This window comes from Ochotona curzoniae, unplaced genomic scaffold (genome assembly GCF_017591425.1).
Source record: "Ochotona curzoniae isolate NIBS_2020 unplaced genomic scaffold, NIBS_Ocur_1.0 contig_1, whole genome shotgun sequence".
NCBI classification, from domain to species: domain Eukaryota; kingdom Metazoa; phylum Chordata; class Mammalia; order Lagomorpha; family Ochotonidae; genus Ochotona; species Ochotona curzoniae.
Window position 1 is genome coordinate 23,261,197 of NW_024464918.1, and position 111,006 is coordinate 23,372,202.

At 43.3% G+C, this 111,006-nt stretch overlaps 2 protein-coding genes and 1 non-coding gene across 7 annotated transcripts; all 3 read right to left on the minus strand.

Annotated features, from left to right (window-relative positions):
- Window positions 1-1,571: 1,571 nt before the first annotated feature.
- On the minus strand, window positions 1,572-3,080 carry POU4F3 (POU class 4 homeobox 3). Its single transcript, XM_040976049.1, has 2 exons — window positions 2,872-3,080; window positions 1,572-2,554 (listed from the first exon to the last, which is right to left on the minus strand). Exons 1-2 carry the CDS (start codon window positions 2,989-2,991, stop codon window positions 1,655-1,657), a joined length of 1,020 nt encoding a protein of 339 aa, XP_040831983.1. The 5' UTR covers window positions 2,992-3,080; the 3' UTR covers window positions 1,572-1,654.
- Window positions 3,081-37,067: 33,987 nt separating this feature from the next.
- Window positions 37,068-37,208, minus strand: LOC121154412. Its single transcript, XR_005883511.1, has one exon. It is a non-coding gene; the product is annotated as a small nucleolar RNA SNORA51 (small nucleolar RNA).
- Window positions 37,209-47,530: 10,322 nt separating this feature from the next.
- Window positions 47,531-105,368, minus strand: RBM27 (RNA binding motif protein 27). 5 transcript variants are annotated; one of them, XM_040998733.1, is made up of 21 exons: window positions 105,096-105,325; window positions 96,250-96,368; window positions 91,392-91,516; window positions 89,150-89,241; window positions 88,318-88,511; window positions 87,387-87,644; window positions 85,392-85,679; window positions 83,021-83,155; window positions 77,832-77,996; window positions 69,905-70,054; window positions 66,326-66,470; window positions 65,563-65,716; window positions 64,709-65,005; window positions 62,965-63,105; window positions 60,769-60,888; window positions 58,637-58,711; window positions 58,333-58,497; window positions 56,861-56,965; window positions 56,543-56,731; window positions 53,262-53,372; window positions 47,531-51,864 (listed from the first exon to the last, which is right to left on the minus strand). In XM_040998733.1, exons 1-21 carry the CDS (start codon window positions 105,152-105,154, stop codon window positions 51,781-51,783), a joined length of 3,171 nt encoding a protein of 1,056 aa, XP_040854667.1. In that variant the 5' UTR covers window positions 105,155-105,325; the 3' UTR covers window positions 47,531-51,780. The 5 variants fall into 5 exon arrangements, with proteins under 5 accessions (XP_040854667.1, XP_040854912.1, XP_040854748.1 ...); XM_040998978.1 differs by lacking the exon at window positions 77,832-77,996 and having other exon boundaries at window positions 105,096-105,368; XM_040998814.1 differs by lacking the exon at window positions 83,021-83,155 and having other exon boundaries at window positions 105,096-105,301.
- Between the last annotated feature and the right edge of the window lie 5,638 nt (window positions 105,369-111,006).

Here is a 111,006-nt window from a genome sequence, read left to right on the forward strand (position 1 = left end):
TACTTCTGACAACAACCTTTATCATCTGCATCCCCAGACCAGTCAGATAAAGAAGAAGAAGAAAAAAAAAAAAAAAGGCTTAGCTTAGGGAAGTTGAAACCTTGTAATGGTGCAGGCAATGGCGCTCCAACCCCCAAGGTCAGCTTCAAAGTTTGCACCTTTTTGGGCTAAGTTGCACACATACATCTGGCGGATCCGTTGGTGGTGGAAGCTGAAGGAAAGCGCCTTGAGGTCTGCAGAAGAGTCCGGCAGAGAAGAAGGGACAGCAGGTGGCTTGGGTGCTGGTAGACCAGAAGTGCCGACCCAGCCCTTTTGTGTTCTCATTTTTAGATTCTTTTTAGAACTAGTTCCCCTTAGTCTCTGAGAAAGAAGACCACAGCAATTCAGGTTGAAAAATAAAGTATTTATTTTAGAAGTTAAGTCTGGGGATAAGGAGAGAAAACTTCATATTTTATTCATATCTATTTGTAGGAGGAAACCAAAAATCACACATCCACACACAAACTACATGAGGCAACAACAACCCAAAAAATAACATACACTGGGAGCGGAGGGACCGGGGAAGAGGGTACAAGCCCCCATTCCCACTCCTCTTTCCCAGGCAAATCATAGGTGAATCGCCCATAAAGGGGATGCAAAGCAGCTAAGTTAAATAAATAAAATGAATTAACGACGCTAGCAGCAACAATCATAAAAGCGTAAGGTTAGATGTGCAGAAGGGGTTGCATGTAATTGGGGGCGGTGGGGGGGAGGAGGAGGAATGACAATGACTTTGGAGTAGGTGGCCTCAGCAGCGCAGAGCTAGTGGTCCCACAAGCACAGCGAGGTGGGTCCAGGGCACCACCAGCCCTTGCTCCCCCATGGGCACTGTTACCTCACAAATGCTAGCAGATCATGCAGGTGGTCGGAGCCGGTGCTGGTGCTGATGTCTGCTTGCAAAGACAGCCAGATGGGGCCCCACCTTGACCAGAGCCCTCTCTACCACAGAGGACAGCTTGGGGCTCAACACTCCAGGCATAATGTTCCTGAACTACATACACTCTACTTTGTGAGAACTTTCCGAAAACCAGTAATAATAATAAGAAGAAGAAGATGGATAAAACTCAGGCGGGATGGAAATACAAAGCTATCGTTCAGAAACACAACGCATGTTTTATAGAATCTAATGACTCTGCAGTACACGTTTGTGTCTCACTCAGATTTCCTAGGCTATATATCATTATTCATCCCTCACGTCCCAGCCTTTCACCCTTTGCCTGACCGTGCTCAGCAAACTGGCACTTTGACCCTGGTTTCCTGCAGTGTGGCCAATCCGCTGTCTTCTGCTTGGGGCCTCCAGCCCCGCGGTCGCGCCAGGCAAGTTTCAGCACCGCGGATAGCACACGTCCCTTACACGTCTGCCGCCCTTGAATTTTTTCCCAAGCGACGACAAAACTTTTTTTTTTTTTTTTATGGGAATGGAAAGGAAAAAAGAAAGAGAAGGTCGAGAGACGACCAGGCGGAATAAAGGGGAAAGTCTGTGGCTTCGAAGTAGGGGAGAAAGCCTGACCTGCCAGGGAATGCCTCGGAGTTCCCGGCAAGCGTCTCCCCCAAGGAGGGGGCGGGCAAGGGCGCGCCAGGCTCTGCTGGCCCCCGCCACTGCGCCCCGCCGCAGTCAGTGGACAGCCGAGTACTTCATTCGTTTCTGTTTCTGTCTCTGGTTGCAGAACCAGACCCTCACCACGTTCTTTTTAAGGTCCAGTTTCTCGGCGATGGCCGCGATCTTTTCGGAGGAGGGCCGCGGCTGGATCGCGAAATAAGCCTCGAGAGAGCGCTTCTCGGGTGCGGCGATGGACGTGCGTTTGCGCTTCCGCTCGCTGCCGTTGAAGAGCTCGGGTTTGCTGTTCTTCTCTCGGTAGGCGGCCTCGGCCTCCTCCAGCCAGGCCTGCAGCACCGGCTTGAGCGCGATCATGTTGTTGTGCGAGAGGGTAAGAGATTCGAACCTGCAGATGGTGCTCTGGCTGAGCGAACCCACGCCGGGGATCTTGAGATTGGCCAGAGCCGCGCCCACGTCCGCCTGGGTCACCCCCAGCTTGATACGCCGCTGCTTGAAGCGCTCCGCAAAGGCCTCCAGCTCGCGTGGGTCTGATTCCACGTCGCTGAGGCACGCGGGCATGGCGTTGTGCGGCGCCACGGCGTGAGGGTGGCTCATGCCCATGGCCTGGTGCAGGTGGCCCATGGCGCCCAGGTGATGTGGGTGGATCTGTGCGGGCATCACCGAGTGCTCCGGCGCGCCTAGGCCGCTCACACTCAGAGTGGGTGAGATGTGCTCCAGAAGGTCGCCTTCGAGGCCCTGGTGCACGGCGTGGTGCGGGTGCGAAGTGAGCGCCGCCGCCGGGTGGGAGATGGGCACGGTGGACGAAGTGGACGTGCAGGGCACACTGCTCATGGTATGGTAAGTGGCGTCGGGCTTGAACGGATGGTTCTTGCCGTGGGAGACGATATCCACCGCCGCCAGAGCCTCGGCGCGTGCCAGCAGGCTCTCATCAAAGCTTCCAAATATATTACCCTGCAGCTGCAAGCGAGAAGGCGCACAGCACGGTCAGTGGGGAATACTGTCAACTCAGGATTAAAACACATTTTCAAGCAACCGAGATGCCTCTCCTCAAAGCCCAGGTCATAAAAATTAATACGGAGGCAGCAGCTCTGTTGGAACAGACGTGTGGATCAGAGACATGAATGAGAGAGAGCGCGCGCGCAGGGAGAGAGCGCGGGGGAGACAAGGAGAGGGGTTCAGACAGCGGCGATTGTTCTGGGCGACATGAAAAAAACATGAAGCCAGTGCCTGTCAAAAAATGTGCCTTAGAGCGGTAATTATGCTCCACTACGTACCTGCGGGGCTGGGAGACAGACTCGGCGCATGGCCTCAGAGCCGGAGTGCAGGCTGGAGAATTTGGGTTCTTGCAGCACTGGGTGCATGCCGAAAGGCTGCTTGGCGTTCATGGCCATCATCTTCGCGCGCCTGGCAGGGAGGCAGCGGGGGACATGGAATCAGGCTTGTCTCGCTCGCTCGCCGCGCTCCAAGTGAGCGCCGCTCAGCGCCCGCGCTCCCCTCGCCCTCTCGCTCGCTGCCTCCCCTCTCCCCCACCTGCTTCTTCACTCATCTTACAAGCAGCTTGCCAGGAAGGGCCAGGGCGCGCGCAGGCGTGCTCAAGCACCCGGGACTCGCAGGGGCGGCCCCGGAGGCCTGGCGAGACAGCAGCTCGCGGCGCGTCTCCCTGCGCCCGCCGTGGCCACCCCTCCACACCATTTATACCCGGGCCCTGGCCTCTCGCCGCCCGCCCCGCCCTGCCTGGCTCCAGGCCGCCGGAGCTTCCGGATTCTTTCTTTTTTCTTCTTTGACTCTCCCCAGTACCTAACTGCCCCTTTCTCCAGATCACTACCACCAACACCCTCAAAGTCCCCAACCCCTGCGTACTTTCCTAACTCCCGAAGCCTGGGGCTGTGTGCAAGCAGAAAGCTAACCCTCCACCTTCCGTCTCCCTCCACCCCCACCCCGTCCCGAGACACACACACACACACACACACACACACACACACATACACACACACCACTCCACACACACTCTCACTTACTCACTCACTCACTCCCCTGTCTGCCCGGCTGCAGCCAAACTGCCCATTTTCAAGGCGCACCAGAGCCCAGCCCCTGCGGTGCAGCAAAAAGACACCTGCCAGTGCCCAGCCCGACCCCAAAAAGGGCCAAGGGCTGCCCAAAAGGATCCCGGGTGACTCCTGCCTCCTAACCGCCCTCCTGGGAGGAGTCAGGGTCAGCAGCTGCCCCCACTAAGCCGATGGCTTCCTCTCCACTCTTGCTTTAGTTGCTTTCACTTGGGAAACACAACACGGCCTCGCTCAGGTTCTCCACCCCTCTGAGGCAGTCTACCTGGTGGTTTTCAGAATGAGGACAGATCTGGACCCGCAGGCCCTTGGGGGAGGGTCTCACAGTGAGCTTCTGCTGGGTCTCCAACGCCTAATGACAACCATCATTGTTGAGGTTCTCCCACACATTAGGACAAAGTCATCTTGGGGACCTCACACCAACTCTAGGGGGTAGATCCTGTTACCCCATTGTACAGATGACAAGGACAAGGGGCCAAGGAGTTACTTGATTAGCTCCCCTGGGCCACACAGCGGCTTAGAGCAGAACTGTTTGCTGGCCTCTCCAGTTATTCACCCAACCCATGTTTGCAAGCGGCCCAACCGCGTAAACGTTCCACACTCCACACTCTCGTTACCACTGAGCCTCCCAGCCTTTAGGGGCTTGAGGACACCTGGATTAGTACCGCCCCAATCCCCTGTCCTCTCTTTCCCTCTCCTTTCCCCCGTGCTAGTAAACATCGTGAATAATAGATGGGGAATCCTGGGACCTCAGCCACCATGCGCTCTGGAAGAGAAACGCCCACTAGCCCCGCTGTGTCACCCACCACCCCACTCCCCCACCACCAGGTCACATCCTCAGGCTCTACCCCAGAGCCATCTTAAGATCTTACTCTAGCTGGGATGGGGGAGGGTGTGGAATGAGCCCAATTTTCCAGAATTTTAACACGCTGTGGGTGAAGCCAAAGACCACCCCTTGGCCTAAGAGGAAACCCCGCCTGCCTCCCGCTCTGCACCTGCCTCTTTCTCTAGTTCCTGACTAGGCTAGCGACTGGAGAAAAGAGCTCAGGTTGGTTAAACCTCTTTGAGCCAGAATTTCCTTGGCTTTTAAAAGGGGACTTGGGCTAATGTCTGCCTCTGGGGGGGGGGGGGGCAGGTCCAAAGAAGACTTTTAAGGGGCTGGTGCCAGAAAGCATTGAACCCCCACACAGCCTCCCAGCCTAGCCCTGGAGCGGTCTCCAGCCGGACCCTCAGATCCCGAAGGCGCCTCAGCCTCTTGTCCACTGAGGGCCCAGGAGAGGGTCCCTATGTGTGGGCAATGCAGCACTCTCATCTGTAAAATGGGGGGAGGGGTTCCTGCACTGACATCAGCACTTGGCACAGTGCCTGGCACCCAGAAAGCATGGTGGAATAGTTCCTCTCACCTGTGAGACAAAGCACTTGGTGTGAGGCCTGAGTCATCTCCCAGAAGGTGGCTCTCCATCCCTTCTGAACCCTGTCTCTGTCCTCAGCACTCACCAATCTGGGTTGTTAAGTTAGCAATGCAGCAAAGATGCACAGAACACTGAGCCTGGAAGGTGGGCTTCTTGGAGCGCAGAACTGACTCCGAGCTGTTGGCCTCCACCAGGTGGGGCTGGGCTCTGTCCTGACGCTGGCTCCAGGTGGGTGACGCTGGCTGGGCCTTGGTCCAGGAGAGGGAGGGCTAATAATGCTAATAATGCCGAGTACCTCCACCACTACCAGAAGGCCAGAAGGAACCCATTGTGGTTCATTTGAATGAGAAGTCAAGAGCTTCTGTCCCAGGACCTTTAACCCTTCAGAAACCAGGAACGGTATTATTTCACCCTGAACTAGCAACTAGAACAACCAGTCTTGTGTCCTGATGGGTTCTGGGGGCCCAAAAGAAAAGGATTGGAAGTTGGAATGCTGAATCTGTGCCTTGCCTAGCACCAGGGTGCTCTAAGACCCAAGTCTATTCGTAATATCCTGGCTGTCAATGAAGTTGAACTCTCAGAAACTGTACAGCAAAAACCTAACCACATCCATCCTCTTTCCCTGTTCTGTCCTCTTGGGGTCTTGGAGAGCAGTGCTGGATACTGGCTAGGGTTGGGGTCAGGCAGGGGTCAGAGACAGAGCAAAGCCAATTGGCTCTTTAGGCCTCCAAAGCTGACATCAGGCTCACCAGTTCTTTTTCTTTTCTTTCTTTTTTTTAATATGTTTGTTTCCTTTATTATTATTTATTTATTTATTTTAAAGATTTGTTTATTTATTTTATGATTTATTTTTTATTGCAAAGGCAGATATACAGAGAGGAGAAACAGAGAGGAAGATCTTCCTCCGATGATTCACTCCCCAGGGGGCCGCAATGGCTGGAGCTGAGCCAATCCAAAGCCAGGAGCCTCTTCTGGGTCTCCCACACGGGTACAGGGTCCCAAAGCTTTGGGCCGTCCTCGACTGCTTTCCCAGGCCACAGGCAGGGAGCTGGATGGGAAGCGGGACTGCGGGGATTAGAACCGGCGCCCATATGGGATCCCGGGCGTGCTAGGCGAGGACCTTAACCACTGCGCCACTGCGCGGGGCCCTATTTATTTATTTTTTTATGATATACTGTTGCATTTGATTTACTGAGAGGCTCACCAGCTCTAACGCCAGCATCCCCAGGCACGAGGATCACAAATCAAAACAGCCCTTCTGTCCCAGCCTTCCAGGAGGTCTAACAGCTCTTTGCAGAAAAATGACACCACTGTGAAGGAGCAGCCCTGGCTGGCTGGGGAAGACAGGAGTGAGGAGATGGTGCAGGAAGCAACTGGAAGGACAGCTGGTAACATCCTCCATGGAGTTCAAACTCAAGTTCTATCAGGGGCAAGTCTGATAACTTAGTCACTACAATTAGGTGGATGAAAGAGACAGGAATCCTGTTCACCCAGACAACATATGCCTTCCTGGCATTGAACTAACGGTACACACACACAGAGCACTGTCTCTTTCCTAGGCTCCAAGCAAGGAGCATCTGGGCATTTCTGGAAGTGACACTGAAGGAGAGAATGTCATCTTCTTCATTCCATAAGCATTTCAGAATACCTCTGACAACTAGGTCTTGGGGGACAGAGGACAGAGCTCAAAACCCTGGAGGGACGTAGACTGCTCCACATAGCTCAGTCTGGACACAAAGACTGTGTCCCTGGGGAAGTCCTAGGCCTGCAGAGCCGAAAAGGGAGAGGGGTCAAGGCCATTGCCCTGGGGGGTCAAGAGTTCTCCATTTCCCTGGGAGCCATTTGCAGCCACTTAAGACAGACCCACACCCCGTGGACACTGACCCCAAGGATGAATGTGCTTTTAAATAGACGTCCATGATGTCAACTTGAAAAATCCTAGAGGGAAGTATCCTGTGTTCTTAAAACTACACAAACAACACACATGAAATGTGTCCCACTACACAAATAACAAATTTTAACAGTCTGGGCACCTAACCCATTATTAATTATTATTATTGCTGCTGTTGTTATTTTAGAGTCCTGCCTTCATGATGTAAGATTAAAAAAAAAATGTATTTACTTTTTGGAAAGATGGAATTACACAGAGAGAGAGAGAGAGAGAGAGAGAGAGAGAGAGAGAGATACAGAGATCTTCCAGCCCCTGGTTAAACTCCCCAAGTGGCTACAACAGCCAAGCTAAGCCCATCCAAAAGCAGGCACTTCCTTTGGGTCTTCCACGGGGGTGCAGGGGCCCAGGACTTGGGCTGAATCCCAGTGTTTTCCCACTGCATTAGCTGGGAGCTGGAAGTGGAGCAGGCAGAGCTTTGAACCAGGGTCCCTATGGGATGCCAATGCCAAAAGATACAGCTTTACCTGTCACCCCACAGACACGGCCCCAGCCTGGGTTTTACTCCCCACCACACCACTGTCTGATTTGCTTAATGTATCTATGCCTCAGTTTGCTCCTCTGTAAAATGGAGCTTGATGTGGGAACTCCATGTCTCTAGGCTTGGACATTGCCAATGCCTGCATCCCTCCCTTCCCCTCCACAACGCCCCCCCCCCCCCAGAGTTCTGGGAAAGATGCTATGCACACATATGTTCATTCAACACAAATTCTGTAAGCTTCTCCCTAGAGCCGGGACCATAGACAGTTTCCTAAAGACACACAGGTGCAAAGAAGGCTCATCCACAAAGAAGTCTCAGCTATAAAATGTCCCGTCCGTACTAAGAAGTGGTCTGAGGTCGTGAGCTCAAAGGAGAGGGTAGAGGGAACAGGGTTATTTCTCTCCTGGCTTCCAGAAATTCAGAGACTGGCCAGCCTCCAAACTCTATTCCGGTGGAGCAAGCAGAAGCCAGCAGCCACCTTGGAGAGCTGTGGCTGGGACAGGGAGGGGTGGAGTGTGCAACGGGAGCTGTCCCCGAGAGCACGGCCCGAACTCAAGATGCCATCGCAGAGAGGCAGCTGGCGGCGCGGCCGGGCCAGGTGTTCGCAGCCGCCCGCCTCGCTCGCCTTCCTCTCCCTTTCTCTCATCTTCTTTCACAAACTTCTCACATATACCCGCCGCCTGCGCACCTGCTGCTGGACTCGCCCGTCGCCTGCTGCCTTGCATTGTCTGCGCGGCCTCTGACGATCCGAGACGCCCAGAGGGATTGCGGAGCCCGGAGGCCAGGGATCCGCACGCGCCGCGCACACCTCTCCCCTCCCCACACCTCGCCCAGGGGCCCCTGGTGGACGCGCTGGGCTCTGGCAGGTCGTGGCCGCCTCCGGGCCTCAGTCTCCCCACCCGGAAAGGAGAAGACCCAGTTGAAGGATCCCCGAGAACCCACTCAAGTCACATTCTTTCACTGAGCAGCCATTACTGCATATGACAGAAAACAAAAATCTAGCTGGGGGTGAGGGGAAAGACAACCCAAGCATCACATGATACATCATAAAATATGTATAATTTTTATCAGTTAATTTTTTAAAGATTTATTTATTTTCATTGGAAAGTCAGATATACAGAGAGGAGAGAGAGAGAGGAAGATCTTCAAGCGGCAGCAACAGCAGAAGCTGAGCTGATCTGAAGCCAGGAGCCCAGAGCCTCTTTGGGGTCTCCCATGTGGGTGCAGGTCTCAAGGCTTTGGGCCATCCTTGACTGCTTTCCCAGGCCACAAGCAGGAAGCTGGATGGGTAGTGGGGCCACTGGGATTAGAACTGGTGCCCATATGGGATCCTGGAACGTGCAAGGCAAGGACTTTAGCTGCTAGGCTACTGCACTGGGCCCGTTGGTTGATTTTTTTTTTTTTAAACTATGCCCTCCACATCCAGCTTGGGTGGAGTTCCCAGCTCCTGGTTTCAGCCTTTTCCAGCCCTAGCTCTTGTGGGCATCTGGGAAAAAAAGCAGTGGATGGAAGTTCTCTGAGTATCTGTTTCTTTGCCTGTTGAAGGGTAGCACCTCAGCTCTCAGCCCTCCTCATCCCCTCGTCAGCTGACCTCTAAGCAGAAGGTAAAGACTAAAAGAACCAGAAACCTCTGGTTTAGGAACTGCTCCTGATAAAATGAACCAGAGCAAGGAATGCACCTTCAGAGGAGGGAGGAGGCCCGAGGGATGGAAGGAGCCAGTGGGACAGCCAGCCTAGCAGTTCGAAAACATCATTATAAAGGTTGACATGATAGCTCAATAGCTAAATTCTCACCTTGCAGCGTCAGAATCCCATATAGGCACTGATTCGTATTCCGGCTGTTCCAGTTCTGATCCAGCTCCCTGCTTGTGGCCTGGGAAAGCAGTTGAGGACGGCCCAAAGCCTTGGGATCCTACCCCCACGTGGGAGACTTGGAAGAAACTCTTGACTCCTGGCTTCAGATCGGCTCAACTCTTGACTGTTGCAGCCACTTGGGGAGTGAACCAGCAGACGGAAGATCTTCCTCTCTGTCTCTCCTTCTCTCTGTAAATCTGGCGAGAAGAAATCATCACGATTCCCAGAGTTAGGCCACTGCTCCATGCAGAGGAAGGGTCAGGGGTTGGACTCCGATACGCCCTTATCCAGGACACTCTTTCAAATAATTCCGAACATCCAGGACTGGACTTTCCCAGACTCTCCACCCCACCCTGAGATCCTGCTGTGGTTGCCTCTCTGAGCTCCGTCTTAGGGAAGAGCATCTGCAAGGGTGGCAGCATGGCCAGCTCATGGCTGTCCAAACTCCACACTCACCTCGCCCTCTTTCTGGCTAAGAATTTCCAGCTCTGCCTTCCTCCTCTCTGGTTTACAGGTACCTTCAAGTTCAAAGAATCAGCTCATCTTCCTACACAGCCAGTCTGCGTGTGAAGCGTCAACAAGAGATGGTGACATCTGCATTCCAGTGTGGCCACTCCGTGAACCTCCAACAGGCCCCTGGACAGGGCACTTGTAAGCTTCTCCCTTTAAGCCCTGAGCGCAACCAAGAGAAACAAAGCCATGAACTCAGCCTCTATAAATTTTCCAGCCCTGCAGGAGGGCCAGAGAGATGGAGCTCCACTGATGGTCCTACTGTACATTGTCAGGCTTTTCAGTGGGGATCTGGGATAAAGAGCTCCAAGAACGGAAATCAGGGGCTGGAGATTCAGCAGGGGGCTCTGGAAGTAGAGCTGTGCTCACTGAGCGACTCCGCTAGGACTGGCATGTGCCGGGCCCAGGGCAGCCACGAAGAGTGCCACCTGCATGATCCCTGCCTCCGCAAGCCTGGTGCCCGCTGTTGTCTAATGCTGCTTTCACAACGGCTCTCTGGAGGTGAAGGCATTCCCGCCTCCCCTTGTTTACAGGTGGGGAAGCAGAAGCTTAGAGGGGAAGGAGCCTGCATCGCTGTGCACAGCTGACTGCACCTTGCTCAAGAGCCTGGCCCTGCACACTGTGCATCAGAAACACTCTTTCTCCGAGGAAGTGCCTGGGCTCAGAGACACCCAGTGTGTTCCTCCAGGTCACACAGGAGGAAGTGGACAGCGACAGGATTTGAACCCAGATCTGTGACTCGGAGGCCACAGACTTTTCTCCACACACATACACACATACACACACACTAGGCAACTTTCAGGAAAAGGGGGCCACATTTCTGGCTTTCTGCTCATTTCCTTTTAAATCCTGAGCGCAACCAAGAGAAACAAAGCCATGAATTCAGCCTCTATAAATTTTCAAAAAGAAGAAGAAGGAAAAAAAAAATGCAGGTAGAAAAGAAAAGGAAAGAGGGAAAAGAAGCGAAGGCTGTCTCCCATCAGGGGGGAAACCGGCGTCTTGTCGCCTAGCTCCATGCCCTGATTTATGATAAAAAATTTAGAGGAAATCATTTATATTTTAAAGGATCTAAATAGCTGCATGAAAGTTTTATCTAAAGTGCCACTGTATTTATAGGCAGTTCTTCCATGCTGGTGGTAATTAATAGATGTATAAATCGCAGGGCTCCCGGCCCTTGTGCCCGCCCAGCTGGGGGGTGGCTTTGGACCATGGCACTTAGGGCTGGCGTGGGAAGACAGCCACACTATCCCCTACATCCCCCTTTCTTTTGGAAACCTCTTCTGGGGTCACAGGGTTCATTCACAACAGACAAGCAGAGGCAGCTTGGCTGCAGTCACCTGCTGCCCAATGTCTAATCTCTCTCCAAGAGCTATCAAAAGCTCTTACCTCTTGGCAAGAGGGTAGGGGCAACTGACCAAGCCCCAGCCCCCCCCCCCACCTGCAGACACCAGCGGGGGAATTTGCCCCAAGGCTCAGAGGGAGGGGCTCACTTGTAACTCCAGGAAATTTCAGACCCTCTTTCTTCCTCACCGCATCTTTAAGCAAACACCCCTTTCTCTGCGCCCCTTGTACAAACTGCCAGGCACTTGTTTTGGAAAAGGCAGCCGATTGCAAGAGGCCCACAGCGCTCAGCTTACTTTAATTACGCCTGTAAAATATTGATGGTTTTGGCTCTCTCGGTGGCTGCCACACCTCAGGAGCTGGAACAGAAGCCCAGGGATGAGCGAGGTAAGGAAGGCCAGATGGTTTCCCTTCAGAAACGCCATCCAGGCTGGCCGAGGTGTCGCTGCCTGAGGTCATCATAGAGCCCTAAATAATTGATGGGTCTCCTGAATTTAAAAAAAAAAAAAAAAGAAAGCACCAAATTGGAAAGAACAGTGATGACTCATTCACGATAGAACCTTTGCAAATGAGGCTAGAGCGTGCATGGCCAGTGGGTGGGGAGGTAGAGGAGCTAAAGGACAGTGAGAGTCCTCCTTGCTTCACGCATCGCCCTCCTCCTGTGGCCCCAGCTGAGCAGGCTTTGCTGTCTGAATGTAGGACATTCAGGAACATCTCCAACCCAACTCTCCTTTCTCTTCCTTGGAGGGCCTGCGCAGGCATTCCCCACTGACCCGCTGGGCTCTCTTTCCATGCCCCAACTTTGTCAACTTTTATCCAAAAGGTCCATTCAAACGAAGCTCAATTAAGGACCTCTTGGACCCACAATTGCATCTCAGCAGAGAGGACAGGTACGTGCCCAGGGGGTTGTTTTGTTGGTCTCCTGGCCTTGTGCACAGCACCACCAAAAGGTCTGCCAGGCTAAGCATTGCAACCTAGTGAATTCATTTGTGAGACTTGGAGAGGGAAGCCTCACAGGTAACAGGGGCGAAGGGAGGGAGAGTGGTGGCAGAAACCTCATCTTCCAAGACCCATGTCTTGTGCTGAGTGTGGCCAATTTGGGGTAAACTAGAGCAGTTATGCCAACCTATGACACTGTTTGACCCTGCCACCAGCAGGTTCTGACACCACTGCGTTTGCCACAGAACACTATAAGCAAATACTGCACTTTTCCATTTCATTTCACTGTGTGTTTATCCGGATTTTATTCTAAATCTCCAACTTTTTTTTTCTTTTAATATAATAAACAGGCAGTTAAGGCCTGGCCCCATTTCTGGGTTTGGCATCCAAGTTCTAGGAGGATATAAACATGAGGAACACAGAAGGTCATCTCTGGGGTGTTTCGGATGTACTTTTTCTTTCTCTCTGTGTGGTGGTTTTTGTCTAGTTCTTTCGCTCATGCGTCTGTATGGGCAGTGTAGAGACTTTTGCATGCACTTGACCTGAGTCTTTTAAAATTTACAACCAGGTCTGGTGATAAAGAGGAGGATCTGGAAAGGAATGTCGTATTCCAAGGAGCTGTAAGGCTCACGATTGTAGTGGGTACTCTGTTACATTTCATTTCACATTTATAACCTCCTTTTTCTCCAAAGAGCACATTACACACAACCGCCCGGTTTCACTGCAGAAGGAAATGACTGCATCACTCTTAAGTGGTGATTTTTCCTGAACCCAGAGACCCTGGTAACGGCTGTAGGTAGAGAGTGGCTATGGGAAGCCTTCACTGAGGTGCTCAGATCTGGAGGAAACAGAGCTGCAGGCCAATCCCTAGGAAGGGGGTTCCAGGCAAATGGGATAGAAAGGGCTGCAGCCCACAATAGGAGTGGGCTGGTATATCCAAGGACTGAGGAGGCTTCCGTGCTGGGGCTAGCTGGTGGAACAAGGAAAGGAGGACATCACACAGGATGACAGAATCCGTAAGATGTTTGTGGAATTTTTATTTTTCTAAGAGCAGTGAAAGGTTTTTAGAAGAGTGACGACTCTTCTGGTAACAGGTTCATAACAGGGACAACATTCAGATTAGAGGCAAGTAAGTGGTGGTACCATTTATGGGAAGCAAACCTGCACACTCTTGCTGTTCCTTCTGTCTAGAATATTCTTTTCCGGGTGGCTAGCAGCAAGGCTCACGTCCATACTTCCTCTAAGTAGCAGCTCAGATGCCCCCATCTTCACAAAGACTCTCCTGATCACCCTTTTAAAAAAAATTTATTTATTTTTATTGCAAACTCAGATGTACAGAGAGAAGGACAGAAAGAGAAAAAGCTCTTTCGGCCTCTGATTGACTCCCCAAGTGACTGCAATGGCCAGAGCTGAGCCGATCTGAAGCCAGCAGCAAGCAGCCAGCAGCCAGCAGCCAGGAACTTCTTCCAAGTCTCCCATGAAGGTGCAGGGTCCCAAGGCTTTGGGCTGTCCTCTACTGGTTTCCCAGGCCACAAGCAGGGAGCTGGACAGAAAGTGGAGCAGCTGGGATATGAACTGGCGCCTTATGGAATCCCAGCAGATGCCAGGCAAGGACTTAGCCACTAGGCTACCAAACTGGGCCCCTGACCACCCTTTGTTAACATTCCGCCCATGGTGCCCTTCCTGATATTTCCTACGGCCCTTCCCTGTTTTAGTTTTCTCCATAGCACTGATCATCTGATATACTCTTTTTAAAAAGATTTATTTATTTTTATTGCAAAGTCAGACATACAGAGATGAGGAAAGACAAAGAGGAAGATTTTCTGTCTGATGATTCACTCCCCAAGCAGCCACAATGGCTGGAGCTGAGCTAATCTGAAGCCAGGAGCCAGTAACCTCCTCCGGGTCTCCCACGTGAGTGCAGGAACCCAAGTCCCTGGGCCGTCCTTGACTGCTTTCCCCGGCCACAAGCAGGGAGCTAGATGGGAAGTGTAGTTGCCGGGGTTAGAACCAGCACCCATATGAGATTCCAGAATGTTCAAGGCGAGGACTTTAGCCCCTAGACCACTGCACTGGGCCCCAGATATACTCTTTAGCCACAGTTTTCTCATAGGGTCATCTGTTTTCCATTTTCCTAATAGACTGTGAGCTCAGAACAGGGACTTGACTTGAGTCACTCTGTAAACTGCTACAAACACTGCTCAGAACTCAATCAATGTGGGCTGAACGAATTAATTCACCTAAACTAAGTGTTGAGAACACTTTTATTTCTTTTGTTTTATTTGTTTCAAAAGGCAGAGAGATGTGCAGAATGAGACACAGAGAAATCCTCCGTTGACTGGTTCGAATATCTGCAACACCTGGGATTGGGCCAGTCCAAGCTCGCGGCTGAGAAATTAATACGGGATCCCAACACGGGTGGTAAGGTACCTGGTGCTTGTCAGAGTGCACGTTAACGGGAGGTGGATGGGGCGTGGACCTGGGACTCAAACCAGGAGCCTTACTCTGAGATGCAGCCATCCCTGGCGGTGGCTTAATCTCTGCACCAAACGCCCACTATTTGGTTCTTGTGTCACTGTCCCACTGGTAAGGCACACATCTTGTAACACTCAGCTCCTTCCAGTCCTCCTCATGCAGGCCCCCATGGCTGACAGGGGAGGCTACAAAGTTTTGAGGGAGTCTTGAAATATGTCAAAGAGAGGGACCAGTGTGGGAATTTACCTTGTTTACACCATGGTCTGCATCCTTCCGCACGAGCCTCAAGGCTCTCTTCCCTTCCCTCAAACGTGCTCAGTGCATTCCCAAGTGAGAGCCTTCATCTTCAGTTCCACCTACTAGACATTTCTTCTCCCATTCTTCACTTAGCTGGCTCCCCCAGGTCACTTAGTTGTTAATGCAGTCATTACCTTGTTGGGAGAGGACACCCCTTGATCTTCCCTGACCCCCGTTTCCCCCCCCATCCAGCCCTTTATCAATCACTTTTTATCCCATTGATAATCCCATGCTTATTTTCTAAGAGCACTTCCCACGGGCTGAAAATAACTCACTCCTTTGCTGGTGCACTTGTATATCACCTGTGAGCCAGCCCAGGAAGCAGGCAGAGCTCAGGTCATCTGTATGACCTCTCCAGGGTCTGGCACCCAGGAGGTGCCCAAAATGTGTACTGAAGGTATGAATGAATGAATGAATGAGTAGGTGAGTCAGACAAGCTAAGGCTGGCTTAGAGCTGCGAAGTAAGTGACTGGCATTGTCCAGGAAACCCAATTCCCAGTCCCCATCCTCTCCTTTAGGTCACATCGTCTTCCCTATGTATGTGGGAAAAGATACCTGAGGAGATAAACAAGAGGAGTTGAAGCTTTTCTAAGCCCAGCAACAGGTGAAACGCTGGGCTCTCGCACAGGAAGAGGAAGCGCGTGCCAGCTTTGGGAGGATCACCACCTCCATTGTTCATCGGAGCCTTTGGGTCAAAACAGCAGATTTCTAACATCACAAAACTGATTAAGACAAAGAAAAAAAGAAAACTCAACACTGGCTATGACATGACTGTTCCATTGTACAATCTGATCAAGGAAATGTATCTAGGATTACCCAGACAGTCAATTATTCATGAGCTAAATGTCCAGGCATCAATTACCTGGCCTGATGCTCTTATTCATTAAGCAGATTGAACAGCCCAACTTAACAAAGCTGGAGAAAGTTGCTAAGTAACTGGAGTTACCTGACCAGCCACCACCATTTGAGTCTTTTCATGGCCAGAGAGAGCCCAGGCATCAAGAGCACAAGAGATCAAGTGGTAAATCCCACTTGGGCCAGTTTCAGCATTGGCAATGGAAGGAGGCCGAGGGTGGACTGGTTGGATTCAGATGGACCGGAAAGAATGCACAGCATATAGGCTAAGTCCCCTTTACTAGGAAATAGGCTATTTTACAACATACATAAATTGATATTTTAGTTCAAATCCTGAGATGCTTGTCTAGCATCTAACTGAAGAAAAGTATTCTGGAAGAATAATAGTTCCTTGAATAATACAGATTCTTAGATTTTTCTGTTTAGACATCTATCTGAGAGTAAGTCCCAAATTCAGTATAAAGAAAGGGCAATTTATAAGTGAAATAGGGAAGTGAACATAGAAGGCATAGAGCTTTTATGTTGAACAAGTTAACTGGGTCTTTAAAATTTTTTTAAATTTATTTTTATTTGAAGGCCAGATACAGAGAGAAGGAGATACAATGAGAAAGATCACCCATCTGCTGGTTCACTCCCCAGGTACCACAACAGCCAGAGCCGAGCTCACCTGAAGCCAGGTGCCTGGAGCCTCTTCCAGGTCCCAAGGCTTTGGGCTGTACACTATCCTTTCCCAGACTACAAGCAGGGAGCTGAATGAGAAGTAGAACAGCCAGGATACAAACCAGTGCCCATATGAGATCCTGGTGCACGCAAGGTTTTCCTCAAGAAAAACACTCAATGACTCTATTCTCCCATTTATTTATTTTCTCAAGCCGTTTGACCTGTTTGTAAACAACAAATACCGTATCTTGTCTCCATTTCTAGAACAAAGAGCAAGGCCTGACTCGTAGTAGGGGCATGATGGACAGTTTTGAGTTCACTGACAGTGCCTTGGGTGCAGATAGCACAAGCCCTACCCTCTCTGTTACAGGAGGAGGAGCCACTACAGGGCACTGAGCCCAGAGGGATGAGAGGAAGCTGGACAGGCAGACAAACTGGCAAGATACTCCAGACCAAGCAAAGAGATCTCAGAGTGTTCAATCACAGCAGGTATTTTAGTGAGAAAAACAGTGAGAGACAGATGACAGTAGAGGCTGGAACTCAGAGATGCAGGGTTGTGGAGTGAAGCCAGGTCACAAACATCTTGGATGTAATGATTTCTAAGGTAGCAGAGTTCTGTGCTGTAGGCAATAAGCATGTACCCGTTACCAGCCTAGAGTGTGCCAGGAATGAGCTAAGTGCAGCGGACACAGAATTGAGCAAGACACTTGTGAACCTTGTCACTGGGGAGCTTACCTTCCAAGAGAAAGTGAGTATGACATGCACGCGTAATTATGTAGTATTTAATTGTTAAATAATTATAACGCCATGATTAAACATGATAGAAAATAGGGTGTGATGAGGAGCTAGAAAAGGGATAGCTAGGCTGGTCTGAGCTTATAGAATCATATAACACTTATCCACCATTATCACCTCTCCAATCGTTGCTGGAAACTTCACTGCTTGATGCCAAAAGTTAAACTACATGTACTAATGGGGGCAGGGAATCTCACATATTTACTGATGAATTAAGAAAGTCCATTCCCACTAAGATACCAATCTACATAAAACTCTAAAACATGTGTGATACTATTACTACCTGTTGGTGCATAGAGGCTAAACACAAACATTGGCGTGATGACCAGAACCAGCAAGTGGCTCCCTTGGAGGAAAGGTGGAGTTGGAGATAAGATGGTCACTGGGGAGGCCCAACTATATTTATTTACAGTATTCTTCTTCTAAGTGGGGAGAGATGTATGGGCTTATTCTCTGTACCTCCAAGACATTGAAATTTTTTGCTTTAAAAAAACTGAATTCTATACTGTGTGTATTTTATTAGTCTCATTACCATAAAATAGACTGAAGCATTGTTCTTCAAGAGAGTGCAGGAAATAAAAAAAATACCTAAGTGATATCTATTCTAGCACATATTACAGGATAAATAAACTCGCAACTCATAAAAAAAAAAACTTCATTGGGTTGAAAACTTTCCCCTTCCTCTCTGCTCTCATTTTTGTGTTAATTTGTTCTTATAAAAGCAGCTCTTCTAAACTAGGACTCTTCAATGACTGGTTACACATCCTGCAGTTTCTCTTTATATTTGAGAGAGGGGGAACTCAAATGAAAAGTAATCTAGCAAAGGCTGGAACTTCAAATTCTTACTAGCAATGCCAAAGTTTCCAAGATCTAGACAGCAGTGGGACAGTGGGACAGTCAATGGTTAACAGCATGGGAACAGTTGGTCCATTGCTCTGTTGCACAAGGTTGCTTTGAAGGAACCCCTAAATGTGCAAGCATCTCTAGGTTCTATGACCAAGGTCAAAGCTGGACCCCGGTAGAATGGAGGAACTCTGGGATACATTGTTCAGACCATTTCCTCATGAGTCCATGGTAGGTCTCTGTGGCGGTCCTTAAAATAGCCAGTGAGGAGTAACTGACTGGCAGCCAGTTATTGATCACTCAGCAGAGTGCTAGCAGCTGTCATCAGGCCAGAGTAATAGACGGACCAAGCACCCATCCTCCTATGGCAGAACACATTTCCCCAAATCCTCATCACAGGGCAAGGACTAAAAGCCCTAACTAATTTGCTACTTCAGCAGCACAGTGTCTAATAATATCCTCTGATAAATGGAGACAGATGATGTTTGGAAGGTAGACAGAGCTTTCGAGATTGACAACCCCATCCTAGGAGACAGAAAGGCGTCAAGCCATCATCCAAAGTGAAAGTCTATAAAGCCATCAACGGTGGAGGCTCTTTTCCACCCAGACCTGTTTCTCTGGGTCTACTCAATTGCTAAATCCATCCATCCATCCATCCATCCATCCATCCATCCATCCATCAGAGCTTTGGTTCAGTGTCTAACTGTGTCAAGCTCCATTTGAGGTTGTGGGATTTGAAAATGATCGGAATTCACCCTGAAGGAGCTTACAATCAGTGTTGACCAAAGACCCATTGGAAATACGACTTGGCACAAGGTTTCTAAGGAAGATTCTTATTCCCCCTTCTCCACTCTCAGCTTTGACATGCCAAGTTAACCAGAAGATAAGATCAATGATGAAGGCTAAACAGTTGGTCCAGGAGCATCCAATGGATTTTTCTATTTCCCGTGCCACTTCAGTTTAATTGGCGAGGGCTGTCTGGAACATTGTGATAAGAATGATTCTGAGAATGAGTTCAAGTGCTTGGAGACAATTTGGTTCATTGGTGATGTCTGTCACAAGTGACAAATGGAAGAGTGGCTACAAAAATTTACTCTTTCTGATTCAATGAAGGGACAACAGGCTAGAATCCTATACATAAATACTTTGACTTTGCTTTCATCAATAATAAATATGCATCTTAGGCAAGGGACCTGCTTTCCCCCTTCAGTTTCCTCATCTACAGAACAAGGATGCTAACATATCCTCTGCTCCATCTTTCCACCAAGTTTGCTTGGTATCAAATGAGATAAAGAAAAAGTACTTGCAGACTGTACTGTTGAACAAAGAATCACAATTGTATTGTTAGCTAGCATTGTACTCGAAGAATCTGGGGCTGGAGGATCAGTTAGCTTTTTTTTTTTTTTTCCTTTTTGAAGATTTCTTCTCCTCTGTTCTGTCCATATCATTGAAAACATCTGTATGAGAAAAAGCCTTTTTTGAGGTCAAAGAGCATTCAAGAGTGGGACGGAGATTTCTTACAAATGAAGGGAACAAGGCTCTCACAAGAATGGAAGTTTCTGGAGACCCACCCCTAATCCCAGACAAGGCAGGTGACAGCAGGAGTCTTAGGTCCCCTACACCGTGACAACCTTCGTGGCTTCTCTGTCATATTGATTATGACATTGACAATGAAGATGAAGAGAGTTATTGGCATCATATCAAGCAGTGTCAAAGACTTGACTGAGATACCTTTGTTCATCCCTCCCAACAGTTCTGTGAGGCAGGACTCTTTAAAGTTTTCATTTCAGAGATGAGTTGAACTGAGTCTAAGAGACTAAGCAGGGGTCAGCATTGTGGAATTGCACATTAAGCTACCTGTCAGCATCCACAGAGGCTCCAGTTTGTGTCCTGGATGCATCACATTCAATTCAGCTCCCAAAGCATCAGAGCACGGTCTCAGTGCTTGACCCCTTGCCACCACATGGGCTACCTGGGTGAAGCTCCTAGATCCTGGCTTCAGCCTGCCCAGTCCTTTGCTGGCCATCTGGAGAGCGAACCAGCAGTTGGAAGCTCTCTCTGTCCTCCCCTCTGTCTCTGTAACTTTGCCTTTCAGACAAATAAATACAATCCTTTGAAAAAGAGACAGACAGATTGACACCAAGCTCTCAATATTTCAGGTCACAGAACTTTGGAGGAGCTGCTGAAACCAAAGCCTGTTGAGGTCTCATCCCTGACTCTCCACTTCCAACCATCTTCCAAGCAAGATTACACAACAACCCACCAAAGAAGAAGTCATGTCCAGGAGGAGTTGGACATGACAATCCTGAAAGCCTCTGTAGCTTGGAACTCTAGGCTTCTAGCCCCACAGGCACTTAACATAAAGGCCATTTTTTCTAGTCAAAGAGTTATTTTTTAGGAACTGGCAGCTTAATGGGATCAGCATGAGTACAATTAACCCTGCAAAGGTATGGTTCTGTTATTCATAATCTTTTTTTTTTAAAGATTTTTGATTATGAAGTTCTAACGAAGCAGCAAAAATTAAGAGTTTCCCCCACTTCACTCTCACCAGCTGTTTCTGTTCCCAGAACTCGTAAAACTTCCATTTTCTAATATCACATTTTACAGAGCCCTTGTCCATAATGTAGACCACATCCTTTTAGCATTTACATCCTAGCAGGTAAATAACATTAATTTTAAGAAGTTCCCATCATATGCTTCTTAAGAACTCACTAAAGTCTATATATAGTGTAAATGCTTGGGCCTGTCTAGACCACCACAAAAGGAACTATTCTGCCATCGAATGTTGGGTAAAGTTTATGGATTGGCAGCTCCTTTATGTTCCTTGATTTCAAAATCTCTTATTACTCTTTCATCTCCTAAGTTGTGTCCATATTGCTCACAAGGTGATTACAGGGACTTGTTGAAAGAACATGGTCAGCGGCGCCCACTGAACAGTCCCAATAACTCCTCACTTCTAAGAACAGAGTTGTTCTAAGAGGCAACACTAGTGTTATCCGAGTGTTTAGAGTTTGAAATATTTAGACCCTCAATAACTGGTGGGTGTTCCCCTTACTGTGGTGGCAGCAATGGCTATCTGGGTGTGCCCCCATGTCACACGAGGCATTGTTCCTCAGCCTTTTAATGGCTGCATAGCATTCCTTTGTAAAGATACTTCAGGATTTATTCTGTACTTTCTGTATCTCTGTGATTATTACGCATTACATATGTAGTGATAAAATACTCCAGCAATGTTTCTTACAGTTATTTGTTCTCCCTACAAACAACATAAACAAAGATTAAAAATACACAATCTGGACCCGGTGCAGTAGCCTAGCAACTACAGTCCTCACCTTGAACATACTGGGATCCCATGTGGGTGCCAGTTCTAAACCTGGCGGCCCTGCTTCCATCTCCCTGCTTGTGGCCTGGGAAAGCAGTCTAGTATGGCCTAAAGCCTTGGGAGACCTGCATCCACGTGGGAGACCTGAAGGAAGCTCCTGCTCCTGGCTTAGCTCAGCACCGGCTGTTGCAGCCGCTTAGGTAGAGAATCAACAGACAGAAGATCTTCCTCTCTGTCTGTCTTCCTCTCTGTATATCTGACTTTCCAATAAAAATAAATACATATTTTTTTAAATGCATAATCTGTGGGTGTAAGTGGGATGCTACTTTAGAACTGGTGAGGACAAACTCATCCTGATCTTTGAACAATATCTCCATACATCCCCTAGTGTTCCTTAGATTCCTTCAAGAGACACAGGAACAGCTGACTCCTCTCTAAGCACACAACATTAGGTGCATTTGCTTATTCACGCTACAAACACTAACATTCTGTTAACCATCAGGAGGAGCCTCAGCATGAATTTTAGCCCCAACACTTACATAAACACTGTGTCCTAAGCAGAGCCTGGAATGTGCAAATGGCTATTTAAGAACTGACCCAGACACCCACAAACAGAAGCAAACTGTGAGGGCAGTGAAAGTGACTTCTTACATATTTCACTTTGGAAAGATACACTTAAAGTGTTTTATTAACTTCTCCAAGTAACACAAAAATTTTAAACTTTGGACCCTGTACAATGAATCAATGGCTAAAATCCTTACCTTGTATGTGCAGGGATCACATACGGGCGCAAGTTCGCATATCAGCTGCTTCACTTCAATTCCAGCTCCCTGCTTGTGGTCTGGAGGAAAAAAATGGAAAATGTCCTAAAGCCTTGGGACCCTGCACCCACGTGGGAGACCCGGAAGAAGCCCCTGGCTTGGGACCGGCTCAGCTACGGCCATTATGGCCACTTGGAGAGTGAACCAGTGGATGGAAGATCCTTGTCTCTGTCTCTCCTTCTCTGTAAATCTTCCTTTCCCATAAAATAAGTAAATCTAAAGAATTTTTCGAACCTATCGTAATGGATATCTTCTCCCAATGAAGTTTCTTTATGTCCTTGGTTTTTGCTTCAATCCTGGATTGAAAATATTCAGGAAAATACAATTGTGTATTGAACATGTTCAGCTTTTTCTTTCTTGTCATTATTCCCTGAACAACACAGTACAACACCTATTTACACAGCATTTACATTCTATTAGACATTGTAACTAATCTAGAGATTTGCTATAGCACACAGAATGCCATGCATAGGTTATATGCAAATATTGTAGCATTTTATATAAGTGGATTTAGAGTCCATGAATTTGGGTATCCTGGAACAATTAACATTCCATGAATACGAAACAATGATGCCCAGTGGTTCTAATTTGGGAGCTTAGGAGATAAATGGAATATATTACATAACCAGCTCTGAAACAAAGTCTTCATTTCTCATGTGAAAGCTAATGTTTTTTCTGAAATCACTGTAACTGGAATAAACAAACTGTATTTCTCTTTCAAGTGTATGAATAAGGTACAGCTTTCATAGAGATTCTGTGTCTTCTCATTACTTTGGTATGACATTGCCTTGTTCTAATTACATACTTATCCTGAGGCTTCCTGAAGGCAAGAGTGTAAAAGGGAGATATATCAGGTAACTCAAAGAATTAGGTATTAATTTATTTAAAAAGCAGAGTGACAGGGGATGGGATGGTGGCATATCATGCCTAGCTACTGCCTGCAGTGCCAGCAACACATATGGGTGCTGGTGTGTGTCCTGGCTGCAGCGCTTGCTAACCAGCTTCCTGCCTATGGCATGGGAAAGCCGTAGAGGATTGTTCAAGTCCTTGGGCCTCTGCAATAACATGGGTGACATGAAAGAGTCTCCTGGCTTCAGATCAGCTTAGCTCTGACCATTGCAGCTATTTGGGGAATGAACCAGCAGGTGAATGATCTCTTTCTCTCTTTCTCTTTCTCCTTCTCTCTGTAAATCTACTTTTCAAATGAAAATAAAATAATATTTTAAAAAATGCAGGACCCAGTAGTGTGGCCTAGCACCTAAAATCCTCACTTTGAATGCGCCAGGATCCTATATGGGCACCGGTTCTAATCCCAACAGCTCCACTTCCCATCCGGCTCCCTGCCTGTGGCTGGGGAAAGCAGTCAAGGACGGCCCAGAGCATTGGGATCCTGCACCCATGTGGGAGACCTGGAGGAGGTTCTAGGCTCCTGGCTTCGGATCAGTGCAGCACCGGCCGTTGCAGTCATTGGGGAGTGAATCATTGGACGGAAGATCTTCCTCTCTATCTCTCCTCCTCTATATATATCTGACTTTGTAATAAAAATAAATAAATCTTTTAAAAAATGCAGAGTGACAGAGAGGTGGCTGGAGGGAGAGCGCTTCCATCTTGCGGCACTGATTCTACCTTGGTCTTCAGCTGGTACTGTTTTTGTGGCATGTTTGGACTCCCGCATGCATGCCCCTCAAACTATAGCGCTGGCCTAGGGGGAGGATTCAGGGTAGGACTGGAAAGGGCAATAGGAAACCAGAGCTCACCAAGTCCCAAGTTATGCTTTTCAATGAGGAAGAATGTCAAACACACCAGCAGTCCACAGAATTGTGTACAATAAATCCTTTCTACCCAGGATGACCCAGCCCTGACCACCAACTGCCCACAACCTGTCCTGGCCCCTCCTTCGTTGTTTAGAAGCAAACCTCAGACATCGGATTGTTTCCTCTGTAAATATTTCAGAACCTACTTCCCCAAGGTAAGGGCTCTTTCAAACAAACATAAAACTGATCACATCAGGTGGTCAACACCATGGCACAGTGGGTTAAGCCTTCGCCTGTGGTGCCAGCTTCCCATAAAGGTGCTAGTTTGCGTCCCAGTTACTTCATTTTCAGTGAGGGGTAGGAGGAAACCTTGGAAAAGCTCCAGGCTCCAGGCTCCTAGCTTCAGACCAGTCCAGTTACAGCTGTTGTAGCCATTTGGGGAGTGAGTCAGCAGATGGAACACCTCTTTGTCTCTCCTCTCTCTGTAAAAGTGCCTTCCAAATAATAAAACTAAATCTTTATTTAAAAAACTTACCACATCTAAAACTATTACCTGCAATTCTTTGACATCATTAGATTATCTTAAACATGTTCAAGAAAGCTTCCGAGTGTTCTCAAAACCTGAAAACACAGAGGATACATAAGGAATGATTTCCTGGTATTGCAGTTATGTACAAACTTGTATTATCTTGTTTTCAAATACTTAGCATTTGGTCAACAGGACAAATGACCATCGCAGTACTGTGTAGAAATGACCATCGCAGTACTGTGTACTGTCTCTGATTCGGAGACCCTGAGAGCACAGCTCAAGGAGGACCTGAGCCCTCTCTGGGTGGCCAGCGGTGGTTTCTTGGAGGAAGCAGCTTTGAGCTGAGATCTGAAGGACGTGCTGCTGAAGGCCAAAGGCAGATGTTCCAGGAGAGGAATAGCCCTGTGATTGGAGGATTCCTCAGAAGAATCCACGGGGAGAGTGCTAGAGACAGGAAGGCAGGCAGGGCCAAGCTTCTGGGCGCAGGTGCTTTTGCATATGGGGGCAAGAGTATATGTGTGTGTTGTTTTTACTGTGTATGTATGTGTTGTTTTTACAAAGCTGGTAGCAAACCCAAATTACATCACAGCTGGATTTTTTTTTTCATTTGTTTTTTGTTAAAGACTTACTTATTTTTATTGCAAAGTCGCATATATAGAGAGGAGGAGAGACAGAGAGGAAGATCTTTCATTCAATGATTCACTCTCCAAGTGACAGCAACGGTAGAAGCTGAGCCAATCCGAAGCCAACAGCCCGCACCTTCTCCGGGTCTCCCACACGGTACAAGGTCCCAAGGCTTTGGGCCGTCCTCAACTGCTTTCCCAGGCCACAAGCAGGGAGCTGGATGGGAAGCAGGGCCACCGGGATTAGAACCAGCGCCCATATAGGATCCCAGCGCGTTCAAGGTGAGGACTTTAGCCACTAGACCACCATACTGGGCCCACAGCTGCTTTTTAACTGACCCTTATTGCCCATATAAGCTCAAATACAAGTTATTTTCAGCACTAGGCTATGACAGCTATATATACTCAAGTTATAATTCACAATCTCCTACTGTTCGATTTTGCAAAGATTTTTTTTTTTTCACCACAGCGAAGGACATGAAAGAGACTTGTAATTCAATCTTTGCATTTTTCCACCACTAATCACTTTGGATAAACTTCTCAAAGCACAATTGCTGGGTAATTGTGTGTACATATTTATCAAAGCTTGTCCTTCTTTCCTTCCTTTGATTTCCCTCTCTCTCTCTCCTTCTCTTTGAATTCTCAAGTCATCTTTGGAGAAGTTTTGACTGTCCTGCATTCACACAACCAAAATGTCTTGACTTTACATACTAAGATTTTTGAAAGTCACAGTAGCACAATACTAGAGTCAGACAAAAGAGGTCCCCAGGTGTGCACGGATGTCTCGTTGAGACAAAGCAAGCCCAACACATATATCAGGCAAGAGTTTCCAGTAAGTACCCACCATCACATCCACAGTATAGATCTCTCTGGCAGCACACATTTAGGGGCCATATAATTCAGGAGTCATTGTCGAAACAGATCAATGAGTCCTGCGCATGATCACAAGCTTTCACCCGCAATTGAGAGCTGGGGAGCCTGCGCCTCCCAGGGCTGGGCCACACAGACTGTGAATGGCAAATCACCAGTCAGCCCTCGGTAGGAGGCAGCACTTTCCGTTCCAAGCCCAGCCCCAAGCAGCAGCGGAAAGGGAAGCAGTGTGGCTTTGTGGTTGGATTAGAGGACTGGGCCATTAGAACTTCGAGTTCTCTTTTGGGCTCCGCCAATGACTTCCCCGACGGCCTCAGTGCTGTCTGCCTCTCTCTTCTTTGTGGTAAAATGGAGCCAGCAGTGCTAGCTGCTTCCATCCCCAGAACATATCCTCTCGTGCTTGAAGATTTTAACACGGACTGGGCTTGCATAAAGGAAACTTGGTTGCCCAGAGCGATTAATTTTTTTCTTAAATCACCGCTGTGTTAGAGCTTTTTACTTTCACTTAATTCAGAAAAAAATCTAGCATTTTCATGGAAACAGGGCAAATCAGAATAAAGGCACCAAGGAGAAATAGGAAATGTGGCAGGGGTGGGTGTCAGGTCCTGCACTTGTCGATTCAACTCCCTATTAGAGTGCCTGGGTTCGGAACCTCTGCGTTCCTGACTAGTGCAGCCCTTGCTAGGCAGCAGATGTGGGGATATCCCAAGCAACCAGGTTCCTGCCACCCTGTGGGAGAACTGCATTGAGTTCATAGCTCCCAGTTTGGCCTGGCCAGGACTGGCATCACTGGGAGAGTAAACACAGGAAGGGAGCTTTTTCCATGTCTACCTGTCTTTTCTTTCTCTCTGTTTCAAATAAATTTAAAAAGAAGAAGAAATGCGGCAGATTATGTTTTCTTTGTCTCCATGATGAACAATTGATATGCTATTCAAAAGTGATGCTAAAAATTTAAAAAGAAGCAGAAGAAATATTTGTTGTAATTATGAAAAGATAATACCTTACTATAAAATTTTAAAGATAACTAATGCATATAATCTGTATGATTTCTTTTTATTCTTAGAATAAAGAATTATTTATTATCATTGGAAAGGCAGATATACAGAAAGGAGGAGAGACAGAGAGGAAGATCTTCTGTCCAATGATTCATTCCCCAAGCGGCCGCAAAGGCCAGAGTCGAGCCAATCCTAAGCCAGGAGCCTCTTCTGGGTCTCCCATGTGGATGCAGGGTCCCAAGGCTTTGGGCTGTCCTCGAGTGCTTTCCCAGGCCACAGGCAGGGAGCTGGATGATTTCATGGTTTTCAATGTAGCACGTATTTGAAACAAATTACACATGGGGAAACATCTAGAAGTGTATCCACAAAGCATTATCAGCTGGCTGCCTGTGCGTCTTCACTTTCTTCCTTTTGGCCTATGCATATTCTGATTTTCCTCATAATAACATAAATTACTTGAGTGCTTAAACATTATTTTAAAGTAAGTGATGAATATTTTAGAAGACAATGATCTTTGTGAACCTAAATAGAGAATAAACCGGGAAGCTTCTGTACTATATATACCTGGATATGATCCAAAACTATGTAAAACGAAATATCTGCTTTCTTTGAAAAGAAGTAAGTAAATCAAGAGGCATATTCTGACTTGAAGCAGACATTCAGGAACCTGCTGGGGAATAATAGCTCCTACTTTATGTGACCGCTTAGGAAACTCAGATCCTCTCTCTCTGCAGACAAGGGAGGCTTCCGTGGCAATCACAACATTGATGCACGTGAGAGTACCTTGTAGGAGCACCTCCTCCTGCTCGGTAGCAGTCACCAGCCCGACCCTGAGGACCCGGAGGTCTCCTGGAGCTAAAGGGGACGCTCACGCCACAGCACACCTGCCCACGTGTGCCAAGCACAAGTCCTTTGTGCTAAGCAACAAAGAGCTAAGTGTGTGTGTGTGGGAGGGGGGAGTGATGGGGAGTTGTTCCACAGCCATGGCAATAACACATCTATCTAACTCGCCTTACAGATACCTTCTTTTTACCACTTTTAGAGAAAGATCCAGAGCAACTCTGAAAGCACAGAGCAACTGTTTTTAATCTGTTCATCACCCTTGTCCCTTCTGGCATTTAACTCAGTTTGCCTCTGGGAAAGCAGCGCTTCCGAGTGCATACAATTTTGGTGGGAGTGTCCATCAGTGTCCTCCCTGCTGAGGAGGGCCAAGTGCCATTCTTCACCTGAAAGCAGATTCCTGAGTGAACAGACAGGGCTGCAGCTCATGCCCAGCAGGTGATCCCTGCCACCTTTGAAATAACTGCTGCCTCTCAGTCCTTGAATGTTCAGCCTTGGGGCCAGCATTGGAGTGTAGCAGGGAAAGCTGCTGCCAGCAACATCAGTACCTCGTGTGGCCACTGGCTCCTGTCCCAGCTACTCCACTTCCAATCTAATGGTCTAGGAAAGCAGTAGAAGATGGTCCAAGTGTTTGGGCCTGGGCATCCATATGGGAGACTTGGAAGAGACTCCTAGCTCCTGGCTTTGGGCTGGCCCAGCACTGGCTGTTGTGGCCATCAGGGGAGTGAACCAGCAAATGGAACTGCAACTCTGTGTCTCTCCCTCCCATCCCCTAGCTCCGCCTCTAATTCAGCTTTTCAAATATCTATATTAACTTTTTTAAAATGTCCAGCCTCCTCATTACTGTAAGTGGCTCAGTATTTCCAGTACATCCTTTTTCTGTTTAAGCTGGCATGCTTGATTTCTTTTCTTTTTTAAAAAAGACTTATTTCATTGATTGAAAGGTAGAAAGAGAGCATTCATTTGCTGGTTTACTCTCCAAATGGCCACAGTGGCCTGTAAACCCAGTATCCTGGAACTCCAGGCAGGTCTCCCAAGTGGGAGCCATCTTTCCCAAGACCATCAGCTGACGTCATAGGCAGTAACTTAGCTACTGCACCAGCCCTCAGGCTTAGTTCCTGCTGCTCACAGTCAAAAAGCTAAGAGATACAAGTCCCCACTCAGAAAGTACTTTGCCTTCTAGCGCTCTGACTCATTGCAAAGCTACAAAATGATATCAGATACCTATATGCACAACAAAAACGTGTCTTTACGAGATTGGCAACAATTCAAAACTGTTGAACTATCAAAACCACTTGAGCAATTCCCTTGGAGCATGCCCCACATTGGAGACCCCACCTGGGATGGGTGGGAGACTAGGTGGGGCTTCTCCCTTTATCTCTCTCCTTACCCCAGGATCTGGAAAACAAAAATAATGTGGAAACAATGGTCTTACCCACTTTCCTGTAGCCCTTGATTCTTTGTGTCTTAATCAACTATGTAAAGATTATCAAAATAAAATAATAAATAATTTTTAAAGTGTCCTTAGAGTCCAAAAGCACCTAATAGTTCCTGGAAATAAAACAAATACAAATCAGCATCTATCATTAACACTGCTCTGAAACGCAGTACACTTGCTTTCTAAAAAGAAAAAGATTTTTTTTCATGAATTTATATCTGTTAACTCCTGTGGCTGTTGTAATTTGAGAGCCAGAAACAAACAGAAACAGGGAGCACCCACCTGCTGGTTGATTCCCCATCCATCAGCAGTATCCAAGACAGGGCCAGGCCAAAACCAAGGGCTGCACACTCAATTCAGGTGTCCTATGTGGGTGAGAAGACTGAATCATTTAGGTGGCCATCTGTACTTGCCAGTTGAAGCTGGGAACTGAACTGAGGTTCCAACCCAGGCACTCCAATGAAGGACTCAGGTACGTTAACTGTTGGGCTAAATTCCTGCTCCAATAACACATTTTTTGAGATGAAGGCAAGAACCCCCCCACCCCATTTATCCTCTGCCATAAGAAAAACATTCTGAACTATAATTAGGGTAAATTAGGTTCCTGGAGAGTGAACCCCAACAATGAGGATGACTTCCGCCATCCCAGCCTGTCTCATCACCACCAAGAGTATTATTTCTAAGTGTTTGCTCCCTCTCATTCTCTCTGTCTCCTTCCCTTCTCTCTATATGTATTGATTCATTTAAAAGAGTGACAGAGAGGGATCTTCCATCTGCTGGTTCACTTCCCAAATTGCCCGCTCTGGGCCAAGCCGAAGCCAAGACCATGAAACTCCATCCAGGCCTCTTCCCAGGTGGGTGGCAGGGGCTGAAGTGCTTGGGCCATGTTCTGCTGCCTTTTCAGGTGCTTGAACAAGGGAGCTGGATCAAAAGTAGAGTAGTGGGGGACTCAAACCCCGCTCTGATACAAGAGGCAAATGAACTCTCCTACAGCACAGCCAGCACAAACCTCTCTTTCTTGGTCCAGATTCTCAGAAGACAATCTGGCTGAATCTTCCCACCATGTTTGTTTCCTCCAAGTTCAAGCACTCAAGGCTGAGAACAGCTATGTCATCTAAGAAAGATGCAGGCTCCCAGGCTTGGAAGCTGAGAGGACAGTGTCGACCAGCAGGAGAGCTCGACTGAGCAGGGTGACTTGAGAATAAGTTAGAGAGGAGGGCTGGCTAGTAACATACAGGCTTCAATACAGAGAGGACTGAGTTAGTTGAGTCCCAGTGCCCCACCTGCGTAGACAGAGCACCATGGTGAAGTTCAAGGGAAGCTAGAGGATTTCATGAGCTGGAGATGAGCATCAACTTGAGGGGTCAGACTCCCTGGGTTCAATCCTGGCTTATAGCATACACCTCAATTTGATCTTGTATGTTTACATGTACTCATTGGCACAAAGGACTTAGTGCACTGCTTCCTGTCTCATTATTATGACATACAGAAACATCTCACTGGCATTCACTTCTCCAGTTTTTCCAAACAAATGGAAATAAACTTTTTTTTCAGTTCTCGCTACCTCATTTCGGTTTTCAGTCTTACCATAAACTTGAAATCTGAAGTCAACCTTGTGCAATAGAAATCCATGTGATCTCAACACAGTTTTCTGATACGATGACCTCTTAGGACAAGGTAGAATGAACAAAACAGAAATCCCTGTTTCACCATGTATGCATTGAGAACTGATGGGCCTGAGTGGTAAGGAACATGGAAGGACACATCCCCCTGAGATCTGGCTCACACACGGAATGATAACACTGTCCCCTTACAACTCCCACCCTCCTCTCAAGCCTCCTTCCCCCCGGCCCACCTTCCTCCTTCCTGTAAACATCTCCCCAGCCCTGTCCTACCTCCTGTGATGTACTCTCTCAGGACTATCTTCAATAGAGGGGAAAAAACACACTTTTTTATTGATTTCATTTCATATACATTTATGCTGTTGGTTGGGTGCTTTTATCTTACATCCAGCCTTCAGAATTCAGGTGGAACATGTCATGTCGTGACGGGCAGGAGGCATCGCAGCGTCAAAAGGAGACTGGGTCCTGCAGAGAGAGCGCCCCTGGACTCTAATGGGAGCTGCGTACATTCAAAGGAAGAATTTTGCTTTCAGTGTATTTAACACTACTTGCCTGGAGTTCCATCTCCATGGGGGCTAACATCTGTGTAAAGACAGCAGGGAGGGCAGCTCCTGACCTAGCCCCTGCTGAGAACAAAGCCAGGACACCTGAGAATTAAAGGGCCCCCATCTTTCAAAGCACTGCTCAACATTTCCCTGCACATTTCACACTTGCCCTACTGCCGCCTGCACCACTCCACAGTTCACACACAGCATCATTGTGCACGTTCATAAACTTGATGTAAATGGCCTCCTATTGCTACCTAACTCCCTCTGATCTGCAGTACGTTTCTGAGATTTATCCACATGGCTCCAGTTCATCCATTTTAATAGCTGGATAGCATTTTACTGTTCTGGATGTTGTATTTCTTAAGTTGAGTGATGGGTAACTCTGGCGCCTCCATTCTTTCCTAAACTTTACAGGAAGTCAGGAATATTTCATGATGCAAAAGATGAAGCGACTGCAATTCTCTGCAGTGTTCAGACACTGCAGTACCTCACACAGCCATGCCTGGCTGCCCCAGTGCACAGCCCTGCTGCCCCACAGCTCCCACGGATCCCCATTCCTGGCTCTGTAGACTTGGTCTGAGCAAGGAGCAGTCATGCGATAGTACCTAGCTGTATTCCCCGACTATTTCAGCTTGCCCAGGGCTCTGAGGATTTCACTGAATCCTCTTGAGAGCGCTGCAGAGAAAGGCTGTCCCTACTATTCTGTGATAGAGGCTGAGGGAACTGGGGCTCAGAAGCTTGTTGTGTGGTCAGCGTGTCAGCCCTGGGGGAAAGCAAGAGCCAGGAGTGGAAAGCAGGCCTCTGGGCCTTGGGGTCTCACCACCACCCACAAGGTTCCAGACTGGGGATGGGTGGGATTCAGATGCTGCCTGTCTCAGATACACTCCCTGAGAATGGACAGGCAGAAGTAGATCTGTGACCAGAACCTTCCACTAAACTGTTCTTCACTACAGTTTTAGTAAGAAAAATATTCTTTTAAAAATTATTTATTTGGAAGGCAGAGTGACAGAGTGAGGAGGAAACACAGAGGTCTTCCACTCATTGGTTCTCCGCACCGTGCCACCCTGCCCCGAGAGGCAACAGCCAGGGCTGGGCGGGCTGAAGCCAGGGATCTGCAACATCATCTGGGGCTTCCACGGGGATGGCAGGGACCCAGATAATTGGATCACTTTCTGCCACTTTCCCAGGTGCATTAGCAGGAGCTGGATCCAAAGCAGGGCAGCGGGCTCAGATTGCACCACAGGTGAGAGCTTAACGTGTTGCACCACAACACCCCAAGAAAACAGTCTTTAAGATGGTGTATTGGGGCCAATGTTGTGTCACATCAGGTTAAGCAGCAGGCTGCAGTGCTGGCATCAACTTGAGACTCCTGGCTCTAGTCTGGCTGCAGTTGTTTGGAGAATGAACCAGCAGATGGAGGACTTTCTCTCCCTCTCTCATTCTCTCCTCCACCACCCCCCAACCCCCACCCGTGTGTGTGTGTGTGTGTGTGTGTCCTCTCTTGTAACTCTACCTTTCAAACAAGCAAATAAGGCTTTTTAAAAGATAGTTTAGGGCCCGGCGCGGTGGCGCAAGTGGTTAAAGGTCCTCGCCTTTCACGCCCGGGATCCCATATGGGCGCCGGTTCTAATCCCGGCAGCCCTGCTTCCCTTCCAGCTCCCTGCCTGTGGCCTGGGAGAGCAGTCGAGGACGGCCCAAAGCTTTGGGAACCTGCACCCGCGTGGGAGACCCGGAGGAGGCTCCTGGCTTCGGATCGGCATAGTATCGGCCCGTTGCGCTCACTTGGGGAGTGAAACATCGGACGGAAGATCTTCCTCTCTGTCTCTCGTCTCTCCTCTCTGTATATCCGCCTTTCCAATGAAAAAATAATAAAAATAAATCTTTAAAAAAAAAAAAAGATAGTTTAATCTACATAATAAAATAGTTCGAAGGTCCATATCTTCTCCAACACTCACTTCTGCTGTGCTGTGCACAGTCATGTGCTCCATCTCTAGCCTTCCACAGAAAGCTCACTGGAGCTCAAGGCCTCCCCAGAGGTTGGCAAGCAGGCTCCTTGGGGCAGGACCTTAAGGCCCTCCAGACAGTCCTCTTCATGTTATTATACTTGAAGTCATTATTCTGTTCTTTTCCCTCCTTATCTCTGTACTTCTCTTCTTTAAATGCTAAAAAAAGTTTACATTCTGTAATGTGGAAATTTTAACTCACTGGTTTTCATTTTTTTATTATTATTATTTAGCACATATACATAACAGGAGCCTTTAAAACATGCAAGACCCAGGGGTGGGAATGGGCCTAGTATGGGAGCCTCTGGGCTCGCCTGCTAAGCTGCTACTTCCATGGGGAGGCATGAGAGATGGGACTGGATGCGGGCCAGGCTGGGCTAGGCTGCCACACCTGTTAGCATGAGAGAGAGCCAGAATGAATTCAGACCAGCCAGGGTAGGTCACTGCACCAATTGGTACGTGTTGGGACTTGGTGCAAATCATATCATGCTGGACTCCAGTGAATCCCTGGCAGGTGCAAATCCTGGAGCTTAGAGCATGCCTGGCAGGGAAACTAGGTACTCCCTGGCTAGGCTGTACCTACCACTGGTGGGCATGAAAACCAGAGCTGGGGACAGGCCAATTTGGACACGGTGGCAGCACCTGTCAGTATGCATGGAATCTGAGTCTGGAGGCAGGGTGGGCTGAGTGGAGCCATAGCACCCATGAGTATGAATGAGAGCCAGATGGACTATGGTGGGAGGCCACAGCAGAGGCTGACACATGCAAAAAGGGGGGGAGCTGGGAATGAGCCTGGTGAGAATTATTAGGGGGGGATTGCCCCAACTAAGTATGGCACTGCTGGCATGTGTGAGGACTGGGTCTGTGGCAGACTGGCTGGGCTGGGCCACAGCACTCAAAGGTTTGTATGAGAGATGGAACTGAGCACAGAACCGATCAGGCAGCTGCATCCACTGGTATGTGTGTTGGCTGATGCAGGAGCCAGATGCAACCTGACCCTGCGCTGGCTGGTGCACAGAAGTCTGAGGTCACCCCAGGTAAGGTTTCTTGGGGGACTTCTCAACTATACCACTGAACTCAGACCTTCTGGCCACAGGGAAAACCACAACATTTGTGGTCTGACCTTTGAGTGCAGGTAATGAGCCTCCTAAGTTGCTGATACCTGTGCGGTGGACAATTTGCCCAGATGCACCTGATGGACATGACAACCAACTCATCTAGGACAAGAGGCAATATGACGTGCCTTGTCAGAGGATGGGAAGCCAAACAGTTTGGGCAATGCTCCTGGCCAAGCTTTGCAGAAAGTTCCGGGGTCTGTGGATGCACCAAGGCAGACATTGTCAACCAGTAGATCTTGGAAAGATTTTCTCAACCCTGGTACAATGAAGATCTCAGAACCATCAAAACCATTTAAGTGACACCCGTGGAACACTCTTCCCTACATCAGGGTCTCTAAAATATGATAAAATGACCATCCCTCATGATATAGTTTGACAGCAAGGAGCAGTCCCCTCCCTCTCCTTTCCTGCACACAGAGAAGAAAAAAAACTTAAAACATTTGTCCCGACCACATTCCTCCATACCTGACCCTCACCACACTAATCAGAGACCCACACAGGTGTGCATTCCTCTCGACTATATAAACAATATTAAAAATAAAATTAAAATTTTATTTTAAAATGCAGGGAGGCTCTTAAGAGGTAACGTAAAAGACACTCGCACTTGGCGTGCCTTACCATGTGTCCAATCCACAATAGCACCTGCATTTCTTCATTCTCTGCAACTGTGTTCCAAAAGCCACATCACAGGGTAAAAACACAAGGAAACTTCATGACTCTGAAAAAAATCAGCGTTTTGCTCATCAGACTGGCACGATCTTAGGCAGCTGGTTCAGTGTTACAAGTTTGGAAGCCACACCTCTCCTGCCTGTGTAGCATTTTTTGCCTACCTGTGATCCTGGGACCTGAGCTGGGGAGGGGAGCGGTGCTGCATTGTGTAAACACTCCCCTCTTGAGTTCCTGTGGTCCACACTGGGGAGAAGTGCTCTCTTGTGCCCTGGCTCTTGGCCTTTTGCATGCCCACTCACTCTCTTGCTTTTGCAAACTTACTCCAAGGACAAAAGGTAGCAATCTCTCTCCCTCACCCTTTTGCTTCCTGGCTCACGCTCCCTGAACATGACCCACATATATCTGTATTCTTCATCCTCTCAATAAACTTTACCACTTGCTCAAAGTATGCCCGTGCCTGTGCGTCAAATGCTTTTTAAGAAAGAGGCAAAAATCTAGAAAATAAATGTTTGGCCCAAACTTAGTCCCTACCAAGACTAGACTGCTTCCTAGCCAGGGATCTGATCTGCTGTATTAACAGTTCCAAGCCTTCCTAGGAGGAATGCCACTCCTTTGAAAAGGCTGCTGTAACTTCAGGCACTTATGACAAAATCTAGGTGAATTATGAGACAATTTCATGCTGGTTTGCAGAGTGATTAAAACAAGTGGCCTTGAATGATAGCATATGTTATAAAGAGATGGAGCCTTTCAGTTATAAAAGATGTATCAATCAGGGGAAAGCAAATACAAATTAAAGTTTGATGAGCAATTGGATATTAATCGGTACTAACTCTGCTTTTTATGTCACTTTGATGTGGAGTGGATCATAAACATGGTGAGCGATACTAATAATATATATTCACTTCAATACAACTTTATGGCTCCATTTATTAAAGAAACCAATATTGAGACTGAGTTGTGGGTGCAGTGGCACATGCTTTCCCTCTTATCCCTTTGCCTAACTTCCCATGCACGCGCTCAGCCCCAGCCTGCAGGGTACATTGCATCTGAGAAGACGTGTAAGAGTCATTGCCTAATCTTTTCTTTATGCAGCTATTCTAAATTATAGCAAAAACAAACTTAACAGCAAATGAGGACTTTATACATTTATTCCAGGTTTTTAAAAATAATTTGTTGCTCTCCTGAATTTAGACAGAACTCTCAAGGGAAGAAACATCATTGTGACATCACTTAGTAGACCCTTAAATAGACCTTGTAGTGTCATTCTACAGGTAGCCAACATATTTCATATCAAGTACGAAGGCACTTGAAAAAGGCCCAAGGAAAATGGAATGAAAGCTAAGTTTATTTTGGTGCAAAATATTTGGAGTTCCATATGCAAAGGAGCTTCAGAAAGTTCATGGAAAATGTAAATTATGAAAAAAACAATATACGGATTTAAAATTTTTTGAACCAACATCAATTAATCTTTTAATCCCATTTTCCATGAATTTTCTATAGAATCTCCAAATAACCCAACACTTTTATTTGAAATATAAAAACTACTTCTAATTGTAAAAACACAAAGCTAATACCTAATCACCAGTAAGAAACTATGCATATCTTTTTCACTAAAATGAAAGCTTACAAAGCAATCAATTTCATCATGCCATTTCTCTCTTTAACAACGCATGTCATAGTTTCAAAATTTCATATTATCCAAACTCATAGCCAGGTCCTGCTGCTTCTTTATGATGTGAACCTGGGCAGGCTACTTCATCTCCCTGAGCCCTTAGTTTTCTTATCTGTAAAATGGGTAAAATAACACATACCTTAAGGACAAGACTAAATGAGACATTTTTTTTCCCATGTCCCCCCATTCACAATACAGACCAGGCACAGGGTAGAGGGCCTGGGCTGGGGTGTATATGGGGAAGGTTGGCTCTGCCTCCTCTTGCTATACAGCCAGTGTATAAGAACACAGCCTGTGCTAAGCACCAGGAGGTTTAAATGAGACATTTGAAAAGTATTTTTGGAATAATTAAACACGGCATTATTCCTGTATTCAAAAAGCCATTTTTACAATGACAGTATTCTTACAAGTGGGGTCTATTACGTTGTACTGCAATCCTGTACTTTATTTAGTCAATTTGCTAGTGCTGGTCTTTGAGATCACCTTTAGTATTTCTCATTAATACCTGGCGTTATTATCTTGAGAGAAATCACTAGAGCCATCACTGTTCTAGACCCCCCAGGGTCTGTATTAGCAGAAAGCTGGCATCAGCAGCTGGAGCCAGCTGCCCAACTCAGGTATGCCAACAGAGGATGCAGAGCCGTCCAACAAGTGTTCTCAAAGCCACACTTCACACATAATCCAATTCTCTGAATTTCAATGAAGCCATAGGGGAAATTTATTTCATCTCTACGTTTGAGTAGCCCATCTCCGTGTACTAAATTCAGTCTACTGTTTTGTGGGTTATTTTGTTTTTAAACCTACCCACAATTTATCCGTTTAGTACTAGGCTGAATGATTTTTTTAACCTCTTTGTGAAGATCAAGATGACATTTTGTGGATATTCGCAAGGGTAACTTTGTTAACTCTGGGTGGCAGAGCCAGGCAAACACTGATGTGTATTTGATTCTTTTGATAGAATGAAATCTAACTATTAATTAGAATAACATCCTTGGGGAGGTGTTTTATTGGGCTATTTGTCTCAGAACCTATATTTTTTTGTTTGCCCATTAGTTGGAACAGATTATTTTTAAAAGGATCCGTATTGATAATAAAAAGAGGGGAAACTATAAACTCAATCCCAGCGAGCAGGGGCTCTACCATCTATCAACAGAGGAAATCCCCAGCAGACAAATGAACGACCTGCTTTGCAAAGCCATGGGAGGGAAGCCTAAGGCAAGACTAGCAGGGATCCTTAGGTTTTAGGTCTGTTTGACTTAAAAGGCAGACTGAAGAAGTGGAGAAGCAGATCACAACACCAACACCTTGTGATGTCAGGCCGTTAGCAAACCAAACACATGTCACATCCCTTTAGAAAGGTTTTCTTTTGTTGTCACTGTTGACTTAGATGTCTTAATGTTCCCTAAAAACTATGTGGCTTATTTTCAAAACAGGCCAATTCCTTGCTCCTTCTGTCTGCTCTAAATTCAAGAAATATATCTAACTGTACTCTAACAACAGTCAGTTTCAGAAGAAATTAATGAGGAACATCCATTCATTATTGATGTTCTGCAACAGTAGGTCTGCGAATGTTTCTGCTAATCACCAAAGCTGAACAGATGTATCTTCATAAATTTAATACTGAAGAATACAATGAGCACGAGCGAGGCACAAGTAGACAAAATAAGGATATGTATAGTGATGACAGGGAGTAATAATGACTGCATCATTGCCCCCAAGGCAGTATTTATTTAAACTGCAAGGCAGAGTAAAATTGTCAGAGAAAGCCCTGTTTAAGTTTTCCAGTACCTCAGTATGGCATTAAGCAGCAACAGGAGTTGAATTTTTGGGGAGTTCAGCCAATGCACCTGGGTAATCAACAGAGGATGGCCCAAGTGTTTGCACTTCTGAACCATGTGGGAGACCTGGAAGAAGCTCCTGGTACTACCCCAGCCATCTGGGGAGTGAATCAGCAGATGGAAGATCTCTCTCTCTTTCTTGCCAACACCCCCCTGCCCCAACTTGGCTCTTCAAATAAAATAAAATTTTTTAAAGATAGTCTTATTGTGGTCAGTGTTTGAGAATGACAATACTGGGTATTTTATGTAGCATCCAGACATTATCAATGGCCACATAACCATTCCTGAGGGGAACACAGTTACCTTTCTGTTCTAAGGAATTCTGGCAAGATGGTGACCCTGTCATGGTGAACCGACTGGGGACTGCGGAAGTTGAGGTTGTTAACCTTGACCTTTCCCAGGCTCTGCTCCTGGCCATGCTAGAGGCAGGGAACTGGACACCCAGTCACAGGAGTCTGTTCATGTCATGTGGGCAGTTAGGTCTTCACTGTATTCCTTGCACTTCTCTGCTTGGAAATAAGAGGGAATTGTGTAGTTGATGATGTTTTGCTGTAGTAGTAATTGCCACTGACAGATCCATATTACAGTGGAGAAGGGGTGTGAAATATCATTTTAGTTACTAGACAAGAACTCAAGGAGCTGTGTTCAATAGCCATATATGCCACACATGTGGACTGGTACAGAGCACCAGCCTAGGAGCCAGAACGACTGTCTCACCTTCTGAGCAAAGACCCCTCAACTGGCTAGTGTCCACCTGCTCCCCACAAAGCTTTTCTCTCTGTCTGCTCAGCAGGATTGACCTCACAGAAGCTTGCAGGGGGAAATTAAGCTTTGAAACAGTGCAAGGACAGTGGGCTCCCCTAAAATCCACATGCCCTCCACCTCTCCATCCCTGACCCCTCCAAGACCCACTCTTTCCACCTCAGTATCAACAATCCCTGAAGCAGATTTTAGCCTGTGAATGTACAATAGAAATCCCCCAAAGAGAAAAAGTGACTATAACCTTCAGCCAAGCCTTCAGCAAGTAGCTAGCACCTGAACTCAGTTGTCTACGTCTGAGGAAAGCACCCAGGGCAGAGAGGAACGTCCACACTACTCACTGTCTAGTCAACAGCAGCCCAAGTCTTCTGTGTCACGCCTATGTTTTATTCAACAACAAGACATGTCAGGCCATGTAATTGGCACTGCTTTTCATCCAGACCAACCGTGTGCCAAGAGCTGCTGAGTTCTGCAGCATCGCCAGATCTGGGCCTTTCTGCTTGGCTGGCCATGCTTCTGTCTCACTCTTCTCGCTCTTCATACCTGCACGAGAAGATCAGTGACTATGCAGTCTGTAAAGTCACCAGCTCTCACACAGCAGAATGCCGAGGTCAGGCCAGAGAATCACAAACACCTTGTAAACCTTAAAAAGGACATAGGAAGAGTGAGAACAGATTTTGATGACTATCCAAACTGGTGACTTCTATGTGTTTTGGGCCACACTACTTTCTAATGTGCCTGCACACAAAATCATGAATTTCAGACCACTGTTTGACTTACCTGATCATCATAAACTTCTACTTTTTAATTATTGGACAGACACTATTACCTTAAAAACAGATGATGGCTTAAATACTTGGGTTCCTACCACCTACAAAGGAGACCCAGATGAAGTTACTGGCCCCTGGCTTCAGTCTGGTCCAGCCCAAATTGTTGAGGGTATTTGGGCAGTGAACCAACAAATGGAAGATCTCTATCTTTCCCTTCCAGTTTCAAAAAAATAGATAAAAAATATTTAAAAGTGGAATCCTTAGGTAATATTAACTATTAGTGAAAAAAAAGTTCTCTCATCTAATATTTCAGACCTAGTCCAGAGGAAGCCATTATCAAAAACTTTTACACCTGTTACCCAGTATTTTATTTTAAATTTGAAGGGCAACTTTGCCTGTGGCTCCTGGGTCACCACATTAGGTTAATTACTCTGACAGTAAGAAAGAAGGCAGAAAACAAAGCCCATGGCCTAAGCACAATGGCCCTGGCTACAAACGAGGGAGTCTTTGCAGTCTCCTCTCTTCCTAAAAAGGGCCATGGGTTGGGGCAGGGTGTGGAGGCTTACCAACTTATGAAAAGAGAGATGGTATCCTCAGAAAATGAAAAATTGGAATAGAAAAATAGTGTCATGGAAAACAAAGTCTGCCTCTGGTCCTTGTAGCAGTTGGTGTGCTGGAAATGAGAGGAAGCAAGTACAATAAGGACTCATCATTTCTACACAAAATGTGTGCTTTTTCCACTTGAGAAATTAAAGCATTTTTGTGTTCCAGAATGTTCAATAAACCAACACATCTGTGTAACTGGTTATAATAGAATGCAGTAAAAATTTTTCATAGAGTTTTTTTTTTTAAGATTATTTATTTGAAAGTGAGAATTACAGAGATGGAGAAGCAGAGAGCAAGAGAGATTTTCCATCTACAGGTTTACACCCAAATGGCCACAAAGGCTAGGGCTAGGCCCGAGACAGTAGTTGGAACTTCTTCCACGTCTCCCACGTGACTGCAGGGGCCTGAAAATAGAGACCATCTTCCACTGCCTTCCTAGGCGCACCAACAGGGAACTGGATTTAAAGTGGAGCACAGAGTTCCTGAAACATGCCCATATGGGTTGTGTTACTGTTTACATAGTGTGATTAAGCTTAGATGCTTCGCTAACAGTGATGAACATTGGACAAAATTGCTTTCAGTTTTACTACCTCAGTGCTCACTATAATTTTGTGAAGATTGAGTACTAATGTAATGCCCATTTTATGAGTAAACTGAGTTTTCAAAAGCCTAATTAAACATATTTCACATAGGTAGCAAAAATTGAAATGTGAGTGCAGTATAAAACAATGATTAAAAGTGCTACTTTGGGACTGGGGTTGCAGCAGATGAAACTGCTACTTTCAATATCAATATTCCATCTGATTTGGGTCTAGGTATCTTTGCTTCCAACCCAGATTTCTGCTAATGTACCTGGGAAGACAGCAGAATAACACCCACACACTTAGGGTCTTGCCATCCATGCGGGAGACCAGGAAGGAGCTGTGTGTCTCTCTCTTTCAAATATTTTTTTTTTCCCTTAAGCCTACTTTGATTATAGATGGCACAATCTGTCTATGCCCCAGTTTGCTCATACAACAAATGAAAAATAATGGTACAGCATACAGAGTTATCTAAAGAGTTAACTGATAATGCTTGCAGAACAGGCAGCACTGTGTCATGTAATAAGCAATGAGATGGTGGACGGTATTACATTAACTCTGAAACTGGACCTTTGCTGGCCACCATTTCATGGAGAAATGCTCCAGGTTGTGTGAAAGGAGCTGCCTGTATCATAACTGGAGCCCTCAGACTCGTGCTTGCAATCTCTCAGGTACAGAATGCTGATACTGAAAGTTCCATGAAAAAAATGATGTGCTTAAAAAAGTCAAGACTTAAAAAAAAAATAGGGAGCATAAATGCAGTATAATAAAGGTTTCACAACTCCTTTCCCAAGTTTACAATCATTTATTTTTAGCAACGTTAAAATTGACTGGCAAAATGAGAATTCACCAAATTTAAAAAAGGATACGGCTGTTCCTCATTACCTCTCTGGGTTCTCCATTCAGTCACTGACTCAGCAGTGACTAAACGGCTTCTGGGTGCAAAGTACTTCACTCCCTCTCATCTGTTTTCTCAATTTATTTCTTAAATTATGGCTCCCCCACAAACCCATTCTGCTGCTTGCTAAGAATGGTAGAGGATGAGCTTATATGTTAAACACAATAATGACTCATCATAGTCTCCTACTTTGTGTAAATTTTCTCTGGGTTGTGATGCATGCTGGTTATAGAAAAATGACAGCAAATATAACCACACATTGTAACCGAGCCTGTCACTCTAAGACTCTGAGACATGAAAGTTACTGCTAATAAAAATCATCAAAAATCTCAAGATGATTAATAAGGCAATCTTCCTGATTATAAAACAGGAGAGCCAGAACAGCCACTTCACAAGTCATCTCTAAAGTTTTCCTAACATAACTGAACATACCAGTTAGGTTCTAATACAGCCCTTAGAGGTGATCATTTCTGAAAAATCAATAAATGTCCACAAGTCACAGCTTGTGTGAAGGAATTCAGCACAGCAAATTTCCCTGAAAATATTCCTTATGTAAATGAGTCCTGGCTTCCATATAGATTTTAGTAATTTACTCAGAACGCGGAAGACATTCCTTAAGCTTTATCTAACTTATCAATAATATTTACTTTAAAATGTGAAACTAAAAGAGTGGACGAAGCTTCATTGACACAGTTGGAGCCTCAGGAGACCAGACAACACCAGACTCCAAATAATTTTCACATGAATGACTAAAGTGCAGAAATGTATAATTTATTAGATTTAAATAAATCACAGGGAGATAAGTGCTTTCTAGTTATTTGTAGAAATTTCTCAAAAAAATAAGTTATAATTCTAAGAAAGTCTATGTACAAAATTCTCCCCATCTTCAGTATTTCAAAACAGAACATGTTAATACTTCTTTAACAGCATGTGTGCTTTTCAAAGCAGATATTAAACAGTGAATAAATTTAAACACATGACATGATACAACTTAATTTTTAGGGAAAAGTACTTTTCTAAAAACATGTACTAATTATTTACCTGCCAATGAGTTTAACCATTCTTTTGCCTTAGCATTTCCCCAATGCAATTGTCATTCTAGTACTATATGGTTAAAAAAAAAAAAACAAGCATAAAAAATTTTCCAATTGATACTGTTAAAATAAGACTACTTTTCTCATAGGTTGGCAAATGATACAAAGCTTCCCTCTCCCACCAGGTTAATTATGTATTCTTATTCTTGTTTTTTTATTTTTTCAGATGACAATTATTACCATAACAATCACTAGAAATAAATACGTGCTAGTTTCCCAAATAATGAAAATTAGGTATTCACAAGGATTTAGAATTACTATAATAAAAATCTGAACATAGAAACATAAAATAACTATTTACACAACAATGACATGAACATGGGTTTTATTCACTGAGGACTTTTTTTAATCTATGGCATAAACATTAGTATATATGAACTCTGCTATTCTCAACATTTGCTGACTCAGATTCAGGACACTATATGAAACGATCATGAAATTAAAGCATGTAAACTTATTTATGTATGACACAATTTTTTTTTAATGCCAAGGTTAAAAGGGAAAAAGGCAGAAATATTGAAAAGAACAAAGCAGCAAGGTAGAGGTACTGCAAAATTATCATAATTCAGTTTGCCACAGGGAAAATATTTATGATAAAATTGAAAATAAAATAAACATAGGTTATGATACAGCCAAATAATTGTGAAACACATCAAATTGGCTGGCTGTACTTGTGGAGGTCACAGAAAATTGTTACTTTAAAATGTTTCTCTATAAATTAGCATAAACACTACGGATTCCAATACGCTCCCTAAAATCATGGTATTCCTCCCCAAGGGAGACTGGTTCCAATCCAAGGCAGCAGAGATAGATGGAGCTGGAGTGGCAGTGTTTGACAGACGCTAATTAAAAAGACCAGTGACACTGCATAGACTTGCAATATTCTACTTTGCTGGAAGGAGCAGAGCACAGAGGTTAAGAACAAGAGCCATAAAATCAGACCTGTGTTCAAATCCTGACTCTACTGTGACATTTAATCTCTCACAAACTCAGTTTTGAGTGCTGTGTAGCATGAGGTAAGAGCACCCCTCCTCAACGGCCATCCTAAACGCAACACACACCAACTACTCAATCCCACACCTGGGGGCAGTCTGTGTCCACTGTATGCCAGAATCTTAAAATTATGAGCCAATTTAATTGAAAATACTTGCTTAGGGTACAACCACAGGGTACAACCTTAGGGTACAACCACATGTTAAGCCACAGTCTGCAATGCCAGAATCCTGTACCAGAGTGGCAGTTCAAGCCCTGCAGTTGTGTTTCTGATCCAGCTCCTTGCTTATGCACCTGGCAAAGTAGCAGAAGATGGCCCCAAAACATGGGAGACCTGGATGGAGCTGGGAACTCCTCACCTCCACCTGGCCCAGCACCAGCTATTACAGCTATTTTGGTGAGAGAACAACCCTATAGAAGATCCCTCTGCCTCTGCTCCTCTGTCACTCTGCCTTTCAAATAAAGAAATGTTTAAAGGAAGGAAAGAAAAGGGAAGTAGAGAAAAGAAAAGGAGTGAGCTGGCTACCATAGAATTACAATGGTTTTATTGCTTAAGGAATTCAAGGTGAAAAAGACATATGAAAGAACAAATACTGAAGTGTCTAAGAAACTTCTATTTTCCATTAGTGATCAGTTTGCAGACTTGCTAGTTTTCTTCTGTAGATTTTACACTTGAGCTTAGCCCAAAGGCTGAGAAGCAATTCTTCTGTAGAGTTTAAACACATTGTCATTTCTGTATCAACAGGCTCCCACTCTTTTTATTCACAACTTAGAAACTGGAAAAGGGTAATATAATAGTAAGTGTTAATAAGTGTAGTTTTGTGGATTCCACAGGTAATTTTTAAAAAATATATAATTTCTGCCACAAGACTTAAATTCTGTAAGCAGCAGCACCAATCTAATGATATTCTACTCCCTCACTGCGAGGACAAATAATGTTGAAACTATTTAATTGCAAGTAATCTTAAAAACTCTTAGAAGTTGAACATTTCAAAAATTAAGTATAGGACCTGGTATGGTAGTCTAGTGGCTAAAGTTCTCACCTTGCATACCCGGGATCACATATGGATGCCAGTTCATAGCCCAGCTGCTCCACTTCCCTTCCAGCTCTCTGCTTGTGGCCGGTTGAGGATGGCCCAAAGTCATGGGACTCTGCACCCGCGTGGGAGACCCAGAGGAAGCTCCTTGCTCCTGACTTCAGATCAGCTTAGCTCCAGCTGTTGCGGCCATTTGGGGAGTTAACCAGCGGATGGAAGATCTTTCTCTCTGTCTCTCCTTCAGTCTGTAAAAATCTGACTTTTCAATAAAAATAAATACTGAAAAAAGAAAAACAACATTCTGAAATGAATTTTAAAAAAGAAGTATAAAATTATCGCTGTGTTGAAGAAAATTTTCTGTTAGACTCAAGGTCATTTTACACTCCAGAATATTTCCCCAAGCAAAATAAATGCATAAGATAAAGTTGTACCATTTATAACAATGATGTTGAAGCAGATTAGTGATTTCAAAGTGCAATGCACCTTGCAACAGGCTAGTTTTACCAGCAGCAATTCTGAAAGCAAAATAATGGAGCCTGAAAATCTTAATCTAAAAAATTAAAAACATAAGGGGCACATTGTTTTGTAAACCTTTTTGATGTGTGTCTGCACACATACTCTGAATTGCAATGTAAAATGCCTCATTGTGCACTGCCGTGAAAGGCATCAGCATGCCTAAATTTCGCCTTTTGGAGCCCCCTACAGGTTGCACATGTTAAGATGCTGCATTTTAAGCAAGTTTTGACAGGTAAGGGGTTCAAACTAAATTCAGTAATGTGTTTATGCACAAACACATTCTTATCTAAACAAGAAACGTCAGGCCTATGAGTTTGAGCTGAACATATGAGCAGCTTCAATCTGAATCAGCCTGAAGCAAATCATCCTTAACAAGTTTCATTTGGCAACACCAGCAATAGCCCCAATTTAAAATTGGGAGAAATCTGTCAATATCTTACAATGACAGCAATTCAGACGCAGAGACCAAACAACATCATAACAACTTTAGGTACAAGCACTGTGGTACAGCATGGAACGCCACTGCTTGTGGCACTGCCCGGGCTCCTCTGCCTCTGACCCTGGAAACGCACCTGCTGCCAGCTGGGGAGTGAGTCAGTGGACTCAAGATCTTCCTCTTCCTCTCTCTGTGCCTTTCACATAAATGAATACATTTCAAACTTTACAAAACTCTTAAACACATAATCTAAGATATTAATCAACAGAAATATGGCTTGCTTTCAATCATATTCTCCGACAAAGAATTGAGTAAAGAACAGTTTGCACTACTGAATGCTAAGCCATACAACCCAAGGCTAAATGTTTCATTTTAATTTAGGAAATGGAACACAGTATCAGAGTAGCAGAACCCTAGGAAGTGGCTAGAAAATTGGAATGATCTAAGTAATACTATTGAGATCCAAAACAAACCAACATGCTATTCGTTTAAGGCCTTCTTCCCCGTTACTGCTCTTTTTCAAAAGCAAAGATTGCATAACAAAAATAAACAATAGCATCCCCTAAGGGCGCCACTTCATATCCCAGCTGTTCCATTTGGATCCAGCATCCTGCTAATGTCCTGGAAAAGCAAAAGATGGCTCTGGTGTTTGAGCCTGTACACACGTGGGAAAACTGGATGAAGCTCCTAGCTGCAGACGGGTCTCACTTTGGTCATTGTAGCCATTTGGTATAATTGAACAAGCAGACAAATCTCTCTCCCAGTCTCTCCTAACTCTGCCTTTCAAATAAAAATAAAATCTTTACAATGTTTTCTTAAAATAATAATAAAAATAGCAACAGCTATCACCAGCTTTAGTGACCTAGCCACAGCCACATAAAAGTGCAAAAAAAAAAAAAAAAAAAGCTTGCAGAAGCCTAAGAGATGCAAACTACAAATATCTTGCAAGCAATCAAACACTAATCTGGCCTTAATTTCACCTATATCAAGTCACCCATCTGAGACTGGCTGAGTTAACCCAAAGTCGACTGCAAAACAGGTAGGAAGCCAAATGGCAGATGATCCCATTGGAAGGTCTTCTGGCAATAATTTAACATATTTGGAAGTGATTTTTAAAGTATATTTGGAAACCAATTATCACCACTTGGAAATGATTCGTGTAGCATGTGATATCGCTCTAAGTCAACATTGGCTGACCCCTCAAGTAGTCCTTGAGACTAACAATTAATACAATATGAGAGTTCTACAAGGTAGTGTTAATCCATTTAGTCTAAAGCAGTCCTCAGCTATCCAAAACCTTGTTTATATTGGCAGATATTTGTTGAACAAGATCTTTTATATGCTGGGCTGATGACTCAAAATATATCCTTGGCCTCAGTAAAATTTACATTGAAAGCTTTACATAAAACCATTCATTCCTATTAACCAGCACTCCATTTTAGTAAAACACTTATTTTGCTGCTCTTAATGCAATATACTTGTTTTCAGAATTATATCTGTCCTCCCCCAAAGTCCCATAACTAGTTTATTATTGATGTACCGAGATCTGTTCAAAACAAAGTCACACAGAGCTTGCTATTCACATATTGAAAATGCAAATGCCTCGGTTTGCAAACATGACAATAAACTCTCATTCTTTACTGTTGTCCTATAAAAGCTGAAACTCAAAGATGACCTTTCTTACTCCATAACCATTCAAAGGGAGCTTTCAGAATAGCAATTTTTAAAAGGAGAAGTGATATCCTGCCTTCCATTTCCCACCACACCCAGTCCTTACAGTGTGCCATCACTGCCTTCTCCAGTGAGTCCTGCTTTATCACACAGCAAGATGCATCTTGGAGTCATCTCCTGTCGGCTTTCTCTCCCTTCTTATTGACCGCAGGTGTTATCAAAGGAACATGGAAATGGTTGCTATCATAAAACTGTTCCTGCTTTGTATCTGGGATACGAAGGTCCATCCATGAACCAAATTCATAAGGCTACAAAGGATTACCCTTAAACAGCTATTTAATATCTTTGTTCTTTCTTTCTTCATCCTACCCTGTGGAGGCAATTATGCTACTAAATACTTCACAGCCAGCAACTTCATACTGCGTGACACTCTCCCATTTATGTGAACTCGACATAAACACACATACACAGCCAGCACTGACTCTCATGAGCAAGCATACTTACATGCACTTTCTTTCCAGAACAAGTCAGAATTACAGCTCTTTTGGTGATTGTTATAGTTTTGGAATGGTTCAGAAATTATCCAAATTTTTTGAAATTTTGTGATAGTTTCATCTTTTTTTTTTTTCAATTGTGAACCATTCCATATTGCATCTTTATTGCAAAAGTCAACATGCTTCTTAGAAATTCAGATTGTAATCCATAAAACAAACATTACATATATGAATTTAAATGTATAAACAGTTAGAAATTCAACAATATCTCCTATTATACTATTACACAAATTCACAATTTCATAAAAACTATAATACAGGCAAACTATACATCAAGAGGAACCTCTATTCCTTTTCACATGATTTTTTCTTTTTCTTTTGAAATAATGATCCTTCACCTCGGAGCTCTTCACCTTAACAGAAATATTTCCCATTTGATTATCTTAGCTGGTGACAGTATTTTCCCAATGTTACTTGAAGAAACTGAAGGTAATTAATTTCCTTGGGAGTATCTTGAGATTAGTCAGTAATCCAGTAAATTGGGCTGATGTGGATAGCCTGCTGGGGTTGCTCATCAGCTACTTAATAAATATATCATGCATAATAAGAATAGCAGATTCTGCCTTGCATGTTGTATGTTAATCTGTGTCAAATGAAGACGTCATTTTTGTGGTTCTTCACTTTTAGGGAAACTTCAACGTTGTAGATTTGTAAGGCAGAATAAAAAACTCCACAAGGGAGGGTTAAAAAAAAACACACACACACAGAACTGTGTATTCAATTGCTTTATGCTTAAGTTACCTAACATAACTAACCCACATTTTTAATTCATTCATGAGTCAAAATGTTTTACAATTACTAGAAATGACACTTTGAAATTACTTTAGTCCTATGTAAGGTTAACTAAAAACAAAATTTAAACAAACGAACCTCAAAGTTCACTGAAAAACTGTCCAACATTTTTCTTTTATCCCCTGCCCCCCAAAAACCAAAAACTTAATTTCTCAACTTTTTCTCTTTACTAAGAGCAGAACAAGATGTCAATTTTGAGGGCCAAAAAATCATATGAAAAGGAATCTCATTCTACTGAACTGTCAGTCTACTGAAAATTCTTACAGCTCCATTAATTTATTGTAATTTTCAGTTTCCAAATACAAAAATACAACAATTTTTATTGAAATCTATACGCTGGTAGTTTTAGTACACACACACACAAGGAAAAAAAAAAGACCAAAAACAAAACAGAAGCGAAAACCAAATTATTTACAAAATTATACAGTTTAAGAAAAAACTTTGTACAAAAAATATATAAATCCTTTGTTCCCTCTATCGCGTTTAAACTGTCAGGACTCAAAATATTCACCACAATGAATCTTCCAAAATATATACGGACTGAGCCGCAGACATCCAAAAACTTTCCTTAGACGACGGAGGAGTAAGGAGCAAGAGTGCTTATTTCAGAGACCCCTTTCTCACATGTTCCTTCTAAGCTTCATAAGCTTATCTCCACTTCAGTGTTACTGGATATGCTACAATAACCTTGAAAGAGGATGCACGCAAACTTAAAAATGATCCTGGCCAGATACCTCATTCCAGGAAGTTACGTAGAAAAGATGATTAGAACTTGGGATTTAACTCCTTGTAGCTAGGTAAAATCTAGAGTCCTGACGGTTTTTTAAGTTTCTTAAAAGTGAACAGTTTGTATTCTGAAAAACAGTCTTTATCTCAGAAAACAAAATTCTTGATAGACTGATCACCAAGAACCCTTTGAAGCCAACAGGAAATCTCAAATTTTCACACCACATGTACATAAGAGCACAGATGTGTATATCCTTGAAAAAGTGATATCCTACGTACAATCATAGCTTTTATTTCCCTAGTGTACAGTGTAGTGTTGCTCCTCTGCTTTCCCATCTGACATTCAGAACACAAGGACAGACATGTACACATTTTACTTAACAGATACTCTATACAGTGTACAGTAAAAACGCACACAGCAAAGGAAGCTGTCTACTGAAGAAGTATATGTTCATGGACAGCAACACGCTATGAAAATATGAAAATAGAAGACCATCTGATCAAAGTTAGGGTTCCCATTTATGACTAACATACCCAGCCCCTACCCTATCTCCACCCTCCCCACCCACTACCCTCACCATCATGGTTTAAATTTTTAAAATTTCAGATATATTTTTTAACCCTTTTGCATAACTAAATTGAAGACTGAAAATAGAAAAACTGAAAAGCTGGTGACTCCCCCATTCTTCTATTATTCTGATCAAAACATCACTTATTTATCAAGGCGTTGGTTTAAACCTTTTATTGGGGACTGACTTTGGGTGGCCCAAATGAATCATTTATCTTAATAATGAGTACATTAGGCCTATGAATAAACAGCTAAGAAGAATAAAAAGGGGGACAAGAAAGAGGCAATAGGTGAAAGCCGTTTACATTCTAAAAGTATTACGTAAAAAAAAAAAGGAACCAACTGAACCAATGCTAAGTGGCAAAGCAAAGGTCAGTAGGAAGATGAGGACAGAAGTTAACGTGAGAATGGAAATAGCACAGAGCTAGCTACCATTACCTCATAGTATTTAATAACAGAGTTTGTTGTGATTTTTTCACTGAAATAGTATTACTGCACATAAAAAACCTGAAAAAAATTGAGATTGAATACAAATTGGACTTTTCTACAGTAAAAAAATCAAAATAAATTCACTTTTCTTTCAAGACAACTCTTGAAAGCAAAAGAGTATTTTAATTACAAATAGCTCCTACTGTCTGACGACCCATCCATAATAGCTGAAAGTTAGAGATTCCAGGCAATTTTGTCATTTAATGCAATTTTATCAGATTATAATCCAAAATAAAATTTATGAACACCCTGTCATTTACATCGTCATCCAACACCAGTAGCAACAAAAGCAGGTGTGGAAAATAAGGCTCTAGATTATCCATGGCATTCCTGTAGATCTTCACAACTGTGTCAAAGTCACTAGGCCTTTGGTGCTTCAATATCGTGTACAGTTATGAGATGTGTTTAGATAGCAAACTTGCTGTCCTGAAACCTACTCTGTTGAAAACAAAAATTAAAAAAAAAAAACTTTTTTTGGCTCATTGACTTCTTTAAATAATTTTAAAAAGTTGTTCTTCTAAACAATACTCCTAAAAATTATACAGCTTGCATCAGATTTCATCTTCGCCATGAACGAGACTCATATTCATCTTCATCTTCGTCATCATCATCATGCAAAAACAAATCTGAGGTTTCTGTCTCCTGCGGAGAGAGAGAGTGTGATCAGCTGTTGAAGCACCTCAAGTAGAGTGCTTTTCAAGCTAAAGGTAAAAAGACTAACAAGAGAAATCCATTCCACATTTCTGAGTGATACATTCAGAGTTTCTTTCAGAATAAAGTAAAACTCCCAAAAGCATTTTAAAAATAGATATAACGTCCTTTCTCCTGCCAATTGTTCTAATAGATTTTTAGTTTGGTATCATCAAGAAACTCAATAATGTGAAAGTTTATAAGCAAAATGAAAGAAAAATATCTTTTTTCCTGACAAGTTGAGATAATTTTATTCTGAGGACAGCTATGTGGCATACCAGACTAAGCATCAGGCTGTGGCAATGGCATCCCATGTGGGTTCCGGTTTGAGCCCCAGCTGTTCTACTTCTGGTCCAGCTCCCTGCTTGCGGCCTGGGAGAGCAGAGGAGGACGGCCCAAGGCCTTGGAACCCTGCTTCCATGTGGCAGACCTGCACTCATTTTGGGTCAGTTCAGTTCCCGCCACTGTGGCCATCCCTCGAGTTAACCAGTAGATATTTTCTCATTCCCTCTAACTCTTTCAAAAAAAAAAATAAATAAATCTTTGAATAATAATAATTTTACTCCACCAACTTAAAATGAAGAAACTTAAACAAAAAACACAAACTCCCGAATCTTTCCTTTTATACCCTTCTGGTTATTTATAGTAACTATTAGCATGACAATGACATTCTAGACCTTACATTAAAAATCTAAAATCTTGATAACGGTTCAAATACTTGGACGTCTGCCACCCATGTGGGAGACCTAGACAGAGTTCCTGACTCCTGGCTCATAGCCACTTGGAGAGTGAACCACAGGAAAGACTGATGGATAACCTACCTCACCCTCCACCACCATCACTCTACCTCTCAAAGAAACATACTCTTAAAAGAAAAAAAAAACCTAAAATCTTGCATCAAATACAAGTATCTATAAACATTACCAAAATGTCAAGGCTTTGCTTGAGTATTTTATTAAGGGTCACATTTCTGCTTTCGCTATGTCAAATTATCCATCAGTAAAAAGAGATACTAAACTATAAATCTTGACATAGTTTTTGAATATGAACTTATAATTTCATGTTTCTGTCAGCCTGCTGCCTCCCAGGGTGCACGTCGGCAGGAGCTGGCATCAGGGCCAGAGCCAGGATTTGAACCAGGCAGCCTGATGTGCACTTCCCCAGAAGCCCCTTCAGGACTGCACCAAACATCCGCCTTCCCACGCCCTTCATAGGCCGGCTGTGACTTCCGACTGGTGCAAACTCACTGCATGCAGAAAGGAAATCCAACCCTCACTTTCAAATTTACACTATGTCAAGAAAATCATACTGGACTGGACCAGCTGCTGTTCGTCAGACAGGACATTCACCTCTTCCTTGGCTTCCTCTTCCTCAGTCTCGGTGGATATGGACGGCACCTTAGGCTTGTGCCATGATATCTGTAGTCGACGGTCTTTGAATTTTGACCCTTGGTTTGCTGCCTAAAATGTATTAAAGAACACATTAGATTTGTACTCCCATGTAAAAATAATTTTCCAAAGTCTGTGCTACTTAAAAATCAATTATTTAAAAGAAAATTGGTGTAGGTCAATTTACAAGTAATCTCCAGTGAGAACTATATGCTTTGGTTTGCCTAGATAGTTTAAGGTTTTCATCTATGTTAGCTAAATTTTGCTATTCATCTTGGTTGGAAACATAAATTAAGCAGTCATTCTAGAATATGTCATGATGATCTCAAAATATTTTCCTGGGGCCGGACGCGGTGGCACAGTGGTTAAGGTCCTCGCCTTGCACGCCCCGGGATCCCATATGGGCACCGGTTCTATCCCGGCAGCCTCGCTTCCCTTCCAGCTCCCTGCCTGTGGCCTGGGAAAGCAGTGGAGGACGGCCCAAAGCTTTGGGATCCTGCAACCATCGTGGGAGACCCGCAAGAGGCTCCTGGCTTCGGATTGGCATAGTATCGGCCGTTGTGGTCACTTGGGGAGTGAATCATTGGACGGAAGATCTTCCTCTCTGTCTCTCCTCTCTGCATATCCGCCTTTCCAATAAATAATAATAATAATAATAATAATAATAATAATAATAAAAAGAAAGGGGTCTCTTTCTTTCTCTGTAAAAACAAAATATTTTCCTGATACAATTTTTTTGAAAGGTTCACTTTAGGGCCTGGCGTGGTAGCCTAGTGGCTAAAGTCCTCACCTTGAACACCCTGGGATCCCATATGGGTGCTGGTCCTAATCCTGGCAACTCAGCTTCCCATCCAACTCCTTGCTTGTGGCTCACAAAGCAGTCAAGGATGGCCCAAAGCCTTGGGACCCTGCACCCGTGTGGGAGACCCAGAGGAGGCTTCTGGCTCCTGGCTTCAGATCAGCTCAGCTTCGACTATTATGGCCACCTGGGGAGTGAATCAGTGAAGAGAAGATCCTCTCTATTTCTTCTCCTCTCTGTATATCTGACTTTCTAGTAAAAATAAATCTTAAAAAAAAATTAGTTTTATTGCAAAGGCAGATTTACAGAGAAAAATAAACAGGGAAATAGATCTTCCATTTGTTGGTTCATTCCCCAACTAGCCACAATGGCTGGAACTGAGCCAATCTGAAGCTAGGAGCTCAGCACTTCCTCCAGGTCTCCCACACCGGAACAGGGTCCCAAGGCTTTGGGCCATCCTCTAATGCTTTCCCAGGCCTCAAGCAGCGAACTGGATAGGAAGCGGAGCAGCCAGGACACAAACCAGTGCCCGTATAGGATCCTATTGCATTCAAGGCGAGGATTTAACCAATGAGCCATCACACCAGGCCTGAGTCAATTACTGACATCTGGCTTTGAGATCTACACAGTCAGACTTATGTCTTGAAATTTTAAAGTGGTGAATGAGTTCACATTTATTCACCTTACTGCATTTCTTACAATATCGCTTACCTAAAATAGATCTTTCCACATTCTGAAATGCTATACATGTGTGGGGTGAACATGGAAGATCTATCTCTCTGTAAATCTGCATTTCCAATAAAAGTAAATATTTTTCTTTTAAGATTTATTTATTTTTATTGGAAAATCAGATTTACAGAGAGAAGGAAAGATCTTCATTGGCGGTTTCATTCCCCAAATGGCCACAACAGCTGGAGCTGAGCCAATCCAAAGCCAGGAGCTAGAAGCTTTTTCCAGGTCGCCTAGACAGGTACAGGGTACCAAGGATTTCAACCGTCCTCAACTACTTTCCCAGGCTACAAGCGGGGAGCTGGGTGGGAAGTAGAGTAACCAGGATATGAATTGGCACCCATATGGAATCCAACAGATTCAAGGTAAGGACCTTAGCCATTAGGCTATAGCACCAGGCACAAAAAAGTAAATATTTAAAATAATATATGTGTTTAGCAATGGACATTGCAGTAGAAGCAGGGTAAGCCATTGTTTGGCATAATAGTATTCCTTATCAGACTACCAGTTCAAGTTCTGGCTGCTTCACCTCAGATCCGAGCCAGGGAAGCAACAGAAGCTGGCTCAGATACCTGAGTTCCTGTCATTCATGGGGAAGACCCAGATGGACCTCTTGGCTCCTGGCTCTGATTCTGCCCAGCTTGGGCAGTTGCAAGAACTCAGAAACTGCATCACTGAATGGAGCGTCTTATGCTTCTCTCTCCTCTCTGTCACTCTACCTTGCAAATAAGGGGGAAAAAGCCACTTAATTGGAACCAGCAGTCAGAAAGAGAAAAGCATTTCCAAACTCCCTAGTTAGACCAACATAGTCTCAAAAAGCGGCAGATAGTTGGAATTAAGACCAAGAAGGTTGAATTCCAAAAAAAAAAAAAACATTCCTTAGAATTTTTAAAGCTATTCTTCCACATTACTAAAAAGGAGAAAGAGGGTCATGGCAGTTAAGGAAGTCAGTCAACTGGCACACTGAAATGACCCTTCACTGCTTCTCTCACCAGCTTTAAGTGTGTACAGTGCTGAAGCTACATTCACTCAAATATGCTGGGAGGAACGCGGAGCCTGGCTGCTTGGTTTGGCTCTGTCACTTACTAACCAGCCGATCCTGTGTGAGGCTTTAGGCTTTGGCTTTCCCCTGCGAACGCACAGAATATCACATGAAAGGGAGGCTCCCATGCACCTCACACTTATTTTAAGATGACATGAGACTGTGTATGAAAACGGTCCAGCACAGTATTTATAAATTAATGAGTGTCTATGCAGAGAATGTACTCTGTGTCTATACAAAATCATAGTTATCTGCTGAGGCAAATTTGTACTTGGCACGTTTACCTAAAAGTAAAAGTAAGTGATCAGCACTGTACACAGAATATAACTAAACAAATCCGTTATCCTGATAAAACCTTTGAATTCTACCTTCATCTAGGATTATTTTTACTTTTTTAATATCTTCTAAACATGTAATAATCTTAAAAAAAAAAGTAGCTTTGGAATGATTTGTCACTATAAATGCATTTATGTGAAGTTATGAAATTACAAGAATTTTAAGAACTTAACTGCTTCTTGACCTTCCAAAACATTAATAAGGATTTGCTAGTACCCAGGTTTCTCCAACTAAACATTCTAATATGTGAAACGTTTGCTAATTAGATAAGATCGCACCAGGAATGTGCTGAACACAGTGTTCCCAGAGTTAACATTTGCTACTTTAAAAACTTACTGAGAAATGAAGTAGTTCATCTTTTTCCTCCTCAGTGAATCCTCCCACTGTTAGTGCTCTGGGGCGATGATCCACCACCATGTGGTTCAGGGACCCCCTTCCTCTGCCTCCGCGGCCTCGGCCTCTTCCTCGGCCTTGGGTGGACATGGGCTTTCCGCGACCCACAGGCAAAATACCTAATCTCGCAGCCTGAATCACAAAGAAGGCAGAAGGCGATATCCATCGTTAGACTAAGCCTTAGGAAATGCAAAAAAAAGAGTAAAAACTGTTTTTTGAAATATTAAGTATGTTGGGTCACTAACTCCTTTTAAGTCTCACCTCAACCTGTAACTGACTGAGCTTTTTCCGTAATTCTGTTGTGTCTTCTCCTGAGGACAGCCTCTTGTGCAGGTCCAGTTCAGTATCTAATAACTCTTTCTGGGCCTATGGTAAAATTAAGAGTAAAAAAGGTGTCTTTAGAAAACTTCCAAGATCTTAACCACAACATAATTATGAGGATACACAGCTCTTTTGGAAAACAGAGATGATACAATCAAAACAGCCACTTTAAAGTAGGCAAATTCATAAACTATTGTAAACATGTAAAGAATGTAACACTGAAAAATGACTGATGACACTATATAAGGTAGATTAAAGTCAGGGCGAGGGAAATGGTCACTTCAAAGACAGCTGGGAATAATTTTCACAAAACAAACCATGAAGTAACATTTTATTAACCGTTCAAAGGTAACAATATGCAATCACTTTCAGACTGAAAACCTGTCACTGCAGCCACTCTCCTTTGCAGGAGACCTTTTTTAGTTTTTTTTAAGCAAGTTTTAGGCGATATGCCCTAGAACTCGTTTCTCCTCCAATTCTTTGTTTTTAAATGTGCACACCCTTTCCTACAACTAGGGGAAAGTAAAACTACATTTTTAATCTTAACATTTTACATTCCCATACTCAGAGAGAACCATAACTGCAAATGTTGTATGATACTATACATTCTCTATCTCAGACAAACTCATTCCTAGTTCATAAAAAGGTTAGAAAGCTGTAAATCCACTAGAGTTGTGGTAGCAATGGAATCACTGTGTAAAGTAGGTACTCTCCTAGGGTAAGGAAACACAGAAATGAACAAAAGCCAGGTTTAAATCAATCTAGAACTTCTGATTACTCTTTTTCACAGCCATTTTTATCCATATTTAGCCTCTGCATGACTCGGAACTACGAAACGGATGGCTTTACTACAACAGTATTTCATCGTGAAGCTGTTTTAATAGGAAACGTTTCTTTCCTGTCCATCACTTTAGCAGTTTCATCTTCAGGACAGAAGACCAAGCAGATTCAATTAAAAAGCATAATCTGTGTTCCAATGGTATTATCAGCACTCAGTATGCCACCTAAGCAACTAAACACCAAAATCACTTTAAAAAAAATGTAATGTGTTGTAACTGCTTGCCTGCCTATCATGCCACTAGGCAGGCTGTTACTGAGTTAAACATAGGGGTCAGTATGGTAGCACAGGCGGTTAAGCCACTTTCTATGACACTGGCATGCCATGGGACGCCTACATTGAGTTTCTCTCTCCTGGCTTAGGCCTGACCCAGACTAGTCCTGCAGGCTGCTGTGGCCAGTGGGGGACTGAACTAACCGACACAAGACCTCCCGCACTCCCTTTAATCTATTAGCATTATCTTTCAAATAGTAAGTAAGTCTTTAAGAAAATTTATTGTAATTTCAATATTTTCAAAGTATTAAGCTCTTGAGATATTTAATGATCCATGTTCAATAAAAATACAAACACAAACCTCTGTTTTTGTCTTTACTTTAGATGGTGCAGAAACCGCAGAAGACGTCTTTAATTCATCCTTTAATTGTGAGATCTTTTCTCCAAGTTCTTTCAAAGTCTTCATTATATTTGCTCTTTCTTCTGGTTTCATGTTTTTGTTTTTTTCTAACTTAGATATTAGCATCTACCAAAAACAAAAGTAATACCATCCTTATTAAACATTAATATACTACAAAGCTTAAAAACTTAACTCATACAGGTATTTTTGTAAAACCAATTGTACACATTAATTCCAGTGTAAAAACAATGCGCTTTCATCTTACCTTTTGGCATTCTATTTGTTTCTCTAACACTTCTTGCCTCTTTTTCCTCATATCTTGTTGTAGTTTCAATGCTTCCTGCATAAGTAGGTAAAGGAGGAATTAATATTCCTAACAGAATCTGCCAATGATAGTTAACACTATGATACTCTTGACTGGTTTCTTCTTGACCAATTAATCAAAAAGCAGCTGAAGCCAGAGATGAAACCTTTGAATATATTTTCCTTAACACAGCCAATGTAACAGAGTTTATAACTACACTTAAAAATATTTACAATATTGGATCCCAATAGCTACATCTATGTGGCTAGCTGATTTGAATGCTTTTATGAAAAACAAAAACAAAACCAAGAGCAGTTTCCACCTGAGTATGGGAAATTCTTCTTTCTGGGGCTTAAAAGGGGGATTTGGGGGTAGCTCCCTGATAGAGGTATCAGACTACGTGGGTTAGAGCTCTCTGTTTGGTCTCGATCTAGCTTTCTGATAATGAATACTTGGGAAACAGCAGGTTTTGGCTCAACTAGCTGGGTCCCTGTCCCTGACGTGGAAGACTCATGTTGAGTTCTGAGCCTGGCCTCCCAATTTTGCAGGTACTTCAGTAGATTCTGGAGATGAGAGCTTACTCCGTCTATCCGTCCCTTCTAGATTGTCAAGTAAATAAAATCAATACGTGTTAGAAGCAGAATTGCAGTAAAGCTGCCACCTGCAATACCAGCATCCCTTGTGCCCAGTTCAAGCTCTACTTTGACCCAGATCCCTTCTAATTGCCGGGAAAAGTAGCAGAAGATGATCCAAGTGCTGGGGTCCCTGTCACTCACACGGGAGATCGGCATGAATTGTCTGGCTCCTGGCTTCAGCCTGGCTCAGCCATGACCATACAGACTATCTGGGGAGTAAACTAATGGATCCAAGATCAAATGATCTCCATCTCTACTGCTCTCTAACTCTTTCAAGTAAGTAAATCTTTTTAGAAAGCAAAAATCTTTTAAAATGTAACCTTAAGAAATGATCCCAAGTCTCGGGTCATCACCATGGCTCGAATGCTTCGTGTGCAAGAGCCAGGATGCCATACAGGTGGCGGTTCGTGTCCAGGCGGCCCCGCTTCCCATCCAGCTCCCTCCTTATGACCTGGGAAAGCAGTGGAGGATAGCCCTAGTCCTTAGGACCCTGCACCCACGTGGGAGACTCAGATGAGACTCTTAGCTCCCAGATTTGGATCAGCTCAGCTATGGCCATGATGACCATTTGGGGAATGAATCAGTGGATAGACAATCTTTCTCTGGGTCCTCCTTCTGTCTATAAACATGCCTTTCCAATAAAAATAAACACGTATAATAGGGTTTTTTCCTGTATCTTAAAATTTATTTTTATTGGAAAGTCTGATATATGAAAGAAGACAGGCAGGAAGATCTTCCATCTGATGATTCACTCCCCAAGTGGTTAAAACAGCCAGAGCTGAGCCAATCTGAAGCCAGGAGCCAGGAACCTCCCCCAGGCCTCCCACACAGGTGCAAGATCCCAAGTCATTTGGCCATCCTCAACTGCTTTCCCTGCCAGAAGTAGGGAGCTGGATGGGAACTAGGGCTGCCAGGACACAAACCAGTGCCCATATGGGATCCTAGAGCATGCAAGGTGAGAACTCCAGCTGCTTGCTAGGCTACCATGCCAGGCCCAGTATAAGAGTTTTTCAAAAAACATCAAAAATCTTGGGTTATTTTTTTTTTTGATAACAGTACATATAAATACAAATTTTATTGAAAAAAATTATGGAAGCTTAAATCTAAGATAATAATGAAATTTAGAACTGAATTATATGAATAGTTACATGAATATCACAATTTATGTTAAAGGTTATCTAATTTACAAAACCAAAAAAGAAATAAAAAAAAAAAATAGGTACTGAAATAATAAAAGTGTTTTTTTTTTTTCTCTGAAGAAAACATGATAGAAAAAAATGTATTCCTTATAATTGATATAGCCACTGAAAAACAACTGGGAAATGTTTTTGGTTAGTTCATCTTTTTTTTCTTGTCAGGGGCATATTAAAAAGAAGTCAATAAGCCAATCCTGATGTAGTTATACAATAAGATGTTAATACAATCACTTACAAATTCAAAGTTTCCTTTGCTCTTTACCTGTTTTTTTTTCAATGCTTCTTGAACATCATGTGATTTAGAACCTGAACAAAGTTTGGAAGGTGTCTTTAAGTTTGAAGAACTATAAAGCGTTTTTGGATGGCCTGGTGTTGAAAATATCTACAAAGAAAACAAACATAATTAGAACTCAGAAATGTTTTGGAGAAATTCCATGTGTTTCTATAATCCTAAGGAGTTAAAGTAAGTTTACCTTTAAAAAATTGATTTGTAAAAAGCAGTTCTTTATAATGAAAATGTTGCTCAAGACTATAAAGAAAAATGTTTCTCACGTTAATGTTTCATTTCTGAATGCAATTTCATATTTTTCTTACCTTTAATTTTTTAGCTGTGTATTATCATCTATTTGAAAGGCAGAGACAGAGAGAAACAACGCTATCTCCCCTCTAACAGTTCACTTCCTAAATGCTTGCAAGAGCCAGTAGGGCTCAGCCACACTGGAGCCACAGGCCTGGAACTCCCGCTGCCTCGCTGACTGGTGACAGGAACCTGAGCACTTGAACTGTCCTCTTCTGCCTCCCAGACGGACGGGCAGGAAGCTGGACTGGGAGCACAGCAGCTGGGGCTGAGGACCAGCGCTCTCAGAGAGGAGTGTGGGGCTGTAAGCGGAAACTTACTCTGCTGTGCCACAGTCTCTCGGGATTACTTTTAAATAATTACACTCAGCACTTAATGATTCCAAGTCAACTCTTCAAACAATTCATATTTAAAGTCATCATGCTTCTTTGGTACTTGCCATAGTCACCTCATTTCAGTTAGCACAAATTATCTTATTTCTTCTGTTTTAAGAAAATACTGACTGACCCAACTTTCTACTTCAACAGTGGTCAAATACACACTTATCCTTCCATTTTAATTGTTTTAATTTAATACATCCTGCTACTCATTCTGTCATACATATGAACATATTCCTCATTCCTTTGTGAACACACATTTGAAACAACCAGTCGCTACTGAAAGGCATTTGAGCCATGCCCAGCGTTTTCGAGTACAAAGCACCTACGATTACTAGCTCTGTTGTATATGTCTTTCCATCTTTTGGCTACTGTACCCTGGCTGGATTCACAGAGGGAACACTACTAGTTTACAGTGATTGCACATGTAATTCCACAAGACAGAGCCACACTTCCTCTTACAGTGGTTTTATCGTTTAGCACTGCCTTGAACAGCAAAATTACAATCCATCTGGAATTTACTCAGGTTTATGACACAACAAAAAACAAACAAAAAAACTGATTTTATCTGTTCCATATGGCTATCCAGTTACCTCTACAGTATTTCACAGTTGATCTGAGATACTTATAAAGTTGCTATTTGCAACTGAGTTTATTTCTAGCTTTTCTATCCTGCTGCATTAGTCTACCCATGCGCCAATATCAAAGTGCTTCAGTTACAGAGATTTTATGATACTTTCTGGAGCTTTCCTCCACTTCTACTGTCCTTTTTCAGAATCTTCCTGGCACTCTATTTGCTGTAATGACCATAAGAAAAAGTCAACATACAGATACATTCCTAAAATTAAAAGAAGTTACTTAAAACATTTAAGAGTTTGGCTTTCATTATGACAGAATTCACTAGGTTTTTAAAAAAGTTAAACTTACTAATGACATGTAATAAACTAACTATTAATACATATATACCAGGCCTCACACAGTAGCCTAGTGGCTAAAGTCCTCGCCTTGCATGCACCCAGATGCCATATGGGAGCCGGTTTATATCCCGGCTACTCCACTTTCATTCCGGTCCCCTGCTGCTTGTGGCCTGGGAAAGCAGTAGAGGATGGCCCAAAAGCCTTGGAACCCTGCACCCACGTGGGAGACCCAGAAGAAGCTTCTGGCTCCTGATCAGCTCAGCTCTGGCTGTAGGCACTTGGGAGTGAACCAGCAGACAGAAGATCATTCTGTCTCTCCTCTCTGTAAATCTTCCTTACCAATAAAAATAAATAAATCATTAAAAAAATTTTAAATATATACCTATTTATATATAGCCAAAATTTTCAAATTTCCACTAAGCTTTGAACATAAATTTGATTAGCAAATGTCTGAGAGAAATTAGGGAAATACATCTGCCACACTCAGTTCAACTTTCATACTACGAATCTGGGTAATAATCGATCTTTTACTTTCTTTGTGCCACTGGCCAGCTCTGAACCCCGCTGAGGATCACAGAAATGCATACCTGACAATCCTCTCCTGCACCACCCGACTGACTGAGCAAGTGTGACGCATCAGTCTGGTTACCACTCGCATGCCCAAGGCGATGCTTAACAGGAACTTTGTTAAGAACGTATGCACCTGGCGTCTGTGGCTTGTTCATCATCTATATATACAAAATTCACACAGGTTAGGAAAGGTTCAAAACATGTCTAGGAGCAATGCAAATCTAGAACAGTGATTATCCTAGGAAAGAAGATAAGAAAAAGAGACTGGGAGGGAGTTGTAATGATTTAAAACGTTTGATTTTCTAAGCGAAGTGGTGATATGCAAAAAAAAAAATTTATATATATATATATATATATGCATTAATGCAGATAAAAATGTAAAATCTGGCAAGTTTTCAATGTTCCCACTACATGCGATGCCTTGAAGATTAAGACCTTTTCCTGACAGTAGTTGAATACACCTTACAGTGTGAACGGATGCCCCTGAAAGCATAGCAAACCTTAGGATGCACTAACAGACCATGGTCTAATGGACACAGACGAGATTTTATCATCTTGTCCACTACTCAACCAACCTCTAGGCAAAGTAGTCACCAGCTTGAAATTGGATGTAGACTAAAGTCAATGATAGCTTAGATGTAAATAAACAGAAAGACGAACGCAGCTACAAACACATACTGTTAAGGAATACTTCTAAAAAAAAAATCTGAGTGCATTTATTCTAAGTCTGAGAACTATGTAACGATTAACATTATTGTCATTAGCCAAATGGCTCTAATATGCAGTTGTCTGTTCTTTGTTTCCTTCTTCTTAAGTAAGTTTTAAGTGTTTTATATCAGGCAGTGTTTTAGACTATAGGGACAGAATGAAAGAAACAGCCAAAATTCCAATGTCCTTGACACTTCCACCCCTGTTTTAGAAGATGCAGGATTTTTCTGTATAGGAGAAAAATAGGGCAAACAGATAGATACAGCGAGAGTGATTCTAACAAGATAACACCATCCCACATTGAAAGCCATTCACTGCTTGAATGGACTGCAACCCTTTAGTGGGCATAAGCATCATTTAATAATCCCTATATGGATATGGACCCTGCAGCTAGAGGCACACTCTGCAGATCTAGTGCCATCGAGGCAGCACAGGGCCTGAGACTTAGGTAAGTAATTTGCCGGTACAGAGAACAGCAGCTCAGACTTCAGAAAGTTTGTTAGAACACAGATTTCTGGGTATACCATAGGGATTTTGTCCATAAGGCCCAGGAATCTGCATTTCCAATAAAGTTCCAAATCAGATACAGCTGGTCTATACATCCAATTATAAGTAGATCTGCTATAGAAGTACCAAGCACTGAGGTAGGCACTGTGGTACAGCAGAGTAAGCTGAGAGCCTGGGATGCCTGTGTCCACATCCAAGTGCTGGGTCTTGCCTCTGCTCCCAGTCCATTTCCTGTCAGCATGCATGGGGGGCAGCAGATGACAGTGCAGGTATTTTTGGTTCCTGTCACCCACACAGGAGAACAGAATGGAGGTGTTTGATCCTGGCTTTGGACTCCTACTTTCAGAGTTGCACTTGGTGAGTGACCCATCAAAAGAGAGACATTTCTCTCTCCCACTGTGTGTGTGTGTCCCCCCCTCTCTGTCACTTTGTCTTTCAAAAAAATGCTTAAAAAAAAATTAAACAGGAAAAAACCCAGAGTCCATGATGGAGAAACACTGATCTTGAGGGAGACCAAAGGACTGAATCCTCAGTGCCCTGGATTACCTTCTGGATGCCTCCGTGTACCGTTGAGGGAGGAGACTGGGTTGCCAGCACCTGCTGTGGATGAAGATGCTGAGGCAGGTGATGATGCTGCTGTGAAAGATGACTAAGTGTTTGCTGTTGTTGAAGAAGCAGCTGTGATGAGGACTGTAATGCTGGTTGCTCGTTATTTTCCCTATGCCATAGGACTCGAATGAATCTGTTGTTTAGAACTGCTTCCGTGCTGGAAATCGCTTTCCTGGCCTCCTCATTGGTAAGATACTGGATGAGGGCTGCTTCTGGATCACCTTTAAATGCAACCTTTAAGAAAATAATAAAAACAACATAAATTCCCAAAGCAGAAAACTGTGGCCCACTCATGCAAATGGGACTATATGTCCTCAAAATTCATGTGTTAAAGGTTAGAGTCCCAGATATTCCACTTCCCATCCAGTTACCTGCTGATGGCCTGGGAAAGCAGCAGAGGATGGCACAGGTCCTTGGGACCCTGCACCTGTGTGGGAGATCCAGAGAAAGCCCTGGATCATTATTTCACATCAGCTCAGCTCCAGCCAATATGGCCATTTGGGAGTGAAAACAGACAAAAGATCTCTCTTCCTCTCTGGGTAACTCTGTCTTTCAAATAAAAAATAAAATCCTAAAAAAAAAAAATCGGTCATCCTCTGTGTGTGTGTGTGTGTGTATGTGTCTGTATGTGTTATGTGTGCGCATATGTACTGGCATTCAAAACATGCAGCAGAGATGATCAAAATAACCACTGATTCATGCAAATTAAACAAAGTAAGCTAAGCTAGTAAAAATTCTTGTCAAGACACATAAAACGCATGGATTTCTGTCTCTGATGCAGCCACATTTACCTGTATATTAACAATAGTTCCAAACTTGCTGAAATGTTCATTGAGCTTGGTAATGTTGTTCAATTCCTGAGGGATTTTCTTCACTTCTAATTTGGTGTTTGTATATTGGTTCTTTCTTAAGAATCCTGGTTTACTCTGATTGTTATTCCCTTGCCTAAAGGAATATTAACAAATTTTAGTTAATTTTCCCACTTCATGCCTAGCCAAGACATACATAAGGAAACAAGCTTATATTTCTTCAAAGAATGTCTTAGGCAACCTTTTAACATTCTTCCAAAACCTCTGAAAAATTTTCATGTCATCCTTATTATACAGTAACTGCATATATATAGAGAGAGGAATGGATAATGTAAGATTACAAAAAAAGCTTAGTTAATATTAAGTCATGTGCCAAAAAAAGTACCACAGTCATTAAGATGACTAAAATTTTAAAAAGGCTAAGACATCAACTTCTAATGGTGTGTTTTACAATGTCTATAAAATACACAACTTTTTTTCTTTTTTATCTATTTCCACTGTCTCAGTAATTTTAAATAATGGACTACATACACAAATAGTTAAAAAAAAAAAAAAAAACACCTGTTATGAATACTCCATCACCGCTTCAATTTTTAGGACATTTTAAAGTTGAGATCTCCTAAACCCTAACTTTAACACATACAGCTTGAAAATCACTCATTAATCATAAATTTTCAAATTTATTAAAGCAGGCAAAAACAATAAAAGCATCAATTAGGCATTACAATTTATTAAGTTGTCTTACTTTCCCAGCCATGGCTTCTTTGTGAGAGGTCCTTCTATACCACTTATTGCTCTTTTCCGACTATCTGGTTCGAGAACTACTCTGGTTATGTTGCTATTAATTGATACAGGAACTGGTGGTTCTGTCTGGATGACTATGTTGGCAGCTGTTGGAAACAAAAATTCACATTATTAAGTTTTTGGAGAATTTCAACTTATTTAAGTATTTAGTCTAAAAGCTAGTAAGTCATAGCACTCAACTACTATCATTTCCTTTATCTCCTCTTAAAGGAATAGAAATTAAAAATTTAAAACTTAAGACAACCACAATAACCTTTGTAATGCTTATTTTTATTTATCTTCATCGACTTGAAAGACTCAGTAACAGAGAGAGAATGAGAGAGAGAAGATTTCTACCTCAGCTTGTTACTCCTTGAATGCCTGTGCTACCTTAGGCTGGAGTCAGGAACCAGAGACTTGGCAGCTCTCTCCCCTGGAAGGCAGGGGGGCCCCAAGCACTGAGCCATTATCCACTGCCTCCCAGGACACAAGAGAAAAAGCTGGATCAGAAACAGAGGGGAATCGACACTCCAGTATGAGATTCAGGCAGTCCAAACAACAGCTTAAACTGCAGTAACACAGAGGCCAACACCTCAGTGTGAATGCAGGCATATATCATGAATAGAAAAATTATTAGTGAAAAATTGTTGAAGGACAACAAGACATTTCATACGGCATCAAAGAGCCACTTAATAAACTAATCAAATTTGAGAAATAACACATATCACCTTTGGCAAGCAAGCCTCACATCATTAATACACAGGTATTGTTTGCCTTTTGAGGCAATTCAGCAAAAAATTCACTGAATCTTAAGGAATAAAAACTACAATGGAATTATTTACCTACTAATGTATGAGAATGATATTGTAGAGGACTTTTTCTTATCACGATATCTACCACTTACTTTCAAGCAGTTCAGGGGGAAAAAAGTGGCAGAAGAGAAAGGAAAGAGTATGTACATGAGAATTCATGCCCAGGAGTGAGAGAATGTTAACTGGTAAATCCAAAGGCATTCAAGTACTCATTGCATTCCTTTGGTTTTTATAGTTCTAAAAACTTCCAAATCCAAAACTTCAAAAGTCTAAAGCCAGTACTAAAAATTGGCATACTTCTCTCACAACAAACAATACAAAAATGTTACAAGAAATTACCCTTGGTAATAGGTTGCCTTGTAGAGGTATCCTCAACAGAGTTAAATAACAACACAAAACTGTATCTGTTACACCCTGAGTATTTCCCTCTTAAGCTCAGGAATTCCACCAAGCATAGAGTAACATTTGCTACCAGACACAGGGTATTCTATTTCATTTCATAATGGTGTGACCACCAGAAAGACTATGACGTAAACAGAAATTCGCATTATGTATATTTCTTGAGCAGCTAGCTATTTCACAGCTCAGCAACTCTTATACCTTTTGTATAAAGAAGTGAATTTAATAAACATGATCCATGTTCTTGTAGGATGCTTTCAGAAGGCCAGTGGAGGAGATAGCAACTATTATGGTATAAATAATTTCAAATTTTGAAATGTCTCTGTACTTCCCTTAGTTATTATTGACAACTTACACTGCCTAATGAAAAAGGAAACAGCTAAAGCTAAAGGGTCAGTGATTTGTCCAAATGACAAAGCAAGCCTGCACCCAGGGCCTTTGGAACTTTATCATAAAATAATAAAATTATTTAGCTAATTAATTTTAAAATGAGAAAAAAAACAAATTAAAAAAAATCTTAAAAGTAAAACAAAACAAAACAAAAAAAACAACAAAGCAAGCCTGCAGGATATAAAACACATGAGCTCTACACAAGACAGACAGCTCTATGGATTTCTGTGTTTGGATAAGCACAGATCAGACTAGTGACAAAAGGAAGATGTGCACAGCAGAACGTGACTTTCCCCCGTCTCAGGTAATTGGGTAGCAATGATACACTAAAGCACAAAGGCATATTCCTCAGAATTAGATCAACATGAGCCCAAACTTAGTTCTGCCACTTAACAGCAGTCCAACCTTGGCCAAGTTCTTGAGCCTCTCTAAACCTTAGTGTCCTCGCCTTGAAAGGCCAAAAAAAAAAAAAAAAAAAAAAAGTGCCTCTTTTATGAAGGTATTATAAAAAATATGAGATAATATATATTAAAAAGCATCTGGTGTAGTTATGATTTTAAACTGGCACCTTATATTGGTAAAATTATTGATGGCAGCAAGAAGAGTTAGTAAAATCAAGATAGGAATAAAGGCAAGAACTAAAGTGTTTGCCATATGACTAATACTGTCAGAGCCCATGGTCAGTCATACAAATGGAATACTAGAAATTTGCCTATAACATTAAACTAAGAAATTCCTCATCAAACTCATAAATCGAGTTTTTTTTAAGGTGGCTAGGGGTGAGGAAGATTATAAATCCATATTCAATGTACATACCCAAATTTAATATCGATCTTATTTCTAGGATTTTCCTAAGATTTGTAAAGCTCCTAAGTTATAGCTGTAATCATAAACAGTAAAAATGGTCAAGGCAAGCTCTTAAATGGCTGGTTTTCGGGCCCCCTATTAACGTTCCTGGGAAAATAACAGCAAATGGTACAAGTGTTTGGATCCCCACTATCAATGTGAGAGGGACAGATGGAATTCCAGGCTTAAGGCTTCAGCCAGGCTGTTGTGACTATTCAGGGAGTGAACCAGAGGATTAAGGCTCTCTTTCTTAATATTTCTCCATCTGTCATTCTGCCTTTCAAATAAAACAAACCTTAAAAAAAAAAAAAAAAAAAAAGATCAGTTTTTTTGAGGGTAAAATTGGTTTCTTGTTTGGATATTCAATATTCAACACAGTCACTCACATATCGTTAAAACAATCTCAAATCCTACCAAAATAAAATAATAAAAAACTGCTGCACTCTGAGCCACTTCCTGCTTGTATGCCTGGGAAAGAAGTGCAAGATGGCCCAATTACTTGGGCACACACACCCACACAAATGACCCGGATGATGCTCCAGCTCCTGGCGTGAGTCTGGCTAAACCCTGGCCATCTGACCATTTGCAGAGTGAACCGGTGAACTGGAGCTCTCTGTCTCTCCTCTCTCTGTAGCTGACTACATAGTACTCTTCACAAAGTTAGTATATAACAAGATTTAGAGCTTAATTTCCTCAAGCAAGAAGAAAAATGAAAGCATAATTCCTATATTCAGCCATAGGTGCTGTGGAACAGCAACTTCAGTCACTGCTTAAATGCCTAGGTTCCAGCCAGTTTGAGGCCTGGGTATTGTTTCCAGTCCAGCTCCCTGTTAACCTATGATGGCCAATGTCTCAAGTATCGGTTTCCTGACACTTGACTGGGAAACCTGGATGACTCCTCAGTCTCCTTGTTTCATCACAGCCTTAGCTGTTGCAGTCATTTAGAAAATGAACTAGCACATGGCAGATCTGTTTCTCTTGCTCTTTCTCTGCTACCACGCCTTTCAAACACATAAGCACATCTTTTTCCAAAAAACAACTATATTCAACTGCCACATAACACATAACATCAGAAAGAATTCAAGGCACCTCACCTCTTGGATTTGTATCCATATCTCCAGAGGTCAGGCCAATCAGGTTGGGGCGCTGTGTCTGCGTTCTTGAAAAGAACTGTCTGTACTGAGATCTACCAGAACTGGTAATACTAGGGGCTTCTGGGTTGTAACCATCCGGCTCGTATGTATCTGAGAAAACAAAACAACAGAGTAAGTAACACATTGGGTAGAGGTCAAACTATTCCTCATTACTATAAACAACTACTAAAAAACACCTACTTTCAACAAATAATTATATCCATGTCTATACATTTCTCTCTCTCTTTTTTTTTAAAGCTTTATTTATTTTTATTACAAAGTCAGATACACAGAGAAGAGGAGAGACAGAGAGGAAGATCTTCCGTCCAATGATTCACTCCCCAACTGAGCGCAACGGCCAGAGCTGAGCCGATCCGAAGCAGGGAACCAGGAACCTCCTCTGGGTCTCCCACGCGGGTGCAGGGTCCCAAGGCTTTGGGCCGTCCTCGACTGCTTTCCCAGGCCACAAGCAGGGAGCTGGATGGGAAGTGGAGCTGCTGGGATTAGAACCGGCGCCCATATGGGATCCCGGTGTGTTCAAGGCGAGGACTTTCGCGCCACTAGGCCAAGCCGCTAGGCCCCTACACATTTCTCTTTAAGTCAGAGAATATAAATACAGCTTTTAGAAGAGAGAAAAAAACACTGCCACAAAACATACACATGTACATTTTTCTTAAACACCAATAATTCCTAAATTCAACTAGTCATTTCTACCCTGTACATTAAATCACCTGATCTAAAACTTCAAAGCACATTTTAAAGACAAACTTTCATGCAGATGAATATTATAAATGATGTGATTGGACTTCCTCTACTATCTCATAATTCACCATATTTTAAGAACTCTATAGAGAGAAGGGAACAATCTATTCATTTAGTTATCTGTACCTTAAATAGATAATAGCTGATTTCACATACAAAACTTACATCAAATACAACTAAATCAAATAAATTACATACTTATAAAAACAGTAATTATAATTACCACCCCATCAATGTGTTTTTATGCTTCCTGAACTTATACAACTCAACATTTTCTTAAAATTAAATACTACATAACTATGTTCTGAGTGTTTTTGAAAATGTTTCCAAATGTTTCTCTCTAAACAGTATTTATTGTCTTTATCCCACAAAGAATGGAAGGATTAAGACTGACTAGACACTGATCTTTGCCCGAGCAGGAAAAGCTGCAGGCTGCAGTACCAGCATTCCAGATGAGCACAGGTTAGGGTCCCAGCTGCACAACTTCAGCCCCAGCATCCTGCCTCTGTGCCAGGGAAAGTAGTGCAGGATGGCCCAAGTGCTTCAGTTCCTTCACTCATGTGAGAACCCAAAAAACTCCTGGCTAACTGCTTTGGACCAGCCCAGCTCTAGCCATCACAGCCATTTGAAGTGAACCAGCAGGTGGAAAAGCAAGCTTCCACCTGTTTTTCTCAACCACCTCCTCCCTCAGTTATGCTTTTCAAATATACATAAATCTTTAATTAATAAATAAAACACTAATCTTCACAGCTGTGATTTAGAAGTCTATTTATCTTTTGTTCTTCCTTCTAAATGGAAAAATTCCATATGTAACTCACATCAAGTTTTAGCTACAATTTAAAGTGTTTTCAAATCTTTACCACTGGCCAGCATTTCTACATGCAGATTGTAAAATAAATGGATTAGGGGCTGGCCTTGTGGTTTAACAGGCTCCACTTCCCACCCCGCTCCCTGTTTCTGACCTGGGAAATCAGCAGAGAATGGCTCAAGTACTTGGGCCCCTACACTGACCTAGGGGATCCAGAAAGGAGCTCCTGGCTTCAGATCTGTCAGTTCTGGCCACTGTGTCCATTTGGGGAGTGAACTAACAGAAGGAAGATCCTCTCTGTCTTTCCTCTCTGAAAACCTCTCAAGTAAAAGTAAACAAATCTTTAAAAAAAAAAAAAAAAACAGATTAGGATGTCACCACGCCCCGGTCAGGGCCTGTGGGCATGGCTCAGTGTTGCTGCTACAGCAATCCAGACTCACCACCTGTCCCTTCCCGGGGCACTCAGGCCACACTAGCCCTGGAGCAGTGGTGGGAAGGTTGCGGACCCATCCTCCTAGAGCGCTACCACCGTACATCTGTGCTTCAGCAAGAGGGCAGGCTGTGAAGGAAGTGGTCCCACAGGTCTCACAGCCCACACTGGGGCTGCCGAGGCACCTCAGGGCTCTGAACTCTGACTCTGGGTTTCCTCCTGACTGCCCTGGCCGCACACTCAGCATAAACTGCACCATTTGGACCCTGAGCACCTCACCGTGCACCTTGCCTAATGATCGAGCCCTGAAGAAAGCAACAGCAGATATTCTGAGCTCCTTCTTGAAAAACAGGAGGAGGAGGAAGCAGCGGTGGCCAGAGCCTCACCTCATGGAGCACGCCCTGATGGTCCTCTGGCGTCTCTCTCATCACCCCCAACTCCTACCACACCAGCACCCACTTTGGGCCCCACTCCAGTTACTCCTCAGTGAAGGCTCCCTGAGGTGACCAGGTCCCAGCCGAGACTAGGGACTTAAGAAACCTGAGAGAAAATGAAAAGGGAAATTCTTTTTTTTTTTTTTTAATTATTAAATAAAGAAGAAAGCAGATAGACCGGGGGAGAGGGGACAGATTAACAGATCATCCCATTTAGGGGACCATCTTGGCCTGTAATGATGGGAGATTGCTGCTCCCATCAAAGTAAACACAAGATTCTAAGAAGTCTCCATGGCAGGACATTTCTCCAACTCAACCTTCTCAGACTGACTCTGTTCCATGAACACTGAGCTTCCCTAATTTCTGATTCATAAGCAAATTCTCTCCTCACACAAAACACCCCTGGGTTACCATGAGTCTGAAATAAATAAAATGTCATTAAGCAAGGTGAAGACAGAACAAATCAATCAACTACTCCAGCCATGTGTTGGCAGCGAAAAACTGGGCAAACGGAGACTCTAGGGTGGACCATGTCAATCAGTAGATTTTTCAGCGACCTCATCGTGCTTGAAAAGGTGAGATTCAGAACAATTCATAGCTGTTCAACTATCAAAACCACTTGAACAAGACCCTTGGAGCATGCCCCACATCAGGGACCTGGGATGGGTGGGAGGCTGGATGGGACTTCTCCCTTCATCTTCCCCTTTACCCCAGATACAGAAAAAAAACAATGTGGAAATAATAGTCTCACCCACTTTCCTGTAGCCCTTGAACCTTTGTGCCTTAATTAACTATGTAAAGATTTTCAAAAATAAAGAAAAAATATTTTTAAAAAGTATATGTGGTATCCACTTGAAACATGAGGGCCAGTAATGAACCACAGTAGGCTGAGCCTCTGGTTGAGGCATTGGCATTCAATATGGTATGCTAATTTGTGTCCTGGCTGCTCCACTTTTGACCCAGCTCTCTGTTTCTGGTCTGGGAAAGCAGTGAAAGATGGCTCAAGGCCTTGGGATTCCTCATTCACATGAAAGACCCTGAGGGGACTCCCAGCTCTTGGCTTAGCTTTAAATCAGCTTAGCTCCAATCATTTTAGCCATCTGGCTGGAAAATGAACCAGTGGATGGAGGCCCTCTTTTTCTCTCCCAGTCTGTTTAACTCTGTCATTAAAATAAAATAAAATAAATAACTAGAAACGCTGATTAGCATTCCTTCTCTTTACCTCATTCCCATTCTCGTTTGGTTTTGAAAATGGTTCACAAAATGTGTCAACAATAAAAGCTGTTTCTCTTTAATAAAATGTTAAACAATGGGTAGAACCAAGATGGCAGAATAGGGTAAGGACATGTTTAAAAGGACAGTGAAGCATTTAATCAGGATGAAGCAGAGAGGACACATTCCAGGAAATAGGAGAGGACAGAACAACAGAGGGGTACCTGGAGACTGACAAACACAGCAAAGCAGTGAAAACAATGGTGTGGTGATGCAGTGACTGATAATCCAGCTGCATTCAGTTAATGGCGACCCGAACTCCACCAGCAACCAGGTGGGAAGGGACTTTCACTGGGAGCTTGGGAGTAAACCCAAGAACTGTCCATCCTGCTGGTCTGTTTGATTTGACCAGGAGCAGAGACAGAGCAGCAGATCCCAGACAGGCAGTGCGAGAACAGGGTAGATTTCAGAGCCCAGTCAGCCCCCTAGAGCCGAACTGGGCACCATTTTGCCTAGGGAGGCAAAGGCAAAGGAAAGGACAGAGCATACGCTGAGCTGGGAGTGAACTCATTTCTGACTCAGTGAACTGCAGCAACGTGGCATCCTACAGGTTCCACCCAAGACAGGTCTGGGTAACCCTCAGACCTGATATATAGCAGATCAAGAACTCTAGTAGTAGCACGTCAGGTGCCATTTTGTACGCTGTGGCAAAAGTTTTAGGATTGCAGGGGCAACAGTGAACTGCACATGTGCTGAGCTCACAAGAACACACAGTTCAGCGGATTGCACTGGTCCCACAGGAAAATAACAATGACTTTAGCATCATATGGGTCAGAATAGGTCCATGTGGCACCAGACCTACTGGCCAACAGGTTCCGGCAAGATCAGCACCAACAACAACCTAGCTCTATATGACATCTGGTGTATCCCTAATCCTGGGACCTGCTCCAACCGGAAGTGGGAGAAAGGTTGCAGAGACAACAGTGCAACCTCAGCATGATATCACATGGGGTGGAAAATGGTGAGCCAGCAGCTGGGGCTGTAGAGACCATGGTGGAAATCTAACATAAGAACCCAGACCTGGAAATCACTGGAGGCAATAGCATAATTTGCTGCAAAGAAAGAACCATAAACCAACTGCAGTAAGTAAAATTGAACAGTAGACCTATGGGTGACAGAGCTTAGAAACCTGCCCCAAAGAAAAGAATCTGGTAACTAGAATTGCAATGACCAACAGCAAAAGAAGACACACAGGCAAAATGAATATTACTGAAGACTCCCCCGTAAAAGAGCAAAACCCTATGCCAACCTCAGAGTTAACTGAGGGAGACATCGAGAAAATGGGGAACACAGAATTCAGAAAACTCACTATAAAGCTTCTGATCAACAATGAGAAGCACATACAAGAGTTCAAAGAATTTAAGGAATATGTTACACAAGAAATAGCAACAATAGAGCAAATCAAGGCTGATATTATCAGAAATTAGGAACACAGTAGAGCAAATTAAAAGTACAATGGAGAGTCTCCAAAATAGAATGAAGCAAACAGAAGAAAGAATCTCAGAATTGGAAGATATTTCCTGTCACCAGGGGAAGCAAACAAAAAGCTGGAAGCAGAGCTGGATCAGGCCAAAAAAAGTATTCAAGAATTGAAAGACACTATTAAGAGGCCTAATATAAGAGTTATGGGAGTCCCAGAAGGTGCAGAAAGATAAACTGGTTTTACAAACATATTTAATGAAATAATAAGGGAAATTTTCCCTAATCTATAGAAAGAATTGGGAAATAACATCCAGGAGGGGCAGAGAACTCCCAACAGGCCAGATTAAAAGCGATCTTCAGTATGACACATGATCATCAAGCTCTATGCAATTGAACATAAGGAAAAGATCCTTAAAGTGCATGAAAAAAAAATCAACTGACATATAGAGGAACGAAAATTAAACTCAAAGCTGATATCTCACAGGAAACTCTTCAGGCAAGAAAAGAATGGAATGACATATTCCAGATTCTAAAAGAAAAAAATGGTCAGCCCAGGATAATATATCCAGCAAAGCTTTCTTTTGTCTTTGAAAATGAAATCAAATTCTTCCACAGTAAAGAAAAGTTAAAAGAGTTTGCCTCTTTCAAAGCTGCCCTACAATATTTAAATATGTTCTCCTGAAAGAGAAGAGGAATAGTACCCAACAAAACCAAAGGCAAATGTGAAGAACATCCCAGTAAAATGACAACAGAAGACTAAATCAATGAACAACCTATTCCTAAAATGACAAGACCAAATTACCACCCATACATATCAACCCTGAATGTAAATGGCTTGAGCTCAATCAAAAGTCACAGATTAGTAGATTGGATTAAAAAACAAAACCCATTTATTTGTCCAACAGGAGACAAATTTCACCAACAAAAATCAGCAGAAACTATATCTCATGGATTTTGATTTTTTTGTTTTTGTTAGTTTAATCTCTTCAAAGCAGGTTTTTCTGGTTAAATTCTTCAATGACTCATAGATCATACAGTAGCATCATTTTCTTTAAGGTTCTTGATTTTCATTTCTTCAGCGACACATTAGTCATTCAGTAGCATGTTATTTAACTTCATGGTGTTGTTAATTTCTTTTTTCTTCCTGTTGTTGATTTTGTTTTGTGTCTTTTCACTTAAGGGGATGTATAGTAGCTGTGTAATGGAGATTGCCATATCTAGTAACATGTTATTTAACTTCATGGCATTATAAATTTCTATTTTTCTTTCTATTGTTGATTTTGTACTGTGACTTTTAATTTAACGGGCTGTACAGCAACTGTGAAATGGGAGACTAACATATCCAGAAGTGAGGATACAATGTAGCATGCATCTCTACTTCCAGACAAACATGGACTTAAAATGAAAGTGCTTATTATATCTTGACAAACAACAGGATGCTGGACTCTGCCATTACCCGTGCTGGCAATGATGGATGGTGTATGAAGAAGTATACTTTAGTAATGATATGGGGGAACTATGCTGGTGGGGGGGAAATTGGGGAGGGGATAAGGGAAATCCCAGGAGCCTCTTTAACTGTATCATAAAATGATAATAATAATAAATAAAGATTAAAGAAATGTTAAGTAATGTTGAAAATCATCACTAGGCTCATTTGTATTTTCCCTCCTCAAGAGAACAGGTCAGAAAATTTAATAAATTATCATCACAATGATGAGACTATAGAATCGGTATTTCATCCCCAAGCTCGCACTCAGTCTCTAAATTGAATGGTAGTGGTTAATGTAACCACATGAACTCTGCATTTTAAGAGGGCCAGGCTTAGGGCTAACCTCCAAGGAGTATTATTTGGATCTCATATTTAATTTATATTCTAACTCTCCTCTCTGTAATTTCTGGTTTTTTTAAGAGTTATTTTATTATGTTTATTGTAAAGTCAGATATACAGAGAGGAGGATCTTCCATTCACTGATTCACTTCCCAAGCGGCTGCAATGGCCGGAAGTGTGCCGATCCGAAGCCAGGTGCTCTTCTGGTTCTCCCATGTGGGTGCGGGGTTCCAAGGCTTTGGGCCATCCTTGCCTGCTTTCCCAGGCCACTAACAGGGAGCTGGATGGGCAGCGGGGCCTCCAGGACATGAACCAGGCATCATATGGGATCCCAGCACATGTAAGGCAAGGACTTTAGCCACTACATTACCTTGCCAGATCCTGTAATTAGTTTCTTTAAACCAACTAAAGGTAGTCTGAATCAAAAGGAAGGTCCTCCTCAAAGAAATATATACACTTCAACAACACATGCAACTTACAAGCATATTTCACCTCCTTGTTTATTAAATGCAGGTTTATTTAAGGCCAATATAATTTGAAGACAACATGAAAATAAAAGCTTCTAAGGTCACAGCCCTCATTTAAAGACAACATACGGGCTGGGTGTGGTGGCCTAGAGGCTAAAATCTTTGCCTTGCACCTCCCAGGATCCCATATAGTCGCCCATTCTAATCCCATTGGCCCTGTTTCCCATCCAGCTCCCTGCTTGTGGCCTGGGAAAGCAGTCAAGGACGGCCCAAAGCCTTGGGACCCTGAACCCATGTGGGAGACCTGAAGAAGCTCCTTCCTCCTAGCTTCGGATTGGTGTAGCTCCAGCCATTGCGGCTGCTTTGGGAGTGAATCGTTGGACAGAAGATCTTCCTCTCAGGTCGACCACTTTATTATGGTACACAAGATCAACAAGGAGGATGGTCTTCTGTAGCAAAGCTTACCTGGGACCAGAGGGGTGGGACTGGAGACTGAGGTATGGTACCCAATGGAAGATCCCATGAGGTTGCGAGGTGGTACCAAGCGAGCTGCCAACAGAGGAGGCGGTGTCCCTAACTGAATTCGCTCAGATGCAGCAGCACCATGCTCACGAGAATACATGGGCTGTCCTGAGGAGGAAAAAACAAGAGAACAGCTGAGACTCAGGTTCCAGAGCTTCTCTTAGACAAAGATGCACTTATTAAAATCTTGAACTAAGAACACAAATTTTACCAACAGGAACAGTAAGGGAGAAGGACATTATTGAGATTCTCTTCAGTTCATGAGAGCCCTGATATGTAACCAGTTAGGATACATTGATGTAAAAAGAATAAGATTTAGGCAATCCAATTATATAATCCCATATTTTACAATCTTAAAAACAGAATCTAGGTAATAACTTTGCTAAAAGTTAAATAACCAACTCCATCATGTTATAAGACAAAGAATCCCTGAGCTAACAATTTTGTATACAATAAGACAGAGATACGCAGACAAGTAAGAAGGGTATCATACACCAAACACAAACAAGGGACAGACTTGGATGCTGGGCTAGAGTGCCTGAGTGCTCCTGGATTCAGTGCTTGCCTCTAGCTCCAGAATCCAGCCACTTGATCGTATCAGAGGGCCTAGACCCCACACCTGCCTCTAGTCTGTGAATCCACATAATGACCAGAGCAAGCATTTCAGGAATGAATCAAGGGATATCTCTATCTACCCAAGTTTTCAAATTAAAAAAAACTAACAGGGTCCGGCGTGGTATCCTAGTAGTTGAAGTCCTCTCCTTGAGGGTGCCAGGATCCCATACAGTCACCAGTTCTAATCCCAGCAGCCCCACTTTCCATCCAGCTCCCTGCCTGTGGCCTGGGAAAGCAGTCAAGGACGGCCCAAAGCTTTGGGACCCTGCACCCATGAGACCTGGAAGAAGTTCCTGGATCCTGGCTTTGGATCAGCATAGCATCGGTCGTTGCGCTCACGTGGGGAGTGAATCATCGAACGGAAGAGCTTCCTCTCTGTCTCTCCTCCTCTCTGTATATCTGACTTTCCAATAAATAAAATCTTAAAAAAAAAAAAAAAATAAGGAGAAGGTTTGGAAGTAGAGCAGCTGGGACTTGAACCAGCACACATATGAGATGTCAGCAGCATAGGAGTAGACCTAATGGCCAGAGGCCCAAGAGGTCCCAGAGGGACCAAGGTGGTGGTATACTGTCTAAAATCCAGTCTGTATCCTGTGTGGGTACTCTCAGCCAACCCATTATTAGCATGCCTGGGAAAGCAGCATAGGACGGTTCAAGTTCACGGGCCACTGTCACCTACATCAGGAGACACAAAGGAAGCTCCTGGTTTTCCTCTGGCCCAGCCCCAGTCATTGCAGCTACTTGGGATGGAATATGACAATGGAAAACTTATCTGCATCTCTCTCTCTCTTTTTTTGGCTCCGCCTGTCAAATTACAAAACAAGCACTTTTTCTTCTTACATGTCTAGTATCAGTTCTCACATTTTTAATTCCTATTCTAAAGACAGTCTTTATCCAAAGTAAAATTTTAGTCCCTTTCCATAACTTCCCTGATTTTTCCTAATTTTCGTGGGGGAAAAATTTGTAAGATAACCTAAAATTCATACTGAAAAGAAACAAACAGAAAGGAAAGCTACACCTTCCAAAGAGTATCCATGTTTATTATTATCTTCTGTATCACAGTATTTTGTGTCCTAAATGGTGTCTGGTACGTGGTAGGAACTCAACAGTCCCTTAAAGAGGAGGTTAAACCATAAAGTACCCAGAGAACAATGCTGAAATGGGTACTATGACAACTAATGTAAACTGCAAAGGGAGAGAATCTCTGCACAGCATTCTGATTCACCTTTCTAGACACTATAGCCCGGGACCACACCAAAAAATGCTACCTATTCTACAAAATTAAATGAGCAAATCTCAAGTTACTAAACATGGTGTTTTACTATTTGTATAGCTACAGGAGAACTATCTTCTAAAAGATTATTTATGAGAACTCAAAGAGTGGACAATTACCTTCAATCCAAGAACCACCAAGGATGCTACATGCATCCATTACTTGAACCACACGCTGCACTGGGTCTGACAGCAACCATGGGATGTCACAATGCCACTCATCCATATTCATCTGTATATTCCCAGCACCTAGCACTAACACTGGAACAAACACCTACTTTTATCTCTGTAAGTCTAGATTTCATTGTTATTTATTTGGAATCTCTAATTTTCACAACAAAATAAAAAAATCTTATATGCTGTTTTTTATTTATAAATACTTTGTGTGCTATGAATGTTAACCATTATAATGGCAATGAAATATCCATAATTTAGACCTTTCCCACTTGTTAAACTTTCAGGACAGTTCAAGCTCTCTGTTACACTACAAACATAACACAGCTGTTAACATTCAAGTTCCAGGGTTTTTGAAACCAGATTACAATAGTTAAAAAAAAATAAACCCTGGGCCCGGTGCTGTGGTCTAGCAGCTAAAGTCATCGCCTTGAATGTGCCGGGATCCCATATGGACGCCGGTTCTAATCCCGCAGCCCCGCTTCCCATCCAGCTCCCTGCCTGTGGCCAGGGAAAGCAGTCGAGGATGGCCCAAAGCTTTGGGACCCTGCACCCGCGTGGGAGACCTGGAAGAGCTCCTGGCTCCTGGATTGGGATCAGCTCAGTACCAGCAGTTGCAGTCACTTGGGGGAGTGAATCATCAGATGGAAGAGCTTCCTCTCTGTCTCTCCTCCTTTCTCTCTCTCTCTCTATATATATATATATCTCACTTTGCAATATAAATAAATCTTAAAAGAAAAAAAACCTAAAGAATTTAAAAGAGTCAACTTAATTGGCTAAGAAACAATGTAAAATAATCTGTTTGAGCAACATAATTTCCATAAGACATAAAAGCTGATGACTGATACTCTATGCTACAATCTACTCCTGCAAATCTATAGGACTACAATATATACACTTCAATTTTTTTTTACTGTTTGGCTTATTATTAGAAACTATATTCTAGGTTTTCAAATGTCTCTATAAACTTTAGAACAAAATTCTAGGTTTTCCTTAAAAAAGGAAGAAACCACAAACTTGCTTGTATAGCAGTTATAAAAATGTCTGATATGAATATTCTTACATAATATGCTTGTGCAGCAGTTATAAAAACATCTAATATAGGCTCAGCGCAATAGCCTAAAGTCTAAAACTGCCTTGCACACACCTGGATCCCATATGGGCACCGGTTCATGTCCCAACTGCCCCACTTTCCATCCAGCTTCCTGCTTGTGGCCTGGGAAAGCAGTGAAGAGCGGCCCAATGCTTTCTGAGACCCTGTACATGCACTGGAGACCTGGAAGAAGCTCCTGGTGGGCCTGGCGCACTAGCCTAGCAGCTAAAGTCCTTGCCCTGCATGCACCGGGATTCCATATGGACACCAGTTCTAATCCCAGTTGCCCTAATTCCCATCCAACTCTCTGCTTATGGCCTGGGAAAGCAGTCGAAGACTGCACATATGTGGGAGACGTGAAAGAAGCTCCTGGACCCTAGCTTCGGATTGGTTTAGCTCCAGCTGTTGCAGCCACTTGGAGAGACTTTGCAATAAAAATTAAAAATAAATCTTAAAATAACAATAAGAATGCAAAAAGAACATACATTGTGAAAAATACTAATCAGAAGAATGATAATAAATATAAAATATAAAGTACTTAAGTAATAGATATTTGTTTTCTGAATAAGCTCAAAGGATTGTAAGATTTATATACACAAAAAATTATCAAGTAAGGGTCAGCGTTGTGGCATAGCAAGTAAAGTCACTGCCTGCAAATGCCAACATTCCACATAGGTGCTGGTTTGTATCCAATTGCTCCACTTCTGATCCAGCTCCAGGTTAACAGCCTGGAAAAGCAGTGGAAGATGTTCCAAGTGCTTGGGCCGCTGGCTTCCGTGGAGGAGATCTGGGTTTCAGCCCTGGCTGTCAGGGCCATCCGAGGAGTGAACTATTTATCTGTCTCTCCTATTCTGTACTTCTGCCCTTCAAATTTAAAAAAAAAAAATTGTAACTTTTAAAAACGAAGAACAAGAGGACAGTGACATTGGTTAAGAAGCTTACTTAAAATCAAAAAGTGATTGAACAAGGAGTTAACTATTTTGGTCAAACTGCCTCTTTATGACAAGTAGGAGAAAAGTATGTTTAGAAGAAAGAAATCTAATGATACAGTTACACAAGAGATTAAGACAATCACAGTTGCATAACGATATAATACAATCACTTAGATTTACATAGAAAAACCTCATATCTGACATTTTAACAACCACTCGTTTGTTTTTTAAGAAATAAAAAGAGCTTGAGTATACCAAATATCTAAGAAATGAAAGAGATTAAAACAAACTATGACAAATCTTAAAACACTCTAAACCTCAAACACTACTACTTAAACAATGGATTTCTATCATTATCTCAACATGTTAAATATGTTAGATTTATCTTACCCAGTCTTTTGCAAGCTTCTCAGGAGATAACCCTCACAGTTTAAAGTCAGAGAGACAACTATTGAACACAGAATCAAAACAAGTTCCCTGAAACTAAATGTTACGATTTCTCTAAAACACAAGGCTTTGTTTTTCTCTCATGTATTACACAAATTAAAATATGGCTATGTGACATAATAAAAACAATATATGTTACAGAATCTGTAAGAATATAAACCAGTCATTAACTGGAGCTGGGATGTGACACAATAGATTAAAACCACCACCTGCAATGTGACATCCCACAGGATTGCCCGTTTCAGTCCTGGCTGCTCTACTTCTGATGCAGCATCCTGCTAATGTGCCTGGGAAAGCAGCAGAGAATGGCCAGAGTGCTTGGGCCTCTGCCACGACCCTCCATGGGAGACCTGCCTGGGGTTACAGGCTCCTGGCCTCAGCCTGGCCCTGCCCTGGGTGATGAAACTATTCAAAAGTGAACCAGCGCATCGAAGATGGATCTGCTGCCCACCTCACTCCACTCCTGTCTCAGCAACTCAGCTTTGCAAATAAATAAATAAATCTTCAAAATATAATCATTTTTCAAAGGGTAATACTGATATGGCAAAACCTGGCTCTTCAGCATCTCAAAGATTCTAAGTCAAACAACATTTACTTACGTTCTGATACTGTATAAAGGAGGTTCTGGGGTAAAGGAGGAGGTAGTCTTGCTCCTACTGGTGCAAGATTGGGCACTGCACTTGTCCCAGGCTGATCACGGCTGTTTATTAAACTTGACTGTGTTATGGGTGGTCCTACAGACAACAGAAAGTGAAATATAGAGCACTGATATTTCCTAACAAAAATAGTCAAGTGTTGGGGCCATGTTGAGGCACAGTGGGCTAAATAAGACACCACCTGTGATGCCAAGATCCTACAGAGGCCAATTCATGTCCTGGTTGTTCTACTTCCAGTCTAGCTTCCTGTTAAGGTATCTGGGAAAGCAGCAAAAGAAAGCCAAAGTGCTTGAGCCCCTGCCACGCACATGAAAGATCTGAATGAAGCTCCTGGTTCCTGCCTTTAATCTGTATCTTTACAAAGATCTCCAACGTACTAATACTCATTTTGATACTCAAAATATCTTCTTTGGTTTTGAACAGAATTAGACAATTTAACAAATGAAGGTTTGTTTAAATTGTTTCATTGTACACTGTTTAATTAATACAACAATCTTTAGAACAAGCAATACTAACCCAGGTGTAAACAGAACCGAGGTCAAGAATGGGAAAGGATTTAAGGAAACTTTCTGAAATGATAAAGTTCTAAAGAACTCTGCAATGTACTGTGAAATGCATCAGAACGGGGCTGGTGTGATGGCTTAATTGGCTAATCCTTTGCCTTAAAGAACTAGCATCCAGTGTGGATGCCAGTTTGTGACCTGGCTGCTTCACTTCCCATCTAGCTCCCAGATTATGGCCTATGAAAGCAGTACAGGATGGCCCAAAGCCTGTGGACCCTGCATTTGAGTGAGAGATCCTGAAAAAGCTCCTGGTTTTAGATCAGCTCAGCTCCAGCCATTGCAGCCATTTGTGCAGTGAACGAGCCAATGAAGATCTTTCTCTGTCTCTCCTTCAATAATAAATCTGCCCTTCCAATTAACAACAACAACAAAAAGTTTTTAAAAGTGTCAGAATGGAGAAAAGAAAAGAAACATGATAACACAAATATGGTGAAACACAAATTGTTTAAGTATATGGGTTCAATTCTTTCACCTTTTCTATTGGCTTGAAATATTTCATAGAAAATGCTGGGTAACATGAATTTCTTAAATTTTTTTTTTAAATAGGTATGTTCCCATAATGAGATAACAACTACTGCTGGCATGTCTATGTATTAAGATGCTTCATGGAGCAGGCACACAGTACAGCTAAGTCTCAGCCTGTAATCCCAGTCTCCAAAATGGACACTGGTTCAAATCCCACCTGCTCCACTTCCAATCCAGTTCCCTGTCAAATGCACCTGGGAATGTACAGAAGATGGCCCAAGTACGTGGGCCTCTACATCCATGTGGGAGACCCAGAAACTCCAGTCTCCTGACACTGGATCAGCTCTGGCCACTGTGGCCATTTGGGGAGTGAACCAGTAGACAGATCACTCTCTCAACCTCTCCTTCTCTTTGCGTAAACCTGTCTTTCCAATAAAAATGCATTAATAAATCTTAAAAAAAAAAATTGCCTGATGCTGGCATCTTACATAAGCAGGGTCCAAGCCCCAGTTGCTGCACTTCATATCCAGCTCCATGCTAATGTACCTGGGAAAGAAGTGAACGAGGGTCCATGTGACTGAACCCTACCACCAACATTGGAGACAAGGATGGAACTCTGCAATCTTGGCCATTGTAGAGTAGATCAACATTTGGAAAATATTCCTCTTGTTCTCCTTTTCTGTCCCTGACTTTGTCAAATAAATAAAACAAATCTTAAACAAATTAAAAAAAAAGGTCCTTACCAGTGAAGAGATCTACTCTGAACATAATGGTGAAATAATGTAAAATCTGGAAAAAAAAAACTAGCAAAAACAAACTAATAAAAAAAAAAAAGCATGTGCTTGATGGGGTAAAGGAGGGATATCTGACAAAAACTATTTAATATAGATATCCACTGAGGCTAGGTACAATTATGTTATTCTATAAACATATTAACATTCTTGTAATTAAAAATTCTTTAAAATTTTAATAATATTGAATATTTTTTTTAAATATTGAAAACCTCTTTAAACTAGAGCAAATTCTCTAACACCTTTCTTAAAACACTAACAAAGAACAGGATTTTGACTATAGATTAACACAGGACAGCTCAATTTGTACTACTGGTATCACAACACCAAGCAATTATGGATGCAAAAAAGGGAAAGAATCACACCTTAATTACATCTAAATCCCAAGTTTTAATATTAATTTTCAACTACTTCAAATGGAATTTCAAAGTAGTTAAATGAAGAGCTCTTCTAAACAGAGCTCCACTAAGAAAGATTTAACCAAAATCTACTTACTTGGTATGGGAAGCACAACAGAAGGCGGAGGTTGACCATGTCCTTGGGGAACAGGAAGCCTCATACTATGGCCAGGACCTGGGCCCGGACCTGGCCCTGGCCCTGGCCCTGGCCCTGGCCCTGGCCCTGGCATCGGAGGCATCAGCATTCCAGGAGGCGGAGGAGGAGGAAGCCCCGGAGGAGGGGGCGGGAAAGGAATCATACTTGGCAGAGCAACTTCATCAACAACCAGAGGATCATTTCCATGATCAAACTGACAAAGGTCACCAAGAACACAAAATCCTCTTTCTGTATGAATGGGAAAAAAAAAAAAAAAAGTATCCTGTAATCTATTCAGAATTCAGAAGACAAACACAGAACAAGTCCCTGAAAAACCCACCGACATGATTTATGAAGGAGTTTTCTCCAAGGACAGTGCCTATGGGCCTTCCTGGTGTTATCCTGTTAATCACTGCACATCCCTGGGGAAGTGTTAGGTATCCACTTTCTAGACTGTGAGAGTACAACTTTTGAAACAACAGTCAGAAACATTTCTACCACTTGCCACTAAGTTTTCATAATAAAAACTAAAGCAACTATCAATTTAGGAAAAGCTTGGGGAGAAATAACAGCTATGAACTACCCATGGTTTAAATTTAATAATCGAGTCTCATATTATGTTAAAGTAATCATTCTTATTGTATCTGGCAGTTGAAATTTTAGTTTAAAATATTCTAGTGAGAATTATGCAGCACGTTATTTACTATGGTACTGTTTATAACAACAAAAAATAAATAAACATTCCAAACATGTATCAATATATACCTTAATAAGAAAGGAATAAAAGTTTTTTTTAAAAAATGAAGAAGTTCACTATTTATTAACCTGGGATGACAGCCAGGAAATGCTGCTAAGTGAAAATACATCATGCAGTATTGTAAATGGCAGACTATCCCTTCCACACACACACACACAAATGTGGAAGAGAGAACATGTATTTCTACATACATGCCAGTTCATTCAAAAAGACACAGAAGAAACTGGTAACATTAAAGCTGGCTTTGAGAAGTTGAGAATTCTAGCAGGGGGACCAGGGTGAGAATGAGCTAACAATCATAATTTTACACTACTCCCTACTTGCACAGCTTGTATTTGTAGAAAATGTCACGTGATCTGTGACTTGCTTGAAATAAAACAAGTCATGTGTAAGAATATACATTAAAAACAAGACTGCATCAAAAAAGTAGACAGTGTGATTTATAATGTTATACTGTCAATTGTCATAAATACATAAATATCTCCATAATAAAAGTCTAAATAAATACATACTGATTCATTCATTCAAATTGAAAATTAGCAGGTCAAACTTCTAAGTAGATTACATACCCTTTAACAAATTCTTAGTATAAACATCATACAAAGAAAATTAAATTTCCTAGCATCTACCTAATTTTATGACATACCTACAATGCCTGAAGAAATAGCAAGAACATTCAAAAGGGTCAAATTTGAACAATCTTCCGACAAAACTTAAACCATTAAACAACAACAACAAAAAAAAAAACCTTAGGCTCTAGCCAAATATCATCCTCCATATTCACCTTTTTTTTTTTTTAAATTAAATCTGGACTTAAGGGGTACACGGGTGGCCAACATTGTGACACAGCACGTTAAGAGACCACCTGCAGGACCAGCATCCCAGAAGGGCACTGGTCTGAGTTCCCAAGTGCTCCACTTGGGAACCAGTGCCGTGCTAATGGCCTGGTGAAAACAGTGAAAACTGCCCAAGTGTTTGGTTCCTTGCCAACCACATGGGAAACTGAGAATTCAGTGGCTCCTGGCTTCAGTGCGACCCAGTGTTACCTGCTGCAGCCATCTAAGGAGTGAACTTGCAGATGGAAAATCATTCTTTCCCTCTCTATGTAACTGTGACTTCCAAAATAGTAAATACTTTAAAAAAAAAAAAAGGTACACAATATTATGGATTAGAAAATGAGGAAAGGTGGTGATTTTTACCATCATAATCTCGGCATCGCCTCTTTGGTGGTGGGTTTCGACCAAAAGAATTGGAAGAGCTATGATTGTTATAGTAATTAGACCAGCTCTCAGTTGTGTTTTCAGAGTGGTGAGCAGGTGCAATCACAGTAACGGTGCTGGGAATAGACTGGGCCCCAGAGGAATACTGCTCAGAAGAGTTAGGTGGTGCAGACACAGGCACATAGGAACTCTCCAGGTCATTTCTTTCACTCTTAAACTTTGATCTTTCCCTATGCTCTGTTTCAGAGACAAAAAAAAAAAAAAAAAAAGAAACAAAGAGATCACACATCTATGTTCAAATTCTCATTCTCTCACAGAATAGGAAACATTACTGAAATAAACTAACTGAAATTCTGTGTTTGAAATTGTCATTATTAATAGATCCAAAAAGAATAAAATGACAGTACCACATATAAAATCAACTTTTATATTGTCAATGTCAGTTATAATTAATGAAAAAGTTAGAGCCTTCACAGTTTTCACAGTTAAAAAGAGAAAGATGTTAGTCCTGGGATCCCAGTAACTTGCATTTTTCTCTTTTTAACTATAAAAACTTTAGGAAACTTCACAACACACCAATTATTCCAAGAAAGCAAAAGCAGGCAATCCCCCATCTTAATTTGGTAGTTTTGAGGATTAAAGAGCATTTGTATGAATTAAAACAAAAAGATTTAAGTAAAGACATACAATAAACCTGTAAATAATTTTTGTGCAAACTCCCTTGATTTCATCTCAAAAACACAGCTCTGACTTTACAACAAAATCAATACTCAGTTTCTTAAGGAAATTTGAGCTTTTTTATTGACTAAACATTTAAGGTATATTTAATTTTAAGGAATTTTGTACATCTCTATGAAATAAGAAGAAAAGCAAATACAAAGGCTTCTAGAGGAACAACTCATCCACTCACCAACATTCCTGTTTGGATCCCGGTCTTTGCTGCGCCCCCTACTCCGACTTCTACTCCGACTCAAACCTCGGCTCTTACTCCGGCTCTTACTCCGACCTCTTCTCCAGTCATACTTGTCACGATACAGTTCATTCCGCTCATAGTAGCGGTCGTAATCTCTCCACTTGCCATCTTCTCTTTTTTTATCTCGTGTCCTATAATACACAGATATAAAAGCCATATATGGGCTATGGAAACCAGGTTTGCAAACAAATGCACAGTACAAAATGCTCTGCTGGAGTGATCAAAATTCATAACGTCTCTGCTACAAGATTACCATATGATCTCTCTAATTCATTATACAGAAAGGGAAAAAAAAACACATTCTCACTTGTACTACACCAAGTGGGGAGGGAAGAGAGAGAGAGATGAACCCAAAGCACAAGAGGGGTGGGGAAAACAGAAATTCATAAATGGAAAATAAAACCTAATCAAAATTAAGTCTTCCTAAATAAGGACCAATTTCTTGATGCTGAATCAGTGTTTCAACATGATAATTGCGATACTTATAATATAAAGTGATACAGATAATTTTATTCTGAACACCCCTAACCAAATGGAACACTTCGTTATTCTCTAAGGGAACCATTCCCACCCCTAAGCTCTTGGGGAAAACATAATGATGGCTGTTTATAAATGGAATAGAAAGTAAGATAGACAAAAAACAGAAGCAGGGTAACATTTTGATAGTTGAGAGACGAATCAGAAAAGATGTTAATATGCCTTTAATTATTTCACAAGCCAACTGAAAAGTGAGTTGTCAACGTCTTCCTAACTAAACATAAACACACACCTTCGTTCATTAGATTCAGAACGAGTCTTCTGGGGACTAGGATATTTCTTTTTTCTGCAATCTCGTTCTTCCTCTGCTGGCTCCTGAAATACCTATTTGAAAACATTGATTAGAAATACAAATAGTCCTTCTGTAAAAAAGTCCACCTGATGACCTTTTCGGCATGAGAAAGTAGAAATATGTACATTAAATATTAAATTCAAATCACATCCAAGAGTTAGGCAAGGTCAGCACACAGCATAGCATATTAACCTTCCACCTGCAGCTTTGGTATCCCATATGGGAGCCGGTTCCATTTTTGGCTGCTCCACTTGCTATACAAATTTCTATTTAATGGCCAGGCCTGGGGACCTAGTAGTAGCTCATGGCTCCCAGCCTCAGACCAGCTCAGCTCTGGCCACTGCAGTCATTTGAGGAATGAACTAGCCTATGGTAGATCAGTGTCTCGCTGTCTTTCCTCTCTATATATAAAACATTGACTTTCAAGTAAGAAAAAAGTCTTTTTTTTTTTTTAAGATTTTCTCTTTAAGATTTATTTTTATTGGAAAGGCAGATGAGAGAAGAAATGAAAATCTTCCATTCTGGTTCCTCCCCATATGGCCAGAATGGCCTGAGCTGAGCCAATCTGAAGCCAGCAGCTAGGAGCCTCTTCTAGGTCTCTCACATGGGTGCAGGGTCTTAAGGCTTTGGGCCATCTTCAACTGCTTTTCCAGGCTACAAGCAGGGAGCTGGGTGGGAAGTGGAGCAGCCAGAATACAAACAGTGGGATCCCAGTAATTGGAGTTGGAGGATTAGGCAGTTCAACTACCACACTAGGCCCAGAATAAATAAATCTTTTAAAAAGTAAAGCAAAAGAGAATTTCTAAAAAATGCTCATATTGGAGTAGGTGTTGTAATGTAGGAGTTTAAGACGCTGCCTTGACACAGGCATCTTATATGGACACTAGATTGAGTCCTGACTGCTCTACTTCCAAATCAGTGCAGTGCTAATGTGCTGAAAAAGCAGCAGAAACTGGCTGAAGTGTCTGGGCCCCTGCCCCCATGTGGGAGCGAATAGAAGATGAAGCTCCCGGCTCATGGCTTCCTCCTGGTCCAATCTGGCTGTTGTAGCCATCTAGAGAGTGGACCAGTGCATGGAATCCTTCTTTCTGTCTCTCCTTTCAAATAAATTATAAATCTTTTTTTGAAAACAATTTTTTATATTACTTTAACAAGTAATGTCACTTTTTCAAATGTTAATTTATGATAGGGCATGAAGTATAGAAAAACCAACAATTTATTTTTTAAATAGTAACAAATATATACACATGGGTATATATAAAATCTCATCCGATACCAATTATTGTTATGACTCTTACTGATATGAAAGTAACAAAAAGAGTTATTTTAACTCATGACATTTTATTTTAAAAATGCACTTTATTCAATAGGCTGTCTGTAGAGAAAGGGAATCACAGATGAAGTTTGCAAGGCTGGCGTGGTGGGATAGAATGCTAATCCTCCGATCACAGAGCTGGAATCCACATGGGTGTTAGGTCATATCCTGGTTGCTCCACTTCCTGATCCAGCTCCCTCGTGTGGCTTAGGAAAGCAACGGATGACGGTCTTGTCCTTGGGTCTCTGAACCCACATGGGAGACCCCAAAGAAACTCCTGGCTTCAGATCACTTCAACTCCAGCAGTGGCAACCACTTGGGAGTGTGAACCAGCAGATGGAAGAACTTTCTCTCTAATCTTCTTTTCCAACAATAAACAGATCTTAATAAATAAGTAAATCTTATATAATCTTGACAACACTAAAAGTCAGTAGAGACGAGGAAAACATGCTATATGGCTAAAAAGAATATACGTTTTGTTTATATATATGAAAATGTGCTTCAAAATTTTCTTTAAACGTTTATTAATATTTTGCCTTCACTCACACTTCTACACTTAACCAAGTTTTTTTTTTCTATTAAAATAAATCATCAGATAGGATTTCTCTTAACATCTAAATATTGCAGAGTAATTCTTGGATTTCTAAGCAAGTTATCAAAATATTTTCAATTCTCTGAAGTTCATATTACTAAGAAATGCTAATAAAGAACCTATACAATGTACCAGATCCAGAAACCTCAATCACCACATTTAAGGATTTCAACTTTAAAAAAAAAAATTTCAAATTCCTATAAAAATTAGTATAAAAAAGTAACTAATGACAGGATCTAAGAAGTTCACACAAACAAAATTAAAAATTGTATTACCTCTTCTTTAATTTCCTCTTTTTCATGGACAAGTGGTTTTGGCTCAGGCTTAACTGGTTCCAAAGGCGGAAGGTAATTCTTAGTGTAGAGACTTTCAAATAATTTGTCCACAAACCCTGAAGTTTCTAAGGAGAAGAAATATTATTTAAGTATTGTACAAAAAACAAAAGTTTAAACACTGTTAGCAAGGTTCAGAAAAACAAAAACATCTCAAACCAGCTTAACTCAAAATAAGCTCGGGTCCTATGCGACACAAACCTACTTCTAAGTTTTAAATCATTCTGACATACCCGCACACATATTTATTTACGTGTACTTAATTACATGATGTATTTGCATGACTATTTGCTGTAGCATATAATAAGGCTGAAAACAACCCCAATTTCCAAGAGTGAGACAAACTCTGGAGCAACAGAACACACACACAGCACATAAAGAACAAACATCAGTAACACCACGTCTCAAAGATCTTTGTTTTCTTATGTTTGTTTACACCTGCATATTTTTTTTTACTTTTTTTTAAATTAATTTTTTTTTATATTTTAAAAATCTTTACATAGTCAATTAGGGTAAAAAGGTTCAAGAGCTACAGGAAAGTGGGTAAGACTATTATTTTTTCCATATTGCTTCCTTCATGTTTAAAGGGGGGTATTAAGGGAGAAGGCCCACCCAATTTCCCACCCTCCCCAGGTCCTGGATGTAGGGTATGCCCTGAGGTTCTTGCTCAAATGGTTTTGATATTTCAACAGTTAAGAATCGCTGCCCATCTTGCCACTCCAAGCACTATGAGGTCCTTGAAGAATCTACTGATTGACATAGTCCATCATAGAGTCTCTGTTTGCCCCGTATTTCACTGCCAAAATATAGCTGAGATGGTTGGTTGACCTGTTCTGTCTTCTCTCTTTTCTTCGTTAGGGTTCTGAGTCCAGCATTTTGATTGGGGAGATCTCCAAAGAAACTTTGTCGAGGTGTTCTCAAACCAGATTCTTGTATGTGCTAGCAAGTACAGCTCCAACTAGACTGCAGCTCCCACTGGTTTATGCGAGGGCTGAATATGTGCTGGGCAGAACCAGGCTGGACTGCAACACCCATTGGTTCCAGTGGAAGTTGGGAGTGAAACCAGAACCAACCCAGCAATTGCAACCACCAGCTGATCGGGGCGATGGACTGTGCTGGGCCCTGTATTTGCTAAAGAAGCTTTTTATGATACATTCTCATTTGCTGGAATAAATGCCCTACCTACTAAAAAAACAAAAAATTCACCAGAAATATTTTTAAATAAAGTTAAAGGCACTGAGCCCAGCGCAATAGTAGCTAAAGTCCTCACCTTGAATGCGCCAGGACCACATATTGGCGCCGGTTCTAACCCCGTCAGCCCCACTTCCCATTCAGCTCCCTGCTTGTGGCCTGGGAAAGCAGCTGAGGACAGCCCAAAGCCTTGGGACCCTGCACCCACATGGAAGACCTGGAAGAGACTCCAGACTCCTGGCTTCAGATCAGCTGAGCTCCGGCTGTTGCGACCGCTTGGGAAGTGAACCAGTGGACAGATGATCTTCCTCTCTGTCTCTCCTCCTCTCATATATGAGAAATTCCAGTAAATAAATCTTTTTTTTTTAAATAAAAACTACTGTAACTTGGAATTTTTTCAAATGAATAGAGCATGAGAACCAGATAAATTTACTAAAAGCACAGGTGTGAAAATATTACTTAATTGAAAAATTTTTTAAAGATTTGTTTTGATTAGAAAGAAAGATTTACAGAGAGAAGGAGAAACAGAAATTATCTTTCATCCACTGATTCACTTCCAAAATTCCTCAGCAATCGAAGCTGTATCGACCTAAAGCTAGGAACCAGGAGCTTTTCTGGGTCTCCCAGGCAGACCATCCTCCACAATTTTCTCAGGCCACAAGCAGGGAGCTGGATGGGAAGTAGAACAACTGAGATACGAACCAGTGCCCATACGGATTCCTGGTGCTTGCGAGGGGAGGGTTTAGCCAACTGAGCTATGGCACTGGGCCCACAATTCATCATTAATATAAACTAAATAATGTAAAATAGCATTCTTTACAAAAGGAAACATGCAATTGCAAAGGGGAGGAATTCTGTATTAGCACTTATTTGGGTTTTTTAATGAAAAACATTTCAAAATATATGAAGAAACTCTGTAATCCTTTGCTTTAGATTAAGAAGTCATATTTGGTGACAGTGCGATGATATAGTGGGTTAAGCCACTGCCTACAACATGGGCATTCCAGATGGACATTCATTTGATTCCCAGCTGCCCCACTTCTGATGCAGCAACTTGCACCTAGAAAACCAGAGGAAAATGGTCCAAGTCCTTGGGACCTTTCAATCATGTGACTGGCCAAGAGGAGCAAGCTCTTGGTTCCCAGTTTCAGACCAGCCCAGCTTTAGCCATTGCTGCCATTTGCAGAATGAACCAACAGAAAACAGATTTTTCTGTTACCCCTGACTTCCGAAGAAATAACATCTTTGGAGCCAGTGCAATGGCTTAACTGGCTAATCCTCCTTCTGCAAGCAACATCATCCTATATAGGCATCAGTTCATGCCCCAGCTATTCCACGTACAATCTTATGGCCCAGAAAAACAGCGGAACATGATCCAAAACCTTGCGTCCTTGCACCAGCATGGGGCACCCAGAAGAGAATCCAGACTTCTGACTTCGGACTGGCCTAGCTCCAGCCATTGCAACCATTTGGGGAGTGCATGAATGAGGAAAGAGCTTTCTCTGTCTCTCCTCTCTTTAAATCTTCTTTCCAATGAAAATATATAAAGCTTTAAAAAAACAAATGAATCTTTAAAAGTAAAGCTATATTTTCTTTTATTTCTGTGCAGGCATTTCACTTAATTTTCTTTAAGATTTCTTTTTGAGAGCCTACACAGAGAAAAGAAACAAAGAGAAATCTTTTATCCACTGGTTCATTCCCCAAACAACTTGGAACAGCTAGACTGGGCAGATCTTAAGCCAGCAACTTCTTCCGGGTCCCCCGAAAGGGTACAGTGGCCCTCCACAGACACCTTCTCAGGCCATTAGCAGGGAAATGAATCGGAAGTGTGGAGCTGTCAGGGCTTATTTCAGCACCCATATGGGGTACTGGTGTTGCAGAAGGCTTAGCATGCTATGCCACAGCACTGGCCCCATCAGACATTTCACTTAAAAAATATTATCTCAATATCAGCTTGATCAACTGGCAAGTGTGCGTGCGTGTGTGTGTGTGTGTGTGTGTGTGTATGTAATGTACACTGCTATTTTTTATACGTCAAGCACTCTAGGTTCCAATTCTGTTTGTCTTTGCTTTTGAGACTAGAGAATAACAGGGGAGAGACACAAATGCAGAAGACAAGACAGAGTGTGACAAGTATCACAAAAAAGTGCAGTTGCAAAGAGAATAATAGTGTACCACACTGGTACCATATCACAGGGGTGCTCAGGTGAAATTGCTCTAAGATGACATTTCAAAATAAATAAGGAAGTGAAGGAAGAAACCATCTGTAGGAAGCAGTCTGCTATATTCAAAAATACTAGGTCATGCACAGCGTGAGACAACCTATGGCTAAATCCTCACCCCCATATGGGCGCCATCTCCTGTCCTGGCAGCTCCCTGCTTGAGACCTGAGAAAGCAGTAGAAGATGGCCCAAAGCCTTGGGACCCTGCACCTGCATTGGAGACCTGGAGGAAGCCCCTGCCTCCTGGCTTCACATCGGCTCAGTTCTGGCCACTGCAACCATTTGGGGAGAGAATAAGCGAATGGAATGGAAGATCTTTCTCTGTCTCTCCTTCTCCCTGTGGATATGCCTTTCCAATAAAAATAAATAAATCTTTAAAAAAAATAAAAAGAAAAAATATTAGGTGGCTAGAGAACAAAGCAAGGGGAAGCAGCAGAAAGCCTCAGGAAATGAGGTCCAAAAAGCAGCCAGGGAAAACCCAAATCAACTGTGAAGATCCCGGAAAGGATTCTGGTGTGCCGGGAAGCTAAAGGCACAAAGGAAAAATATGCATGCCCAACTCCTAAAAAAATTTTAAAAAAAAATCAGGTTCATTTTCTATGAGCAAGAATAGGTAGTTTCCTTATTCTTAAACTGTTGTTACCCCTCCTCCATCAACTAAACTGCCAAAATCTTCCAAGGACCTAAACACCTAAGCAACAGCAGAACTTGCTGCTGCAGGATAGTAAAGAACCAAAGAACAAAACTCAAAGTCCTGTCACAAAACTTCATGAATACTTAGGCAGCAATAGGTACAATCAAGCATTAAAAGAACACTGTTGATTTCTTTTACTGTTACAGAAAAATGATTAGGGCCCAGTGCTGTGGCCTATTGGCTAAAGTCCTCGCTTTGAATGCACCAGGATCCCATACTGCTGCCGGTTCTAATCCTGACAGCTCCATTTCCCATCCAGCTCCCTGCCTGTGGCCTGGGAAAGCAGTTGAGGACGGCCCAAAGCCTTGGGACCCTGCACCCGCGTCGGAGACCTGGAAAAAAGTTCCTGGTACCCAGCTTTGGATCAGCACAGCACCGGCCGTTGCAGTCAAATGAGAGTGAATAATCAGACAGAATATATTTCTCTCTGTCTCTCCCCCTCTCTGTATATATCTGACTTTGTAATAAAAATAAATAAATCTTAAAAATAAAAAAAGAAAAATGATTAACATTACTGGCTATTTTTTCTGTTCCCCTCATTTACTCTGAAAACAAATAAAAAATGATAGAGACAACGAAAAACCAAAGAACAGATACCTTCCAACCAATCCTGTATCTTCAGGAAACTAAAGCATGAAGTCTTAACATCCAAAATCTTTACTGAAATACATGTTTGGAAGCCTGTAATAATTACCTTTTTGTAAAAAGACATCAAGCTGATCAGCACAAAACGCTTTCAATTCTTTCTCAGGTTTGTCCTTCTTGACCAGTGCTACAACATAGTTGGCCAAGGCTGATGGGTCAGCATCACATCTAGTCAGACAAAGAGAAACAAAAATGTAATAACATGTTGTCTTCAAACAGTGATGTAATACTGAAGTCACCCTTATTTTTTTTTTTTAGAAAACCCAAAGACCATCCCATTCTCATGTTATCTGGCTTCCGGTATTATCTGGTCCACCAGAAAGGCAGCATGAAAAATGCCCTGAATATCTCAAGCTGCTGCTGCTGTGGAACTGACTCTGCTCTACTCTGGCTCTGACTGGACCACTTCCATCTGCTAGAAGTCACTCCCTTAAGAGTGCTGTCTTCAGAATCACCTTCGTAAGGCCTTGCTTCAGCTCCTGCTAAAAGTCCCTTCAAATAAAAGCTTCAAGATCTTGATTCCAACTGCTGAAAATTTCCATTGAAAGCTCTGTTCTTGTCTGCAGCTCATCTGGGCACAAGAGTTTAGGCATCCATCAGGCAGAGATTGTTCCACTCAGTTTTTCAGTCAGAAATATGGAAGCTGGCATGTGGTCTACAGGTTAAAATGTCACTTGCGATGCCTGCATTCTGTATCAGCATGCCTGGATTCAGGTCCCACTCCACTCTCAATTCCAGCTTCCCACTAATGCAGAACCCAGGACACACTCACTAAACGAGCTGGATCTCTGCTACCAACAGGAGAAACATGGACTGAATTCCAAATTTCTGGCTTCAACCTGTCCCAGTTCCAGCCTCCTGGGTCAGTAGATGGAAAATCTGCCTATTTGTATGTCTTCCTGCCTTTCAAATAAAATGAAAATAAGCAAACAATGGAGGCCAGCATAGCTAAATTTTTGCCTCAAGTGTACTGGGATGCCATATGAGGACAAATTCGTGTTCCAAATGCTCCACTTCCCATCCAACTCCTTACATATGGCCTGGGAAAGCAGTGGAGGACCGCCCAGGTCCTTGGGAGCCTGCACTCATGCAGGAGACCTGGAAGAAGCTCCCAGCTCCTAGTTTTGGATCGGCTCAGCTCTAGCCATTGCATCCACTTGGGGAGTGACCAAGCAGGCGAAGATGTATCTCTCTGTATCTCCTTCTCTCTGTAAATCTGCCTTTCCAAAAAAACTAATAAAAAACTAGCAAACAAGACAAAACTATAATGCATAAACTAAATCAACTGAGATACCTTGGGAATGGCTATTAATCAACAACTCTCAACATAGCACATGAACAAAATCAAATTTATTCCTTTAGTGGCTGGTCTGCTGCTGCGGCTTCACTTCTGACATCATCTTGTCACTTCTTGAATTGAGTTATACATTTGTAAACTGCTAATTTCTTTGGGGCATTGTCCCCATGCATTTTTCCCTAAGGGCCAGCATCAACGCATAGTCAACTGAGCATCTGCCTATGGCACCAACATTCCATAGGGTACCACCAGTTCAAGCCCCGGCTGCTCCCATCCAGTTCCCTATTCACAGCCTAGGAAAGCGGAAAAGGATAACCCAAGTCCTTGGCCCTGAATCCCTTGGGGAGACCTGGAAGAAGTTCCTGGCTTTGGATCAGCTCAGCTCCTATGTTTGTAGCCATTTAGAGAATGAGCTGGCAGACGGAAAATCTTTTTCTCTCTCTGTCCCTCCTTCTCACTGTAAGCCTGACTTTCAAATAAAGATAAATCTTATTAAAAAATCAACACATCAAAGATTTCATCATTCTTCTACTTAAGTGACACTGTACACTGGGTAGTTTGTTCTTGCTTCAGTTTTACAAGAATTCATGATGCTCTGATATATGTTCTTTTCAAATTGTCATTATTAGTCCCTCAAACTAGATACTGATCAGACATATTACTACAATTGAGTATGATTTTAGTGCAAAACAATTTTGAAATTCAAGTTTTTTGTTGCTGCTATTAATTTATTTGAAAATTGAGAAACAAACAAGACAGAGATATTCCACCTACTGGTTCGTTTCCCAAATGCCTATTTCAGCAAGGGCTGGGCCATGCCAAAGCCAGAAGCCGCATTTCAATCCAGGTCTCCTATGTGAAAACTTAAACCACCATCTGCTTTGTCCAGGATGGGCATTAGTAGAAATCTCAAATTGAAAACAGGACCAGCAGGCCTGCCTGGCTGTAGCACCTATCTGTTAGCATACAAGTGGACCAGGTCTGGGGGTGGGCAAGGTAGAGCCTGTTCACAGGACGCACTGGCCCAAGTGAGAACCAGGACAGGTTGCAAGGTCAGGCCCGGTTGGACCACAGCACCTACCAGTTCACATAAGGGTCTAGGTGGGCCAGGTTGGGTTAGGTTGTTGCACCTACTGGCAAATACTGAGACTTCAGGTGGGCCATGCCAGACTAAGTCACAGCACGCTTGTGCTGGCACACCCAAGACCCAGAACTGGCAGCAGACCTGGGAAGGGAAGCTCAGGGTTTCCCCTATTAGTCACTGCTTCCACAGGTGAGCATGAGAGCTAGGGACTGCAGTGGACCAGTCTGGGCAGGGCTCAGCACACACTGGCCAGAATGGGTGCAGGCCAGCCAGGCTAGGCTGCAGCATCTGTTGGCAAGTGCTGGGACTTGGTGACATAATGTTAGGCTGAACCACAGTATCCTCTGGCAGATGCAAGATTCAGGGCTGGGAGCGGGTGTCAGAGGGAAACTATGGGCACTCCCCTGCCAGGATGCAGCTCCTGCTGGTGATCATGAGAGCCAGGGCTGGGGGCTGGCAAGGCTGGGAAAGGCAGCATCACACACTGGCTTATTTGTAGGTCTCAGGGAAGGTAAGGCTAAGCTAAGCCACAGCATCCTTGGGTGTGCACAAGAACAAAAGAGCCAGACGGACCAGGCTAGGTCACAGCATATGTAGGTACACACAAAAACCAGGCATAACAGAGGGCCTGGTGGGAGTTATCAGTGATATCCCCATCTACACCATGGCACTTACTGGTATGTGTGATGATCTAGCCTGTGGCAGGATGGGCTGGACTAGACCATAGCACTGGTCAGTTCACATGAGATAGGCCTGGAGTTAGAACTGACCAGGCAGCTGTACCCACTGGTATACGCACTGCCTGGTACAGGTTACAGCCTGAAGCTGGTCCTGCACTGGCTGGTGGACACCAAAGACAAGTCTGAGGTTACCCTAGCTGAGTTATTTAGGGACCTCCCAAATTAGATCGCTGGACTCAAATTCTAGCCACAGGGCCCAGCAGCACGGCCTAACGGCTTAAGTCCTCGCCTTGAACACGCCCGGATCCCATATGGGCGCCGGTTCTAATCCCAGCAGCTCCACTTCCCATCCAGCTCCCTGCTTGTGGCCTGGGAAAGCAGTCGAGGACGGCCCAAAGCTTTGGGACTCTGCACCCATGTGGGAGACCCGGAAGAAGTTCCTGGATCCTGGCTTCAGGTCGGCGCAGCACTGGCCATTGTGGTCACTTGGGGCGTGAATTATCGGATGAAGATCTTCCTCTCTGTCTCTCCTCCTCTATATATAACCAACTTTGTAATAAAAATAAAAATAAATCTAAAAAAAAAAATCAACTAGAACTTTTAACCAAGAAAAACTAACAAAATTAATGCCATAAAATTCTTACCTGTAAAAACCCCAAATTTGTGGGGTTTTTCTCTTTAAATACATATGTATCAGTTATAAAGACTATTTTAATATTTTGACTACTGTTTGTAACAGTAGTCGCAGTTTAATATAGCACAGAGAGAGATTAATAGGGGTTGACACAGTGACATAACAGGCTAATCCTCCACCTATAGCACCAACACCCCATATAGGCATTGGTTGTGTCCCGGCTGCTCTACTTCCCATGCAGTTCCTTCTGTGTGGCCTGGGAAAGCAGTGCAGAACGGCCCAAGGCTGTGGGCTCCTGTACCATGTGGAGGACAGCCCAAGGCTGTGGGCTCCTGTACCATGTGGGAGACTTCGAAGCTCCTGGCTTCCAGTTTGGGATTGTCTCAGTCATCTAGGGAGTAAATCAGCAGATTTAACCTCTCCCTGAGTCTCTCCTCTTTGTAAAATCTGCCTTTCAAATAAAAATAAATAAGTCTGTTCAAAAAGAATGAGATTAAAAATGAAAACACCATGACAGGACAGAAGAAGGCAGTAGTAAGAAACACACGGCTATGAAAACATTTGCCTTCTAGCCTACAGCTGTTAGGCCAGAAAAAACGAACTCACATTAAGGAGCCAGAACAAGGACATAAGACAAACAGGTTCTAAATAGACTAAAACTTGCAAAGAAGTCTTCTGGCCAAAGTTCTCTCCTGTGAAATAATCTCCTTCAACAAGTCCCACAGTATTTAACACACTAATTCTGGAAGCCACTAAGCTCAATTTAAAAAATCATCAGAGCTCTTGCATGCATCAGGCCTGGGAAAGCAGTCGAGGACGGCCCAAAGCTTTGGGACCCTGCACCCACATGGGAGACCCGGAAGAGGCTCCTGGCTTCGGATAGGCATAGTATCGGCCGTTGCGCTCACTTGGGGAGTGAATCATCGGACGGAAGATCTTCCTCTCTGTCTCTCCTCTCTGTATATCCGCCTTTCCAATAAAAAAAAATAATAAAAATAAATCTTTAAAAAAAAAAAAAGATGCTTACTTCTAAAGAAATATGTATCTTAAAAAAAAAAAAGAAATTCAAGCTGTTGAAAAATGCTTGCGGGGCCAGCACTGTGGCCTAATGGGTAAAGCCAATGTCTGCAGTTGCAGAATCCCACATGGAGGCCCAGCACAATGGCTCAAATGGCTAATCCTGCCCTTGCAAAACAAGCAAGTGAATATAAGGACTCCAAAAAGGCTCTCTGAGCCTTGACTCAGAGTGTGGCACCGTGGAAACAGATGTAAACTCCTTAAGGCCTGGTTTCCCTTCCATTTACTGTGTTACTAACAAAATGGTGCTAATGTTTTATTTTTTGTCCCCACCCAGCTGGATGTCATTTCTTCTGAGATCCCTCCTTCAGCCACTCATCTAAAAAATTAATAAACATGGGCCTGGCACAGTAGCCTAATGACTAATATCCTTTCCTTGCATCCACCAGGATCTCATATGGGCATCAATTCATGTCCTAGCCACTCCACTTCCTATCCAGCTCCCTGCTTGTGGCCTGGGAAAGCACTCGAGGACGGCCCAAAGCCTTGGGACCCTGCATCCTCATGGGAGACCCAGAAGAGGCTCCCGACTCCTGGTTTTGGATCGGCTCAGCTTCAACAATTGCAGCCACTTGGGGAGTGAACCAGTAGCCAGAGGATCTTTCTGTCTCTCATTCTCTCTGTAAAATTTACTCCTTAGAACGTAAACTAGTGAACACAAGACCTCTTTCCCTTCCTCTGCTTTTTTTCACTTTGCTTTTCAAATAAATAATAAAAAAAAAAAAAGAAAGAAAGAGCACCAAACCAAATTTTTACTAAAAATCAATAGGCCAGGCCGGTGTGGCAGCACAGTACATTAAGCCATCAGTGGCACCACAGGCATCCCATAGGAGTGCAGTTTGAGTCCCAGCAGCCCCACTCGGATCCAGCTTCCTGCTAACATTCAAAGGAAAGCAGCACAGATGGCCTGCGTGCTCTGGCCCCTGCCATGCACGTGGCGGGAGAGCCACTGAGTGCCATGCTCCTGCCTGCAGCCTGGACCAGCATCAGCCACTGCAGCCAGGGGGCAGGAAACCACACACGGAAGGTTAATCTTCATCCCTGTCTGTCTCGGACTCCATCTTTCTGTAATTCTGCCTCCAATGAGAACCCATCCAAAAACAAAAACAAGCACTACACAGGGTAAAACATCTTGGAGAGCTTGAAAATAATAAATAAAAGGACAAGTACTGTGTCACAGCAAAATGAGCTGAGTTTTGGCTTGTCCAGAACTTCTTGCTAATGTACCAGGGAAAACAGCATAAGCCGGTCCAAGTGCTTGAGCCCCTGTCATGGACGTGGGAGACCAGGATACAATTCCTGGCTCCAGGTTTCAGGCTGGCCCAGGCCTGACTGTAGCAGTCAACTGAGAGGCAACCAGTGGATCACAGCTCTCTCTGTCTCTACCTTTTAAATAAATAAATAACTCTTTTAACAAAGAAGCCAAATAGAAAGCAAAAGCAAGTAATTCTAAAGTTAAAAGTCACTACCTTCTACTCAACTTTTCAAAACATAACTCTACCAACAACAACAAAAATTGTATGGACATTCATCCTTTGTTTTGTGAAACTCAAGGAAAGGCTAAGTAAAGCCGCCGCCCCCTGCAACAGCCAACCCCCCATGTGGGCAGTGATTCACATACCGACCGACCGCACCACTTCCAATCCAGTTCCCTGCTAATGAACTAGAAAAGCAGCAGCAGACGGCCCACGTGTTCAGGGCCGGCTATCCACACGGGAGACTCGGATGAAGCTCCCGGTCCTGGCTGGTGCAGCCGTCCAGTGAGGGAACCAGCAGATGGGAGATGTCTCTAACTCATTCAAAGTACATAAATAAATCTTAAAAAAAAAAAAAGCAGCAGGAGTAACAGGTGATAAAAGTTTAGGATAAAAGTACTGTCATTTGTTTTACCTTAAAGAATGTTTCTCTTTTTTATATATATTTATTTTTATTGGAAATGCAGTCAGAGAGTGAAGAAGAGACAGAGAGGAAGATCTTCCATTTGCTGGGTCACTCCCCAAGTGGCCACAACAGCCAGAGCTGAGCCTATCCAAAGCCAGGAGCCAGGATCCTCTTCTGGGTCTCCCATGCGGGTGCAGAGTCCCAAGGCTTTGGGCCATCCTTGATTGCTTTCCCAGTACACAAGCACAGAGCTGGAAGAGAAGTGGAGTAGCTGGGACACCAACCAATGCCCATATGGGATCCCAACACATGCAAGGCAAGGACTTTAGCTGCTAGGCTATCATGCCAGGCCCAACATAAAGAATTTTTTTAATTTACAGACTTCTGTTTTAACCATTTGTATATATGGTCTATTGCACTCTTGTTTCCCACACTCAACACAAGGAATTTCCACCCTGCTGCCCCAAAAGTTTGTAAAATTAAAAGCTAAGATACACATTTAAGAGGCCCATATTCTTGTACACTATTTTCAAGTGCATCCAGAGTCATTTTCATTCCAACTGTTACTACCACTCAGAAAACAGAAGACCTCAGCTCACCCGGAGACCCTCAGTGCAAACACCTGTGCTCTACTCACGCCTCCCTTCTCCAAACGCAACCTCCATTTCAACCATCAGGATCCCCTGTGCTGCCTCTTTCCCATCCTGTCTTTCCAAGGCTGACAGAAGGCACTGCACATCTCTCCTCCTAGATCTCAAGAAACCAAAGTAGCACAAACGTTAGCTTACAAGCTTTTTTCAGGAAGATTAGGAAACGGATCAACAACTGGCAAGTGGCTTGACACTCAACAGCTCCGACCTCAGCATGCTTCCGCATCCCCCAAACACACTTTCATCCCTAAAGCAATCTGATGTATGAATGCAAGCTTTCCCATCTCTTCTCTCTCACCTCTCTCTTTCAGGCACACAGCTCTAACCTCCAAAACAAGAGTGAGCAAAAAGTCGAAGCGATGAGGGGGCCACTCCTTCGCCAAGAGTTGGTTCAGGACCTCCTTCCCTAACCCCCGCGGTCTCCTCTCCTCCCCCTAGGAGCCGTTACAGGGACTAGTTAGACCCTAGCTCACCACACAAATGCTCTGCAACCCTGCTCCTCAAAATGATTAGACAGGCACTTGGTGCAGCCAGCCTATCCGGTTGTTTCTTAGGATCCACGCACTCCACACGCCTGCAGCCCAAAGGTGTGCCAGGACTGGAGCCCCAGCTCTGCTCAGGAGACCTCCTTGCCACATGTGCACCCTGGAAAAAGCAGCAGGTGATGTTCTGAATAACTGGGGCCCTGCACACGTGTGGAACCCCAATAACCAGTCCCGGGTCCTGGCTGCTGCAGAAGTGAACCAGCAGATGGGAGGCCGGCCTCTTTCTTTCAAATTAAAAAAAAAATAACAATGATTATAAAACACAAAAAACTTAGTATCTCCTCTACTATCCCTTAGCAAGTCCCCCAATAATATTTCTACATCTAATACAACCCAAAACACTGTGCAAGAACAGCTGTCTTTTCAGATCAACAAGAAAGCTACACCAATTTCCTTCAGTCACCCTCTTCACCCTTCAACACTGGGGACAAAACCTTTCTTTCCCCCACTCTTGTTATTCCCGCGAAGCCCCCAGATGCTGTGCGTCTGTGCCCCCTTCAACACCTCCATCCATCAGCGTGAACCCTCTCAAAGTTACCCTCAGAATTTCCCAATCTCCAGTGGTACCTAAGCAGCGTCAGTGCTAGCATTATCAACTCCAAGATACTTTTTTTTTTACGAATCTCTTATGCTCCTGCCTTCACGGTGTGCTCCCTCCAAATTCCTAAAACCCTTCGATGCCCACATCATTCTTCAAATCCCTCTTTGCCATCATCCCTTTTCCTGCCAGAATATTCTGAAAAGGCCTTGGCTTCCTGGTGGCCCCGGATTAACACCGTGTGTGAACGAGCCCCTCGCCCGCCCACCTCAGGATACACACACACCCCCCAATTCCCATTCTGAAAATCCCTCAACAGCCCCGCGGTCCTGCTCCAGTTCCCTCACTCCTCCTGCCGCCCGTCCCAGCACCCGGAGCTGGGCGTGTGTAAAAAGCCGCGGCTGCCCTCTCCCCCCGGCCAGCCCCGGGCACAGCGCTCCAGGGAAGCCGCCGCCCGCACCTCCCGCCCGGCGCCCCACGCCGGCCCCGGCCCGGCCCAGCTCGCTCACATCGGCTCCAGCAACTTGGCCAGCCAGGACTTGAGGGCATCCACATCCTCTATGAGCATGGTGCAGCGAAGGCGGGCTCGGCCGCCGCTCCGGTTCCTGAGGCCTGCCGTGGGGCTCGGCTCGCCGCGTCCGCACGTTCCCCTCACGGCTCCCGGTGCCCCTGCCCACCGGGCATCTCAGGAGACTTGAACCTACTCCCCCGGCCGGGGCCTAACAGGAACTAACCCCAGAGCCCTCCCTCAACCTAACCCGAAGCTGAGGTAGGCGGGAGACGACGGCGAGTGGCGGGCACAACAGCCAATCGTAGCGAGCGGGCCCTGCGCGCACGGCCAATGAAAAGGCTCGCTCGCCCCGCCGGCCGGTCGTACCCAGTTAGGTAGGAGGGATCTAGCAAGGTAGGTGGAGAGCTGAAGTGAACTCCTGGTGCAAGATGGTATCTTGGAGAAGGTGCTTCGCCTCTTAAAGGGGCCGCGGCACCTTTTTGGACCACGCCGCCGCCCGCCGCGGAATACCGGTGTCTGCTGCTGCTGCAAGTGCCTGGGGGAACCCGGAGAGCCCCTAAGCCTGGTTCCTTCCTCTCGTTTTTCCTGGAAACACTTGCTCGTGTCCCGAAATGACTCAGCTGTAGTAAATCTGCAATACAACGTGCAATATGTCCACGTTCAACGCATTGCACGGAATGCAAAACCTGACTTTTTCCTGACGTGCTCATTTTGAACGGCGATCACGCTCGCCGCTGTCACGCAGAGGGGTTTCCGACAACCGTGCCTTGCAACCCAACACTTCGTCGTTTTTAAAACGTGGCGCACAGATGTAAAAAGGCTGAGGCCATTTCAATTCGACTCATATTATCAATAAATGCTCTGTTTGGGAAAAAAAAAAAATGGTTCCGATTTTAAAAGCTGCCTTTTCGTTGCCTAACTAAAATTCAATCGCTAGAGTGGGGCGAATGTTAATGAACATAAAATGTTTTTAAAAACAGTTTTAAAGAAATATCACAATTACCGAAAAAGCAACTTGGTTTGTACTAGGTGAGAAATTTCTGGGGGACTTTGGAAGCCTCTGGTTTAGCTTTGGTGATGGCATGTTTGTGGAGTAGGAAATTCTGAGCCCCTGAAAGACGCCAGTGCTGGGACCCCAATAATGACTGTTATAAACAGAATTGTGCCACTTAGGAAGCTCAAGTTGATGACGTTATGCTTTGAAAGAAGAATATTTTGAAAAATATCTGATGAGCGCACCCCTCAAAGAGACCGGATAAGCTAAAAGGAGCACGTATCCATAGAACAGGTGTAGGCAAACTTTTTTGCTGTAATAAGTCAGAGAGTAAATAATTTTGGTTTTGTGGGCCTTGAGATTTCTAAGACAACTACTCAATGCGGTGCGGTGTTACGGCATGCAACTGGCCACGGATAATAAGCGTGGCTGCACTCCAGTCACACTTCCTTGCATATTGCATGAAATTTCCAACTTTATATGATTTTCACATATCATGAAATACCATTCTGTTAATTTTTTTGTTCAGTCATTTAAAAGTATAAAAGCTTGGTGGTCGCTGTGGAACAGCCACTTAAGCCACGTCTTCGGATGTTGGCTCCAGTGTCCCATTTTGGAGCAGTGACACTTAGGGACCAGGTATCTTCACTTTCTTCTTCTTTTTTTTTTTTTTATAATGTTCTTGTGTTTGTATTTGAAAGGCTGGAAGATGGAGTTACAGAGAGAAAAGGCGCCTTGCACCTTCACTCTCCATCCAGCTTCCGGCTGTTGTACACTGGGAGCAGCAGATGCGTGCTCAAAGGCCTGGGCACCTGCCACACGCAAGGGAGATGGCAGGTCTGGATGAATTGCCACACTCCCGGCTTTGCCTGGTCGCTCTGACTACTGGAGATGTTTGGTGAGTCAACTAGGGGATAGAAGCATTCTCTCTCTCTCTCCCCCATCTCTGCGTGTGTCATTCTACTTTTCAATTACATGAGAAGAAATAAATACTTTTTCAGTATAAAAGCCTTTGTAATCTCACAGATGTACCAAAAACGGTGCCAGCAGGGTTTGGCTTGTAGGTCAAAGTCTGCAGACTTCTCACCATAGAGTAATAAAAAGCAAAGTGCACTTACAAATCGAATGGAGCCGGCGTGGTGGCTTATCAAGCTGATCTCCACCTCTGGCAGCGGCAAACCATATGGATGCAGATTTGTGTCCCTGCTGCTTCATTTCCAATCCAGCTCCTTATTGATGGCTTGGGATAGCAGCAGATGATGGCTCACGTAGAGGACCAAGGAGAAGCTCTGGGCTCTTGGTTTTGAGTCAGTTCAGCTCTAGCTATTGTGGTCATTTGGGGAGTGAAGCAACGTGAATTTGCCTTTCAAATAAAAATAGATGTCTTTAAGAAACAAAAAAGAAAGATCAGGGGTGGGAGTTTGTGGAATCCCAGCCCTATACGAAATTGTACCACATACTTCAAAAATTCGTAATTTTAAAAAATATATATGTTCATATATATGTGAAAGAAAGAAACTGCTTTGAATGTAGATGTGGCATCTCAAACTAATTTGAATAAAATATTTACAGAATTGCCTCTCAGGCCCAGTGGCTAAATTCTTGCCTTGCGAGCACTGTGATCCCATATGGGAACCAGTTTGTATCCCAGCTGCTCTACTTCCCTTCCAACTAACTCCCTATTTGTAACCTGAGAAGGCAGTAGAGGTAGACCAAAGCCTTGGGACCCTGCACCTGTCTCAGAGACTCAGAATAAGCTCCTGGATCCTGGCTTTAGAACGGTTCAGTTCCTGCCATTGCAGCCATTTGAGGAGTGAACCAACAGATGGAAGAGGCTCTTGCTCTCTCTGACTCTCCTTCTCTCTGTAAATCTGGTCTGCCTTTCCAATAAAAATAACAAATAAATCTTTAAAAGAAAAAATAATTGCTTCTCCACAAGTGGAAGTAAAATACAATATAATCTACTCCCATGCTTGCCTCACTGTATTTACTAACTAGTTTAAACTGATCAGTAGCCATGGAGCAACATTTTTCCACTTCTTTTATTTGGTAGTATCCACAATGTACACAAAACTGATGTATGTACAATCCATGATTGTTTGGGGGCCTTGGGTTCAGCCATACAATTACTGGGCTATTTTGAATGCAGAGCATAAATACATAAATATATATATAAATACACATATTCCTAATTCAGCACATACGTAGTGCGTGCTGATCGCCAGTACCGGATCTATGCTGGGGCAAAACGAAACAAAGTAGATTGGAAGGTATATTCATTCACTGGGACTTTGGAGAGAAATCTGAGCCTTTGCAGAACTCAGATTCTGATGGGCAAATTGTTAGTCTTTGGAAATGCTCATCACAGCTACAGTTGTAAAGCACGTTTGCCCACCCTACACGATGCGTCTAAGTGCGTGCCGCCTCGCTTCCTTCCGTAACTGCTATTGTAGAGTAGACACTATTCATGGACAAAATAATGTGTCCCTGAGAAGTCACGAAGTAGAAGGGCCCAAATTTGACTATGTTGATTTGGCTGCAGAGGCTGCAACCTTAACTTTGACCATACCGTATCACCAGCAAATGTTAAAATATGAACTGTGAGGTTCATTAAAAATGCATTTAACAAAAGCATGTTTGTTACAGCCCGAATGGAATATAGCTCCCACACTCCTACTGATGTTTGAAGTTTAGAATCTGAAAATCTGCTGTTAATAGCACTAAGAGATTACAAACTTAATCCAGTGGTGATGTGTAGCAGATGGGCCAAGGAGAAGCTCCGTAGGTCACTGGGGACACGCCCGGAATGTAGCCCTTCGGAGAAGTCCGGTTCTAGAAGCCCGAGTTGGGTCTGGATGCCATCTGGCTGCTTTCTGCCTTTCCATGTGGTTTTTCTTCCATGCACGTTTCCATGTTCCCATGTTCTGCCCTCACCAATGATCAAAGCAACGGTACCAATCCACTTGTATTGTAAGCCTCCCACCACTGTGAGCTAAATTAAATCTTCTTTCTTCCTAAGCAGATTATCTGAGATATTTCATTGCGGTAACAAAAAGCCAACTAATGAATTTGTTGGCACCTGGCAGTCACTGTTCTTGGATAGTAGACAATAAGTCTGATTTTAAATAAACTTAAAATTTAAATTTAAAAAATGTCTTGGATTAGTGAAGGCAGATACTAGGGTAAATGCTTAATAAAGACAGGCTTGGAGTTCTACAAGTTGTTTATCGTCATAGGAAGAAAATTTTATTTAAGAAAAAGGAGATTATTAGGCTAATATCATGGCACAGCAAATGGCTGCAACAACCGGGTCTCTCATTGGAGTGCAGGGCCCAAGCACTTGAGCCAAGTTTCATTGTCTTCTCAGGTACATCAATGGAGAGCCAGATTGGAAGCGGAGAAGCCAGGATTCAAACCTGTTCCTGTATGGGTTGCTGGCCCTGCAAGTAGTAGCTTTATCTACCACACCATAGCAACAGTCCCCCAAGGATTTTTTTTTTTTTTGTAGATTTATTTATTTTCATTGCAAAGTCAGATACACAGAGAGGAGGAGAGACAGAGAGGAAAATCTTCCATCCAATGATTCATGCCCCAAGTGACCGCAATGGCTGGAGCCGAGCCAATCTGAAGCCAGGAGCCAGTTCGGGTCTCCCATGTGGGTGCAGAGTCCCAAGACCCTAGACTGTCCTCAACCACTTTCCCAGGCCACAAGCAGGGAGCTGGATGGGAAGCAGGGCCGCTGGGATTAGAACCAGTGCCCATATGGGATCCTGCTTGCCCAAGGCGAGGACTCCAGCCACCAGGCCACCGTACAGGACACATCCCAAGGATTTTTTTAAACAGCTTTTTTTTTTTTTTAAGCTCCCTTGAAGCTAGTGTTGTGCCTCAATTGGTTAATCACTGTCTGGAATATTGGCATCCTATTTTGAAGCACTTGTTCTAGTCCTGCCTGCTCTGCTTCCAATCCAGCTTCCTGGTTAACATGATTGGGAAAGCAGTGAAATGTGGCTCAAGTACTTGGACTAGTGCCGCCCATGGGGGAGAGCAGGAGGACGTTCCTTCTTCGTGGCTTCAACCTGATTAGCCCTGGCTGTTGCAGCCATTTGGGAAATGAACCAGGGATGCTGGCATTGCAGGCTTAGCTTGCGCTGTGAACAAAACAGTAGCAGCAGTGCACTGACCAGACACTCTCGCTTCCCTTTGGCTTTCCATCTGGTGTTAGTAGAGAAGTGCCCTCTCTTGTTGTGATATGCACATAAAATAATAACTAATACTCCTTATGTACCAGTCACTCTTCCTTACATCTTCCTTATATCTTCACATTTCTCGCTCTATCTCTGCATAACAGCTTTTCTTTTTTTTAAAAAAAAAAAAGATTTATTTATTTTTATTGGAAGGTCAGATACACATAGAGAGGAGGAGAGACAGAGAGGAAGATCTTCTGTTCGATGATTCACTCCCCAAGTGACTGCCAACGGCCGGTGCAGTGCCGATCCAGGAGCCAGGAGCCAGGAGCCAGGAACCTCCTCCAGGTCTCCCACGCAGATGCAGAGTCTCAAGGCTTTGAGCTGTCCTTGAGTGCCTTCCCAGGCCACAAGCAGGGAGCTGGATGGGAAGTGGAGCTGCCAGGATTAGAACTGTTGCCCATATGGGACCCCAGCGCTTTCAGGGTGAGGACTTTAACCACTGTGCCACGGTGCTGGGCCTTTAATCAGGCTAATCTCCCACCTGCTGGCACTAGCATCCCATCTTGACAGTTACAGAAAAAAAGGGAGACAGATTTTTCTATCTACTGCTTCATTTCCCAATGACCACAAAGGCAAGGGCTGGATCGAGCTGAAGCCAAGACCCGCAGGTCATCAACTGACATTTTTAGTGACCGGCCCTGATCCAGAGCTGGAGGGTCTGAATAATT

Bases quoted from the DNA above. Each gene is read 5' to 3' on its own strand.
- POU4F3 (XM_040976049.1), bottom strand. From the start codon at position 2,991: ATGATGGCCATGAACGCCAAGCAGCCTTTCGGCATGCACCCAGTGCTG. The intron at 2,555-2,871 runs GTACGTAGTGGA...TCTCGCTTGCAG, and splicing joins TCTGTCTCCCAGCCCCGCAG to CTGCAGGGTAATATATTTGG.
- RBM27 (XM_040998733.1), bottom strand. From the start codon at position 105,154: ATGCTCATAGAGGATGTGGATGCCCTCAAGTCCTGGCTGGCCAAGTTG. The intron at 56,966-58,332 runs GTTTGTGTTTGT...ATTTTACCATAG, and splicing joins AAGTAAAGACAAAAACAGAG to GCCCAGAAAGAGTTATTAGA. The intron at 53,373-56,542 runs GTAAGTTTTTAA...AATACATTTTAG, and splicing joins ATGAACTACTTCATTTCTCA to GCAGCAAACCAAGGGTCAAA.